Below are 144,179 nucleotides of genomic sequence, written 5' to 3' on the forward strand. Positions count from 1 at the left end.
AATGTAAGCTTTCAGAATATCATCTGAGATCCAATAGTAGAAGCGTGTACGCAGCACGTATCAAATTTGCTGTCTCGACGAAGTCAAGTCTATATCACATCAGCCAATAGACGACCACTGCACGGCATAGGTTTCACCCTAAGCATAATCATGCTATGACGGTCTACACCGACGGAGAGGAATGGAAGATGGTTTAAGATATAAATATTGCTTTTCAATTTACATATCCACAGCTAAGAGACAGTAATTCGATTTCTATTGAAGCCTAGGAATAGACACAGCGCCTGGGGAGTGGAGGAGGTCGAGTGGCGCGAGGGGGGGGGGGGGTATGATCTGTAAATTGGCGCAGCGTCTCGCGGCTTCCTGCGGCGTCGCCGGTCCAAATCCAATTCGCGATCGATTTCCGTCCGCGAGTTGAAATTTTTTTTTTCATTTCTAACTTTCTGTTGGAGTTTCAAATTGCACTCGCTTTGAAATTTCCTCAATCGAAGTATTCGTTGAATTCCGTTACAGCATCGGCGAATTGAGAATAGTTTTCTCCGCGGTCAACTTTTTTCGTTTTTCGAGTACCGTTCATTCGACGAGGTGTTTAAACCTTATTTTTTTTCGGCAATTTTCAATTGCAATATTTGTAACCTAATATATCACCATAAGTGATAGCTTGTACTTGTGATAATGATTCATCTCTAATACAGTACTTAGAGCAATTACTTCCAAAGCTTTAATTTATTTATAATAACAGGATTTTTACCAGGTTTTGTTAAACGAAAATTTTAAATTTATCACTTCGATGGGTCATGGGAAAAATACCGGAAGTGCCCAATTTGGTTTAAACTTGAATCAATTTGAGCTCCCCTATAAAGGCATCCTTCAACTTAAGCTACGGGATTCAAACCTACACTGGTTTGAAAAGAGAACAAGAAACTGCGACGGGTTTTTTTTTTGTTCCATTATCTATATATGATTTCATATATCTATTATTGGGGAGCTGAATTTAAATCTAGAGTCAATTAAAGTGACCATTCTTAGCTTTCACCAAGTAATCACTATGTACATGTAAAAATTATTGTAACAAATTTCAAGGTGAACACTTTTTACAGGATGATTGCAAATAGATACAACAAAAGCTTTAAAGATTTTTGCAGACATACGAGCTATACAAGCCCTGTTTTTGCAGCCTCTCTTTCAATACCTATCGTGGTTGGTTATTTACAAATTATTTTGATTTATTTACATACTCATCCTTCATTTTAGTCAATATCTTTCATTCCTTTCCGTACTTTCCTTCTATACTTGCTTACTTGCCTCACTTCCTTAGCTTTCCCTCCAGAGTTCTACAACTTTTACGTTTATTAATTTAATCATTTGTTTAATATATGATTTATCATTAATAATTTTATTTTCTTACTATCTATGTCGCAATTAATTTGCAATTCTAATATGACAGCTATTTTATCATTGCTCTTATTATTTTCATTATTCATGTATGTTATTTTTTTTTTCACTCCTTTAACAAAAAACCTTGTACAACAAGCAAAGTTATAGGACATGCTATATGTGGAAATGCAAGTAACACAAATTTGCTGTCTCGTTGCGTAGAATCTTGACCTCAATTCTCGTCATCAATAGGTACTGTTGCTCGGTTTGTTCCGATTTGAGGCAGGCAGTTGTTGGTTACACTTTGGATATGTAGTGTTATTTTTTTTATGGCTCCCGTTATTGGGAGCCTCTCGCACCCCCTATCTGGTGTGGACAGGGACTTTTTGTTTACATTTATTTTATTTTATCACATACTTTTTTATTTTATTTTCTTTCTCTTCTTTCATACTTCATATTATCTGTCGTTTATTTCATTCTTTCCACAATTCCACTATCTTTCTCTTTCTCTCTGTATCGCCTTTCATTCATTCCTCATTGCTTTTACATTTTCTTATATTCTATATCACATTTTTTAATTATATTCTATTTTTATTCTATATAACATTACTTTATTTTGCTTTTATTTTATCTTTGTGGTATTTGTTTACAATTTTTAACTTTTTTAGTCTTTATTTTTATCTATTGCTTTTCCTATAATTTTTTTACAGAGGTGAATGAACTGTTTTTTAGTTTTTTCGTCACATATCAGGGAGGCTATGGTTTCCTCCCTGATGTACTGTTATTGCTCATGGTACCGTGCGACTTGCAAATGCTGAGATATATTCATTTTAACTCTTATATGAAAAATAGTGAAAGACTAATAATAAATAGGCGATTTAAAAAGAAATTCGTAGCGACTTAATTTCGTCTTAAAATAGCGGATCCTTCATGGGTCTTAGTTTATGCAAATGTGATAAAGTTACGAGATATCTTAGACCTTTCGTTTCTTAGCTTTAAATGTAAAACTTTAAGAGAATTTAAAACTTTATTAATCATTTAGCTTATTACAGCATTCGAGGGGTTTTCATGTCATGGAAATGCGTTGAAGTCAGTTTTGTGACTAATTTACATAATTGATATTATAATTCAAACATCAAAAATTGACTGGCCGACTCTCCTCAAAAAATAAATGGTCGGAGCCGGTGGTAGTTTCCTGCTTATAATGTTATGAATGCCCATGTAAATGCCTATTTGTACGAACATATTTTGAAATTAGAATTCCTTAAATTAATTTTTTTATCCGTTTTAAATATTTAAACATTGATCATCTTTAGATTATATTATCTTTCTGTTTCACCTAGCTAAGAATAGAACAAAATGTGTAGAATTAGCTGCCCATCTTCATAAGAATAAATATAGCTATAAAGCGAACATATTTGTAGAAATATAAAATAAATTGTACCGTCTTTCACGAAATTGATAGGTCATTTAGCTTTCGTAACCATCGTCGTTTGAATCCATAAATGCATACTGCAGGGAATAGGCCCTTCCTCAAGGATATCTATAAGGTATAGTATATATATATATATATATATATATATATATATAATACTATAATTCCCATGCTTAGCATGCGGGCTGACGATCGCAGTGTGGTGTTTTGGAACGCAGAAGTCACTGCTGCCCATTATTCGGAAACTTGTTTGTGAGCAATAGCAATTCTTTGTAATTAATGCATGAAGAGTAAATTATTGAATATTGTATTCAGGGAATCGATCCCGCAATCTATGACTTCAAGTCTCAGTCTGATATCGCTAGTGTATCGCTCATTTAATTTAAATAATTACGAAAGTTGGTGCATACGTCTAGTTGGAAGGCGAGACTGACTGGCTGCCTTCGGGTCATCAATAGTCACTTGATAACTCACACGATCGAACTTACCTAACATCACTCGCAGCTTACTCCCGACTCAGTCATGAAATCAGCTTCGACTTAAAAAGTGAGTCAGTCGCCGTGAACACTTGAATTTCTACATAAACAGAATCTCTAATGGAATCAGGCGTTACCTCGCGGAAGTCCATCCTAATTCAGAAAAGGACCAATATTTAGCCACTTCCGCGCATGCAGTGGTAGTCGTGCAATGAAATGCACCGCCCGCCAGCCCGCTGATAAATGCGTATGCGGCAAACAATGCGAATCACACAACTGCCACCGCCAAATCACTCAACACGTGTTTCACCCCTCCACGGGGCATCTTCAGGAGTTATGTATGTACATATTACATTATTATATTACGTAATAAACAGAATCAGAAACTAGAAATTAAAATAAACTTTTTGTTATTTGATGTGAAATATTATTTGTCGATTGGTAAACCAAAACTATATATTTATCATATAACACCTTAGAAAGAATCCACCACAGAAGAGATAAAGTAACAGCGCTGTTTAGAAACTACAGTCCGATCAAAGAGCAGAAGCTGAACCGTCTATTTTTATTGAAGTCTTTAAAGTTCAAATACAAGACCTCTGCTATCATTTTAATATTATTACTACCTAATTTACAAAATAGTTTAATGCAATATGCTAATCACATTCAATAATCATGTCCATGGCCATAACTAATGATTAGGTTATTCTGTGATATAATCAATTGATATGAGCAAATAAACAGAGCGCTTTGCTGCCAAATGTCACTAATATGTTAATAATTGTGAAATGATTTAGTTATAAAATATCTAATATAAGTTTAGTTAGTTAATATTCTTTATTGTACATGATAGAAAATTTATACATATATAAATAACATGTACACAGAAACGAAACATACCTGTATACAAACATACATACATACACTAACATATGTATATGGCATGTATATTTATAAGGTAGAATAAATAAAAACAAACTTAAAAATATAAAGTTATAAAAAAATGAATTAAATGATGAATAATAATTAGTCTAGTAAAAGTGCCTTAACCATTTTCTTAAAAATAAGTAGTGAGTTGCATATCTTATATTCAGCAGTAAATCATTCCACAATCGAACGGCCTGTGTGGTGAAACATTTGGTCGTGAATGAAGAAGAATGTGTCAGCATTTTTAATTTCAGATTTTCTGATGATTCTCTCTATTGATGATCTCAAATGTATTGTGAAAAAATTTAAACCATGATTTGAGATAAGAGGCATTATTGTATTATTATAACAAAATTTAAACTATATTTGTATCGTTATGAAATAAATAAGAAAATATTACTTTGGTTCGCAAATGCAATGCAATACGATTTAATAATTTCTTAACATCGAATGATTTTAAATATCCTATAAGTTCAAGAGGTCGATGAGGAATAGATTCAATATGTATGTGGAATAAACTCCGTCTCCCGGGAATGTTGTGTGCACACCGCTTCTTATGCAGATTTATTCGATTTTATTCAGCTCATACGGCAAGTTCTTTCCAGCTATTTTACAGTGGTAATAATGTTATCTTCATTTTGGTACGAACGTTTAAACGAAATGGTACGGTTACTGATTCAAATTCAAATGCTAAGACTAAATTCATCATACGATGGACTATTATGAACGATGTCATGTTACGATTGCAACTTATTCAGATAAAATACCACAGATTTTAGAAGAACAAATGAAAGATACTCAACACGACTGTGTGTTTTTTAAACAATAGAAATGACATGTTTAACAAATATCGAAGCAGCCTAAAGACAAACACAATGTTCCTAGGGTGTGTTGAGGTGTGCTGTTATCTATGAAGTCATTTACAGTGTAAAACAATGCATCTGTTAGTAACCTTCGTATACGAACAAAGTTGCAAAGCGTATATGAGTATATGGAGAGAGTAATAAAAAATAAAATTTACTATACTGATATATACACAACATATATAACTCAGCAGTCACAATATATAAAATTCAGCTAACAAATGATGTTCACTGCTAGATAGGCCTTCCACCGTAAGATTCCAACAGAACTAGTTGGAAACAGCCTCGTCGCAGCATCTTCCAACGACCTTAAAAACTGTCTGTTCACTTTGTAGATGGAGATTAAAGCCTTATGGGCCATCTGTTCTGCGCGCTACGTGGCCTATCCACTGCCACTTGCCAATCCGTGTGTGTTCGAAATAAAAAAAATAGAAATGAAACTAAAATATGCTACATAGGAGTGTCTCTATATCATAGTTTGTTTATGTCATTAGCCATTCAAATAGAGCCTTTTTACACCGATAGTAAAGAACGGAAAAGATCTTAAAAGAATTTTTTAGGCTGAACGGAATTGAACGGACATTAGCGTCCGTGCTTTTGTTGACATTTAAAGTCTCTTAACCTATTTTAACGACGCCCTAACATTGTTCAATTTTTTAAACGGGAAACGATGATCACTTTGCTCTTTATCCTTTCAGCGTCATAAATGGTGAGCGTCCTTGTACCGTAGCCTTGGCTAATGAGAACTTGTTTATCAGCTTGGGTGTCAGGTACAGGGTGTTTCAAAGTAAATGCTCCTACTTAGTGAGTGCACTACCTCCTAGGACGGAAGGATTTGAATCATAATGATTGCAACAATGATCGCTCTGATAACCTACCGCCATCTTGACTATGTCGTAGTTCTACTTAGTGTGGGCTCTACTTACTCTGTGTCTACCACCTTGTGGTCACCACTAAAGAATATTTATGCACTTCGGACGATAAATTCTTCGAACTAAGTCCCTCTTCGGCATATTTCCTTATTTATAATTACTGTATTAAAATTAATCAATAAGTTTATCAACACTGTTCACTTCCTTAACTTAATATTGTGATATTAATCTAACATACATTATAATTAAAGATAATAGCGAAATAATTTCAAAGACTACACGGCTGGCTCCGTAGATAGCCCATTCGTAATATAAAGTAACTTCCAGCGAGCTTATATTGCGTATGAACTCTACCATTGGCTGGACAATTAGTAACTTTATCTATAACAGCAGAGGGTTCATTTTTAGTTGCACGTAGAGTTAGATTAACACCGTATACCGGTTATTCTCTTTTATATTCGAAACTAATTTTCTAATGTTAATCTAAATATAAATTGAGTGAACTTTGCATTTGGAATATTACCTTTGCATTTGTTGATCTTTACCTGTACCTTCCGTGCTGTGAAAGTCAGTCTATATGAGTATCCACGATACCAAAATATTGACTCCTGATTGTCATTAAGCTATAACTGGGCCTTGCTAACAAAATAGACATTCGTATTCTCTGAAGGACTTTTTGTGTTTCGAAGGAGTGGTGGAAATCTAGAACTGTCTAGAATCTGTTCCCTGCTGACCCCATTATTGAGGCTGTCATGGTTCTACAGTTTTAGATTATCGGCATGGTCTTCGGTCTAACATGGTTTTGGTAGGCAAGGAAAGATCTTGCCTGTTTCTTTTTACCAGAAGCAGCCGCTCCGGCTACCTCTTAAAGTGAATATAATTAACTAAAGAAAATAACTCTCATATTTAATGCCTTCTCTTTTACATAAGTTTCTATCAAATTGTACTCCTCTAAGATTCCGCAGAGGATACCTCAGAAGGACAAGACGCTACACACAAGACCCCAATATCCATTTTAGAGTGCGGCTTCCTACCCCGGATCCGGCGAAGCCTCCATGATGCAAACACAACAACGACACAACTCACCTCTACTCGGGTAGAGCTGTTGCTAAGTGCAAACTTCTTCCTGTAATTGGAGTACGACTACCCAGGCGTAAATTTTTTTGTATAAGTTTAAAGCCTCTTTAGTACCGATGAAGCTTTAAAAGTCCCCGGGTTACATTATTCGCATAACTTATTCAAATGAACACAGTAAATGTTGCTGTGAAATATATTACAGTGAAAAATTTTATCAATGAACAACGGGGTTGATACAGGGTGATTGATAGGTGTAAGAGCGTGTAAAGGCTTTTAAAGGGTGAATGTATAGCGTATTTGTCAAAAATATTGCAATCTTTTAAATCCAATCTTTTACATCCTTTCACCCTGTATATAATGATTACTGTGAAATATGTTAAATTAATTTATATTTCTATTGGAATGCGAAATGCTAAAAACTTCCGGCAATATAATCTACAGGGACATATTTTAAACAATTATTAATTATAATTATTAATTATTAATTATAGAGAATTCAAATTTAAAAACGCTTTTTCTATTGATTTCATCATTACATTATTTATTATTTCTGAAATTATTTATTTTTTAGATAAGGTAAGATAAACATAAAATGCCTATATTCAACATAGAAACTTTTAAACTAAATTCTTATTGATTGTCAACGTATTATATATTAATTTTTATTCTATTTTATTTTTAACTCTGCTTCTCAAAGTGTTATAGTTGTGAAGAAAAAGCAGGAAGAAACTCCACAACAACACATCTTTTAATAAAGTTTAACACGATTTTATAAATAGTCGATTATTAGGTACAGCCTAAATGAAATCAAAATAAGGCGACATCACTACCAAGGGTTCCTAATGTTCAAATTTTTGTTTATATCAGATAAGATGTAACATATATCAATGGACAGCAATTTATATACTATCTTCATAGCTGTTACACCTTTAACCTATCATAGGTGAGGAAGACTTATAAGGTAAAACTAACTCAAGTGAAGCAGATGAGAAGGAGATATTTTGTCACAGGATCTGCGTAATGGCGTAGCTTAGCGCTCCCAAAGCGCTCCAGTATATTGCGCTGTCGTTCACTTGTCCCGACACAGCGCGGCTGCGGCGAGGTGCGGTGGAGCAACGCCCACCTGAAACCACTCGCTGCGTAGACACCTCATTACGCTCGGCCCGCTGTACCTCGTTCGTGCAAAACTTATTAACTTAATGTCACTTAACTAAGGGATAGTTTGGGTCCCCTAACCGAAGGGAAAGGTTAAGAAATATATGTATGAGGTGTGTACATGCTGCCTTTAAAACTTCGTGTGAATACTCGAACATTTTTAATTAAGAATATTTAGGTTAATAAGGGAACTAGACACAATTTAACAGATTTCATTTCAGATTTAAATTTTCAATGATGACAATTTTTTTACACAGTACGCACACATACATGTATAAATGTATATATATATATATATATATATATATATATATATATATATATATATATATATATATATGAGTGTGTGTATATATGTGTATATATATATATATATACATACATATGGGTGTGTGTGTATACCTCAAAGACATGTTATGTATATTGAGAGAGGTGAGATGTGAGGATGCTTTGCAGTGGGCGTCTATCAGCTGATATGATGATGACCTTTTTGGTTTTTATTGACGTAGTCTTTCTAAAATTTTGCCGCTATTTTGAAAATTCTCTCCTTAAGAACCTTCCTAGTGCTGTGACGAAAAGTTAATAACTTCGTTTAATCATAATAATTAGTTGACTTCAACTTAGTTTTAAATAAGAAAAGGACCAATATTTAGCCATGATAAATGCGCATGCGGCAAACAATGCGAATTACACAACTGCCAAGGCGGGCGGCGCACTTTGTTGCACGACTACCACTGCATGTGCGGAAGTGGCTAAATATTAGTCCTTTTCTTACTTAGGATGGACTTCCGCAAGGTAACGCCTGATTCCATTAAATATTTAGTTTTAAATAGTTTACGATTTAAGTTAGAAAATACTTTAAGAGAGTTAGTAAACGTTGTAGCGTGCAAAAATATGAAGATAACATTCAGAAGTTTTAAACAATTCTTAAAACAAACAAACCCACGGTCGCTAATGTTTATGAAATATGGATCTTAATAAAAAATGTAGAGAAACAATTATATTTCGAAACAATAACTTCAAATGTCTCTTTGTTAATAGATCAAAAGTTCTATGTGTCTACTTAGGTTGATTATCAAACGAAATTTTCGTTTACGTATAAAGTCAATGACCTTCGAAATATAAACATAAAAAGGGATTGCGGTTAAAATTTAATTCGGACATTTGGTACGGAGGCCCACGCGGGAACGAATTATTCGAATAGGCCTTTACGAAGGCGCATTGTAATTGAACCCGGAGCGGCGCGTCAGCGGCAACTTTTTTTTTTAATAATCATTACACATTTTCCTTTTAATTTTCCATTGCAATCTACTTTCAGCATTGCTCTCCAATTACAATCGTCAAGTACAATTACTGGTATTAAAACTATGCTTTATGACAATGCAATGTTTTCAACGGTTACGTAATTGACGCAATTGTGACACTTTTTATTTATTTATTTACTTTATTTTTATTTATTTTATGGTATTTATTGCACCTTACGACTGTATTCCACTATAGCGTTAACACTGCTTTGAAAATAAAAACTAATTTATACAACAACTATGCTATGTAACAAGGTGCCCGCGAGAGAGTACGCATGTACTACTGTACTGTATTACTATCATATCTGATAGTGCTGTCACTATTGGCCCGGACGGCTTTCACAGCTTCAACGGAGAGCTCTGTGAACTAACGAAAAAATTTTACTGCATAGACGTATTCCAGTTACTCGCACGGAGGCAGTAGCTCTACATGTAAGTGTATAGTGGCTTGAGATGGTAGACCACTCGGTAATCTAGGTTAGTATATTGATCCTACCTCAGATCGCCCACGCTATTCGCGGCTGGGGAGCGAGGGGCCGCCCCTGTAAACAAATCGGATTGTGTGACGTGATCGATAACTTCGTAGTGTTGAATGCAATTTTACATACAATGTGTCGTAGGTGACGCATGTACGGTACACGGGTTACATTCATCTACTCGGGCCTGGTGCTGGTGGGAGAGATCGCCATTTGGTTATTTCGGTGATCTCTCGGGGCGCGAACCGGATTGTACTTCGCATATACACGCTCCACGCAATGCTATCCAACTTATTAAATTAGTTTTAATATACATCAAATCATGTTCGGAACAATTACTAATGCCCAGTGTTAACTATATATAAAACTGTGTAAACTATAGGGAATACTTTCGATTGTAAGTCTCGGTGTTTATCGCTGCGCTACCACTGGTCATTTAAAATTATAAGGGAGGCCTACATTCGTAGTATTAAATGATCTATGGGTGAAGTGGTGATGACTACCCATATTATTTGATTTTCAAATAATCACCGGATAACTTGCTATAATTTTATTGCATGTAATGTTTACTTTTAAATTGTCGCACACCTGAATTATTTTCTAATGTATATTTTCTCTATAGATTGTACTTTATTTAAGTTTGTTTTTTTTTTTTTAAATATGTCATCAATGATTTTATAAAAAAATTAAATGTAATATATCCTTTGGTTTCGTCTTAATAGGGATGGTTTCTCGGGCAGATGTTTGAATGATCGATTATAAACTTTTAGAACAATCAATAAAAAATATGTACAACTGCACTCGCTCAGTCGTTGGGTTCCAAATATAGTCTGTGAATTTTACCCCTCCCCGCGCGACTCCCGCACTCCTCCGTCACCTACCACGCGCGAACAATATACTAAAAACTAATGAGAACTATTCAATTTAGTTTTAAATAGTTTATGATTTAAGTTAGGAGGTTTCGTTAGCTTTAGAGAGAGTAAATACTGGAATACGCAAAAACCTGACAAAAAAGAAAAACGAAAATATTATCTAATTTCTGTGGAATAAGTTTACTAAAAACAAAATTCTATATACGTTGATATATTAAATCCTTTATAGCACCATGGCTAGAAATTTTATTTTACATAGTCCGTTTACATTAGTGCACTCAATAATCATTGTCTGCCGGCCTAGCCGCTTCATCAACATTTCGTCTATGGGTCGTCCACAGCCAACTCCTTTCCGTTACTCTCCAATGATACTGGTACCAATCTTTCTCCTTCCAAGGACTTTAACATGGTCACCTGTCCATCTTGTTAGAGGACAGTCTACACAAAAAAATATCAGTAAAGTGATCACTCTAAACCAGAGTTCCCCAAACTTTTTTGTGTCGTAGACCCCTTTTCATATTTTTCCGTGTTGGGTAGACCCCCTACTTACCTGATATTGATTTCTTGTAAATTTCTAATTGTAGTCAAGTTTAGTGTTAAAAACTTAAAGTAAAAACACATGTTAATTTATACATTTATTAATTGAATTAACTACTCAAAATAAAATTTTGTATCTGTTATGTAAAATATTTGTAACATTAAATAAACATAAAATGAACTATAAATAAAATAACATAAGCAATAAGTCAATATTTTTAGTGAGAAGGATGAACCTGATGCTTTAATCATTATTAATTAATTTTATTAATGATTTAATTATTATTAATCATTATCAACATTTGGCGTCAATTTTGTAAGGGTTCATCTTAAATCTCCTCGGCTAATGATGTCCAGTCTGTTTCTTTATATTATTATGTATAAATAATGTAAATGTTTTGACATTATAAGATAGTATGATGTAAGTAAATAGGTACTATCAGTGTATGTGTTGAGATCCACTATCGTGGACCCACATGTTCATTTCATGGACCCCCAATTTTTTTTTCGCTGACGCCCTTGCAGATTGTCATAGACCCCTAGGGGTCGATATAGACCACTTTGGGAATCACTGCTCTAAACCATGTCCATTTTATTTTATTAATTTATTCGAACGAACCGCAACGGGTCGATATACTGTCAACAAGACACATTGTCAGGGTGACATGGCGAGTGTTTCGCCTAACAGTCAATCAGTGAACAAATTTCGGTTTTTCAAATTTACACAAAATTGTTAAATTTAATTTTTTACATTGATCACCTAGATAGATCGCTACAATGACCGGCTTTCAGCAACTTCCTGCAACCATTACTATATCACCGGATCACCTGGTATGGTCTACAGGCTCGTGTTCAGTCGAGAACTTTTCGACCCCAACGGCTCCGTCAGTAGCACGCGTGATGTGAGCCGCTACCATTTCTAACGAGCTATTCATCGAGCTACGTCGATTGCTTTGATTCACTGCGCAGTTCTGAGCAATTCAGCTTCTCTTTTACTCTCTTAGTAACCTTGAGTCTTGAGTCCCATCGGAAGTTACCACGTCTCAGATACACATGCCATCACTAGTTACATACCATGTCAAAGTGTTTATTTTAAAACTTATCATATTATTTTGGAGAAAAACAAATTCAAAAACACAAAAATTGTAAAATTTGTCCATCCGTTTTTGAGTTGTATTTGTTGTAATTAATACGACTGCGTTTCATAGATTAATTAAAAAATGAGAACTTTATTTATGTGCTTTTACACCACAATTTTACTCTTAATTTATTATTAAACAGGCTGTATGCTATTAACGAGAAATACTACATATTTCCAGGAATATATATAGATATCGGTGTAGTTACTCATCCATGGCACATGGAATCGCCCGCCCGCCCCAAGGCGTGCCCAGATAAGCGGAATAAGCTTCGTAAAAAGTTTCTTTGTTAAGCCTTTGCCTCAAGCAGGTCCGTTCCCTGTCTCTAGGATGGATTTTTTATAATTTCAGACCGGAAGTAGGCGATCTCCATTTTGTGCAAAGTTATTTAAGTTCATCCGGTACAGTTTCGACACAATTTCGGGGCGGGTAATCTTTCCCCAGCCCGGCGGCCGTGCCCGTGAAGCCTTAATTAAAAGCATTCGCTCGGATCTCCCGACAGTTTTCCTGATTACCGGCAAGTTGTAAGTTTTGTTGGGGGAAAATTGGCCGTCTCAAAGAAGTGGCCGACGAGCGAGCATTAAATATCTTTGCTGAGGGGCAAAAGCCGCAAATTTGTCTCCGCTTCAGTTCACTTTGTCGCGAACTACCCGACCTATTACATTTATATATTCCAAGTAGGCACGTCCACATAAAACATAATAAAAGTTTACGTTAGTTTCATTTAACAAAGTACAAAATTAAATATGTTTGCCTATTGTGAGCATACAAAGCCTGTGGCCATAACTATATGAGCTTATATCTAAATGTTAGTAAATGAATTAAATAGGAAAACAGTATTAAACTACTCTCTAAATAATAATTAAACGAGAAAAAAAAACCATCCGTGTTAAATTAATTTTAGCCAAGTATTTGTACTTTCGTTACAGTGATATTGTAAGAAAGCTTTCATATACATCTGTATTCGTACATGTTATGTTCGAAAGACAGTTGTGAGAGAGAGATCGAACCATCGATGTAGCAAAATAAACTGCGGTATAAATATTAAGGAAACAAAATAATATTAATATAATAAGGCAAACAAATGTAAAAAAGAAAAATATAAGAAAATATTAATGTAGAAAAAGCTATGGAAGTGACCGATGTACGAAAGGAAAGATAATAGCAGAAATGCATTTTGAAGGGAAAAAGAGAAACAAATGGAAGACAAGTGAAAATAATCAATTTAATTAATGCATAAAATGTGAATTATATAAGATTGTATCCCGGGAATCGAACCCGCGACTACAACCGCAAATCTCAGTCGTCAACCACTGAGCTACCAGTGCCAACTTAGCTTACAAATGACAAATGTTGGTGGCGGGGTGACCACTTGTAATAACCAGGTATGCATCAACATTACCAACTCTAGTGTGTTGGAGATACACTCTATAATATATAAGTAAATGTTTTGTACATTCACCTCATTAAATATTTTACACCAATGACCAATCAACATGTATATAAAGGAAGTAATGTAAGTTTTTGAATCTGGAACTATTATCTCGAGTAATTGTCTAGAATTTGTTATTTCTTCACATTTTTTTTTTCTTTTGGCCCCCGCTATTGGGGGCTTCTCGTACCCCCTATCTTTTGTGGGACAGGGACTTTACGGGCAAATTTATTTAATTATTCACATCTTTTTTATTTTCTTTCTCTTCATGTATACTTCTTAAGATCTTTCATTCAGTTTTCTTACACATTTCTCCTTTCATTATCTTTCGCTCTGTGACCATTCATTCCTCTCTCGTTACACATTACATTTTATATTTTTATTTCTGTTTATTTACATTAATATCACATATTGTATGTCACATTTTATCACATTTACATTTCTTGTTATCTATTTACATTTCTATTATTTTCTTTACTTTTTGTTTTTGTGCATCGCTTTTTTTAATTATTTGTTTACAATATGCTAGGAACTCGTCTTTGGTCTCTTTTTCGCTTATCAGGGAGGCTATTGACTCCTCCCTGATTTTAACGCCCGACCGGCACTCGAAGTCGAATTTCTTCACATTAAATGAATCTAATAAAGAGCTATATATTTAGTAATTGACATTCTACGGCTGTAGTTATGATGAAGATGATGTAGTATGCAGGGCATTCTCTCTCTTTGGTCAAAGGTTTTTTGGACACTGCCTAAATCTAGGGGAAACTAAAACTCTTTTTTTTTTCGAATTGCGATCGATATGTAGGTAATCCATTGCCTAAGTACGCCGATAAGCGGACATTATCGCTGTTCCATATTTGTAATTCGACTTATAATTTTCTAAAGCGCTTAATGCGACGCGGCCGTGCGGCATGCGCTCAAACCTTGTTATATGAGAAAACTGAACCGTAATTCTCATATATTAAGTTAATTAAATCAAAATCACGTATGCTTCACGCATCATGTCTACAGCGATAACAAAAGCTGTATTATATATATATATATATATATATATATATATATATATATATATATATATATTTACACTCACACACACACATATATTTATATATATATGACAGGTGTAAAGGTTTTTAAAGGGATAAATGTATAGGTTATGGATCAGCAAAAAGATTTAAAGATATTGAATGTATTTCTAATCACACATGTTTTAGAGTGGTCACTTTATACAGGATAAAGTGATCAATCGAAAATGTGTATTTTTTTAATTAATATGCCAAGGTAAATAATAAACAATAGTTAATTTTAGCATATAGCAATTCGAATATTGAAAACGATTTACTTAATATATTATCAAAAAGTTATTTATTTTATATGTAACTATTACTTTTACATCTATAACTAATCATCCTGTATAGGAACTACAAAAATAAAGAGAAAACATGAATAGGCTTTTATATCGAAGTCAATATTTTGCCGTATAGATTCACAGAGCAAGTGGCTTCGTGTATCAGGCTGCGTATTTTTTAAATTAGGGACCGCATTGAGTCCCACGTCGTTTATCATCTGTTCCTTGGTTCTGTACAGAACACACCGGATATTAATGTAATTTGTCGTGCGGCAGCTAAAAGGTTTCATGATACATTTTTTTAACAAAGTGAAAAGATGGAGTCACGCGTTATGATCGACACGCCCATATATTGTATAGACATCTTATAGATATAAACATGTTAGAGAAGTAAATACATAGCCTATTTGCTGTCAACTAATATATTGGTACACCTTATCTAGAAATTAACGGTTCCAGAAATAGGAAAAGTAGTTTCAAAATTCTTATTACTATGTTTTAAACTAAATATCATTTACTATTTGTCTGTACAGTTGTCGCGTTTTAATAGATAAAAATAAATAGTTTAATGTGAACTTAATTTTGTTTTGTTTGATAAATACAGATCGATAGATGATCACTATATACAGGATCATTGAAAATAGGTGTAATATATATATTTTTATATCAATAATCAATAACCCTGTAAAACAGTGTGATGTCGGTGCCGGAAGACAATGATTTCTTTACTTCCGGAAAATAAAATTGAGAAAAACTTTTCACTGTCCAAGCTGTATGAGCTTTGTCATTGAGAAGCTTAAAAACACAAGCGCTTGCATTCTATACTTGCATCACTTATGGTTGGAAGGAAAGTACTATCGTATTTTAAAAAAAAACTTTTTGAATTTGTTAATAAAAAATTGTGTTTAATATTAATCAAAAATGTAAATTTCGTAATTTGTTACAACTAGCTGCTACCTTATAGTTGATTTGTGAATTTCTGTTTTGTGGAAGTCTCCAAGGACGAGTCTATGAAGTTAAAATATTCCGCAACTACCTGAGTAACACTGTCAATTATCTTGATTTTCTTTCCGGTTAGATAATTTTGCAGAGATCTGCAGCGCTAACAATCAAATGGTGCAATATCAGGCGAATACAGCGAGTGACTAAGGACTTCCCATTCTAACGAATTCAGCTTTTGTTGCGTCAACAATATACTAAGCGGTCTATCATTATTTTTGTGGAACACTATTCCTTTTCTGGACGCTAATGGTGGCCTTTTTTCTTGCATTCAGTTTATCCAGCTGTACAAAAAAACATAGTCATGTACTACTTCGATATATGTTGACTTACCTTTTTCGCAGGCGAAGTTACATATGCAATCAGTGTATATATATATATATATATACATACACATAAATATATATATATATATATATATATATATATATATATTCATATATAGTGGGCTTCGAAACCAAATGCCGAGACACATTGCGGAGGACGGAGTATAGATTAACGCCGTAACGCAACCGTAATCCGATTCCCGTTGCGTTAACATTGCGTTAACGTAAAGTGTAACGCTGCGTTAACACATCGGGCGCGTCGTCTGGCTCGCCGCCGGCTGTTCATTGGCGTTCCTAAATTCGCGCGGCTCGGTGCGTTCGTAGCGAGGTGATTGATTAACAAGTCGTTACTTGCGACTTGTGGTTCGAGGTTCTGGTGCTTTCATTCTTACGTACCGACGCATTGGCAGCTCGATAATTAGGTTTATTTGTCTGTTATTACAATGACTAGACAATTGTTTACGCCTCCTTTGTTGAGAATTAGACGGGATTTTTTGTGATCATTTTCACATGACACAGTAAAGCGATTCGTATCAAAAAATATTATAATCTATAATACTTTATACAGTAATTTTAGTACGAGATTATTGTTTATTATTCAATGTCTTTCAATCCGGTCATAATATTGTATGACGACCTAAACCGATATTATACCATTTGCAAATTGCACGGGTTCCAGGGCAGAAGGCGTTTAGCCTAAAATCTCTTTCAAAGTACGAACCTCAAGGGCTCGGACGAGCCTCGATTTGAGCCGCCAGTAGTAAATTATTTGTTTCAATTGGAAGAAAACAAGCGATTAGGATTTTTAATTCATTTTGTTCTATGATTCTATTAATTCATTGAAAACTTGTCTGTGATCAGTGGTAATCCTTATAAAATTGCATCCTAAGAATTGAATCCGCGACCTGCAATCGCAAGTCTCAGTACTCTGCCGCTGTGCTATCACTGTATTTTAAGTGTGTTCAATTAATTTAAAAAAAATAATGTAAAAATCTTAAGAAATGATAACAATAAACAATGATAATCGATCATTATAGTAATAATAGACCACAGAAAAATGAATTTAAAAAAGGAGTAAACATAATCGAAAGAAATTAATAACCCAACCCATAATTAATAGTAAATAGGTCATAACATTATACCTAAATTTAAATTAGGAATAAATGTACTGAACTGTATAGATATGTAACTATAATCATTATAATTATAAACAATGTAAGGTAGAATAAAAAAGAAAAAAGATCCTTGCTGTGTGATGGTAAAAGATTCACAGGTGTGTAACAATACAAAATTCCCGTGCAATCATCAGTTCTGGGCAATTTTTTCCGCCCAATTCCACTTCCACTAGATATCCACTGACCTATGCCAGTGACTTTTATTCGACAGATCTTCTCATTCCTAATTTGATCTTGTTAAGACATGTGAAGCATAATCCTATTCAAATCATGAAATTCTAGTCAATGTAAAAGCAATACATCGAAGCCATATCCTCCTCTATTCACTGATGAAATCACGTGTATCCGTAATTTTCAGGGCAATTTCTTTGAAAATTTGTGAGAAAATTACCTTTAAAAGCACCCCTCGAACGCCTGAAATGAATATTACATTATAAACGCTTCCGTATATTTAGGCGGCCGCTATAATAAGCTCTCGTGTTTTTTATATTTTTTTCCTCGACGTTTTTCATAATATGTTTAACAACCTTGATACATGAACAGTGTCAGATTTACAAATTTTGTAATTTCTAGAAATCATTGTAAATAATTGTAATAATCCTGTGTTATGCTATTGCTATATAATTGAATATCGTGTTATTAGTCTTTGGCGTGTTCTCTGAGATTTAATAGATATGTTGTACCCAATACCAGTGTACTGCAGAATTGTTGAAGAGATGATATTTTTTTATCCTTTTAACATAATAAATAATTCTATTAATAAACAATATTAATAATTATTTTGTGTAACTTTAACTATTTTCAAATCGGTGTCGGTAGCTTAGTGGTAGAGAAATGAGAATTCGCGATCATAGATCCCTGGTACGTATCCCGGTGTAAAATTGTGTGTAAATCACGCTGCGCATTAATTATAAAGGCTTGCTACTGCTCACATTGAATTGAAAGTGTTTAAATAAACATATTGTTTTATATATGTACATCGTAAGTTGCGAGTAAGATTTCGGGGATACAACCTTATTTAATTCACTGTTAAATTGCTCCTGTTTGCAAACAAGTTTCTAGAAGAGGGACTGCAGCGTCTTCTGCGTACCAAACAGTGACCACCAACCTGACCACCAAGCAAGGCAATTATGGTAAATCCCCACATAGATGTTGGGGTAGTCCCATACCCACTGGATGTCAATAGGCTGATGATTTATCATTGATCACTTATGTAATTTAAGAGAGGAATATTAAAAAGTATACATAAAAATATCCCTAATTTTATACAAAGTTGTGAATGTACGTGATCAAGCGCTTTGTGGTCTGGTAAAAGTCCACAACAGAATTATATTCTTATGTAATAACTATCACAAAGGCTTTGATACAGGAGTTTAAATTTCATTCCCGAGCTGTGTTGCTACTTAAAACTCGTTTATGTTGTAAAAAGGACTTTTAAATAGTTTTTGTTTGAACAATTTGAATAATTTTTTTTTGCTCCTGTTCTTTAAAAGTTGTTTTTAATTACTAAATTTTATTTTCAAATAACTAATTACTATTAAGATGATTTTCATGTTATTAACTAAACGTTTTTTTAATATATCTAATGGCATGTTACTGAGGTATAATGGTGCTATAATAAATACGATCGAGCTGTTAATATAAGTCGTTGAAGTCTTTAAGCGAAAAACTGAAAAAAAGTGTTGACTGTTCTCAAAATATATATGTATGTCCTTAAAACTACTGAATTTATAAGAAGTATAATATCACAATGTACTCACCAGAAGTAAAAATAATGTTAGTGTATCTAAAACTCGACTTTATTAACCAAATTTTCCTACAAACAATATAAGCTTTCACTTCATGTTCCCAGATAAATTTAAAGAGCTCCTATTGCAAAATTTTAAAAAAAATGTTGAAAGAATAATTGTGTTCTAAGCGTGACTACATTATTGCCCTATAGAAGATAGCACATCTGTTCCTGTTGTGTTCTTCTTTTTTTATCAGCCAATGGACGCTCACTGCAAGCATAAGCTCTCCCAAAAATGCCGTAGACCATAGTGGTCACCAATCCTGTGCCAACCGCACCCAATGACTGTCAAGTGGAGGGTCCAATCGCTGTTCTTGTTTCTTCTGTAGATGTCCTCATATCTGATTCAATCATCAATAATTGAATCATGTGTTCGCCTCCAGGCAGTTTTTATTTAATCAATGTTTATTTAATGTGCAACTTAACATAACTTACTATACAGTCGATTAATTATAGATGTAAAAGCTTTTAAGAAGTTGACGTATAGCTCATTTGTCATCAAAAACCTTTAAGGGTAAGGAGTTAGCGTCTTATTAAAAGACGTTTGTAACACTTTATCAATTTATTTAACACACGAACAAATTTTTATTAGCGCTTGAGTGCGAGCAAAAAGGACGTGCATTCGTCGTAGGACTCTGGGGCGCAATGTGCTCTGCGACCGAGTGAAAGCGGGCAATAGAACAAAGGCGCAAAAGAAACAAAAGAAACAAAAGTAACAAAAGGTCTGCGCCCGCGTCACCGGTGCGTGCATGTGCTCGCTGCACTAATTCGGCACACTAAGTTCGCCCGTCGGCTACGCTCGCCCACAAAATCTTACACCTATTATTCATTCAGACATCACGTCAGTGTATATACATAGGTGTATATATATAGGGTAACCTTGTGGGAGTCGTATAGTAGTCGTTCAAGTTCTCTTACCACTCTTAAATAAGTTACATTAGTTAATATTCTATTGGAATACTACAGGGCTATAACTTCTAGCAGTACAAAGTTACTAATTTTTATGGATAATCCGAATTTCGATAAGGTTTCTCTTACTTTTTTTTATGACCTCCACTATTGGAGGCCTCTCGTACCCCTAATTAGTTGGGATCAGGGTCTTTGTTTACAAATAAGTTTTTCAGATTTTTCATCTTTATTCTTCACTCACTGTCATACTTCTCAATTTCTTTTATTCCCACCTTATTTCCATCACAATATATTTCATTTTGTTCTTTCATTCCTTCTTGCTTTCATCGCCTTCCTTTCATCATCTTATTACTCTTAGGCTACATACACTACATATTCTTTTTTATTATTACAGTTTTCTTTGGGTTGTGCTTTCTTACTACATTACTACACTTTTCGTATTCTATTTTTTCCTATTATTAATTGACTAGTTATTTTATGTGCAGTTTATTAGGTACGTACTTATCTATACTGTTTTGTTTCTATTAACAGTGTCACTCACCACCCTACAAGCAAACTCTTACTATACATATCTTAAAAGACTTCTCGATAAGATGCACTATACATTAATTGGCAGCAAATAAGCTATATATTCACATCTTTAAAGCATTAATACTTATAATTAATATAGATTATAAATATGTATCACGTAATTTGTTTAGTCTATTCTACTCACGTATGTGCCATTTATCATCTAAACAGAAGAACAACTCTTTACTTCAATAATATATGTAATCCGTCGTATATTAAATATAGAAATTTTAATTTAAATAATTAGGTCATTTTTAGATTAATCATTTAAATGTGCATTTGTAAATTGTGTTCAGTCCATCGCTCGTTACTTACAAAGTCGTTTAGTGTGTAGGCAATAAACGAAATTGTCGCACGGGGCGGCACATATTTATCTGCGCAGTAAGCCGAGCTCCCTGCCGCCGGGTGGATTTTTCCGCGCGTCCACTGGCACCGCGCCAACGAACAGCTCCCGGCGGAACTGCCAGTTAGAATCCTCGATAAAAGGATTTGCTTTCGAATCTTCGTCTTCGCCAACACGTTTTTATATAAAAAGACAAATCGGACCCACACGCCTGAACCAGTGGACGAATAAAACCAATTTCGTGACGGAAAGTAGCCGGTTTAAACCTCGCAAGGAGCTCACTCTTTTATTTATTTTATTTCTTAGTTATCAACTTTGTTAACATTTTCTGCGCTGCGTCTTTAACTTTCTTACTTCTCTTTTAAAAACTCATGTTAAGTACTGTCATCTGCTATTTCTACTCTTGTGTTTTAATTACAATCTCTTGCTTGTAAATAATGCAAAACTTTAATTATATTTACTTTTCTATATAACATTACTATACTCGTAAATACAACCAAATTATGGAATATATAGTTCTATAGCATTTCAACATAATATTTTATAAATTCCTCACATATTTTTTTTATTTGTGGTGAATTCCACAAATATTTTAATTTCAACCCTTCTATCATCTTCTCTCAATCTTACTTATCTTGTTCATAAATAGAACGCTCAACCAGAACATACGCAACTGTTTCCTTCTCTTCAGAGATATCGGAGAATTTGAATAGATTTAAGAACCTGGAAAATGTTTTTCCGGTGGGCACATACAAAACTAAAAGGCTTAACTCAGTTTTCCTCATTACATTTACTACTTAACAAGTGTACATTTCAATGGATTTTACTAACAAGAACTTTGTTATAACAGGATATCAATTCCATAGGAGTATCGTTAGCATATGACTTCAACAACACAGTGTCTCGTGTTGTATAACCACTGAAAAAATAAATTTATATGCGAAGTGAAATTAAAGATCGAAATATCATCATCATCCTGCGGCGTCCGATGACTTTAAGAAGGTTTCCTGTTCACCTTTTGGGCGCGTCAAGTTGTCTACCAGCTGCCATTTCACTCAAAATATTTTTGCAAATTGAAATTAAATATTAATTTTCACCATAATTCAGCTAGTAACTGTTAAAGTTAAGGGTTTCAAACTTTAATTATAATCAGGTGTTGTAAATTTATAAATAACTAATAAACTAATTCGTGCTAAGCACAAAAATAAATTTGTGCATTTTTTTCAAATAAATAATAAACTGAAGAGAACAAAATGTAATTCTGTTTACAGATATTAAATCATTCGGATCGCAGCCAAGCGGCTGCCGATAGCATCTAGTAAGCCTGACAACTTGGGTAATTGTTTTGGCGCGGAACGTCGACCAATCAGCGCAGCGGATTTTTTTACTTTTTTTTTCGTTAGTGCTACAAGTCGGCGCACTGTTCGGCCAGCTAATACGCTTTGGCATCCGAAATTACTCGATACCTAACGCCAAGTTGAATTGTGGAACACGTTTCATAATTTCTGAACACATGTTCAGTCATATATTTACAATTTTAAATATATTGAAAACTAGGAAATTGATAGATAAAACTTCCAGTTTCACCTGAGTATTTTCTCTTTTTGTCATCCACCTCCCTTATTTTTATCGTATGACGACACACCATCAATCCTGATTGTTGGCCATCTGTATTGCACCGTATATCACTCAGAAGAATAAATTCAAAAAGAATGTTAGTACAACACACTTTCCTATTGATGATTTCAGACTCTCCCTGCAGGTCAGCCTTTCTAATAGTCTTTCCAATTGTCAGTCCTACAGGAAGCTACCACTGGTTCGGCAGGCAATTCTGCTGAGAACAGCTGGTGAGAAACTCAACAGTTGCTCTTTATAAATATAGTTTTATATAAAGTGCGCTACAATAATTAGCTTCCTGAATCAACATCAACAACATTCAATTCCACACATTAAAATTAGCATAGCATTCTTGGATAGAATAATATACCTTTTACAACAATTTTTTTTAATATAGTTTTTAAATCTTTCCACTGGCAGATTTGAAATTGATTGCAGAATTTTATTATACACACGTATATTCTATCATAGACAATTTATTCAATTTTTGAAAACCAAAAATAATACCGCTTATTTTTATATCTTGTGCTAACACCGTGTCTCTGTTTTTTTTTTTAATAATTTTGGCTGTTTTTGCGGATTAACACATAATTATTAAAGGTATATGTGGGATATATCATAATTGTAACGCTTGGCAGGCGGGTTGGTGATCTCAATGTGGTATTATGGTATGCAGAGGGCGCTGCTGTCAATCCTATGAAAACTTGTTTGAGAGTAGTGGCAACCCTGTACGATTAATTCACAAACTGTGAATTATATAAGACAGTATCGCGAGAATCAAACCCGTGAAAAACGTTATACAAAAAAATAAAAATCCAAATATACAATAAGAAATGTGATAAAATAAAACTCAAATGTGATATATAATGTATTATAGAAAATAAGTAAAAATTTAAAATAAAAATGTAAAATGAAAAAATGTAATAAGAAAAGAGGAAAGAATGATAGATGAACAGAGCAAAAGGGTAAGAAAGTAGAAATGTAGCATGAAAGATAGATAATAGACCGAAAGAGAAAGTAAAATATGAAAGAAGAGAGAGAAAATAAAAAATCATGTGAAAAATTAAATTGCAAATAAAGTCCCTGTCCCACCGTAAATAGGGGTACGAGAGGCCCCCAATAGCGGGGGTCATTAAAAAAAAATCAAACCCGTGACCTATGATCGCATCATGTCTCAGTGCTCTAACACTGGGCTAATACTCCTTGCATTGCTTGTCGATGTTCTTATCTCTTTTATCTATATATAATGTTATAATTTCAATATAAATAATAAGTTTCTTTACAATGAAAACAGAACATGGTCCATTATTAGTGATTAATTGAATTTCATAAAACTGAACATTGTCTGTAAACCTTTGTTCGCGAGGTAAACTCGATTGTGATAGGAAAACCTTTATTACAGCTTTAAAACTTTTAGTGAGGGATCATTCCGAAGCGCAATTCTCGTGTTATCTCTGATGGAATCATTATTTTCTTTACGTGCGCCGTCAACTGAAGAATTCTAAAAGAGATTTCGCCCGCGGACAGACTTGCACTCTAATGGTTTTTCAACGCTCTACTGAGTCGTTTAAAGTTTTGGTTAAAATATAAAATGTTGGCTTAATGACAGTTTATTCTACGATTACATTACTTTATAAATAATCACAACGGGGTTGAATTTTCCTACGTTCTCACCAGGTCTCAGATTACTGTCTCAAAATGAAGCGGGGTGTAAATGAAATTATAATTACAGAATTCGCTTTTATAACAACATCATTTAAAACGGGTTTCAAATTATACGATTTTAGATTTCGTTATGTTTGCCCAGGTTATATTTTTGTACTGTGTGTTTTTTTTTAATTACATTGGTATTAATTATTTTTGTTGAATTATTATAATCTGTTATGAAAATACACATACTTCGTTAATAACGTAATTTTTCTTAACATTTAATTTAAAACCTTTTTAGTAGAAAGTTTAAACATGAATCACTTGCACATATCATGTTATATGGTGTTATATGAGGGCGTTGTACGAGAATGGTTGTACAACGAGTTTTCTTATAACGCAATTTTCCTAATCTACTCTATAATGGGGGCAATTTGCGGATGAAATTGCATTGTTATAGACTAAGTTAATATACCCCTTTTATATTATAAAAATAATTAACACTAAAATTGTTAATGAAAAAGAAATTGTAATGAATATAAATAAAATTGAATAAAGGACGCTTATTTCTATAAATTTTTTCTATACATTCGCGCAAGCTTGGCAGAATGGTCGTGGTCGTACCATAGTCGGTTCTGGTGCCCCTGCTGCTCTCTGTGCGTCGCCATGTACCTCGGTGTTTAGTGGTTTGTATAAATTATATTGCATAACAGCTGATACATTGACCGCTTGCTATAGCAAGCATTAAAGTTCCTTATTAAGTGTTGATGTATTCTAATATAAACAAATGCTTTTATATAGGGTGGGCCATAAATTTTTGCACTTTCGAAACATGTGTAGAAATAAAAGTACAAATGCTATTTTGTTTATGATTTATTTACCGTAATTATCATTTATTAAAATTTATTTTTTAAAAATTACATCGTCGAGATGTGCTCCGTCTCGCCGTTGGCCCCTTACTCTCACAGTTTTGGAGAAATCAAGTGTTGCTATTAGCAAACATTTTTGGTCCACCCTATACTTATATTAAAAACTAGAACTGTGCTACATAAGGGAAAAAAGTCGGTCTTTTTATTTGAAATCCGGCCCGGTACGCGACAACCCTGCGTTCGTCGCAGCGATTGGAGCAATTTTAAGCTCGATTCAGTTTAAAAACTGCAAAATGTCAATCGGCATTACCCGCTTCAGTTTTATTCAAAGGAATTGAATCGGTTTTTGTTGCGATCAATTTTAATTGCTCGCCGCTATCAAATGCGGCCCCGGCGCTCGAATACAGCGGACGAATCAAAAATATTTGAACTTTTACAGATTTCGAGCTCGCTATAATTATCGGAGCTCATGGCTTTGTGATCCGCGTTCGAAACTGAAGCGGATTTTGTTACTTTAATTAACAATTAGACCAGTACAGTACATATGACGCCCACTGCGAGGCATCCCCCCCTCTCGTCAAAAACACCGCGGTGATTAGGAACTTTTCCTGATCATGACTATATCTTCAGTCCACCTGCTAGGAATATAACACACACCCCATCACCTAAGGCTGTAGGTTGAATTCATGTGTTGCTGAATATATAAATATATAATAATTGATACCGCACCACGATGACAAATACAAAACATTTCCAAAAAAAAAGTAAATGCAGAAACCTACACTAAAACAAATATAACAAATATTTAATAGAATCACGCGTTACCTCACGGAAGTTCATCCTAAATAAGAAAAAGAACCAATATTTAGCCACTTCCGCACATGCAGTGGTAGTCGTGCAATGAAATGCACCGCCCGCCAGCCCGCTGATAAATGCGTATGCGGCAAACAATGCGAATCACACAACCGCCACCGCCAAATTACTCAACACGTGTTTCACCCCTCCACGGCGCATCTTCAGGAGCTATGTTACACCGATGAGTGCCAAACACAAAGTGAGCTCTATAACAATATATAATATAACAAAATAAATATTGGTAGTTAATCAAAATATGACTGCATACTCGTAATTGATGTGCCGGAGTAGCTCAGAGGTCATGATCAGTGGATCAAACACTGATTTTAAATAATGACCCTGCAGGCCGCCACTGGCTAATTATTAGAAATAGCGATGTATTTCAAACCAAACGCGTGTCAGTTGCATCTAATTAAGTTATTTAATTATGGATTTATATTTTCGAGAAGAAATCATGCTTCAACTTGAGTATCACCTTTATGCTGTCGTTGAAAGAGAAACTTGTTTTAATATTATAAGAGGAGAATGTGGAGTGGATCGGAGAACTACAGAATTCAGTTCATTCATACACAGTTCAACATCATGAATGCTAACCACGCTTTGGTGAACACAAAGCTTCTGAGCTTGGTACTTCGGCGAAAAGCTGCCAATTTATCGATATTCTACAGACTACATTTTGAAGAGCGTGCAGTGGAATTACACCAAATTCAATTATTTTATCCATCTTTTTTCTTCCATCGTACAACAAGACGCGCGGATTTACGACATACGTACACGGTTGAAATTCCTTCCACCCGCAGTAAGCGTTGTGCTAATATTTTAATACCGCAAACAGCCAAGTGTAACAAGCTACCGATGTCATTATTTCTAGATATTTATAACTTAGGAGCCTTTAAGACAAGAGTGAAAAGGTTTCTTCTATGCAAACATGTAGTGTCGTGGACATCGTCATCACTTAACATTAAGCGAAACAGAGGTCAAATTCTTCACCTATAAAGGGTTAAAAAACACCGGGTTTGAAGCGAAAGAGCATTGAAGGCCATTGCCTACAAATCTGCATTTTTTCTTTTTTATTCTATAATAAAACTGGTGGGGTTTTCGTCCTCTTTGGGATGGTTTATCTGGCAGGTGGTTGAATGACTATTTATTCTTCTTTCTTCTAACTCGTATATATTTATAAAAACAATCAATTACACAATATGTACAACTGCACCCGCTTAGTCTTTAGGTTCGGAATCTACTCGATGAATGTTGCGCGTCCTTCCCTGCCAGGATTCGTATTACGCGCTTTATCAATAACAGTAAAGTATAAAATCTTGGCTATTATTTATTTAACACACAATAAAGTTCATTGTCTTGCTTTATTTTTATTTATACATACATTTAAGACTGTTTTATTGTTTCATTCATTTATTTTTAATATAGGCTAACATAATTATGGTTAGCGCTGTGTGTCTCCAATAGGTAAAACATTTAATTTTGTGAATGTACAATATTATACGAAACTGATGTAAGCTTGGCGTACATATTTAGAATAAACAAACTAAGGTCGTGGTGTTCACTAACGGACTCAGCTCGACCTGTTCTTTATTCAAATCAAAGTATTAAAGCTATAGAATGTTCTAATATTGTAGAAGCAACCAGGATGATTGGTTATTGGTCTTCCTCTTTTTGAAGTGCCTCTCCAACTAGTGGAGGTTGGCTATCAGCTTCCTGCTCTCTTCCTTATTTTTGGTTTTGCGTAATAGCTCAGCAGCGCTGGCGATTCCGGTCCACTCTCTAATGTTACGAAACCACGACTTCTTTCTCCAACCAACCTTCCTTTTACCAGCGACCTTTCCCATCATGATTAGTTGAAGGAGATTGTATCGTTGGTGTCGAAGGTGGTGGTTATTGGTGTAAAAGTTTTAATGACATAAACATAATGCTTTGAATCTTTTTCACCTATTTTCAATCAACCTATATAAAGCAATCACACCGAAATATGTATACATAAATTAAATCGTGATAGTGGAAAATCTGCAGAAACAGATAATAAACAGTAATTAGATTTATTATGTGGTAAGATTTCGATTTTTATATATCGTGTAGTAAATAAATTATACATTCACTCGTTTAAAGATTTTACATATATTTGATATCAGTTGGATAGTAGGTTTAAATCAGGTACCACGTGTGTTCCTGTCAATTTCTTTGGATGTAGCCAAAAGATATTAATAACCCAAAACTAATATTCGGTGGGGAAAGTTCCCACGCTTGCCAATATCGCGAAGCTCGCAGCCAGTGCCGGCAGCTTGCCAAAAACAAGGCAAGATATCTAATGCTTTGGCAGCTCTGGAGTGCGGTTGAATGCATTCTTTTTTATTTGATATTTTCAATGAAAAATATTTTACTGATAATTTGTTTACAATATTTCTCACTTTGGATATACAGGGTGATTGGTTACATAACCTTGTATGATTCCCCGTAACCTGAAACCATGAACCATTCCTGAAGCGCTGTTCTGGACTCAGTTATCAGTTAGTATATTTATTGACATAGTCTTATTATAAGCGACATATCACTATATAATAACCTACTGCCATTTCAAAGGAGCAATTCTTCGATCTACGTTGGTTATATATATGATGCACCCAGTCCAATAATTAATGATTTCAGAAATTGAAAATTACGTAATGATTATATAGTAAGAAAATGCGTTAGCAAAATTCTGTTGAAATTAATAAATATAAATAAATAAATCTTTTATTTAGTATGCTTTCATCTATAAGTAACACTTTTCGTATATGAGAGGGACTTATATTTAAAATTATAAGATGGAGTTGCACTAAAGCATGGTTGCCCAGACTTATTAAGACTAGGGGCCACTCAGGCAAATCATGTTCTGATGCCGGGCCGGCCGCCAGAAGTATAGGTTATTAAATTTTTTTTGGTTTTATTCTGGAATAGAATTCAATATTTTTCGAATGTACGGAGTATTATTTTTGCTGTCAGCGGGCCACCAGTATTCGACCGGCGGACCGCAGTGTGTGCATCCATGCACTAGAGTGTTACCACAACTGCTGTACCGCGCATTAAATGTTCGTGCGACGAGAGAGGGATCGCGGGGGAGAGTAACGGCCCATCCGTTCCGTCTGTTCGCTCTCATACCTTGTCCTTTTTCTTCGGCCCCATCTGGTCAAGCTTTCCTTAGGCGCGGTACAGCGGTTTCGGTAGCACTAGATATTTCCAAGTCCGTGTCCTTTCATTCAATCAATGTGTATTCCTGAATTTCATTAATAACAGCCACCTGCTTGATTCATTATAATGATATGCGGAGATGGCGGTGCCTGGCGCCAGTGGCAATGCTCTTTGAAAGGAGCGAACAAATTAATGAGGTTGATGTTAAAATACGTTCAATTTATTTTAATGTTCGTCTTTATATTCTACCATTTGCATAATGTTCAGCAATCCTAACGAAACAACATCTTCACTGAAAACACTTGAATTAATTGTCATTGTTTTAGTATATTCACACACACTAACACAAATATACTACTACTACTACTACTCCGCTAGCTCAGTGACCCAAAGTGGGTCTTGGCCTCCGAAGCGAGAGACTTCCACTTTCCTCTTTCTTGCGCCATCGTCTGCCATTGGTTGACATTCAATTCGCGCAAGTCTGCCTCAACGCGATCGATCCAGCGATACCTGGGTCTACCCATTGGTCTTCAACCCCTCGGTTTTTCCAGGTACGCTACCTTCACGCTCCGATCCGATCCCATTCGCTCCAAGTGACCAAGCCAGCGGATTCGTTGAGCTTTATATTCGCCAATGATATTTGGCTGTGCTACTAAAGTCTCAATTTCGGCATTACACAAATATACTTACACTAATAAAATACTGTATTGATGGATTTGTAACTAAAAATTTTTGACAGTAGAAAGTCCATCGGAGAAGCTAGTATTGGGTAAAATCTGTATAGATTTATAAAACAGTTATTGTTCATAAGTATTTCACAGGAATATATCCTGTCTACCTCCCTCTATTAGGAAACAAAGGAAAAGGAAGGACATAACGAGCGGTAGTCGGCAAAAGGCACACCGGGCGCACATCCGCACAGGATATAGCCTCTCCTACAAGGATTATGCGTCGCCTGCTCCTTGGAGCGTGAAGCGATGCGCGAGTGGACGCGGTCGGTTTCCTTTTTACTGCCCGATTGAAGGAAAACTGGCTGCTATTACGAGGACAGCAAAACCAGTGAGTCGGCAACACTGAAAATATTTTCCGGTGTATATTTATCGACATAGTCTCATTATAAGCGACTATTACAAATATACTATTTTTATTTAAACGAACTAAAATTTTTTCTACAACACACAAAGAACAGATCTTGATCGTGAATATCATCGTAGAAGAATTGTTTTGCAACAGAGAGCCATCCGTGGTCTTTACGGGTTAGGGCCGCGAATATCCTTGAAAAAGCGTTCTAAAAAGGACTTACTGCCATTTCAACTTGCCAATCCACTGGTTATTATATGTTATTATATATTTATTATGGTTATAATCCACTACATCAGTTATTGGTTTTTATGACTCGATCTGGTAAAGAAATCTGTTTTACGATATTTACTTTGAATGCTTTTTAGTCTTAATCTATTTTTGCGAAGCTATTTCCAGCACCCGTAGATGCGTTACTATATGACGGTCACAACATTATGCTTTTGTTGAATTGGTTAGTACCATTGACAGATGCAACCAGCGACTATCATCTTTCGTCATCTCTTATAAGAAGTATGTTATATGTGACTGTAATTTGATATGACAATAATTTCTCACAGTACAAAATTTACAAGAGAATACGAATATGAAAAAGGCTTTTTCTAATTTCTGAAACATTGATTTTTGGATAGGTATATCATACAATACCCGGCGGTAAATATTGCACATCGACCTTTGGAAAGAGACAATCGGCTAATTTCGGCTTCGTAGAGCGTTATCTCAGTCGCACAAAATACTAACAGTCACGTATCTATTATGAGCTGTTCTATCATTTGCTTCTTTTGATAATTATTTTTATTCTTTATATAAAATACACCAATTTTTCTATAAGTGGTGCTTTAGTTTTGGCTAAAATAAAATAAAAAAACATGTTCACATTATGTTTGCGTATTTAATTATTTAGGAAAATAACAACTGTACATAATAAACACCATTATACCTATTGTTAAAATGAGACATTGTAAAAAAATAAAAATACTTGTTTTATAAGCTCCTAATAAAGAAAAGGACCAATATTTAGCCACTTCCGCACATGCAGTGGTATGCACAGAGCTGCACTCTGTGCTTGGCATTTATCGGTGTAACATAACTCCTGAAGATGCCACGTGGAGGGGTGAAACACGTGTTGAGTGATTTGACGGTGGCAGTTGTGTAGTTCGCATTATTTGCCGCATGCGCATTTGTCAGCGGGCTGGCGGGCGATGCACTTTGTTGCACGACTACCACTGCATGTGCGGAAGTGGCTCAATATTGGTCCTTTTCTTACTTAGGATGGACTTCCGCAAAGTAACGCCTGATTCCATTAAATATTTAAGCTCCTAATAGATACACAAACACTCCGACATGTTTGTATTTCATGCGACAGAGATAACACTCTACGAAGCCGAAATTAGCCGATTGTCCCTTTCCAAAGGTCGATGTGCAATATTTATCGCCGGTTTCTGTACATTAGCTGACAGCCAATGAGCTATACATTCACCAGTTTAAAGTTTTGGTACCTGTATCCGATCACCTTGTATGTTTATGTTCAAATGTGTTGGTAGAACTATTTTTCCTCTTCAGTGACAAGTTCAGGGTTAGACAGCGGTGTAACAACATCAAGTTCAGATAACACTTGGCAGGCGACCAAAGATGTAAGTTTTGCATTATCATAGTGGAAAACAAGACGCGTTCCTTTTGCCAATTCTGGTCGCTTCGCTTGAATTGCGTCGCTTAGTTCGGCGAGTTATTCGACGGATTTGCATTGATCGTTTGATTTCTCGGTAAAAGCTCGTTGTGCATTCCTTTTATTGAACAATATAAAGGCATTCTCTAAGCGTATTTATTAAATCTATAGTTCCAATGTCCTGAGATAATCCTTGTTTTGTGCACTGTCTTTTCTGATTATCGTTGTTAAAATAGAATTAAAGAAATCAAACATCACTTTGAGTGCTTGTAATAACGGTTCTCAGAAATACATATTCACCGTTACCTTTTGTTTCTTCAAATATATACATTATTATTCACTTGAAATTAGATTGCACAAGCCTCATTTTTTTCTATTGACTCTTCAAAATTCCTGTAAAATTATTTTTTTTTAATGGCCCCGCTATTGGGGGCCTTTCGTACCCCTAACTTTTTGGGATCAGGGACTTTATAATAATTTTTTTTTCAGTCTTTTCTTTATTAATCACTCTCTTTCACGCGTCACTATATCTTTCATTCTTTACTTTTGTCCTTCACATTTTTTTTCGTTTTGCTCTTTTATACTTTCTTTCTTACCTCGCCTTTCTTCCATCATCTTCTTACTCTAAGGTGGCTAGGTACATTTTATTTATTTTTATTCTTTAATTCTATCTTACATTTATTTTATCTTTATTGACACATTTATTTTACTTTCTTAATTCTTTATAACACATTTCTTATTATTAGTTAACAATTTATTTTGTGCAGAGTTTATTAAGTGCCTTATTCTATACAGTTTTATTTCTTTCAACCGTATCACTCGCCTGTAAAATTATTATGCGTAGAAAGGATAGCACTTGCTATTTACATTTTAGGCTCTTATTCTCCGGTAGTTTTAAAGCAAACGCAGTTAATAACAGTTGTCGATATTGTTATTTTGTTATTGGTGTTGATTTAATAGCTATCTATGTGGGATATACCAAAGGCCACTCTTGGCAGAAGGTTTCGCGTTCGGAGCGTGTTGTCTTGGTACGCAAAGGTCGCTACTGCCCATCCTCTGGAGCCTAGTGGCGATCATTGGAAGAGGCCTATGCTTTGTAGGTTTCGTCTATCGGTTGTAAAGCAGGTTTATACATACCACCACATATATATATATATATATATCAAACAAAAATCGTCGTATATATATATATATATATATATATATATACATATATACGACGATTTTTGTTTGATTACATTCTAACATATACTTTTGACACCGGATTATTGACAGGAATTTTTATTTGTATTGTAATTTTTATAGGTAAAGAAAAATGAATTCCTTGCGAGTTTGAAATTATTTCAACTTCTCCGTGCCTTTAGAGAAATATGAGAAATGATTGGCTGAGTCGAAGATCAATTGTGTTTAGAAACATATGTGACGATTAATTTTTGTTTACTGTTGGAAATTTTGTATACAGATTAAAAGATGATGAAAACTGTCCATATTAGAAACTTTAACCATAAGGACAACCATCTTACCAAAATATTCACCCATCATCATATAGTAAAATACTTAATGGAATCAGGCGTTACTTTGCGGAAGTCCATCCTAAATAAGAAAAGGACCAATAATCAGCCACTTCCGCGCATGCAGTGGTAGTCGTGCAACAAAGTGCACCGCGCGCCAGCCCGCTGATAAATGCGTATGCGGCAAACAATGCGAATTACACTTAGGCACGGGGCATCTTTAGGAGTTTTGTTACACCGATTAGTGACTCTGTGTTTGGCACTAATCGGTGTAACATAACTTCTGAAGATGCCCCGTGGAGGGGTGAAACACGTGTTGAGTGATTTGACGGTGGCGGTTAGGGCCAGCGGGCGGTGCACTTTGTTGCACGATTACCACTGCATGTGCGGAAGTGGCTAAATATTGGACCTTTTCTTATATAGTAAAATGTAAGAAAAACGTCTGATAATTTGTCTTTACTTGTAGAAGATCCATCTTTGTCTCCCTCTCTCCAATAACCGTGAATGTAAAAATATGCTAGCGAATGTAGTAGTAGCACTGACGTATTCGGTGATTCTGCAACCGTTGCAGCGCTCGGAATCGTGCACATTCCGTGCACCGAAAATGTTAAGTCATACATTCACGGTTGAATTTAATTTCAATTGAAACCTCTTTGTGTTACGAATATATTGGCTTCGATAATTTATGTACATACTATTATTTTATTTGAATCTATATTCCACAGACATTAACATCTGTGTCTTTGTTATTACATTAACGTTTAATATTTCCGATATTTTTTTGCTCTCTTTTTTAACTGTCAGCGTTTACTAAGTCTCTTCTTCTCTTAACACTTGTCATGTACTGTACTGTTACGAGATGTTTTAACTCATCATGCTTTATGTTGTACATTATTTATATGTGAAAGTACTATGGTTGAAATAATGATGAAAATGATATATATGTATCAATTACTTTATAAATAAATTTATAAATGCATTAATAAATGTCTCAGTTATCACATTACACGACAACCCGTGGTGATCTAAAAGACATGCAATCGAATTAAAATGAAAATGTTTGAGGTGCACGCGCTGGCAGCCGCCCAGCGCGTGCAGCCTTGCGAATGCAGCCGGCAGCCCGCAGAGCAAACATTTGGGTTCGCTTAACCCGGACGCTAACGGCCTCCGAATACGCTACGTGCTCGGAAATCAGAAACCTGACTACTTTACAAGGCTATGAATTAAATCATACGTTTCAACTGAATATTGAACATGAGCAATTGTAATAAGTCAGTTTTACAAGAGATCTCTTAGTGTATATCACCCTGGCGTCGTTATATAATAATAATTGGTATATCTTCCTCTTCTTTTCAGTCGATGGACGATGACCAGTCCTGCGCTGACGGCATCCAGTGGCTTCCGGCGACTTTAATTATGACGTCAGTTCTCCTAGTGGGGGGCGCTTACCTGCGCCGCGGTTCTCGATTCTCTCGTGATCGCCACTCGAGAACCTTTCGACCCCAAAGCAGACGATAAATTCTTCGAGCTACGTCCGTTACCTGGTTCTTTTTTGATTTTCCTTGTTTCTGATTCAATATCACCAGTGTCTACGAAAGACTGATAAGTTAATCTATTCTATTTTTGGACGGAGGTCTTACGCTGTACTTCCACTCTAGAACCTTAAGAACCCAGCGGCTTAATTTGATTGCTATGTGGTTTTTTCACTACCACTTCAGAAGAGCAATTCTTCAAGCTACGTTAACTACGTATAGCTCATATAATGTCAATATATGATGCACCAAGTCCAATAATTAATGATTTCAAAAATTATAAATGTCTTAATAATAATATATTATTAAAAGAAAAAGCGTTTACATAATTCAGCTGAAATAAATGTAAATAGTTAGTTCTTAGTTTTTCTTCGAATATCCTAACTACTGTTATCATCGAACTGCGTAACTCCGTGCAAAGTGTTCTATTTCTCCGTCGGGAATTCTTAGCTTTTTGTTAAGGCTTACTATAAATTGCTTTTACTTATCACCGGAAACACATCCTTGTAAAATAACAGGGTCTCCTGGCATTGCGGTATTCTTGACGAGAAGAGGTTTCGGAGCTTCATCGCAGTTGGATTCGGTGAGTGATCTCTTTGTCAGAGTTGGGTTTACGTAGTTAGACAGTTTGTTCCAGATGAACATAATCGTGTACTAGCTATTAATGAAATATTCTCGTATCGCAGGGCGAGAAGAGATGAGGGTGCGAGAGTAAGATGGGAGGGCGGAGGGCGGAGGGCGCTTCCGGGCCCTCCGCTAAGTGCGGTCCGCTTTCATTATAATTCTGCTTTTCCAAAGAGAATCTTGTTATTTTTAATGCCAAAGTTAGATAAAAAAAATTGTCATAATAACCATATTCCTTTTGATTTAAATGGTTTTACTGTATCCGCCGGGTTAAAGTCAAATTTAAAATACCTTTATTATATATGATCATTATACTCATTTTTATCGACAGTTTATAACTAAGTTTAAGTCCGAAACTCGCCATCTATTGAGAAGAACTATCAGCAATATCGCTGTTCGAATTTTTTTATAGTTTTAAAATTGCAAAAATTAATATTAAAACATCTATATAGTCAACATGCTTTGAAACAATTAAATTTGCCTTTCTCCTACACTGTATTTTATAAATATATTAAATTTAATAAATACATTTAAAAAACTTTTAAGTTAAACGGTTTTTTGATACCCATATTGTGGTGGTTGTGGAAAAATATGTACCTAGTCCGCCATATTGGAACGGCGTCCATCTTGAATTTTAAATTTTGACATAATCATCGTGTTTTACTAGTGTAGCCCTTTCATTTGATACCCATATTAAGGGGGTTAAGGAAAAATACGTAATCCGCCATTTTGTATCGGCGGCTATCTTAGATTTATAATGTTATTGATTTTATTATATTGTATTGTCATCTAAATTAAATGTGTGTACCAAATTTCAGATCAATCTGACAACGGGAAGGTGCTTAAATTTCAATTTCTAATTTTGATCCAAATAAATTCCGTACGGGTCGAACTAAATAAAACCGTTTAAAAAGAGATAAATTCACCGCATCTTTTGATAGTATATTACAAAATAGTAATTGAAAATCACGACCAATTTTATGCTTCTGTGATACACACCAATTAAACCTGCAATTTATTTCAATAATTCTTCTTTTCAGCCCATAGAAAACCACTGCAAGACGTGGAACTGCCTCACGACTAGTTTTCCTGCCTCATCCAGCGACTTCCTACTGTGCGCAAACTAAACGTCATTAATTTGATGTCTATTTAATTTTAATGTGATACAAACACAACATGTGTTTCTTTTTTATTTAGATTAATTTCTTCCTTTGGAAAACAAAATTAAATTGAATTCTTCTTTACAAATTATAAATTCAAAGCTAACTTTATCCAGTTTTATGATGCATTAAAAATCAATATAAGACGGACCGCGTTTGCACAAAAGGTCGTCCGAAACGCGGCGCGGCGGCCATTAGCGCGGCCAATTGCGGCCGTGCCGGCGCCCGGGACGCGTTACTCGACCACTCCAATATCATCGCGCGCTACTTTAAATCTAGAAAATAAATACGGTTATAGAAATTAAATGCAAATTGATTCGGACTTAATATATAAAGGTACGTATCGTATTTTTATGACAAAAGATTTATCAAAAAATATTGTCTCTTGATATTTTACTGTCCAATACAACTAGGAAATGCCAATTCTGATACAACATGAATATATGCATGTATTTCAAAAATATATCTTTGTAATAGGTTAATTTAAAATGATATATTAAATAAATGTAGTATTTGGTTATAAATTAACCTAATTTTAAAACTATTTAATTAGTTAGAGGCACATCTTTCGTTGAATTTGAATCCTTGGAACAAATGCGTATTATTAGCGTTTACAAGTGAGATAGATACATTAGCAGTCGTTGCCTGCGATGTGTATGTTCTAAATCAAACTGTTTATATAAGGTGTTATCTTTTGTAAGTCCAATAAAAACTAATTTGAAAAAAAATCACCTGAAAACTAATATCTTCCTAATTTACGACAGTGCGCCTGCGGTACCGTAGGCGTCCAATCTGAAATTCCAGTTTTTCTTAACTATACTCGAATAATCCTTCCTAGGACATCAGCTCTGGTAGTTACTTTGCTTAAGAACGCTCCCTAACGAAACGTAAGGCCTGCGAGAAGTGACTCTGGCTTGAGATGTCTACGTCTAAAATATTTGATACAATAGCAGTAGCAATTCATTTCCAAAGTTAAAAAAGCCTGTCATCGTGTAGGAGAATTTTTAAAATAATTTTCAATTTCAATATTTTACATTTTTTTACATTTGTTTAAGTTATTTCGACGGGTTTAAAGTAGTCGTACTATACGTTAGAATGGCTGTCAAATAAAAGATGTCGTTGGTCAGAATGGGAGCGCGTCAATGTTATCAAATGAAGATACTTACCCAGCGCCAGGAAATGGACGTCCGTTTTTGCGTCGGCAGATAAAGTAAACTGGAGTCTCTCAGTGCCTTACTTCTGAACGGGACAAGTTAACAACACGACCTACACTTATTTGAACAAATCCATTTATACGAGGACTACTAAATAAACTTCCATGCTCTTTTTTTAGGTTTACGTGCTAAAAATAACTTAATATATGTGCACCAATAAACCCCACAACATTGACTGCAAGGTAAAGATTTGTAGCCAAAGAAACGAGACAGACAGTAGTGTAAATAGTTTGTAAAACAGTAAGTTTCATAATAATTAAAGATGTTATGCAAATAACAATAATTAATTTTATTAACAAATAATAACCCTGGAGGTAGAGGGGAGGAGGTGGAGTGATCATCTACGCCAACAAAGACGCCTCCACGTCCATTTAGTTATGAAGGTTGATAGAGCAGCGCATCACAGTATCGAAATTCTAGAAGCTTCTTTTTTTTATGACCCCCGCTATTGGGTCGTACCCCTGTTTTGTTTGGGACAGGGACTTTATTTACAAATAATTTTTTCATGGTTTAATCTTTATTCTACACTCATTTTCATTCTTTCTTTTATTCTTTCCTTTTATCCTTCACAATATCTTGCAATTTTTTTTTGTTCTTTCATTCCTTCTTGCTTTCATCGCCTTCCTTTCCTCATCTTTTTCACTTTTAGGTGGCTAGGTACAATTTTATTTCTAATCTTTATTTTATTCTTACAGAAACTTCGTTGTCATAGATTCTTTAGTACTTAGAGCATCATCACGTCTACGATTCGGATAAGCCATCAAGATGAAAAAAGAGAGGGGGAAGTTTAATTTGAAATAATTTACGCGCTTATAGTATCAATAGTGGTAATTCACCTACAAAAACTTTCTACTTTTTCAGTACTGTTAGCACTATCTTAATGCGTTAGACGAGAAGGAAAGACGATTTAAAGTTGTTTTACCTTGAAATTAATAAAGGCAAGATATGAGTGCCAACAATGGGAATCCTTGCTCAGCTACGTATTGCAGCCTTACTTGCGCTATGCAGTTGATTTTTAGTAAGAGACCCAAAAAGTAGAAAAGCACGCAGCAGATTATTTAAAGCACAATCTGAGTGTTCAAAGTTCCCAGTTGATTTTTCAAAGCACGTAGGAGATATAATGGAATCAGGCGTTACTTCGCGGAAGTCCATCCTAAGTAAGAAAAGGACCAATATTTAGCCACTTCCGCACATGCAGTGGTAGTTGTGCAATGAAATGCACCGCCCGCCAGCCCGCTGATGAACCGCCACAGAGATCTGTGTTTGGCACTAATCGGTGTAACATAACTCCTGAAGATGCCCCGTGGAGGGGTGAAACACGTGTTGAGTGATTTGGTGGTGGCGGTTGTGTGATTTGCATTGTTTGCCGCATACGCATTTATCAGCGGGCTGGCGGGCAGTGCATTTCATTGCACGACTACCCCTGCATGTGCGGAAGTGGCTAAATATTGGTCCTTTTCTTACGCAGGAGATTCTTTAAAGTATGCTGAAGATTTTTGGTCGCATCAGGGTATATAAACATTACAATATAGGCTTGCAGCTTATATAATAAGCTTGGAAATAATCCAACCAGAAATAATTTTCGCAATGAAATTATAAGAATTATGACAGTAATTTGTTAAAGTCCAAACGTTTTTCGAGGTACTCTTTATAAAGTAAAGCGGTTTAGCGATTAGAGGGACATTAAAAATGATGGGATTATGTCTGAGGCAGTGAACTCTACCGCTTCTTAAAGGCCGAGTTGAAAGCCTTATTGCGATTGTTTTCTTTCATATGTATATATTAATAGAACCGGAAAGTAATGTCGCTTTCTCAAGTTAAATTTTCAACGACAAATTATTTTTACACAAGTTTTTATTTCTAAGCAATAATATATTTTCGTTATCAACAACCATTTGCCATTTTGTATACTAACTATCAATGCCGGAGCGATAAAAATCAATCGGTTTTCCTGTGAAATATGTTGACGGCGGCGGCATTCCTTTCCGGTCCCTCTAATATATATATACAAATATTTATTAATATATACATTTATATAAATATTTATATATGTATATATGTGTGTGTATATATATACATAGGCAGAACGGGGAATTATGCAAATTTATTTTTCATATTTTCGCTAAGATTTGATGGATTTCTTAATATAATAAAAAAATTGTTTGAAAAAAAAACGAGTGTATTTTTTTCCTTTACAAAGCAAATGAAAGCAAACCTAGCTGATAAACATTTGACGTCAATCAAAACCATATACATAACGAACTTCCGGTAGCACAGAGAGAGTTGTCTCTCCAGCCGTCGGATCATTCAAATCTCTTAAGACGTTACGCTTTTAGTTTTAGGATTTTAAACCATCCTCAAAAGTCTGTTATAATCACTAAAATTAAATTAATGATGCCCAGAAACCTTACACCGCTTTTTTAAAAAACACACAATTTAACGTTTTAATACATTAATGTAAAATAAATTGTTATATTACATACATAATTAGGACATTGACCGTGCGCCGTTTAGCTTCAACTCGTGCTATTGTTTAAAACAGCTCCAGTACGCGCGTCTATTTTTCGTAATGATCGTGCTAGAGCCTTTCTCCGATGACCCGTGAAAAAAAAAACACTCGTGCCACTTGCAGCATGAGTCTTAGCCGCAACGTATATATAACTTGAGGAGCTCGACCTTTAATTCTAGATTAATCTTTAATAAGTGTTGTTGTCGTTAGGATTTTCAGTGACAGTAATAAAACCCTATTAAGGTCCAAAGTACGGGATTGAGGATGTACTTCTTAGTGCCGCTTCGCTCGACACTCTCGCCCACTTATTCTCGTTATTAGCCCGAAGGCTTTTACAGCTTCATCTGAGCTGAGTTCACAGAACAAAAAGATCCGTGAACTAAAAATAAAGGTGGTAGGGCGCGTACCAGTTGCACGATGACAGTCTTACGTAGCAAAGGTCTCTACTAGTGTAGAGCTGTGTAAAGATGTGTTCATGATGTGTGCATGCGGCTTGAGACGGCAGCGTAGATCATAGGCAAGTCGAGGAGAGATCCGGATCCAACCACGGTCCGCCCACGCTATTTGCGGTAAGAGAGCGGGCGGCCGCTCTCTAAAAACAGGTGTTTTGGCGTGGTGAGTAATGTTTAGTTCTGTTGTGTGACCAGTGTGGAATGTCGCAAGTGCAGTAGCTGCTGGTGGTGCTGTGAGGTTAGCGCTTGCAGTGTTGTGAATATATGCAGCAGGTGTACGTCCAGTACCAACTTCTGGCTTAACGGCTTCATATACCAATTTCCTATGTCAAAAAGTCTTTAAGAGTTTATATGATAATGATTATATGTACACAAAATAATCTAAGCAAGAACTGTCAGTATTAGAGGAAATCAATAAGCAAAGAAACGTTGTAGCTGACAATGTTGAATCTGTAAATATAAAATGATTGAAACTGGTGAACAGCGCTCAGGTAAAAGCAATAGAGTCATGATTCGATCGATGTTTGGTAAGTAAGGAGTCTTTAATGCTAACAGAACTATACGTGGGATCGCAGTAAGTACTAACTGACACGCGAGCTTCTCCTTGTAGAAGTAAAAAGTGAGAGAGTGGAGTGACTGTGAGGGGTAGAATAGGGGCAGCAGGAGGAGGGGCGAGCTGTTGCCGCTGCGTGAAACAATGAGCAGGCGTCGCGGCGAGCGCGACCTCCATTGTTTTCAAAAATTTAAGAACAAAACAATTTTCATAAAAGAATGCCGTAACTAAAGCGGCGCACCTAAATTGCTTTTCAAACAATAATTATACTTTCGCTTTGTTGCGTTGCGTCGACTACGTTCTTCTAGATTAATTACGTCACGTGAAATGCAGAGAATTTTCTTTATTACGAATTATATTTCATACATATAATACTGCGATCAAAAAGTAAGGTGAATTTGTTGATAAAATGTTCTTTATTTATTCTTTTCAATAAATTCATCCCTTTTAAAGTTACTCCCTTCCGATAAAACTCACTTTTGCCAACGCTTCTTTCAGAACTCTAAACAGTCGGTGTAGTGTTTTTTCACTATAGCCTTCATGACTTTCTTCGAGTCGCGTCCGCGCATTGAACTATTGAATTTTCTGAAAAGTTCTATCTCAAGAAATTCTCTACATTGTTGTCATTTCAGTTCAAAGGCACCCACTACAAGGCCTATGTGAGGATACACCACCCTTGATCGTAGTCCTTGTTTCTAATCGATAGCAATGTCTTATAATTAATGCAAAAAGTTTAAATTAAATACGATTGTATCCCAGGAATCGAAGCCGCTAATCGCAAATTTCAGTCATTTTACCCTGAGTTATCATTGCTCAACTTTATGATAAGATTTTATTTAAATGTTTTTAAACTAAATATAAAACCGTAGACGTTTGTCTACAAGGAAAATACTAAGTTTATAGTCTTTTATAGCTCTTTTATATGTATAACAAGCTTCTATTTGTTCCTAAAATGTTATGGTATGTTGAGTATTTTTAAACGGTTTTATTTAGTTCGACCCGTACGGAATTTGTTTGTTTGGGTCAAAATTAGAAATTGAAATTTAAGCACCTTCCCGTTGTCAGATTGATCTGAAATTTCGTACACATATTTAATTTAGATGACAATACAATATAATAAAATCAATAACATTATAAATCTAAGATGGCCGCCGATACAAAATGGCGGATTACATATTTTTCCTTAACCCCCTCAATATGGGTATCAAATGAAAAGGCTACACTAGTAAAACACGATGATTATGTAAAAATTTAAAATTCAAGAAGGACGCCGTTCCAATATGGCGAACATATTTTTCCACAACCACCACAATATATATGGGTATCAAAATACCGTTTAACTTAAAAGTTTTTTTAAATGTATTTATTATATTTCATAGACACTTTGTATTTTGAGTTTATCAGGTTACTGAAAACGATATGTTATTTACAAAGCGAGCTCCAAACAAGCGGGCGGTGCATCGCGGCTGTGAAATATTCTTTAGTGAGGCGAAGAGATAGATTGTTATTTGTTACACATTCGCTCACCGACAGAACGTTTCGATTGCATTAAAAAAATTTTTGCGTTACAATTCTCCATAACTTCGAAATAATACGCGCAAATATTATTATCTTGACTGAACGCTGTGATTATATCCTTGTTTAGTTATAAATAATATATGTCTGATTGGAAACGATATTAACAATTAATATCGAATGTTATAAATGGAATTCCTAAGTGAATTAAAATAAAATAAGTTAATTATGTAAGTTCGTTTGTAAACATAAATTAAAGAGACAAGGGCGGGTATAAGAAGTCATTTATCTTACATAAAAGCGATAAATATGTGTATACTTACCTTTCCAAAAGCAAAATAAATAGAGATGAAAAGTAAATAATAAAAAATATATACGTACAATTATGTGATAAAAAAATTATAAAATGGGATGACCACTGCACGGCATGAGGCTCTATACCATAATCACCACGCTTAGCTTTTATACTAATATTTATGTCTTAAACCATCTTCCATTCCTCTCCGTCGGTGTAGACCGTCATAGCATGATTATGCTTAGGGTGAAACCTATGCCGTGCAGTGGTCGTCTATTGGCTGATGTGATATAGACTTGACTTCATCGAGACAGCAAATTTGATACGTGCTACGTACACGCTTCTACTATTGGATCTCAGATGATATTCTGATAGCTTTTTTTTTTCTTAATGACCCTCGCTATTGGGGGCCTCTAGTACCCCTATTTATGGTGGGATAAGGACTTTATTAGCATTTAATTTATTCACTTAATTATTTTATTTTCATTCTCTTCTCTTTCATTCTTCACATAATCTTTCATTCTGTTCTTTTCTACCACAATTCTGCTCTGTTTTACCATTCTTTCATCCTCTTTTCATTTTACGTTTTCTTAATTTCTAGTTTTGTTGTATCACATTTTTATCTTTATCACAGTTTAATATTATTTATTTTTACATATCTTTTTTGTTTTGGTTTTTGTTTTTGTTTGTTGATGCCTAGTTCTGAAAGCTTACATTGTTAAAGTTTAAACAATCATAATGATATCAAATAACGTTTGCGTGCTGTGGGCTACTAAACTGTAAATGATTTCGAAGATCATACCTTCGGAATGATATGTTTATTAAATATGTCTACCTTTCAACCCTCAATGCACCTGAAAATGTTTATGGAAGATATATCATAATAGCCTCGCTTGGCAGAGGGGTTGGCGATAGCAGTATGGTATTATGGTATTATGATTATTATATGGTATTATTGGTATTATCGCAGAGGACACTGCTGTCTCTCTTCTAGAAACTTGTTTGTAAACACTAGCAATGCTACAGCGAATTACATAAGATTTTATACCGAGATACCGAAGAGCCTTCGATTTACAATTTATATAAATAAAATAATATGTTTATTTATTTAAACACTTTTATACAATGCATTTTCTACCAATTTTATATGAATAATATATACTAAATATTTTGTAAAATAACTTAGCAGATAATGACAGTACAAACGAACAATTGTTAAGTGAATAAGTTTAAAAAACAAATTCAAACATTAAAATATCTTTATTCAAGTAGACATATACGCAGCATTGAATCGACAATTATTTTAACATTGTAAGCAGTAAGCTACCACCGGCTTCAAACACTGATCTGTTGAGGAGAACAATTCAACTGTAGCTACTAAATTCTCCAGAACATTCTATTCTTGGCACGACACGTTCATTAACGCACGAATTTCCAAAGATGTTATAAAAGAAGGCCGAGGAAGAAGAGGGGGAAAGAACGTCAGAGCTCCTCATTTGCAGACAGGAACTTGAAGTCGAAGAAGAACGCAGTATAACTTCCTACAACGTCGTGGACATATTCGTGGTGAAGCACTGCATATGCGGTCCGCAGTAGCGAGCTATATTGGCGTCTTTATGATAGCTGGTGGGGAGTTTCATCTCAACCCCAAGATGTTGAGTCATTACGCCGCGGTCTCTTAATCCACGGTATGCGAAAGCGTATCCTCGGTTTTACCAGTTAGACTCTGACACAGTTCTTTCTCTTAGTTGAATTTTTTTAGTTACAATTTGGTTACGAGACAAAAAGGAAAGGATTCCACAGACTGAATTTTGGAGAGTGCGCAGTAGAATTACACCAACTAATTTTCACATCTCCTTTTTCCTTTCGTACAACAAGACGCGCAGATTCACGACATATATACACGGTTGAAATTCCTTCCACCCGCACTAAGCGTTTTGCTAATACTTTTATAGTGCAAACAGCCAGAAAGTGGAACAACCTGCCGACGTCAGTATTTGGAGCCAATAATAACTTAAGAGTCTTCAAGACAAGAGTGAATAGGTTTCTTCTAGGCAAGCAAGCGTAGACCTCATCGCTTAACATCAGGCGAGACAGAGGTCAATGCTTTGAATATAAAGGATAAAAAAATTCCCAAAGTAACCGCTTTTAACCCTTAGATTTAATTCGATTTAAACAATAACAGGTTTTTGACTACATGAATAATAACTTAACTGATAAAGAGAATGCTTAGTACTGACTTAACCCTTTCCACTCCATGTCGAGTGTCACTCGACACTGATTTTGTTCCACAAGCTCCACTGTCGAGTTATACTCGACATGGTGTAATACTTCTTTTTGCGGAAAATTTTAAAACACTAAAGATTTTTGTTACTAAAATGTTTGAATCACGAATGAATGAAACATATTCTAGAATCGCAAGATACTATAATTCAATTAAATTTTATTGATGCTACATAACAGCCTTGGAGTGGAAAGGGTTAAGGCTGTCACTCAATAGTCAGTAAAATTGAAGGCAATCTTTGAAATACTACAAGTGCGTAGTATTTATATCTCGATGGCCTTATTGTCAAACTTGCGTAATCACTTCGGGAAATCTAAATTATTTTCAGAAAGTTTAGTAAACAATTTTCACAATATTGTTTTTCTTCTCGAGATTTCCAACACTCGGCAAAGTTGAAGTTCCGAAGTAATATTTTATTAGTTTAATCTTTGCGTTACTGCTTTGGTTTCGGTTGTTTCTCGTTCAGATATTTTTTTAATTTTATTATTTATTCAAAGTATTTTTCACTTTGTATTATTTACAGCGATCATTTGAGCAAAAGAAAAGCACCGGAAAACCTCAATTTGATTGATATATAACGAAATAAATTAATGAATATAAGAATGGTTTAAATTGTATTATTTATTACTCAATTTAAGAGTATCCAGCTTTCATATTCTATCTGCACACCGCTTGGTATCATATCAATCTAAATACTTTAATGTTATTAGTTTTAAATTAATATAGCTCGATTAGTGTTGACATATACCTAATATTAATTTATTTATTCTTCTATTTATTGTTATACACTAGCACAGGGTAAAAATAATTTATCTGTGTATTTTTAAACCTCTTTCTATCTAGGTAAAAAACGTTTCTTCATTTCACAGCAGCGTATTAGCCTGTGGCAATTTCAAAATTATTCAGCGAGATATAAACATTGCTGTTAATATTTTAAAAGGCGTTTCATTACTTTGTTGTAGGTGCTTTAATTTTTGTTAAAATAAAATTTAAATGAATTATATTAAAAATTATTAGTTTAGTAATTTATTTTGCGCTCCTTATCTATCTTTAACGATTATCGGGCAAAAATCATACGGTTTTCAAAACTTCAATAAAAAAAAGTGAGTGGCAACAATGACATATGTCAAAATTATTGCTTCTGTCAAAGGTTTATATTTAGGGCCACCTGAGTATAGCTGGTATAAAAAAATAAAGGACGTTACAAAATAAGTTACATTTTTTTTAATTGAGTGGTTGTACAATATAAGCGAGTTGAGATTTTTGCACGTTGGCGAGGAAGATGAAAGACAGTAATGATCGAAGAATTCACATATGCACAAAAAGTATTTACATTTTACACGAAGCTAACGTGACGGCAGCGACCACATCAAAGATGGCGTCCGAATTCAAATCGACATTCGAGTTAGAATTCGAATTCGCGAGAATGATTTTACATAAATGTGTGTGGTCATAGTGGCCAGTGATATGGAGCGTGAACGTTACTTAGACGTTAAAGATTTATCAAAGTATTGTGAAAGAAATTAAGTTTTTTTTTATTTTGTTTCATTTATTATTATTTCTACATTTTATATTTTTCCATTTTATCTATACGGTATCTAATTATTTATTTTTTATTGTTCTTAGTTGCATATACCTAAATTATAATTTAAACTTTTTCCTAATATATATATATATATATATATTCATTTCCTTCTTAATTCCTAATTATATACTAATTCTATTAAATATATTTATAATTTTTAAGGCTTTATTATATAATCGTAGTGATAATCATTTTTGATTACACATTTGTGTTAAATAATTCAATGGTTTTATGACAAATAAATAAAAGATTCAATTGGTGATAAAGTGTACAGAAACCACTCAAAGTGAGAGGCTGAGAATGGGTGCAGGTGAGATGGGCAATAAACTGTGCCTCCGGATGAATCCGCCACGGCGCCCTAAAGACATAAACTAGCTGGTATGTTATGTACGTTTTGCAAAAGATTTTTCTGACAGAAGAACAAACCTTTCTAACTGGGATTTTCAAAATGGTTGACATAAACGGAAAATGATTATGAGATACCGATTAGCTAATATCTATTAAATGAGGTAGTCTAAAAGGTTGTGCAAAAGTAATGTCATAATTTTAGGTAGCACTTTTGCCATATATTGAAATAAAGTGATCTGTTATTCAAACTTTTTCCTAAATGGTAATATTGATGACATAAAAATTATATAGTTCAAGTGGCTACCCCCCGAGTTGTTGTGTAATTCAGCTCGTTAGCTTTCAAGGCTTGTAAGGTGCGAGGGTTTTTGCGGTAAAAGCGAAGTCTTGTGTTGGACGACCAGGAATACGACGAAACGCATACTGCGTTAAAACAACAAACTGAATATTTGTCAAATTAGCAGTAACAATTGTTCTCCGTTTTTAAGTAATGTATTGTTTCATCGCTTATTGGTTACTAATTTCCTATATATCTACATAATAATTGTCAAGGCACAGTGACATTTGGCGCCATTTGTAAAAATCAAAGCACCTTCTCATTATGACATTACTTTTGCGCCATCCTATACCACTTGAGTTGCGTACCAACTTTTCATGAAAATGACTAAAATAGATAGACCATGATATAGCTCACTATTGTCTTTTTAAATAATTTATGCAACCAAAACTTCAAGAGCAATATGTACAACTCCATAACTTGGTTCAAGCATCACAGTTCCATTTGTTACATTTTTTTACAAGAAATGTTCTCAAGAATAATCTTATCAACATTTAAAAGGTAGTCTTCTGTGTCTCTCTAAAACATTTACTGAATTAAAGCAAAATATACGAAAAGAAATGAAACCTTTATTCGTCGTCAGCAGCCCATCGAGGTCCCTCTGCAGGACATAGGTCTCTCCAAAGTTATCTATGGGAGGACATACCACAATTGCCACATTTATAATTTTCAAAACAAAATCATGCTCCTTCTTTAGTTAAATAAATAAATATTTATTCGTTAAAATACAACATGTAATAAAATTAAAAATATGGCTCATCCATAAATATTTATTTGAGAAATATTTATAAATTATTATTGTCACTCGACATTTAACGAATTTTATGTCTTTTTATATTGTTTAATTTAAAGATAATGATGTCTAGTTTAATCGCTTTCTATTTATATTTAATTCGGTGTTTTATCCTTGTTTAAACATGGCATAGTGTTATAATTATTGACTAATTTGTATTGATATGAAAGAAACTTAACCACAATACAAAACTCTCACATGTAAACATACCCTTATTTTTGTAACGCAATAAATACGAAAAATATATATTGTTTTTTAAAAGCATCCGACAAACAGTTTGGCGAAGTGCAATAGCTTTAAAATATCATCATTATGATTTCTACGCTACGTGTCCTGTGAAAAGTTTGTAGAGAAATCTGTCCTGTTTACTGCCGGAAACTGTGGGTGGCAAGGCGGGCGGGGACTGGACGGGCGGGGAGTGGGCGGGCGGTGCTCCTTGCTAATTTATTGAATATCTCCAATTTTCCGATGCATTTCAAACTTGCGGTTGGATTTTGCTCGGGATCTAATGCTATTATGACTTCCTACTTTAAACTACTGTGCTTATAAAGCATTAAAACAGTTTTAAACCTTATAACATATTTTATATACAGGATGATGAGTCATAGGTGTAAAATGTTTAAACAGCTGAATATACAGCTCATTTGTCAGCAAGATGTTTTCAAGATTTTAAACATATTTCCAATCAACTTCACATAAGGTGATTTTTATAGCTCCCCGTTTTGGGAACCTCTTGCGGTAGATAAACATTTTTCATTTTAAACTTTAATTCTACTTTCTCCTTTCATCCTTTACAATCTCTTACATCATAATTTTCTTCTGTCCTTCACAATCTCTATCTTTCTTCACATTCAAGTCGTCTCCCGTGCATCACTTTCCTACCTTCATCTTCGTTCCTAGACCACAGTTTGTTACATTATCATACTTTTGATTCTCTTTGAGTTTTTATCTCCATTTCATTTTTGTACCATTATAGTAATTTTTTATTTTTTCTTATTTATTAAACATGTATTGCTTTATTTATGACTAGCTCGGAATTTTGCTCGACGCTTTTTGACTTACTTCTGAGTCTTATTCTTTTATATTATATATTTTGACTACTTTTTTGGAGATATCAGCAAATAAAGGGTGACATTTATCGTCGGCCATGAGAAAGGTGATGCTGTCTTCTTTGATCATCTTGTCCATCTTGATCTTGCAATCGATGATGATCCGTGATCGCTCTAAAATATATTACTCTTTTTTCTATTGGAATATAATAAGCCATTAACATCTGGCAGTACAAAGAGTGAAGGTCTAATTTTAATGTCATGATCCGAAATTTGTAAATGCTTTTTCTTACCATACTAGCATTGCGTTATTTATTAAATTTCTTTGCATATGTTGTACCAGAGAAATTAATTAGTATAAAACAGATATACATTCACCCCTTTAAAGATTGTAAGCCTAAATACTAAGTATAACTTAATATTAAGTTCACAGACCCTTCCGTTCCGTGAACTCAACTCAGATGAAGCTGTAAAAGCCTTTGAGCTAACAGCACTTACTTCAAGAGAGAATAAGTAAGAAATACCTATAGAAGTATAAAGGTGTGAAAGCTAAACGGTAATAAGAAATTAATATTAATACTTTTGATCCATTAATTTAAAGAAATAAGTAATAGAATCCTATTGAAGCCATCTAGCTTACTCTTTTTTTAATCCCTATGAAATGGTAAATGCCAGAGATATAAGATTTAGACGGTGACAAAAATGAAACTACATAATGATTTTGTTAGCTTGTAAGAATGACAAAAAGCAACAACCCGGCGCTTGAGCAAAGCACCGGAAGCTTATTTCATCGTCGGAAGTGAATTGGTTGCCGGCACCAACCAGCGCTTGCTGTGAAAATATATACTGCACGCAATCGCATTTCACCGATGTCGTTTCATTTTACGGCCGGCTCGATGTGAAGGAACAAATCGAGTGCGAAATGTTTCGCCTTCAAAGTGGAATTCAGGTTCGGTACGTTTTTCTTTATCACGTGACTGTTTGAAATAAAATAATTTATTCACAGACTACTTGGTAATTTCTCGGTCATACTTCTATCGTTTATTGTAATTTATTTATTTTATATTTATCTTTGAATTATTGTACGTGAATACTTTTCTTCTAAACCATAATGCAAGGTTAAAATATTCTCTATAATAACAGACTCCAAAATACAGCATGCTTATTCAAAATATTACTTCTAATAACTTTTTTATGATTACCTTTAAAAACATACTTATAACAGTAATAAAAAAATCATTCTTAATTATCTTAAATTAGATAGAAATATTTAATGGAATCAGGCGTTACCTTACGGAAGTCCATTCTAAGTAAGAAAAGGACCAATGCCAAACACTTTGACACTAATCGGTGTAACATAACTCCTGAAGATGCCCCGTGGAGGGGTGAAACACGTGTTGAGTGGTTTAACGGTGGCAGTTGTGTAATTCGCATTGTTTGCCGCATACGCATTTATCAGCGGGCTGGCGGGCGGTGCACTTTATTGCACGACTACCACTGCATGTGCGGAAGTGGCTAAATATTGTTCCTTTTCTTACTTAGAAAGAAAAGACCAGAAGGAGATCTCTACCAGCAGCGCGCGGGCCCGAGTAGATTTAAATAGGGACCCGTGTAACATCTCAATCTATACATACTCTCTCAGATACGGTACCTCGTAACATAGCGTAGTTAGTTTGTATTAATTAGTTTTAGTTTATGTGTAAACCAGTTTTAACAGATAGGTGTTGTATTAATTAGCTTTAATGTACATTTAAAGTGTTAGTAAACGAGTTTAGTTGCTGTACCGTTCTGCGCGTTTCTTTTGACAGCTAACCTCACATGTCACGCTACTGTCCACTAAATATTAAAGTAAAAGAGCCTCTGTGAAATATAGCGAAAGGCGCAATAGATAGAGTGTACCTGACTCTCAACCTGCATATGATCCATATGCAGGTTGAGAGTCTTCACTCAAAGTCCACCGCGTCCAAGAACACTATTAATTTATTCCTAGTTAATTATTTAACATACTAAAACAAAATAAATACGGCACATATCACGAAGCCATATAAAGGAACAAGGTAAATAAAACAATAATAAATATATTTATATATATTAACAATGTAATTATCACAATTGTTTGTTACTATCAATATTTTTGTACAATTACATACATTCTTTAATATAGCACCATAAACGTCATAATTTATGACGACATTACTAGACGCCCACGAAAAAACAACGCAAATGGAAAAATTCAATTTCACCAAGCCATAGAATCTTAAATTTCATTACCAACTTTTCATTTAGTTATACAGGAAGTGATTTCCAAATCAAAGCTGTTTTCGTCATTCTTGTATTAAATTATTATTTATTGTATTTGAAATTACGTGTGTTGTTAACTACAAACTATATTATATGAATTAGAATCAAAGAAACACAAAATTAATTAATTGATTCATACGCCACAAAGGAAAAGAAAAAAATCTATTCAAGTCAAATGTAATAGAAAAGAAAAAAAAACTCCGTAACAGCACGTTACAGGAATTTGCTATAAAAGAAATTTCATAATAATTAAACATTATAAAAATCAGTTATGGGGCAAGGAATTTCTGCGAAGCTATGTTTTAATTTATACTGTATTCACTAGACAATATTAGCACAACGGAGTAAAGATGTGTTTATACATACGCAAAATGTTAGTCTACTTCTGTCGTTTGCACAATACGGACGTGTTCTCTTGCTCTTATTTGTCCTGTCTTTTGTTTATTTGTTTTTGTTTACCCTATGATGTATATTTTAATAAATTGTTAATATTTAATGAGATAAAAATAAATGCTGTATACCATAACAATATTTTTTTTTTCCAGAAACAAGTTTCTCGGTTTTGTAACTAAGGGTCAGTAATGACAGTTTTAGAGGTTTTATTACAAGAAAAAAAATTATTACTCGCGCAACTTGTAAAAAGTGGCCACGTGTAAACGCATGTTTAACTTTCCTAACAATTGTAGACGCAAAATAAAGTCATCTGTCTCTTTCTATTGCTTACAAAGGAAGTTCGAAAGAGCTATATTAATTTTGTAGTATGTTGTTATACCATGTTATCAACCACAGGCGGTTCGGGAGACATTTTCACATAAATATGTTCACTTATATAATGAATTGACACTCGTAAATGCTTTAACAAATATTTCAAGAAAACTTCCATTCCCTCTTATAATGCCAACATATATAAATATGTAACCCGAAATGTATTTGATCTCAAAAATATTTTTTATAAAATTTCGATTGAATAACAATAGTGGAATCTGATAAAATTGATGACTTATCCAAAACCATTTCTGGTCATTTAATAACAAACATATATATGGACAGACATTTAAAATTATAGTTATTTGTATCTAGTTTTGAGGTCCCAATAGATGCCTTGATGCATGAGGAGTCAGTTCTGGCGCGGTCGGCATGGGCAAGTTCTGTTGACGCAGCAGTTTCTCGCTAAGGATCTGATTGCTGAGGGCACTCTCTTTTCTGCTCTTTTTCGCCTGCAGTAGACCCTTCTTCGCCGCTATCAAGAGGAGTATAGTGGAGAATACTGTGAAGGACAGCAACTGCGGAAAGAGACATTGACAGTAATTAAAGAAAACACGTCGCTTTCAAATTCAATTACATTATTTTCCACTTTGCTTATGGTGATCTGGTGCTTTGATTAATTGCAAGTGTAAAAAAGTTGCATACCACATTTGTCAACAAAAATATTTCAAGCTTTTAGACCTATTTCAAATCGACCTATATAAAGTGATCACCACGAAAGATGTTGTATAAATTAATTTTTTATATTGAAATGCAGTAGGACAATAACTTCTGATAATACAAAGCCTGCAGGAATAGACAGTAAACAACAATCTATTTTAATATATAGTTATGGGAATTTTGAAAATACTTTTTCTCGCTCTTGTTAACTTCTTTTTAAGCTTTTGCACTTACTACCTTTAATTCTGCACGTACAATAAAACAACCGATGACAGCTAGAATAGTCTAGAATGTTCCTATACAAAGTAACAACAGTTTTACAGTTTTTGTAGTGTAGCATTTGCACAATACAATTCTTTCTTAACCAGACGTCTAGACGAACTGGCGTGTTCTGTCCTTTTGTCACTTGCCTTTCCCGCCTTCACTCAAAGCGTTTTGTCACGTTTTTAATGCTGACAAGTAACATGAAGCACTTCCCGGTGACACTGTTTTCTTGAGATTATAATTGTTGTATAGTAATGTAAATTTAAATGGGAAATAATATATAGAGCTCCGAAACCTCTCAACGAAAATTTTACTGTCTGAACACGAAGATATTTTACCAGTATGTGATGACGGTGATAACTTGTGGTTTTGTGACGTGGTCGTTTACGATAAGCTTCATTCACAAATGATCTAAGGCAACCGACGTAGACGTCCACTGCTGGGCCTAGGTCTCGCCAACTAGCGACACCTCCCACCTGTATCGGTTCAAGTGGGGGAATTACCCACACTTTGTCTACCGCCTCATGGTCGTGCCACGTGTCATGTGTCCTACTCACTAATTCTTCAAACTACATAGATTAGTATAAATGAATCATTCATTCATCGTTAAAAAAAAACTAATAATCAGAAAATAAACTCAGTACTTCAATTATAAGGAGATCGAAATTTGATGGTACAGTCAATATTGGGTACTCGGCTTCGATTGCCGGTCTGGCGTTGAAATCAGGGAGGAGTCAATAGCCTCCCTGATAAGCAGAAAGGATACCAGGGAAGAATTCCTCTCTTATTGCAAAAGAATCACACAATATGCAATAGAAAGAAATAAAAGTTAGGCATAGACAACAAATAAAAACTAACAAGCTAAGTTAAAAAAAAGATATAAAACTGTGATATAGAATAGATAAAAATGTGATACAATAAAAATAGAAATTAAGAAAATGTAAAATGAAAAGAGGATGAAAGAAAGGTAAACAGAGCAAAAGGGAAAGAAAGCAGAATTGTGGCATAAAAGAATAGAATGAAAGATTATTTGAAGTATGAAAGTAGAGAATGAAATTAAAAAATAATTATGTGAATAAATAATATTGCCCATAAAGTCCCTGTCCCACCAAAGTTAGGAGTACGAGAGGACCCCAATAGCGGGGGCCATAAAAAAAAATATTGGGTACTATGTCGATACCTGCATTTGTCTGAGCATATGTCTATTAACAAAGACTTCTTGAACTGCCTGACATTGATATCTTCCGCAGCTCTTATTATGTTTTCACAGACTGTCTTAATGATTCGTTGTATCCATAACAGATTTATATTTTTTTATAAATAAGCACTTTTGAAAAAAAAAAAACTTTAAGATGCCTTATGGTGTCAAAAATTATATGCAAGTATTCTATAATTTTTATTTCGTATTTTTGGTAACGTTTTATATAGCAAAATAAAATGCAGTCTTAACTATAAAGGAACACATGCAACATTTTAATAATTATCTTATAATTAAGCCTTTGTAACACATTGCATAACAACGTCTCGCTAAAGGCGAAAACTTGCTACCTCTTGAATATTCCTTTCTGTGTATATCCTCTATTATGTAACTAGCTTTAAGATTCATTAATGAGTAAAATGATAAAAAACATTATAACTTATACGGAAACTGATTTTTAACTTATGTTACGCTGGTTTACCTAAATATGTAAAAGAAATCGCTTTAAAAATTTCTCCGACTCCTAAGCACATCACAAAACACCGTGGCGTCCGGAGATTTTAATATTTTAGAAACTATCACAGATCATTTCTTATGTTACATTAGAAAATAAAATTTAAACGCTACATGTATTACGCACAATGCATTGATAATATATCCTATAACTCAATATATCCAGTACTTATCTTTTCCTTGTTTATTTATGCGAAATACAATAACGAAATGCTATCGGTCGATCAACACGGAATTATTGATATATGTATTAGATTAAATTGATTGATTTAATGTTATATTATCGTTTAATGATCAGATAACAGTGTACTCACTGCCGACACGCCAAAAGTAGCCACAACTGCAAATGATAGCAACATTTTTTACAAAACACAAGTTAATATCACAAAAAACGTAAATATGTCACGCAATGTTCTTTCAACTAACTTCCCATGCCATTGAGAGGTGTCTATACCCGTCCCTTTCTACTCCATTCCGATCGAAATGTAAACAGTGCAATGCGACGCCACTCGGTCGGAGCTGTAACCGTACACAGTGCGTTAGTTGGAATACGCGTCGTTCGGAACACGTCGGTGCGGCAACGTCGCGTCGTACCTGAGTCACCTGTCAACAATTTCGCAAGCGCACGTGCTTGTGCGCCTTTCAAATTATGATTCGCAATTATTTGTAAACTAAACTACTGCGAGTTTTCTTATAAAAGAAATTAATAAAACATTTATTTATATATTTTTAGATTGTGCTAAGATTCCAAGTAAGGAAAGTTATTGTTGAGACAATTAAAATTTAGTATGTACAATATTGGCATCGCGCTATCTATTTTGCCCGGACCAAAATCAGAAGCGTTTAAATTATTTTGCAGATCGGCATCTTGTCTCCACAATGATTGTTAAATAGTGATCATTTGTGATACAATGAAGTCGATATATTCTGACAAGAATAAACCCAAAAAATAAAGTTTTAAATTATATATGTAGCTCTTTATGTATATTTATTTGTAATATAATTAAGGTTTTAATTTGTAAGCATTATGACCACTGGTATGATATATTAACATACTTCATAACTTATGTTTAATCAAACGTTTTTTGTTGCAATTGTTTTTCTTGACTATACAGAACCCAGTAAAAGTAAATGTTACCAAACAAGACAAGTTAAACATGAAAAAGGCTGCACTTATGTACGCGCGTAAGAAATTGTACTTGGCGAGATTAAATAATTTATAATTTCATGAAAATCATTAATAACAATAAAAGAATATTAGACTGGAAAAAGATAGTCAACACAATTTTTCATCGCTACAGTTTGAATTTGAAAAATCGAACAAATATTTACTTACATTAAGTGTAAAATAAATTCTCTCGTTATTCGAATGTTATTTTTAAATGTCCACATGCTATAGGATTTTTCGGTAATGGCTGAATCGGAAAAAGTGGCTCATTTAAAACAAGCTTTTTTTCTTAATGTGAAATATTTATCACTTATTATTCAATATTTTAAAAGTAAATAATTAATAAATCTATAATTGAATTTAAGTTCATCCATTTTTTGAATATTCATAAAACATTTCATTAAATTTGTTCATTTATTTTTATAAATGTTAATTATTTATTCGTATTAATTACAAATATTATAAATTAATAATTAATTTGATGGTCGACTTTAATTAACGTAATCACATACATCACATCGCCCTCTGCGTACCATAATACCACACTACGATCGCCAAATGCGGCGATTATGGTATATCCCCTATAGATATCTTTGAAGGAAGCCTTGCAGTAGGTCCTCTATGGGCTAACGAATACGATTGAAACATTCATTTCCTTTCAAATGTTTTGCTTTAATTTAGAAAGAATGAATTGTTATGGAAAACTCTTGAGATCGCCATAAAGAGCCACACGGCGACAAATCCGGACTTCGTGATGGCCACTGAATGTCATTACATCAGGCGAGACAGAGGTCGAATGCTTCGCCTATAAAGGATAATAAAAATCTCTAGTAGTGGACGTCCTACTGCTGAGATGAAGTTGTACACTTGTTTTCCAAATAACATCTCAAAGCGATAAACTTTAATGTATATTCAAAGACAAAGTGTTTACTTTAATACAGTACAAATAATTATCACCTATTTATCACAACTAAATGCCATATTTAATGTTATGGCAATAAAATAATAAAACATTCAATATCGATATCGAAACAAAATTATCACTAAAACCACAAAGGATCGTAAAGATAAACAGCTAGCGTTACTCGGAGAGCACTTGTCCGCGTGACTGTACCACAAGCGGATCAAGATGCGATGCGAGTTATTTGCTTTTCTTGTACTCCTCGGTGTCGCGGCTGCTGGGAGAAATGACTTTTATAACGGGTGAGCTTGCTTTTAACTCTACATTTTCAATTATATTTTTTTTTCATTGACAAATGCTGTTTGCTCTTTGACTTCTACAACTACACCAGGTTCATAGTCAATAAATAAACTTGAACGATCCATCTGATAGTTCTATAAAGATGAAACAATACCGTTAGGGCCGAAGATTCTCGATAGGCGAACATGTGCCAATTAACCCCGATGGTTAAACCTGCCCATAGGTGGGCCGACGATATAGTCAAAGTCGCAAGAAGTTGCTAGAGGTAGGCAGCGCAAGACAGTCGTCGTGGAGATCTTTATCTGGGGCATATGCCTCACAGGGCGTCAAATAAGTAAGAACGCCTTAAGCTACTCAGTAATCATCTTTAATATTTTGAAAAGATCTCTGGGTCTCCTGGAGTATGATGCAATACAGGCATCTTTCTCGATTCATCAAGCGTATGTAATCCAGAGTTAATCTACAGCGTGTTTGATTATTAGTAAAAGCCTTAAAGGCTTCGCATAGTCCATTTCTCAGCAAAAAAAATTTAAAGCTTTCACCTATTTTCACTTATTTCTAATCGACCTGTTGGAAATCGTTGGATGCGGATAGTGAGACCGGTCATCGATCTTTCCGAGAAGCCTTATCATCACAGTTGGGCGTTTATCGACTGAAATGAATAATTGAAAACCGATTATAATTTTGCTCTTCGTCAATATTACGAACAGTATAGAAATGTAAGTCCATCAGGTAATAATGTGTACATGTGCGTCAGGTAAAATAGCCTTGTATTTTATTCACTGTTCGTACACTGTTTACCCGCTGCCTGACCGTGGACACTGTTTACTAACAATGATGTCATGTAAATTGCTTATAATGTCTCTTATCTACATTAATTAAGTTTAATTTTTATAATAATTGCCCGCTGGAGCTGTAAGGTTCTTGTCCAGACCATGAAATTGTATCGCAAAGTATGACTTGCACCAACACGGTTTACGAATGACTTTGGTAAGATCGTCAAAAATCCTGGGGCGCAAGCCGCTTCCAACAGGTTTCTTCCCAATGATCCTGGTGCTGGTGGTGATAATGCTAATGACGTTCGAGGAATTTCACAAAGACTTCAGATCTAAAGGCTACTTTAATCATTTTACGAGACTGGAATTTTATTTCCATTAACTAAGTTGGGAAAATCTCACTAGAACCTCGGTTTAGACCAGTTACCCAACGTGGGGCCTACGCCTCATAAGGGAGCAATTTGATTGTTAAGGAGAGCAACTTTAAAGTCCACTCGATATGAGTTTAACCTTATGTATAAACTTTATGTATGTTACATGAGGAGGCGTAAGAATCTTAGGAAGGCTAAAGTTGGGCATAGCACAGAAAAGACAAGAACCTTTACAATATTTGTTTCACCAGATGGGAAACCTACTTACATAAACTAAGTTCTAGGACACTTTGAAACTTGAGCTTGGTCCGTCACATTATTTATGGACGTGCTTTATTTGAATTAAGTACAATATATCGTGTGAGCTTTATAGGTATACGAAACCTTGTTCCGCACGCACACAGCGATACTTCAATTTTATTAACGTATATATTGCATCACTCCGGATGGGTTAAAGTAATGAAATTCTCCCCTCCCATTTCCTCCCGCAAGAGACATAAGAGGCATCCAATAAAGCTCAGTTAAGCTATAGAATACGTGTTAATGTCGACGGAGGTCTGTGATTTGGAACCTTACAGAAATTTCAGAATATAACGTTTGTATAACCTATGTAAGCACAACTTTTCTCTTTATTTTTGCTTTGACACTGCCGTCACAAGTCCAAATTGTTTACCATTAGTTCCTTCGGGGACCATCAAATGTCCTGTCGTGTTGAGATCCAGACATGGTCTCTACTTTCCGGACAACTAGACGAAAATAAGGCTCTTTGTCCTCCACAACTTCGTGTAACGATAATGTCGCGTTTACTAAAGCGATGCGACTAAAACGCTTTAGTAGTTCATAGGATCTGCTATTTTTGTTTGACTTTTTAAATTTGTTTTATGATATCCGAGATATCACAAAGGGTTTTATTGTGAGAGCATGAAAAATTGCCAGCAAAGGAGTAACTAATAGTATAATTGAAAAAAATTGGACATTCCTAAGGCGTCGTTAAAAATAAACAAGACGTCTATGATTTAAGAAGTTAAGATTTAAGTTGGGAAATAGTTTAGATTTAGTAAACACTGTGACACGCAAAAACGAGACTAAAAGAAACAGTAAATATTAAGTAATTGCCAAAACAAAGGCACGGATACTAATAATAATAGAGCCTATTGAAAGGTATATATTGTTTGTATCGATAGCGATAAAATTGTGAATACTTTTTGATCATCATTATCATAATTTTCGCCACATACCGACTCCTTCATAAATTTCTAATAAGACTGATTGAAAGCAAGCAAAACAGCATTTTAATAACCTTATTTCTCTTATTAATTTCTTCTTAAAATGCCATTCTCTTACGAAGGTCGGCAACCATTAGGGCAATCGTAAGACTGTGTTTGGCACTAATCGGTGTAACATAACTCCTGAAGATGCCCCGAGGAGGGGTGAAACTCGTGTTGAGTGATTTAACGGTGACAGTTGTGTAATTGGCATTGTTTGTCGCATACGCATTTATCAGCGGGCTGGCGGGTGGTGCACTTTGTTGCACGACTACCACTGCATGTGCGGAAGTGGCTAAATGTTGGACCTTTTCTTATTCGTAATTTTTGACCTCGCGACTCTGAAGTACGAACGAGTGCTCTTTCCAAGCCTCTCGCGTAAGTTTTTGCGCCACGATAACTTCTATTTCCGTGAATATGACCCTGTACGATAAGTTGCAGCAGCTCGTAATTAAAGTTTCTCACATTATCAATAAAATGAAGAAACCCCTTGAAGATGTTTCCAGATCATTCTAAGGTTAAAGTAACTTTCCACTTTCACTTGCAGATACTCCGTATATGAAGTACATCTTAAAGATCGAGAGGACCTCCACATTCTTCATGGCTTGGAGGTAGAAATGAATTTGGATTACTGGCAGCTTGGCGCTCCAGGTCTTAGACCGGCTCACGTTATGGTATCTGCAGAAAATAAGCAGAAATTCTCGAATCTTCTGGATGTTAATGGAATAAAACATGACTTGTACATGGACAATGTCGCAGAGTAAGTATTTTTAGGAATATAGTTTCATGAGCAAAGTGAGGTACTTTATCCTAATTGAAATAAAACACTTTTGTGTGAAATAAAACAGTCATAGCTGTTCACATATTACATTTCTAATAAGATAATTTACACATATTACATATGGGCCCAATAATATACAGTTGCCCTCCAAAGAGCAATAAATTTATAAAGCCTAGGAAAAGCTATGGTAAGCTATTTATTTATTTCAAATAAACCATTTTGTGTTTAATAGCTAACCTATTGCTGAAGGCATTCTCTACCAGTTAACCGTTAGGCGGTGCTGACATATATAAATATATATATATATATATATATATTTATATATGTCATGTATAAATATATATATATATATATATATATATATATATATATATATATATGTATGTATATATATATATATATGTATATATATATATATAAATAATTATATATACATATTAAAACTAAAAAGGTTATCCTTATTTCTGGTGCTAAAATTATACACATCGCAGGTTTTTTAAGTTTATTTTTTTGGTGTACATACACCACTTTCGCCTCTGTCGCATACGATGTCACGCGCGTTTAGTCATCTTCGTGCAAACGTTTTCTTTGGGACTGGGACATATCCTGCCAGAGTAAACCATTTTTTTTTTCGCGGAATCATGGCGTCCGCTAGCTCAATTCTGATGAAGCTGCTCAAAGTCTTAATCAGCTAGCAGCATAACATCATCTGTCAAATAAAATACAGATCAGATTCTCTCTTTATGTATCGACTATGTGCCGCCATTATATTTTCTTCATTAAACTTTTTATATTATTGACAACTAATTAAAACTTTAGAAATACACTTTAAGATTAACAGTATATATACTGTATACGGTACAGTGTATATATGTAACAGTATACTTGTATATCTGCGTATTGTTTCTCAAACAGGATTCTATTTTAGAATTTACCGCTGTGATTCCTTTCTCTACATTTGTTTGCAAGTCGCGTCGACACAATACGAGCGTGTTGTTGTGGATATGCGATCTACATAGAATGTTTCTACTATTGGAAAACCTCAGGCTGTTTACGTCACTTCTTATAGAAACTTGAGTTACTGGATAGGACTTATGGCGCACAAATCTAGTCATTATCTCTGGTACTCATACTAAAGCTTAAAGTAGCTAAAGGAGCCCTGATGATAGTTACATAAGATAGGGTCGGGTAAGACTTTAACCCTTTCCACTCCAAGGCTGTTATGTAGCATCGATAAAATTTAATTGAATTATAGTATCTTGCGATTCTAGAATATGTTTCATTCATTCGTGATTCAAACATTTTAGTAACAAAAATCTTTCCTTTTTTAAAATTTTCCGCAAAACCAAGTATTACACCATGTCGAGTATCACTCGACAGTGGAGCTTGTGCAACAAAATCAGTGTCGAGTGACACTCGACATTGGAGTGGAAAGGGTTAATACTGTGTTTTATAAATAAAATATAGGTATTTAATAAAAATAATAAAATAAAAACAAGGCATGGACGCAAGTGGTACACCAATAACTAAGTTTGTAACCTCAAAGTAGTGTGACATTTAAAACAAATATGTGATATCTTTGGAATGCATGTAAGGGGTGATTTAATGTATTTAATGGAATCAGGCGTTACCTCGCGGAAGTCCATCCTAAGTAAATAAAGGACCAATATTTAGTCACTTCCGCAGATGCAGTGGTAGTCGTGCAATAAAATGCACCGCCCGCCAGCCCGCTGATAAATTCGTATGCGGAGAGTGAGCTCACTCTGTGTTTGGCACTAATCGGTGTAACATAACTCTTGAAGATGCCCCGTGGAGGGGTGAAACTCGTGTTGAGTAATTTGGCGGTGGCGGTTGTGTGATTCGCATTGTTTGCCGCATACGCATTTATCAGCAGGCTGGCGGGTGGTGTACTTTGTTGCACGACTACCACTGCATCTGCGGAAGTGGCTAAATATTGGTCCTTTTCTTACCTAGTAATGAATGTAATAAGTGATAAATGTTGTGAAGAACGAAAGATGAAGGAAAGAAAATATAAAGCACGAAAAAAGCTAATAAAATTAAAATCAAAACTGAAAAAATCATATATATCATAGGCGCTACGCCTGACAGGCGAGTTGGCGATCGCGGTGTGGTATTTTGGTACGCGAAGTGCGTTACTGCTCATAATTAATGCATAAAGTATGAATTATATAAGATTGTATACCAGGCATTGATTTCGCTACCTTGGTTAGCCGGTATCAATCATCTACCACTGCGTTACCACTGCTCTGATAAAATAACCGCGACAAATTAAATATAAAGCAAAAATACTGGTTTCTAGTTTTGTTGAATATACCAGAAATGTTATTTGGGTAGACTTTTTTTGGTATCTTATTTCAGCAGTGTACGTTTTATATACGTGCGTATTATATATATAATTATTTCCAAGAAAAATACAGACCAGCCAAAGGCATCTAATATCACAAAATTAAAAATTCTCAATAACTGGTTCAAAGGCTTTCGTTTGTAACGCGGCCTTCGAGTTATTTGTCGGCTCTACAAATAGATTTTTATTTATCTAGACGATATTTATTATATAAATAAATCTTATATCAATGATATAAGAAATGAAATTTACAACTTATTATCGAACTGTCTATAGACCATTCGTTAATAAAATTTTAAACGGACATTATACACTTTACAAAGAGTGTTCTGTGCTGACAGTTCGAGGGGTTTTCATTTCAAATACTTTACTTCGAAAATAAATAAACATTGAAGTTACAACCGCTAGTAAAAACGTATCTTGAATAAAAATTTTATCAATCATTCGTCATAAGACAGGCGTATCGAACTCGCGGCACGACATAAACTTTTTTGCGGCTCAATCAAAATATCCTTTGGGTCAATTTTGAAAGTATTTTCCAATAAAATTTCTCGCGAAATAGGTAAGACTAACAAATAAAGATATTTTTTTCTATAATCATTGTTTATTTTAGCCTATCTAAAGTTAAATTTTGTTCATTCGGCCCGAGTTAGATATTGAGTTTGACACCCCTGTGATTCGCCATCTCTTGCGTGCACATAATATTACGTTGAGAACATAACACAGCAACACGAATTAAAAAACATCACAGAGAAATTTTATGACGACAATCCACGACAAACATAAATAAAATTTACATGTTGTCACAAACACTAACGATTAAACAAATATTATTATACTATTGTAAATTTCATTTTAAATTTCTTTTATTTATGTATTACATTTGAATGTATCATTTAATTATTTCAATCGTAAAACGCTGTCGGTTGACATTTTATAATTACTTATTGTAATTTTAGATAAATAAATAATGAAATAAATTGTTATTGTCTGCCGGCCGATTGTTCGTAACCAATGAAATTGATTACAATAATAATATGATCTCATTATATGCGAGCCAGACAAGCGCGGATGCATGGCGTTTCGATCACGTCAGATCCATTTTCTCTGCCACAGTAGCCGAAAGAGTACACATCGCTGAAGACCAGCACATAGGGTTTAATATTGTACTCGACAAATTTAAAAAAAAGTTATGATCCCCGCTAGTGAGTATGCGACCTAAGGAGAAATAACAAGGTGAAGTTATACAAGGACCCGCCGAAGGCAAATATTCGAATCTAACGGTTTATTCCAAATATTAGATTAGTTAAGTGAACGACCTTTAGTGCTTAATGGCTTCAGCTTACTCACTGGTTTCAAAGCAGGCTAAGCCTTAAATTCAATATTACCATTACTTACAAGATTTAAGAAAAAAATGAAGTTAAGAGTAGAATGAGGTTTTCTATCCCCACCTAACACTCTTGTACCTAACTCACACCCAAGCCGATAAACAAAGTACTTATATGCCCAAGGTACGGTGAAGATACAGGTTTAAGGACGCTCGCCATCAACGAGGCTCAAGGGCCAATAGTGAGGTGATCATCGTTTTTTAACGGTTTTGGACCCGTACGGAATTTGCTTACTTATTTAGGTCAAAATTAAAAATTGAAATTTAGCACCTTCCCGTTGTCAAATTGATCTGAAATTTGGTACACGCATTAAATTTAGATGACAATACAATATAATAAAATCAATAATATTATAAATCTAAGATGGCCGCCGATACAAAATGGCGGATTACATATTTTTCTTTAACCTCCTCAATATGGGTATCAAATGAAAGGGCTACTCTAGTAAAACACGATGATTATGTCAAAATTTAAAATTCAAGATGGACGCCGTTCCAATATGGCGGACTAGGTATATATTTTTCCACAACCACCACAATATGGGTATCAAAAAACCGTTTAACTTAAAAGTTTTTTTAATGTATTTATTTCTTTGAACAACTAACATCCTTGGATTGTATATGACCATCATGCGGTGGTAGCAATATGACGTCACACGAACTCGTGCGTTGTATTGCATTGACGAGACTCAAGATGCGATCGCAAGATTCATCGATGTGGTGAATACGGCAACCGGCGCACATACTGGCGCACAACCTGATGATGTCAATATGGAGTAGGATGAGGAACTGATCGCACGAATAGTAATGTTAAACATTGGACATTGTAAAGGCGTCGTGAAAAATAAACAAGACATGAATTATTTGATAACTTAAGATTTGAGTTAAGAAATACTTTAAGAGATTTAAATGTTATTGCAAAAACAAAGGCACGGACGCTAATGTCTGTAAAAAAAATTATAGTTAGAAGTAAACTGAATGACTTCAATACGAAACGCTGTTACTGAATGCTTGCATTGACAAAGTTACATAGATATTTTTATACACCTGCCGGATTATTCTATTGTCTATTGTCTCATGTGAAGTTTTTGCTGTTAGCCTTGCGGCTTTTACAGCTTCATCGGAAACGAGTTCACGGAACGGAGGGGTCCGTGAACTATATAAAATTACAGGATTCGAGTTTCCGAACCCGTATCAGTACTCGGTGGGGAGACGAGGAAGTCACAAAGGCTGCTGGATTAATATTTTGAAGGGTTGATAATGTCTCGCGAAGTAGCTCGTTGTGGAGACTTCTATCAGCCCGTGTTCTGTTGCACTAGACGTTCGTGTGAGTGCAACACAAAAAGATTCTCACTCTTCTTCACTCTTCGTAAAAACGTTGTCGTTCGGAACTCTTAGGTTTGGAATTAGAAAACATATTAAGTTTCATTAAGTAATTACTTTACAAAAGAAATACAAAACATTAAGCTATTCAAAACGAATGTCATGTAAAATATTCTGTTATCTTTCACAGCGTATTAAATAATCATGACGAAGAAATGTTCCACTGGAGGAAGACCAGAGACGGGAGGATATTTCCGTTCCAGGACTACCCGACTTATACAGAGGTTGTATATTTTTATTTCCTATAAGTAGCGCTCATGTAAGAACGAACCGTATTGGCCACTTCGACCACAATACTTTTTACAGTTAAATTATTCCTGCGCGTTCGAATTCAATTTAGAACGTCGATTTAAGTTCGAATGCTGTGATATAGTCGTTGCCATTTTTTAAGTTAAAACCATGGTTTGTACATAGTCTTTTTATGTGCATAATATATACCGTATTGATCGCACCTGGCATTAATTTTAAGTTAAGATTTCATCTGTATTGCTTTTCTCCATAATATTTTTTCAGAATAACTTACGGATCTTTTTAAATATCTTTTAAAAACGTTTGTACCTTACCTTGAATCATTCAAACTTCTTATAATTCCATCCCTACATTTATGAGGCAGCTGTGCTTGTTTCAAAAATTTCCGCTTTAAAAGATACGAAATAGAACAAATAATACCATTCCTATTAAGAAAAAATTGATTAATTCAACATAGGACCTTTTAACAGAACTTTTATTAATTGTCAAATTATTATTTTTATCTCTTTTACTTTTGACTCAATTCTGCTTCGCAAGGTGTTATAGTTATGGAGAAGAAACAAGAAGAAACTCTACAACAACACATATCATAGCTTAAATGAAATCAAAATAATCAGGCGATGTTACTGCTAAGGATTTTTGTCATTTAAATATTCGTTTATTGAATAATAGTTAAGAATTTTTGAAATAGTGGTCCAATAAAGTTTTGCGTATTTATTATAAAATCTGATTCCGTTTATTACAAATAAATTAGAGACTTTTTGCTGCCGAAACTTTGGTAGAGCCAGATTTTATGAGAACAGAAGATAGAATTAGAAGTCAAAATAGACAGCGGCAGCAACGCCTCCCTTATACTGTACGTAGGATATAGTTACACTTTCTAGCAATGTGCAAAAATTATAATAAATGTGATGGAGAAATTAAAACATATTTAAGAACTAAAATCGTAAATAAATTTTTTTAAAGAAAAATCGAATGTAAATCGTAGAGGAAAATATAAAGAAGAGTATAAAATGCATAAAAATGTAATATTTTAAAATGTGTGGCGAGGGATGGAAGGCGACGCATAGAACAATGAAAGAAAATGTGAAGAAAGGAATAGAATGTCAAATAATGTGTTAAACAAAAGAACAAAAAAATAAAGCTATACTGAAAAAGTCACAGTCCAAAAAATGATAGAGAAAGGGTGGCTCCAAAAACAAGGGCAAATAATAAAATCCGTTAAGCTGTGTCGGTTATTTCTGTTCGTCTACGGATCTACTTACTCTTGATTAGATATATGCTTGATAAATTGATATGTTATGATAGTAATGTAATGAATATAGCTTATTTGATGTAATGTAACAATAATATGATATTACGTTATGGTATATTCCTCCACAATTTATCTAACTTTTATTATTTTATTTATTGTTGATTTACAATAAACACATTTTTTTAAATGTTGCAACATATAAACCATTTGTTTATTTGGTGCTTACATTCACTAGTTATAAAAACAGGCGGCAGCTTATTGGAGAAGAATGTGAAAATTAGACAACAAGTTTCTATTCAAGAAGTTATATCTATTTCCTAGACTTTACTTAGCCAAATAAGCTGTCTGCAAAACAATGTTAACATCCGACGTCCCTTCTAAGAAACTTAACTAAAGTAAGTGGGGGTAATATTGTGAAGGATAAAAGGAAAGAATAAAAGAAATTGAGAAGAATGAAAGTGAGTGTAGAATAAAGATAAAACCATGAATAAATTATTTATAAATAAAGTCCCTGTCTCAAACAAAACAGGGGTACGAGAGGCTCCCAATAGCGGGGGACAAAATAAAAAAAAAGTAGGGGAAATCGGATGGTCATAGCGGCAGTTCTGGGTTAGGCTGCAGGGAAATCGCTGCCCACCTGACCACCAGCTCAGACTGACAGAGTCACCAAAACGACTTTTAGATAAGCTAAAAAATAGAACAATATATATATACTTGTAAATTTTAAAGAAGAAGTCTGGAATTTATGAAACTTGACTCACTTAAATTATAAAGTAAAAAAAATTAAACTTAATGAAGTTTCACAGTAAGCTAAGTTACTTTTACAATTTACATATAATTTTACTATTTAAAATGAACAGCGACTTATTAATAAAAAATTGTTTGTATGTTTCTTTATAGTTTCCGTTATTTGTTTTTATAAATAATGTTCTCCATCCGTAATAGTTATTAGCATTTTCATTTGCAATTTTTTATCGGTAAAGTTCCTTGTTCATACTTTGTGGTCAATTGACCTTTGTACCTCATAATTGGTGTGCTGTGCTATAAGTAATGACACGTGAACTCAATTGTGAATAGGTAAAACGTCGATCTAAATACTTCAGGGATTTTTGTTATCATTTTCACTTTTTTTTTGATTCATCATCGCAGGCTTTGTAAAGATACAAAACGACGAAACTCTAAGTACATATAACATCTGTAATATTTAGTTTGATTTGATTTCAGATTAATGCTTACCTGGAAAGGATAGCCGCACAATACCCACAGACCGTGACCTTGGTCAACGCCGGGAAAAGCTTTGAAGGTCGGGACATTAAATATCTTAAGGTAAGATTGTAAAATTTGATCTGTCAATGTTGTAATAAATAGAAATGATTGCCTAAGTAAATTTTCTAGATTGAGTTAAAAACTAAAGAGAATTTTGACAAATTTACTTAACTATATAAATACATATATATGATGTATTAGTTGAAAATGACACAGAAAGGTATAGGTCTCCTCAAAAGATACCTATGGGGGGATATACCGTAATCTCCATGCGTAGCAGATAGTTTGGCAATCGCCATGTGGTATTATGGTAAGCAGAGAACACTGCTGCCCATCCTCTGGAAACATATTTTAGAGCAGTGGCAATCCTATATAATTCATGCACATAGTGTCAATTGTATAACATTATATCCGGGTATCGAAAAAGATAAGATAAGATAAAATTCATTTATTCAACATTGGAACTTTTATTAGAGCACTTATATATCGGCAAGTCATTGTTTTTTTTTTTTAATCTATTTTATTTTAGACTCTACTCTTCGCTAGGTGTTATAGTTATGGAGAAGATGCAGGAAAAAACTCCACTATCGAACCCGCAAACTGTGGTCGCAAATCTTAGTCCTCTACGCTAGTCTACCACTGTTCAATAATTATTTTTGTTTTAGTATATGATATAAAGATGTACAACGAATCTATGTATATATACAGGTTGATTTGTTTCAGATAGAAATAAAACTTTTTAGAGGTATACTGCTCTTAGGAAAAAGCATTTTTAAAATTTATATTAATACATACAAATATATATTGTTTACTATCTGTTCGTGCACTTTGTAGTGCTAGAAGATATTTATCTATCGCATTCTTTTAAAAAATACACATTCCGGAGTGATAGCTATATATGGGTGAATGTAAATGGTGTATAAGCTTTAAAGTATTTTGTTGACATGAGCTATACAGAGCAGATTCTTCTTTAAGGTAAATCTCAGACGGCTCAAAATAAAAGTCTTCTTCTTCAATGATATGTTGATAGGTAGTTTCTGCCTGTTTCATCTTTACAACTATCATACCTAGCGAAGTAGAGCAGTAGTGTCAAAGTTAAAATAGATGAAAAAAATAATAACAATAAGATACGACCAATAAGTGTTCTGCTAACAGTTCTATACCAATATACAAGAGTATGAATTCGTGAATTTATCTTCATTTTTCATCGACTTTACAACTAATAGACGCCCACTGTAAGGTACATGCCTTCCTTATAGATCGCCACGATGATCGGTGTTGCGGTGCTCCAGTACAACAACTTACTTAACTTTAAATATGTATCAGTCCACCTAGTGGGATTTTACCCACCCTATGTCGTTCTCTAAAAAAACCTTTCTGCCCCAACGGCTATCGTTGCAAGAGTAATATACCCTGCCCAATCTCACTTCAGACAATTCTAAAAATAAACAATTTCTTTTTAAGATATCAACAACAAATTTCACCGACACAACAAAACCAATCTACTTCATGAACGCAATGATCCACGCCAGGGAATGGGTGACCACACCTGTTGCATTGTATGCTATACACAGGCTCGTTGAAGATGTGAGGGCGCAGGAGAGAGACGTCCTCGAAAGCACTGATTGGATCATAATGCCTTTAGCCAATCCAGACGGATACGAATACACGCATACAGATGTAAGTAAATATAGAAATTAAATTGGTTTACCAACATTTGGCTGTAGGTCATCCACTGTTAGATATAAGTCTATAGGTACATTGTATTGTATCTATTAATGTTAATGCTGCAAGCCCAGAGGCTTTTACAGTACACAGTCATCGTAATTGAGAGAACTGAAAGGTCCGTGAACAAAATGAAACTACCCTCATTTCACCAGTTGAACTAAGACATTTGCACGAAAGTACGAAGGTTACATATGTGTCCCTGTACAGTGTTGGATGGGAGATGAAAGTGAGAAGTGTTCAGCTATCGAAGGTGCGACATCATACGTGTAGAAAAATAAAAATAGTAAAAGAAGAAATAGATTTACCTACAGAATTTTTAGGTACCAATGATGTTATACATGGTGACTAGCTATAGATGCACTAGCTTTATAGGTCTAAATGCATTGTTCATTTGATTGCAATTATTGTAATGGTCCAATTCAGGTGACTTAATTTTAAAATTTATTATTGTTTACTATCTGTCACTGTAGACTTTGTACTGATAGAAGTAATTAACCAGTAGAAATTAAAAATAGTTTGGGCTTGAAAGGTTTTGCACCTCTGACCAATCATCTTGTACAACAGGAGTATAGTCTCGTATCGTAATAAGCCTTAACTAATTATGAATATAGTTGGTTCACGTTTAGAATGATTTGAATGTCGGTGTAATAAATATTATTCAAATTTGGAATGATTTAGTTTCTGGACCGAATCAATAGAATATAACGACTGCAATCAAAGAAGCAAAACGATTTATTTGAATTTCAGGATCGCTTATGGCGTCGCACAAGATCGTATAACCCATCTGTGAACGAAACGTGTTACGGTGTGGACGGCAATCGAAACTTCAATGTCTCCTTCAACACCATTGGAGTTTCCTCTGACCCTTGCTCCAACATATACCCCGGTACTAGACCATTCTCCGAAGTAGAGATGTCGTACATAAGGGATGTTCTACACGAGTATGTAGATCGCATACAGTTGTACCTCGACATTCACAGCCAGGGGAACATGGTGTTATTCGCATATGGCGATCATAGCTTACCTCCAGATGCCGTTAATTTGCATATGGTTGGGGCAAGCATGGGGGCGGCTATAGATGTACACAAGCTACCACAAGCGCCTTTCTACCTGGTTGGAAACAGCGCTTTGGTTCTATATGGAACTTCAGGATCTGCCCAGGATTACGGACAGGTATGTTAACACTTGCTATTGAATACATAATACTGTCAAAGTTTTCATAACTATTGCGCCTTAGGTTGTATTCCAGAGGCACTTTCACTTTAATATTTAGAGGACTATTTTGTAGTTAATAAAAATCATTAGATATAAACATTGCTCCAAAAATTTAAATAATTCGACAAATAATTAAAATTAAAAATAATTCTTTAGAGTCATATGTTTTGCGAACCGCAGGTTGGCCTCCCCTGGTATAAAATAAAGCAAAATTAAAACAACCATATTCCGCGCTTTGACTCTTTGTATATTAATTTTGCAAAATGTTGAATTTATATAGCAAATATTATTTCTTGAAATGCATAAATAAATACTTTGGTTTTAATATTTATGTTAGATTGTTTAAATTAAAACAGTTTGAATTTTAATTTTATTAAAAATTTTATGATTTTACTAGCAGATCCCGCAAACGTTGTTTTGCTATGATTGTTATTTCTAGGAAACATTTTTTAGTTCAATAAAAATAACTATCTACTATAAGTATGCGGGGATATATATATTTGTAATCAAAAGCGTAATAAACAATAAAAGTATGTTTTACAAGTTTTAATTAACAAATAAAAAATAATGGTTGATCGTAGAGTGGCAAAAATTTAGGGTTGTATGTATTTTTGTATGCTGTATCATAAAAAAATAAAAAATGGTCTAAAAAATAAAAAAAAATATTAGGGGTGAACCACCCTTAACATTTAGGGGGATGAAATCATGCACACCGTGACACGAGAACATTATGTCTTAGAAGTTTAATAGAAAATTTTTAAAATATAAGACGGATGATCATCATAACCGCTGCAGCCTTAAGGTTCTGGAGTGACGACCGCAGACCAGCAAGAACAGACATGTGCGGCGTAGGACATTCAGCCAAAAGATGGACTTATGACCCTGTTAAAGTCACCTGAAAATGCTGCAGGCCACTTTCAATACGTGTTATTGGAAAGCTATAGAAGAGATTTACGTTAAATAGACGTTCTACGACTGAAATGTTGATGATGATAAACCAAAGAAGACGAAGAATTTCAAGTTGTAAGTCGTTCTAAGTTTCATGAGATTATTTCTGCTCTCAGCTTGTCGGCGTTCCATTCTCCTTCACGCTGGAGCTGCCCGGCTACGGCTACGGTTTTGTCGTGCCCCCTCAGTACATCGAGCAGATCGTAGAAGAAACCTGGCAGGGTATTGTTGCGTCAGCCCGAGTGTCCGCCGCCTTCTACAAAGCTCGTATTAACATATAAACATCTTAGTCTACAATAAAACATCTATTTCAAATTGGATTTTTATTTGGTTCTGTTCAAAGAGATCTTCACAGGCGAGAATCTTGCAGCCATTGTGCAAAGACGGAGTTTTTTTCTTTTATCAGTGGTTTCCATGTTTGATGACTCTATTGATGCTTCTCTTTTTCTTTATGACAAGATGAATAGACTGTTCTGTTAAGGTCGAAAAATATTGTATGCAAGCCTCTTTCAACTGTTCTTATTTAGAGAGTAGCACTATCGCCTCCCTAATAGAAGACAAATAGAGTCACAACATCTTTTTGAGTATTGCAATTAGTGAAAATGGTAATAGGTCGAGTAAGAATTAAGACAATATAACAAATAGTACAAAAGTGTTTGAGCCTTGATATAAAAATCAAAATTGAAACAGTGCTGTGATATATCAAAAGGTTGTGGCGAAGAAAAAGAGGCGAGTTGTGAATGGAATGTAAAAAAATGATAAGAGAACGAAAGATGTGGAGAAAATAAGAACAAAAGTAATAGAGACTGTCACGAATAGAAGAAAAATGTATTTAACATTAAATAAGTAGATGTAAAAGCTTTAAAGTGGTGAATGTACAGCTCGTTTTTAACAAAAATCTTTAAAGTTTTTACACCTATTTAAAATCATCCTTTGCATAATGTGATCACTCAGATATATGATTGATTTTTTTTTTGTTTTGTTATGTGACTGGCCAATAACTTCTGGCCGTACATTCTGCAGGGAAGGATAGTAAACAATAATTAATTTAAATGTGTATTTCGCAAATTTATAATAATGCGTTATTATTTTATAGGATGAATGATACATTTATTATCAGCTAATGATACAATCAACCCATTAAAGTTATTACACCAACAACCAATTATATATGTTGGAGTGACGGTATTTCTATTTCAATATGACTTATATCCTTTTCCCTTTATACATACATATACATATCTTTCGTTCTAACATATTATTATGTACATACGTGTAGAAGCAGTGCTGAATTTGTGTTATCTTTAATAAATATACGTTCCATAATAATTAAGATAAACATATAAATAAACAACAGGCAAAATGTAAAAAGAATCAATTCACGCGACCAAGGTGTGATATAGTGTTAGATGTGTTAGCGATACCGCGTGTATATGAAGCGAGGCTCGGCGGGCGCGGGGGCTGTGTGTCACGGAACGTTGCGATGGCTGCCTTACGCTTGATACTCACGGCGCTGTCCTGTGTCGCGCTGACCGCTGCCGCTAAGAACGATGTTTACTTAGGGTTCGTTATTTTACTATTTCTTATAACGTCTAACTGATTATGAACTAAAATTATGTATATATTTATATTTATATATATATATATATATATATATATATATATATTACATAATACTATACATTAATTATTCGATATTTATTACATGATTTTAATTTTCAAAATAAGACATATCTGCTAATTATTTTTATTGTACATCGGTTTTGTAAAGTTAAACGTTTCAGCTCATAGACAACTACTCCAATACGTAAGCCTTTCTTCCTTCTGAAGATATCTATGAGGGGATATATCATAATCGCCACGCTTGGCAGGCAGGTTAATGATCGCATTGTGCTATTGTGGTGCATAGAGAACGCCGCTGTTTATCCTCTAGAAATTTGCTTGTGAGCAGAGGCAATGTTATATTGTTAATATACGAAGTGTGAATTATATAAGATCCCATGAATAGAACCTGCGACCTACGATCACAAGTCTTAGTCCTCTACTACTGGACTACTGCTTAGTTAATCACTGTAAATTTGTATACGAGTAAATAAAATAAATATTAGTACTTTATGAAAAAAAAAAAACGTATTGCAATAAAGACAAAAATGTGTTATCGACCCAAATAGTTACGAAGAGCTTCTTGACTTTAAAAACATAGTTATTACTCTATTCAAAATAAAATCAAAGCTTTTGTGTGAAAATCATTTAACAATTTTTTTGTCAAGCGTAATTTTTGAACGAGATTTTCGTCTATGTTTCGGATAAATGTCGAAACTTTTTAATAATCGCGTTGCGGATTTGAATTTCGAACGCGTTGTTACAATATATTGTCGTTTGACAGCTACATTGGCCTGTTTTATCAACGAAAAAATTAATTCATTTTTTTCATATTTAGTCAATAAAGTGATCTCCCTAGATTATGCTACATTTATTTATTCTATTGGAATGCAACTACAAAGTGTGCGAAATAATTACTTTTTAAAAAAATATCATCAGCCGACTAATTTGTTAGTTGGATGCAACACTGAATTATTCTATATCAAATTTAATTGTAATAATTCAATTTAAAAATGCGCATAAATATTGATAATAATGAAATTTTTTGTTGCATATTTGAAGTAAAAAAAAAACTAAAACTAATTAAAATAGATTTAAAAATGTCCACAAACTACTGAACTATTAATGTAATAGTAAAATAAGTATTTTAATATCAAAATAAACATGTAATTAATGTAGATAATCTAATATATAAAATTCTCGTGTCACGGTGTTCGAACTTGAACTCCTCCGAAACGGCTTGACCGATTTTTACCAAATTTTACATGCGTATTCAGTATGTCTGAGAATCGGCTACTATATATTTTCCATAGTGATAAGGGTGGTCCACCCCTAAATTTTATTTTTAATTTTTTAGACAATTTTTTTGGTTTTTATTTTATTATGATACAGCATACAAAAATACATACAAACCTAAATTTTCACCCCTCTACGATCAACCCTTATCTTACATTTGTTAATTAAAAACTTTAATTTTTTTTGCAAAACAACGTTTGCGGGATCAGCTAGTATACGTATAAATTTTATCCTTTATAGGCAAAGCCTTTGACCTCTGTCTCGCCTGATGTTAAGCGATGACGATGTCTATGATGCTACATGCTTGCCTAGAAACCTATTCACTCTTGTCTTGAACACTCCTAAGTTATAATTGTCTGGAATCCAAAGCTTCAAGCTGTAACTTTCCCCATCCATCCCAGAAATGGTTACAGTATTCAACACATTTATTATCTATTTCTATATACATAGTAAATTTGGAAATCTATATCTATATCCTATGTACTGACTTAACTTGAATTCTCTCGAAACTTGGCTGTAAGATTTAAAATTTGGTATGAATATTCCTGTTACTTATCTTCTGGAATGCAATCTGCGGCTGTGGCAATCCTGTATAAAATTAGATGCACAGTGTGAATTATATAAAATTATATTGCAGCGTCTTCTGCATATTATTATACATTACGACCACCAACCCGCCAGCCAATTGTGGCGATTGTGGTACATTCCCTATATATACCTTTGTTAGAGGCTTTTTCTTCGCAATGGGCGTCTGTGGGCTGAAGCCATGACGATTCTTTTTGCCAAGTAGAGACCAGATAGAAATCTGATGTGATTTTATAAAATTTCACACTCGAGAGTGGTAGAGCGAGCGTTAACCCTTTACTTGGCAAGAACTAAAAATATGAAAAAAAAGGAAATTATTGATAAATTTTGTTTAATTTATGAATGGACAACTTGAGAAAAATAAAAATAAAAATCTAGGTATCCTAGGTTTCGAGAAAACTTAAGTACATCACAATGTACACTGCCAATTTTACAGAAATATTATAAATAAATTGTTTGTACATTTTGGTGTACACTACCAAGGACATAATGAATTACATTATTCAGGTTATTATAAATTTATTTCAAAAAAAGGAGGAAATATTTTAATTATTCTTTATTATTTTAGGTGAAAATTACGAAAGCAATTACGTTTTATTTTTCCCACAACAAAACACAAATGTACGTTACATTTTATACAGTAGACAGATGTTCTTCCACTCTTACAATATTTGCAACGCATTGTTTCATTACCTGCTTCTGGAAGATGACCTGTGTTATCAAATCTGACGCTATCAGTTGGTCGGACTGAGACTGGTTTATGGATTTTCAGATTCTCGCCTATATCGTCTGTAACGTTTTGGTTTGTTCCTATTCTATTAGACAACCCATCAAACAATTCAAATCTGAAATCTTTCAATGAAGTCTTCTTCCCATCTCTTCTATGTAGGAGCCAAGCGTTATTTATACACATATCAACAAGTTGTGAAAATATTCCCAAGTACCAACGGTGACTTTTGAAGGGAGTTCTATATAACGATATCAACATATCTGCTAAATCGACCCCTCCCATATGTTTGTTGTAATGTTTGACCACTTGAGGACATTCTACATCTACTTTCTTTTTCTCATCCTTATCGTATCGTTTGATTGTTTCTAAGGGGTACGAGTCTATGTAGGTGCTAATAAGTGTAACCACTTTATTGTCGTTCCACTTTACGACTGCCAACTTATTCTTATTGCAAACCACCTGGGCGCTAGAACCGCGTTTCTTCTTTTTTAATTGTTTGTCAGTTGGCAATAACTCTTGACAGCCTCTGAGACGATTAGTCCTTATTGTTCCTAGACTAAGGATCCCGTATTCTTCCCGCAGAATATATGTTAGTTCAGGCGACATAAAAAAGTTATCAGCATACACAATGGCCGGCTTTTTCTTTATAGTTTGACACAATGCAAGCACTACCATACCTCCTAAACCAATTGTAGCTTCTTTCTCTGAAAAAGTCAGTCCACGAAAGGTATCGTCGCCACCATACAGAATAAAATCGTAGATGATACCCGAAACACCCGCACGGACAAAATTCTTAAACCCCCATTTCTTAGGTTTCATTTTTACGTACTGCTTTCGTTTACCTGCTTTACGACCTTTATAAGGTATCATCATCTCGTCAATGGAATATTTTCCTTCTTCTTCAATTTTCAGAAAATTTTTGCGTATTTTCTCCATTAGGGGGCGAATCTTGAAATAACGGTCTGAATCTTCCAAAGTATTATCAACAAAATGAATATATCGACGTATTTGTTGATACTTTTTGAGAGGCATAAGATCAGCAATGAGAGGGTATCTTGTTTTTCTTGCCCAATAGTCAGTATAAGCTGGCATCTGTACTATACCCATCATGATTTGAATGGCCAGGAAGCTTTTAATCTCATCTTCTGTCAGCTGAATAGATCGACCTAGTTGTTCAACTGCATATAAATTTGTATTATAAACAATGTCAGTAATTAAGTCAGGAGAAAAAAAGAAATAAAAATAATCCAGTACTGTCTCTATTTGTGTTTGATGGAGATTGTATAAGTTTTCTTCAAGAGATACATTGTGACGAAGTACTGCTTTTGACCATTGATAATTTAGGGCGAATTTCTGAACCTTTACTTTTTTGGTCACTACAGTCTTTGTTGTCTTTTTACGCTTGGACCTGGTAAGTAGTAACTGCTGTCCGCTGGTGCTAGGCTGGGGAGATGATAGTTCAACAGAAGGAGATGGCAAAGATTGGATGGAGTTCAATGTGGGTATAACATTGTAGTTACTTGTATTCGGCGATGGAAAAACTTCATCAAATGTTGGTGTGAGTGGTAAAGTAATGGGTATATCATGCTGTTCGTTGTTGGAGTCAGTTGAAGTATCAAGCAAATTAAGGGCTTCTAGTGATGATGCTATTGAAGGTGGATCAGAGGTATCTGGTGAAGGCGGTATATAAGCATTTGCTTCCTCATCAGATGTGGAACTATCGTCAGAGCATGCGTTTTGAGCGGGTACCAAAGCCAAGATCTTATGGGCGCGAGTTAGTTGTAAGTTCTGCAGGCGGAAAAAGAAAAAAAAAAGTTCAAAGCAGACAGTTTTTATGAGAAGGTAAAAAAATAAATAAACAAAAACTGCCGATTCGTTGAAAAACAAAAACTGTGTAAACTTAGCAATGTACAGCGTGGTTACCATAGTTCATTTTTAGTATTTTAGTGCGTTATTGGCAACGTGCAGTGCAGTGTACATACATTTGTTTCAACCAAAATCGGCCATAAAAATTGAGACAGTAACGCATAAAACCACTTTTTGAGTAATACATAGTTTTTAGATCAAATAACACACCATTTTTTATTAGTTTTTGAGCTAAAAAGTAATTTATAACGCAAAAACTTACCCGGGTCCCGCCAACACTTTGTTGTTTCGAAGCCATTTTGAATTTGACATGTGTTGTTCAGTGTTGCAACAACGAAAATATTTTTCTACTAATTCTAAATTATTTAGTAATATTTTTAATAAAAACAAAACAAAAAAATATTATTATTTAACCAGTAAATTTTTTTTGAAATGTATGTACAGTCTAATGTACCTTACCAAGTTAAGGGTTAATTAAAAAAATAGATTAATTTTTATTGAAATAATATAAAACTGTTCTATAATATTTGGTGGATATATAAAATTACTAAAAATTGATTTAATGGAATTACACAGATAAAAGGTAACACGCACCACGCGAAGCGGATATAGGACAGCCAGTGTATACATACAATATATATATATATATATATATATATACAACAACAATTAGGAAATTTTTAAATTTTGTAGCACGTGCCTTATGTTCACATGGCGCCGTCAATGTTGGCAACATTAAATAATAATCTTTGACATTAACCAAAATTGAGTAAATATTTCAAAATTAAAAGATCCTATAGATAAATGTATCTGTCTGTCTGGTTTTCCCTGAATAATACGTTCGTCATATTTGAGATATAAGTTTTAGACGTAATTATCATAAATCGATATAAATTGGATCGATTGATAAAATATATTCAGTTTATACAAAAATTATCAGCACAATGTCCGATATGTACTTGCGAATGTAATTAAATAATTAAAGAAATCATTTATATTATCGAAGAGATAAATGCGTTATAGACACTTGTACAAGAATATTAAAAAATAATACAGAAAATAGATTATGTATAAAAAGTTAGCTCTAAAAATAATCACTTTGTAAAAAAATTTTCATTTTCAAGGCTCTATAAAATTGGTATCACAGTATGATATTATAATTAAAACTATGATATTAAAAATTTATAAAAAAACAATATATGAAACTGTACAAAATCATTGTATTTTGGAAAGCTTCCAGCGGTATTACACCAAATAATTTCTCCATCTTTCTTCTATCAGACACCATGACGCAAGGATTCACGACATACGTACACGGTTGAAATTCCTTCCACTCTCGAACTACGAATTTTGCTATTACTTTCATAGTGCGAACAGCCAAGAGTAACAACCTATCGGTGTCATTGTTTCCAGACAATTATAACTTAGGAGTCTTCAAGACAAGAGTGTATAGGTTTCTAGGAAAGCATCTATCGTCGTAGACCTCGACATCGCTTTACATCATGTGAGACAGATCATTTGCTTCGATTATAAAGAATGAAAAAAGCCTGTAAACGATCTTAAAAAATTAAAAAGAGAACCATTTGAGGTTGTGGAGGACTCTTCTCGGATCAGGACACTATTTGTTTATTGGAATGAGTATAGGAGAGAATAGCACTGTGAGTTTTTAGAACGCGAAAATCTATACTTAACATGAACTTATAAATGACTTAGTAATTGCGTTGTTGCATCATGTAAAGCTATTGTGAGAGTCAGTTGGCTGACTCCTTTTCGGAGGTCTTTTCACACAGCGTTTTGCGTTGTATTTCTCGAAGTGTTTCTTTTATATTTGCAAATAACTAATAGCCGCGTGGTTATGATGATATTCATCACTAAAAGCTGACTGGATTATTTTGTGCCTTAATTATTACCCGGAAAGAAAATCATAGAAAACATTTAAACGAAAATTTTTCGTTTTAAATTCATAGTCATAAAGAAGTTTCCAGAGGAAAGGTAGCAGAGTGCCGTGAGCACCATCACATTAAACTGCGATCGCCAACCCGCCTGTCAAGCATGGCGATTATGATATATCCCCCATAGACATCTTCGGCAGAAGCCTATGCTTATATATTCTATAATAAAGTTATAAAATAATATTTAAGTTACCGCTAATATAAGAAAATAATGACAGATTGACGTAATGTACGCGAAAAAATTAGTGACGGGTTCTAATTTCGAATTATAATTATTTTTAAACTGGCCAGTTATAAAAATTATCAGTATTGCAAAAGTGACAAGCGTTTTAGAATCTCTGCTCTGTCTGCTTTAGAATAAATTAAACTTGATACAAGCAAATGTTTTTAAATAACTTCGCAGGTACACGGTGCACGGCGTAGAAGTCAAAGACAATAGAGATCAAGAAACTTTGTTTAAACTGACTGTCTCTCTGAATCTCGACGTCTGGGAGTACGGAGTGGTGGGTGTCCGAGACGCCCGTGTCATGGTGGCGCCAGAGTCCAAGGACCAGTTTCTCCAGGAGCTAGACGACAATGGTATCTCCCATTACCTTGATATTGATGATGTAACGAGGTAAGTTACATTTAGAATCATTGTCTCATAGGACAACACAAGACCACTACTGAACATGGAGGCTATATTGCCTATTGCTTCTCTTCACAAGTTGAAAGGGCCTGTATCTTGTGTCTTTCAATAACTTAAGGCCGTATGTCCACCTTTCTACGCTCTTACAATAAACTCCCTTGTAATCATCATCATTTTTGTCACGACGTCCACTTCTAGATATAGATGATTGATTTAAAATAAGACCGATTTCCCCGGTTAGCTTCCAGCATGTTGTAATGTCAAAAAAATTATCATATATAGTTAAAATAAATTCGATTAATAATAAATGGTTTAATTTTTTTAGTAGTATTGTAAACAGATAAACTTTTTAATATGCTAACATATATAGAAATAAAAATACATCTTTGATCTGTTTAGTTTATTGAGGTTGTTCACTATTAGATATGTTTCCCCTACATTTATTTCCAAAAGGATCGGATGAAAGCGACCTGCATACAGATTTTATCTTCCTTTATCCTTCCATATCTCTACAATTCTATACAAGGGCTCTTAAAGATAGTATAATTAGCTTCTTGTATAGTTAAATCTTTTAAATGTTTTACTTGTATTAAACATTTTTAGAATGTTGAACGAGTATGACGAAGAAGTATCCAAGTGGAAGCAAACTAGAGGAAGGTTACTGCCGTTTGAAGATTATCCGCGCTATGATGAGGTTCGTTCTAGAACATTCTGTACTTTTATTTGTAGGTTACCGATTTCTCGGAAGAAGAACCTATTTTGGGGATCCACAATCCGGGTCTAACTTTCCTCCTCAACATATTTCAGCCATAGAACTTACTCTGTTAGATATAGACTTCTCTTTAGATAGATTTATTATATTTAATTTTCAGACAGACATATTGTTTGGATTAAATAAATAATGTAACCACAAATCATGATTGCTTAAAGAAGTTGAAGATAAATATAATATAGCGATTTATTCAACAACCTAGTCTTATAGGTAGATATTGGATATAAATATCTGGGAGGTTGATCATAATAGAGTAAATGGTAAGAATCATGTTAAGAAACAGAATCTCTAAGTCGGAAGGTAGGTTTTATTTCGATAGAGAGTCCAGTCTGATCTAAAGGCATGTAAAATATCCACCAAGACCATGTCTTAACTTACCTTACCATAGGATGTCTACTGCTAGATATAGATCTCCCGCTATTTCCATTTGGACCATGGCATCAGTTGCTATTCTAGTCGGAAACGTAATCACTTATCTAACCTAGTCTAAAACTTTAAATATAATACATCTGTCTTCTTTTGCCAGAAGACTGATCTTCACTGCCTACCCTGTTCGAAAGCTTTGATAGCTTACGAACTCTAACACAGCTAGACTCGTTTATTTTACCAATTCTCATAATATATTGTCCTATAGAATATTATTCTGGGGCAGTGCTGAAAATATTGAGTCATTATTTGTAATTTGTAATTCAAAAAAGGCAGTACCTTTTATCTTTTGTGAAATTTTATAATAAAGCTGGTATAATATTTTGTTCGTCCGCCAAAACATTATTTTTAAAAAAAAAAGTGCGATAGACACGATGTTAATACAAGAATGTAATAAATACATTTAAAAAACTTTTAAGTTAAACGGTTTTTTCATACCCATATTGTGGTATTTGTGGAAAAATATGTACCTAGTCCGTCATGTTGGAACGGCGTCCATCTTGAATTTTAAATTTTGACATAATCATCGTGTTTTACTAGTGTATACCCATATTGAGGGTGTTAAGGAAAAATACGTAATCCGCCATTTTGTATCGGCGGCCATCTTAGATTTATAATGTTATTGATTTTATTATATTGTATTGTTATCTAAATTAAATGTGTGTGCTAAATTCCAGATCAATCTGACAACGGGAAGGTGCTTAAATTTCAATTTATAATTTTGATCCAAATAAATTCCGTACGGATCGAACTAAATAAAACCGTTTAAAAAATAAGCCGATTACTCCTAGTTTTTGTCTTCAAAAATGAAGGAAACAAATATAACACAACGTATACATATTAACAATAAAAATTTACAAACAATTTAATATCCGCCATTGATGAAATTTCAAATCAGTATTAAAACATATTATTGAAAAAAAAATATCGTTCTATCCAAAAATATTATACAGATGTTAACGTGTGGTAATAAATGTTGTTTATGCACACTCGGGAAGCTGATTATTGTCATGGAATCCTTGCAGAACTATATTTGAAAAGAGCGATTGATAATTTTTTCCCCGGCCTCTTCTTAGCAGTACTGCCTTCCGAGTCGGTGGTAACTTTCTGTAGGGACAACAATGTTGACATTTTATGTTGATTGATAATTTGAAAATGCTTGTAACAGCCTATTTCTATAAATAATATTTTGATTTTGATAGATCGATGCTTACCTAGAAGAAATCGCCGCTAAATATCCTGACATTGTCACCTTGGTCAATTCAGGCAAGAGTTATGAGGGACGAGATATCAAATATTTAAAGGTAAGTCCATATTAGATTACATTTCAGTAAGAAAAGGACCAATATTTAGCCACTTTCGCACATGCAGTGGTAGTCGTGCAACAAAGTGCACCGCCCGCCAGCCCGCTGATAAATGCGTATGCGGCAATGCAATATACATAAAAATATACAAAATAAATAAATGCGATTACATATATTTATTTACATTTTATTGTACCTTAAATTGCCATTAAGATATAATTAAGAGGAAAGGTAAGAAAACAGCATAGATAAGAAATAAAAAGAAACAATTTATATACAGGTACAAGATGTAATCTTATAGCTCTAGAGGACCTCTTGCAGACAACTACAGATGGGGAGACTTGAAGGAGAGGGCAGTTTGCGGTGTACTTAATAAAAAATAAAAACATTAAAACATACTACAAACATATACAAACCTACTTGTATGATTATCTATACATATACATACTCGTATATATTATACACGGGAAAGGTATTAGATAAATACGAATAAATAACAAATGGTACACAATATCCTATATAACCATCTTTGTAAAACCTGAAAAGCGATTTGGCGTGTTTGATTGCTTCGACCAATTCATCAAAATTATGTCTCTTACTCTGTCTTCGTATTTCCAGATATCCACGACGAACTTCACAGACACATCCAAACCGATATACTTCATGGACGCGATGCTCCACGCGCGCGAATGGGTGACCACTCCAGTTGCCCTCTATTCCATACACCGGCTGGTCGAGGAGCTGCGTGATGAGGATCAAGATCTACTGGAGGACATCGACTGGATCATCATGCCGCTGGTTAACCCCGATGGATACGAATACTCGCATACCGATGTAAGACATACTAATGTTTACTTTGTTAATAATTTTTATATAAGCATTACGTAAGCAATTCTGGGTAAACAAATGGTATATTTTTTATTCTCACCAAAGATTGTTAAATTTCAAATAAATTAAACCAAAAAAAATCTGATAAATATATACATACATATGTATATATATATATATATATATATATATATATATATATATAAGTATGTGTATTGGTCGCTTGATATATATATATATCAAGCGACCAACTCCATCTCACATATTTTCTCAAAAAAATTTTCGTCGTTATGGGCCTGTCCGCTAGATCTAGTGACGTGAAAACTCTTGACACAAACGCAACACGCTTTCTGTGAATGGCGTCAAATGCAATATCTCTAACTTGAACTACCATTCCAAAATCTCCAACACGTCTGAGTCCCCTTAGACGATTAAAATGTAAATAATGATGAGCTAACACATACAGAATAGTACACCGTCAATATAATCTAAACTTTGTGACATTTTTTATTATTATTATAAAGATCTATGTTCCGCAGAAAATAGCGTCCGTGCTATATGTTTAAAATATCCGAAAAAAAAAAGATTTTAGTTACGTTTCTGCATGTCACATTGTTTACTTAGCTACTATTCTACTTAGACTATTTCCTTATTTAAACTATTTTAAACTAAACTAGTTTTTTTTAAACTCGCCCTTACAATTTCCAGTTCTAACTTTATGTTTCGTGCGACCACTTTCTAATTCCTACTCCATATCGCCATTCTCAGGTTGTGCATCAGTATCTGTGCGGCGGTCGCCGTATTCGTCACATGGCACATATTCTATTAAAAAAAAACCTATTAATATTCTTTCACATTAGCTAGTACGGATCCTAAATCCACGGTTAGTTAACATAAAACTTTCCTATCTCACAAATGCAAAGGCTCCGAAGATAGGGTGGAGTCACACCATGTACCTGTTAGAATGTAGTTATCAATTTTGTTAATTGTCATGCTTTTACACGGTTGTCTATCTAGGGCCCCAAGGTTTTTTTTTAAATTACCCCTATCTTAAATCCATAACAGGAACTTTTCTTCCAAATAATTTTCAGTCTTTTTCTTTTTAATTTGTTATCCTTAAGGAGTTCTTTCATGCTTTACTTTCTCTTGTATCCTCTTTTTTCATTCAGATTCCTAGGGCCCTAAGGTTCTAGTGTGTAGGCCATTAACCAGCAAGCGCAGCGTAACACCTCCACCATCAAGGTGGACAGACGACCTTGTGAAGGCCACGGAAGACGCTGGGTACAAAGCGCTTTCAACTGGTTCCATTGTACATCTTTTGGGAAGCCCTATGGCCATCAGTGAACGTCATATTGAATGACTCAGTTGTTATGGACAGGCTTGGCTTTGGCTCTGGATGACTACTGCCACCATCTTTCAGTCCAATTGGTACACATATTCCTGTTAACTATTGTTGTATTTAATAATAAAATAATCTAATTTTCCAGTTCCGTCTATGGCGTCGCACTCGCTCCTTCAATCCAGCTGTCAGTACCACGTGCTACGGAGTCGACGCAAACCGCAACTTCAACGTCTCACACAACACCATTGGCGTCTCTTCCAACCCCTGCTCCGACGTCTACCCAGGCCAGGTGCCTTTCTCTGAACCCGAAACCGGGTACGTGAGGGATGTGCTGCACCAGTACGTGGATCGTATACAGGTGTTCCTCGACATCCACAGCCACGGCAACCTTGTGTTGTACGGGTATGGAGACACCAGTCTGCCGCCCAACGTGGTGGACCTGCATCACGTGGGTGAGGTGATCGGAGCGGCCATCGACGTTCACAAGCTACCCCAGGCACCGTTATACAGGATAGGAAACAGTGCTTTGGTGCTCTACGGGTCGTCTGGAAGCGCTCAGGATTATGGTCAGGTAAACTACATTTTTTTATTTAAAAGCTTTTTTGTTCATATCAAAAGTCAGAGGACCGAGTGTAATGGCTTGTGGTAAACTCTACTAGAACATAAAAAATGGCTGAGATCTTAAAGTTCTGAAGTGGAGATAGCGATCTCTGGCAGAGGAGTGCATTCGTCAAGGTGGATAGTTGACTTTATTAAGGTCGATGGAAGGCACCGGCACCAACTGGTACAATTGGGAGCCTATAGAAAAGTCTTATGGCCAGCATTGGGCGTCCTTTAGTTGAAATGATGACAATGATGACACTACTTATCAACATCAAAAAAAAAGAAGTTGTCACTGGGAAAGCAAAATTATAGCATTTCCATAAAATATGTATACTGGTAAATATATATTTACATATTAAAGAAGTAAGCTTAATACAAATATAATGTTAATTATATATTATATTACTCGCATATTTGTAATAATTCATGTATTTCAGTTTTTTTCGCACACTCGCTTTATATTAAAGATTCAACAAAATATATTGCACGAGTAAAAATGTAATGTAAAAGTAATTTTCTCGAGAAACGTTTCTCGGTAATAATGTGTTTCTAAGAAATTTTCTCATTTAAATATTGTACCCTTTATCAATTGTAGGTACTTTAGATGATTTTTTTTATTATTTCTACCGTGTAGTATGAGATAAATTCCATAAGTAGCATACACTTTACACCCAAAATCTAGAAATATCAGCTGCAAGTCTAATTTTTAAATTAATATTCATTTATATAGACTAACGTTAATTAGAAACTTCAATTTGAAAGTTTTGAAGTACAACGAAGTTACACTAGCTAAGTTGGTTTATCTCTTGCAGAATCCGCTGCATGTTAACTTTATATCAGACAATTCACACAAATAAATTAAAAGGGCAAGTTATTGTAGACATGATTTTAATCTGATTTCAACGTTGACGTTTAACATTGTAATAGCATCACAAAATCATTATCATCATCACATGTAATTGAATCAAGAATGAGATGATCCAAAGACAAAAGTAAATAACCGACATCAGTGATGAGGATATTGCAAAAGGGACTCTTAAAAAATTGTCAGGTTTTTATGAACTATTCTCAGATCAAGTCGCCTTTGGTACCCTAGTAGCTTGTGAAATAGAGATAGGAGAAAGGATTAAGGCAAATAACATCACCTCCCTAGTAGACGACGAAGAATATCGCCCCATATTTCTAACAGAACAATACGTACTCATAGCATTAAGACTTAGTTACGTAAGGCAGGATCAAATAGGACTTCACTACTGTGATCCATAAATAAAACACTGAGATAAAAAATGTAGTTAATATAGGTGTTTACTAAAAAGACCAAAATAAAAACAAGGTAAAGACGCAAGACGTAAACCAGTCTATAATAGCAATGTAATCTGATTTTTAAAAGAAATCTGTGATATCTTGGGAATGCAGGTGAAAGATGTGAAAAACAATATATAGATTATGCGAAGGAACAAAAGGTGATGAACAAAAGAAAGTATGTAGCACGAAAGAAGAAAATGACAATTAGTAAAAAATTGTTTAGTCGTAGTAAACATGATTCCATTTTGAAGGAGATCAAAGTAATTCAATCAAATTAAACACTTCTTGCTTTTCTCTTATGATGTACACAAGTCGATACTATAAATATTCCTATACGAATCTTATATATAAGTTATAAATTTATGAAGGAAAAGTTGTATGTGTATTCACACGGACTGAAACAAAAATTAGTTAAATTTAGTGTAGAATAATTAAAGGAAATAGATTAAGTAAAAACTTGAATAACTTAGTTTACAACACTGTTACGAGCAGAAACGCGAGCAAAAAATTAATATTGAAAATATTATCGAAAATATTATTATTGTTAAAAACAAAGCCATGGACGCTTATATATGTGCAATAAAGGTTCAATAAATAAATAAAAATACACACGTGTTTAAAATATGTATGTAAAAAATTTGTCCTACTGTTGAACATAGGCTTCCATTATAATAAAACTGGTATCAAGTTCCCCCCGTGTTTTTCGTGTATCTTAACAAGACCATCTGTGTACTATGTACTTGCATATATGTGCGTATGTGAGACTTGTGACATAGTTAACATTATGTCAAATAATTTATGCCCACTGTTAAGCATAGGCCATCTCTGAAGACCTCCAAAATGACTGGTCTGGCGCTGTCTGCATCCAGCTACTTCCTGCGATTATGCTGTCGATCCATCTAGTGTAGCGTGTGTAATATTTTACTAAACCTTCTCTCTCTCTTCCAGCACGTGGGAGTTCCATTCTCCTACACCCTGGAGTTGCCAGGATACGGTTACTCCTTCTCGGTGCCGCCGCGCTTCATAACACAGATCAATGAGGAAACCTGGTACGGAATTGCCGCATCAGCCAGGGTGTCTGTTCTTTATTATAAGGAGCGATACAATTATCAACAATAAATAAAAATAATAAAAAATTATATTTCATTTTATATATAAAATATTTATGTTTACCCTTTGTTGCACCCTTATTGTAATGATGGATTTAATAACTCATAAATATTCTTTATCATTAAATGTAGTGTGTTAGAGATATAAGAAGTAAGCAGGTACTACTCTAAATATGATTCGACAGCGGAAACCTTTCAGAATTCTTCAGAAATGGTGTGTATTTCCAATCATCTTATACAGGGCGATTACTCTGAAATATGTTACATTACTTTTTCTTTATTTTGGAAAGCAAAATGACAAAAATTTCTCGCAGTACAAAGTCGATAAGGACAGATATGTTAGTAAATAAAAAATGATTATAGTATACATTGATTCGAATTCTGCTATGCCAGATTTTTTTACTATATTTGTTTTGGGTTCCTAATTAACGATCTAGTGTTAGAGTTGATTGACTCAGTGGTTTTCTGGGGCATTACTTTAGACAGGAGGCTTCAGTGAGTCCCCCCTCTCTCAACCCTGGTAAGTATTTATTCTGTATTTTATTTTCATAGCGTTCTCTCTTACGGTATCTTATTATGGGGCACTGCCGACTATGTTAATTCTAAATCTATTTTACAAAAAAGACCTGTACGGATTATTGATAACTTAAAAGCTTAAAAGCTTCGCAATACATTTTATAATAACATTTTATTTATGCGCCATAATTTAAAACTTTATATAAAAATAGTTGCAGACACATGATAAATATAAGAAATAAAAATAATGTTTTCGTTTTCAGTTTAAAGTTTTTGTTTCATATAGCAATAAGGCCTTTTAAAATTATTACGTTTCTCATATTTACCCTATTATAACTGGAAATATACTGAATCAGTTTTAAGAGTTAATTTAGGAACTAAATGCAGGACTAGTGAGTCTGGGCTCATATACTCTTAGTGTTGCTTGCAGCCTGTGATTAAGTGCTCTGGTATTCTTCTGAACTTTATATCCTGACAAAATGTCCACGATCTAATATATCTTTTACTCGACTCCATCCAACTAGTAATTGACATGTATGTAAATGTATTACATGTATGTAATCGTCTCATTATATAATAGATAAATATATTTAATGGAATCAGGCGTCACCTTGCGGAAGTCCATCCTAACTAAGAAAAGGACCAATATTTTGCCACTTTCGCACATGCAGTGGTAGTCGTGCAACAAAATGCACCGCCCGCCAGCCCGCTGACAAATGCATATGCGCACAAACAATGCGAATTACACAACTGCCACCGTCTAATCAGTCAACGCGTGTTTCACCCCTCCACGGGGCATCTTCAGGAGTTATGTTACAACGATTTTACGCGATTTCACCTGTATTACAGTAAAAGGAGAATGACGTCTCGTATACTTCGTAGAAGATTCCATCTGTCGCAATGAACTTTTTATATAGAAATAAATTCAAACCAGTGCTTTACACTCAATTCGAAATGTTGCAGAAGTTGTTCCTGCTATTGGGGACCTCTAATGCACCCCCATTTAAAGAGGAAGAGAGATTTTTTTAATGTTTTTGTTTAATTCTTCTCTTATAAATATCACAATTTCTTTCATACATTCTTTTCTTCCTTCAATTTTAATTGTATCGCATTTACAATTTTTCCTTATTCTTATTTCTTTGGTTTACTTTTTATATCATTTTATTTATCAAATTTTTGATGTTTTGTATCTTTTCCTCTTTTTTATTTTTGATGTACTCTGTTACATTAATTTGACTTATGTTCTGATTAGATATTTACTTTTTTTATTAATAGGATCTATGTTCCACAGATATTAGCGTTTATTTTATTACGTTTATGAATATTAGTGTTTAAGTAAAAAAGTAAATCTCTTAACCCATTTTAACGCCTACTTAACAATGTCTAGATTTAAAATTATGGTTCTTCCACTCAGCTTCAGCTTGAACCACATACTACTGTATCATCGGATTTGGAGATCAAACTGCAGTGTGAATTGGACGATAGCACTGCAAAAACTCGTTCGGTTTCAATGCAAGCATAGAGTGGCCAGTGCAAGCAGTTCCGAAAAAGGATCGCGGCATGGACTGTATTTAGCATTCCGAATAATCAAGAAGGTGCTTGTAACAAACAAACAAAATTAAGAAAACAATATTATAACTTATATCTATTATAATAATATCTACCTAAAGCAGTACTGTGATATACTTTGATAGGGAAGTGTGCTATCTTGATACCGCACGATAAAAACACGATCAGTCGGCGAAACGCGAGATGAGCAACATGTTCGATAAATTGGTTTTCGTCGTTTTTTTCCTACTTTTTAATTTTACGTTCGCCGGCAGAAATGAGATTTACAAAGGGTAAGTACACATACAAATAATATTTTAATCTTGCGAATCGTATAAGAAAAATCATTAGGTATATAAATATAGTGTTAGTTAGCTGTTTCAATAGATGCTAACTATTTCAATTATCATACCAACCAGTGCTAAACACCGAAACCTTCGGTGTTTGGCACTGTTCGGTGTAACATCTGAGGATGTGTAGGAGTGAAACACGTGTTGAGTAGATTAACGGTGGTAGTTGTGTTTCGCATAGTTTACCGCACGCGCATTTATCAGCGGGCTGGCGGGCGGTGCACTTCATTGCACGACTAGTGCTGCATAGCGGAAGTAACTATATATTAGACCCTTTCTGTGTAAGGATGAACTTTCGCAAGGTAAGGCCTGAATCTATTAGATATTGGAAATCTCTAACGCCAATGTCCATTAGTGAACGTTTTACAACAGAAGTGGTGAAGATTACTTTATTTATTCATTAATTTCCCTAATAATAAAAAAATAATTACTAGAAAAATAAAACAGTAACAACTGCACTAACCATGGTCTTCTTTTGTGAAACGTAATAGCGCAGTAGGGTCTCCCGAACGAGGTCAGGACAGCCGATCTTGCTAGTAGACGGAGTCCACTGTGATACTGATCACCTTATCTCATCACCTCTAATTTCAGCTTTATTTTATATATTTTTATAAACACTGGCCTAATTGGTTTGGTAACAAATTAGCAGGGGCGCGAGTATTAGCTACTTTTTTAATAATTTTTAGCAATATATATCTGTTTATACAACTCGATGATGTCTATGGGACAGTAGAAGTAGAGGTAGACAGAATAAGACATGGGAAGATGAGAGGATGTTAGGAAATTAGGTGGTCCAATATCGATGCATATAGCAAAAGATGGAACCGACAAACGAAAACCAACGAAAAACTTTAGAGGAGACTTTTGCTAAGACAAGCGAAAACAATTTAATGATGATTAATATACAACATCGTCTTCATTTCAATCAATAGATGCCGCAACATAGGCCTCCCTCAAAGATATCTATGGGGGGGTTATACCATAATCGCCACGACAGGTGGCTTGGGGATCGCAGTGTGGTATTATGGTACACAGAGGATGCTGCTGTACATCCTCTGGAAACTTGTTATCGGGTATCGAACCTGGGACCCGCAATGGCAAGTTTGAGTCCAGACATGGACATTTAAATTACCTTATTATGACTAAGAAATAACTTCTTGGATTTTCTTTTTAGATTCACGGTTCACGGAATAAAACTCGAACACAAATCAGATATCAAGGTTATCGAAGAACTTGTTCCAAATTTGAATCTGGACATCTGGTCCCACGGCTTGGTTCGACAGCGTGATGCGTACGTAATGGTGTCACGGGAAAATGAAGCTAAACTCCTGAATGCTTTGAACGATAATGGCATTAAACATTATCTTCATTTGTCAGACATCGTCAAGTGAGTATTTCCTTGATTATATCTACTTTATACGTAATACTAATGAGTACTTGATAGGTTATTTTTTGGATCGATTGTATAGTGACCACTTTTGTTTACAAGAAGGATGTTAGAAGAGTCTAGATTGATTGAAACCAAAATCAAATCTAGCTCCTCTATAATGATAGTCTCAAACTTGAAATAAATCTATGAGGTCTAATCGTCACCTGATCTAGGAAATGCTTTTAACAACCACCAGTCAATCAGTGATAAGTCACTTTGACTCAAATTTACATATGCTGTGGTTTGGACCCGATTTAATCACATGCTTTGTTATCCTTTAAAACTTCCTGTAAACTGTAATACGACACTTTAGTAATTTTTATCAATAGTCTATCAAGGACTATTTAATTTTCTAATGCATAACAAGGGTGTTTATTCTAATCACCACTATATAGATTTGCTTTATACAGGTTTATCAAAAGTGTAAAATGTCTAATAACTTAACATCTTTTCCTAAATACCATACATAAAGTGGTTTGGAATGTGAATAACTTCTAAGTTTAGAGAAGCCTTACCGCTTCTTATGCATTACGTTATTATCAATAAAACAATTAACTTTTGGATATGATATACCAGAAATTAATCGACAATAGGTAAGATATACAATCACTCCTTATTTTAGCTTTTACGCGTATTACAATTCATCATGTATTTGTTATGATGTCTCTATTGTAAGAAAGGTTCATCTCAAAGAGTCGATAATATACCACGCAAATCTAGTGTGATTTGGTAAATATCACAGTTAGCATTAATTTTCTAGTATTACAGGTTTCCTAAGGATATATTCCTTCGTGTTTTTTAACTTCAAGTGATGTCGTATTCCAAACCGCTTGTTTTGCTAGTAGTATTTATCTTGAGATGAAACTACATGCAATATAATATTACTTAATTACATTTATTAAAGTAGGTTCTCTTTTACATAATTAACTTCGGACAGGCGAGTCGGAGCGTGGGTAGTTTCGTGCAATTATAAAACCAAATTAGCAGTTTGAGTTACATTTATTCGACCCATTTCAGTAACGGTTAGTACACTGCTAGGACGCTAAGATGGCAAATTGACAATTAAATGGCAGTTTAGTGCTCGTCTAATGAATAATTAATTTATACTAACAAGATTATGGAATTTGTAAATGGTTTAAATTTATTTTCAGAGCACTCGACGAACACGACGACGAGGTATCAAAATGGAGAGCGAAGCGGGCGGGGAAGATGGCGGCTTTCGAGAATTATCCCAGATATTCAGAGGTAAGAATAATTGGTGAGAAGTAAAACTGACAAAGAAAGCGATAACATGAGTTTCTCTGCGAGATCGAATCATAAATGGGGAGATGCAAAAAGAAAAGGGAGTAACCGAAATAGCTCAGCGGATGGGCAAGTTGAAGTGGCAGATACCATAACGCACAGAATAGATGGCCGTTGGAGCCTTAAGGTTCTGGAGTGGAGACGTAGAATGTACACCCACATGGTGAACAGTGACAGCCTTTCCTACAGTATCATTGTAAATCTACGGAACAGCTACATATCCTGCTGTGGATGTCAGGTCTGAATTGATGATGATAATGATATGGATTAAATTGATTAAGAAATAGATTTTATCTGTGATAAATTGGACGTTAAGATGATGTTTATGCTAAAAAATTTAAATGTTTATGACAAAACTATTCATGCATACTTATATAAGTTTTCTTAATTGTACAAGGTGATTGGATATATATGTAAAAGCTTAAGATATAATCCAAATCCAAAAATCAATGCTAACAGAAATAACAAATAAAATAATGCATGAAAAGCGTTTTCAAAATTCTAAATACTACGTATTAAAATTAATCATTGTTTATCTGTCGCTGCAGACTTTGTACTACAAGAATTTAATAGTCAGCATTAGTTCCAATAGATCAAATTAACTAATGTAACATATTTCAAGGTGATCGCTTTATATAAAGTGATTTGATATAGGTTTGTTTATAATTAAGCTATACATTCACCTCTTTATAGCTTTTACACCTATAACCAATCGCTTTATATATAATATTAAAACAGATACTTGAATATATGGAAATGCTGGCAGAGAAATACCCAGACATCGTTACTCTGGTCAACGCTGGGCCGAGCTTTGAAGGGCGAGACGTGAAATATTTGAAGGTTAGTTGATTACTACATAGTCATAAATTTGTGTATGTTTATTTAGATAAGATCAAAAGTTTCGCCTTTATTACGACACTTAGGAACCCCTGTAGCTACTTTTCCACCATATTCCCAAACTCTCTAAAAATGTGATGATTAGATCTAGCTGGAATGGTGGACATGCTTTGCAAGTCTCGACAAATTTGGCTGAGTATGAAATATGCAAATTTAAGGCACACATGCAAAGTTTATTCAAATATTATCATCTAACATTGTTAGGCGAATTGAAACCAATTTCAGTTCTTCGCTATCGAAAGCAGAAACATTTTTTGGACCTCTACTGACGAATTATAACCGTCAACGTGGACATTAACAAAATTAAAATAGTTATTACCTGTCTTAATTAGCTTATAACTTTTTAATTATTTATTAATTCTAATAACTGGATTCATTTTTTCCAGATCTCATCATCTAACTTCACAGACAACAGCAAACCAATCTACTTCATGGACGCGACGATGCACGCTCGCGAATGGGTGACCACGCCTGTAGCCCTGTATGCTATGCACCGTCTCGTTGAAGACCTGAGGACTGAGGACCGAGACTTGCTGGAGCAGATGGACTGGATTATACTCCCAGTTGTCAACCCTGATGGCTATGAATACAGTCACACTGAAGTATGTTGTTAGTTAAGCATAGAATTAGATTTCACTTACTACTCATCTCTAAAGAGAGAAACTTGTTTATTCTTTGTTAGTCGTGTGCTTTTATACTAGCAGTCATAGTCAAAAGGGACACTTCAACGCTCATCTGTCAGTTCTGACCATCTATCTTTCACGCCTAAATTCCGGTGAAAATTCTAGTTTTATTTTTTTTATTACTCCGCTATTTTACCCGTCGACATTCGCACCCGTGCCTTTGTTAAGCAATTAAAATTGAGCGTGGCGATTGTGATATACCTCAAACGAAGTCGATGACGATTTTCCTCTTTTGGTCTCATTGTTAAGTATTTTATTTATTTCCCACATATATATCTGACATAAAATGTAACTATTTTAATTTATATATTCATTTTTTGATATAAAAAACCGCCCTATTTTCATCCAAAAAATGTACATGCAGTTTTTTTTATGAAAATAGGCGCTATTATATATTATTTTTATTAGAACGGAGATACATTTTTATATTACATTTACATGCGGTTATTTAATATGTGAAAATTTTAAAATTATTTATATCATACTTTGTGAGAAAAAGTGTCCCATAAGTGGATCCTTCAGAGTTATAACACTTAGCGATTGGTAATACGTAATTAATTTATTAAGTGTAACATTAATCGAGTAATATATCGTCAAGTGCTTCTCGCAAGGGTCACAGTATTTTGTCTTAATTGTTGCAAATGACATCATATGTCACAGTGCTTTAAGACTGGATGTAGATATATACAGAATTAGTTATCCATAAGTAATGGAGTATATCTATATATCTATATCATAAATGTCAAAGCAGAGTGACATTTGCCGCCATTTGTAAAAAATTAAGACACGTTCACATTATGACATTACTTTTGCGTCATCTTACATTATATTTAGGGTCACTGAAGCGTATATTACAAATAAAACATATTGTTAATTGGGAGACAAATATATTAAAAGCACAAATGAGTCGATTTTTTGTCATACGGTCTGGTTTTTATGTCAAACTGCTAAAAGATGCCCGCCAAGAGATAATATCAATAATAGACCACAAATTAAGAGAGTCGAAAAGGAATTCGTAAGAAATTTTCATTTATATAGATACATGTATAGACTCTGATATAGTATTTTGTATAACTTTATAAATTTTTTTTTCTTGTATAACTTTATAAAAGAGGGCTCTGATATATTACAACACATTTGGTTAAATATAAATCTATTTTGAACCTGCTATACAGCTTCAAATGCTTTGAGACTTCGTGAAAACTATATAAATTTATTTTATATATATATATATATATATAAAATTATAAGTTTATTGCGAACTTCATAAAACGAATTGACCTAAACGTGGAAGATTTAAATAATTAGTAACCATATGTTCATGGTATATATTAACTAGTGTTTTCTGCACTAGAATTACTTCAGATAATACCAGTCTACAATAAGTGCACAAAAATATGTGCACTAAGGTTTAAGTCTGAATAAGAAAAAGGACGTGTTACACACAGTAACTCTGAATAGAATCTTCTGCACGCGAGCTGCATTTACGTCGAATTAAATAATTTCTAGAACTTTTGGAACAGATTACTTATTACTAGCCTAGCATCTGCGACACAGCAATTTGACTAAAATAATATAGAGAGTGAGGTTAATATAAGCTATTCATATTTAATGGAATCAGGCGTTACCTCGCGGAAGTCCATCCTAAGTAAGAAAAAGACCAATATTTAGCCACTTCCGCACATGCAGTGGTAGTCGTGCAATGAAATGCACCGCCCGCCAGCCGGCAAACAATGCGTGAGTGCCTCTGACCCTGTGCTTGGCACTAATCGGTGTAACATAACTCCTGAAGATGACCGGGGAGGTGTGAAACAGGTGTTGGGTAATTTGGCGGTGTCGGTTGAGTGATTCACATTGTTTGCCGCATACGCATTTATCAGCGGGCTGGCGGGCGGTGCATTTCATTGCACAACTACCACTGCATGTGCGGAAGTGGCTAAATATTGGTCCTTTTCTTACATAAGCTGTTCGTTTTTCCAGCATCGCCTGTGGAGACGGTCCAGGTCTTTCCGACCAGAAGTAAGCACAACCTGCTACGGGGCGGACATTAATCGCAACTTCAACATATCCTTCAACACAATCGGCGTGTCCAGTAACCCTTGCTCCGACGTTTACCCTGGCCCGGCTGCATTCTCAGAGATAGAAGCCGTTTACGTCCGGGACATTGTTTATGAACATCTTCAGCGTATGCAGGTGTACCTCAACATCCACAGCTATGGGAACATGATCCTCTTCGGCTACGACGACATGACATTCCCTCCGAACGTAGTCGCGATTCACTTCGTGGCCTCCGTGATGGGAGCTGCCATCGATACCATGAAGATACGCACTGCGCCGCACTATGTTGTTGGAAATGGTGCCTTCATCCTGTACGCAGTTTCAGGAAGTGCACAAGACTATGTACAGGTAAAAGATATAATATACTATCATGTTGTTGCCCTCACCGAATAAACCAGTAATCGCAAAAAGTTTACAGAAGAAACCAAATTAATTTACATTATATTCAATCTACAAAGGTCATTTATGTACCAAATCATAGCTGTTTTTTTCTGCATCCATGTATTTAATTACTGTTTATACATTTTAAAAATGATTGTGTTATGTAATAATATATTGAGCTTATATATAACAATATGTTGACCGTCATCAATAAGATTGCAATAAGATATTATTTAAATGTACATTTCTGCAAACTCCTTCACCGCAATACTTTTTTTACAGTTTATTCGATTCACAAAGACTTAGTTTGTGATCGATTCTTTAAAATAGATTATAGTAATGACAAGTTCCCGTTACAAAAGTAGCCAGTAGAACATACCACTGCTAACTTTGAACACTTAGAACTTCCCGCGAATAATATGGTACTCGCTCTTACTGACTACTTGCGAGAATTTTGTTCCATGAATTATATCGTAACAGTTGTTTACCATTGGAGCTTTATTAAACTATTTTCGTAAATGACTATTATAATTGCAAAACAATTAATGGTGGAATAAACTGGTAGAAATAAATCTCCTTCATATTACATTTGAAAAAAAATTACAAAGTGTTATACTACCTGTAGATGCCGAATTTGACAGAAACGGAACAAGCCCGCGAGAGCATAATACGGGTTTATTGGATGGGGACGATAGTGTATACTATTCTACTCCCCTCCCCCTCTTCCCTGCTACATTCTCGTAAAAATACACATACATGCGTTTTCCGGCAAAAATTGTAATGGTTTGTTTTATGTATTACGTACATTTGCAAGTCTATTTCAAGATAGACAGTAATCATATTATAATCTTCTTTAAAAAAGACTTACAAGTAGAGAACTAAATTGAAGTTAATACAACTATATAACCACGCTATCGAGATTTGTGAATAGTAGGAATTTTTAACAGTTTACAGCAAATTACAGGAAAATAGATTGGGATAGTATGGCCACATTCAACGTATACCACATGACCACGTGGTAAAAACTGCCGTAAACCTCCCAGAATTCCCAAGAGGGAGAGGGCGTCCAAAAGCTACGTGGTGGTCTAATATCAGAAAGGAACTGGAAACCCTTCAACTTGATGCAGAGACAACTCAGGAAAGAGTGGCCTGGCGCAAATTGATAAGGAGACCCATCTCCAAATAAAGGAATAAGGGAAGGAAGAAGAAGGAATTTTTAACAGTTCAACAATCCTGTAACCACTTTATAAAAAATACTTGACTGCTAAGCCATAAAACTTGAATCCAAGGCTGTATTTTTTCAGTTTGCAGGTGTTCCATTCTCCTACACGCTGGAACTGCCAGAGTTTAACGGGTATGACTTTAGAGTGCCACCAGAATACATCGACCAGATCAATGCTGAAACGTGGAGAGGCATTGCAGCTTCGGCACGCGCCAGCCTATTCTTCTACAGGCAACGTCAGAGTTCTACGCCGTGATTTTATGACTCATGAATAGTAAGGTATCGGGGTTAATAAAGAAAATCAGTAAAATTAGTGCATTTTGTTATTATTACTTTTAAAGTTACTTTAATCTTTAACTAATGGAAAAAATAATATTTATATATTTAACACACCAAAAGCAGATGCATTGGACAATTAGGTATTATATATATTAAAAATTCAGTCGCATCTGCTTATTTAAGCTATTTTAAAAATAAGGAAGGTGCTTAAATTTCAATTTCTAATTTTGATCCAAATAAATTCCGTACGGGTCGAACTAAATAAAACCGTTTAAAGACACACGGTGCTTTGACATGTGTTTATGTTTTAATAAACAAGGGAAGAAATGTAGTTTAGTTTTTTAATTTATATTGTCAAGATGTCATTCAGATATTCGGGAACATACCACCAAGCGAACATTTTCAATAATATGTCGTTATTTTATACGTTTTTCGAAACTGTCGAATTTTTTTAAACGACTTGCATTCAGCAAATGTTTACGGGCGAGTTATAGAAAATTCTGCTTTTAAGATGTTCTCATAAAAAATAGCAAAACGACAAAGTAAAAAAGACAAAGTAAACCCGTCCTTCTGGAACCAAGTCATGGAATTGTACTCACTGAATTTATTCAAAGTTTTACCAATAAAAGATGAGTAGATAAATAACATTGAGCAGAAAAATATTAAAACGCAAGTAATATGATGAACAATTTTTTTTTTAAAAATAGTCCGTGTCCGTAGACAGGAGAAATATGAAAGGTACCCTATAACGGGGGCTAACAAAACAAAAAATATATGAGTTTTTAATCCCAAGAATGCAGACATTACTAGGTGATTTTAGTTAGTAATGTAGATTTTTAGTATTCCCAAAGTTTACCTTGCAGGTGCTTCACGTTGTAAGAAAAAAAGGGCCGCGCACAGTGACTGGACTTGACACCTGCAACATGCCTAGGAAAGCCTCCTTTCTATCCATTAGCGTTCATATTCATGGACTGAACTCCTCGATATATCTAAGGATTTTTTAAAAAAAATATTGCTTAAGAATTAAACCCAAGAAGTAAAATGATGTTCTCACGTGAAAGGCATAAATCCTTCGGCAGATTACAGAGAGATTTTACTATTATACATCCCGCTAATACCTTCACCGCATACTTCGAAAACTAACTAGGCAAAGTTGAGTTTTGTTCTTGATAGCATTCAGAGGAACATTCCAAGAACTGCCTTAGAACTTAAACATTAGGATGGTTGCACACTTATAACTTAAGCGATTTTAATGCAGTAGAGACGGATTAACTTTTTTTATTGGTATCTATTTTCCACAGTCATTAGCATCCGTGCCTTTGTTTTTAAATTTACGTTTAATATTTCCCAATTTTTGTATTTAGTTATTCTTTTAATCTATTTTATAGCCCAACCCTATCAATGTTCGGTTATTAAAATCACATTTCGTGCGACCACTTCCTCATCCCTACTCCAGATTGGCATCTGGTTGTGCGCCAGTATGTGCGACGGTTGCCGTATTCGCCACATCGATGAACCTCGCGATCATATCTTCAGTCTGCGACCACAGATTGGTGTCACGTGGTTTCATATGGTGTGTGCAGAAGACACTGCTGCCCATCTTCCGAAAAATTATTTGTGAGCATTAACAGTCTTATGTTATTAATCCACAAAGTGTGAATTATGTAAGATTGTATCGCTAGAATCGAACCCGCGAACTGCGATCACAAGTCGCAGTTTTATTCTGTCTGTCTACCCCTTGGTTACCTTTGCCATTCATCATCTGTTTAAAGCTTTTAAAGCTATAAACAATCATCCTGTATAATTTGATATTTCAAGTTGCAGATGCCTATGAAAATACGTATATATATATCAAGTCCTTCCAATTATGTTTCATCAAAACAGAAGTGAATGTAAAATATTAAATGACGGATTCCAAAAACTTTGATATCGCCTACCTTATTTTATTTTCATAAATTATGCGCTAATGTTTCCGCTCCACAACTTCTATTTATCGGGTCGCGAAAATTCTTATTAAGCTACGAATTTTTTTTTCTTGACATCATGTCGAAAATTTCCTTTGGCAGCTGAGAGAAGTTTTTCGTAAACACAGATTTGACATTAGGAGGTCAAAACTTCGGTTTATATATACAAATATAAAATAAATATTTCTTTTGGTTACGTCATAAATCGAAAACGATTCTAGCAATTTCATTCATTTTCTTTTCATAAGTTTTCTGAAGTTTTCTAGAAAGTTCTTGGATATTTCTATTGCGGATATTTTAATCGCCAGTTTAATTCTTTTTTTTAAGGTTTTACCTGAAAAAGACATGTTATTCATATAAAAAACCAATAATTTAATATATTAAAAAAACAAAACCCATATCTCTGGTATGTTTTGATAGAATAATAACAGTTATATCACAAAAATTAAAAAAATAATTGTAAAAATGTCTGTTTTAAGTTACACCGAGTAAAGGCCTCCCCTAAAAATATCTATGGGGGGATATACCATAATCGCCACGCTTGGAAGGAGGGTTGAAGATGACAGTGTGGTATTTTGGTACGCAGAGGAAGCCGATTATTCTCTAGGAATTTGTTAGTAAACAGTGGTAAACAAATAAAGTTTAGTTTAGTTTAAAAGCGATCTACGACTGCAAGTGTCAGTCCTCAACAGCTGACCTATCAGAGTCAGTATACCGACCAGAATCATTAAGTAAATAATATTGACACGTTCACTGCGGGCCCAATTTTGAAGAACTTTCAGCTGGTGCGGCTGAGGTCGAATCAGCCTCAAGCTGAACTTCCTAGTAGTGCGGTTGAGGCCTTTTCTGCCTCATGTTTCAATCATTTTTTTATACAATATTGAGTCAATGCTTCGCAGACATAAAGAAAGCTGTATTTGTCTTTGTCATATCTCATACGGTTGAGTGTAAACAGCCGCCGCACTAGAGAGAAAACACGAGTTTTACGCGCCGCACCAGTGCAAAGTCTACCATGAGGCTGAATCGGCCTCAAGCCGCAGTGAACGTGTTAATATTTATATGAACACATTGCGATTATATTTATAATATATACCTTCGTAAATCTACGTAATATATACAGCACAAGGCTTCGTCAGCTAAACGCGAAACGACATTTGCGAAATGGCGATTACGCAGCGGTTACGCTGCGAGGGATTTAAGTACACCTGCGTTATTACAACTTACGGCTTCCGTAATTGCATCGGGTACTAATAATGCGCCGTCACTTCGCGCAATATGTTTCTTATCTAATTACGCTATACGAAAAATTTGTTCGAGAAATTTCTTTGGTGTATCGAGCAGGTTGTTAGGGTTAAGTGGAATATATGGAGGTTCTGTTAATAAGTAAAATTCGTCTGTTACTTAATTAAGTACACCTCTGATCGTTCATGTACTGATTTCTATTTACTATCCTGTTATAAAAGCAAGATCATTGGAAGATGTTGGATATGGGTTCTGTAGGTTCATTTAATAAAAGTTATATTAAGCTGGTATAAAAATCTAATAATACTTGGGCAGATGTTTCATAGAATGATTTAGTTCTAGAGGTAATAAGGCCTGTGAACTTCGACTAAATAGACAGAGATGTAAAAGTATTTAAGGTATGATGTGGCCCTACATGACAAATAGTAAACAGTAAGTAATTTTAATATGAAGTAAGTAATACAATTTTTGGAAACATATTTTATTTCTATATTATCATTATGTTATTTATTTATTCTGAAACCAATGATTTTTTGTACTTTTTAAAAATTCATAATGCAGTTTCAAGATCTTTTAATTGATAATCAAATTTGTTTCTCTAACCATTGCTTGGATGATATTGTGATCACAAAAAACAAACCATCGAAGTCAGTTGTGGACTCTTCGCAGATTAGTTTGCATTAAAACCTTTGTAGCTTTAAGTTAAAGGAGTCCTTTATAGGTAAGTTTCGATCGTAGTTACTTCCGGCAAAATCCTTTACACCTATCTCCAATCACAACACAATTAAACCTATCCTTTACACCTATCTCCAAGCACACACACATTAATATTTATATACTCAGGCATTTTGTTCGCACAACCTTGACCGTCAATATCATCAGCTGCCAACCTCTTTTGATTAGAGCGTCGCGGGTATTCCCCGCAACATAAACCAACTTTATGTATTTATTCACCAAAGAGCCAATAAAATCCGATGAAATAATTCTTCGTAACGGCCGCCGAAGCAATTCTCTGGATTAGTGTCTGTGATTTATTATACAAATTTAAATCACAATAAATCAAGTTTCATTTTAGTATTTAAATGGTTTCAGTTACAATGCATTGTTGCGGATTGTAGACAAATATGAAGAAGATTTTGTAATTTAATATATTCTTATAGACTCTTATGTAGATTCTGTGTTTGGCACTAATCGGTGTAACATAACACCTGAAGATGCCCCGTGGAGGGGTGAAACACGTGTTGAGTGATTTGAAGGTGACAGTTGTGTAATTGCATTGTTTGCCGCATACGCATTTATCAGCGGGCTGGCGGGCGGTGCACTTTGTTGCACGACTACCACTGCATGTGCGGAAGTGGCTAAATATTAGTCCTTTTCTCACTTAGGATGGACTTCCGCAAGGTAACGCCTGATTCCCTTAAATATTTAATATATCCATCAACTATGTTCGTGTGAGAACATTCATTAACATTAATATAAAGTTGAATAATGCTATTATAAGTGAGTTCAATCTGATTTTGGTTCGAATCGAAATGACCTCTTTTTGCATTATACATACGACGTCCCAAAGTAATTACTAAATATATGAATATATCAAGATTTCACAAGTAGGTTAGCGTGAATACCCGTGGCTACAATTGGTGCTGTAAGAAAGACACAAGAAAAAAAAACATTAACAACACTGTTTGCATGTTCCAAATCATGTTCCTACTATATTATATCTTATTCGTTATTACAAATTGTAAAGAAAAACATACAGTACTGAAAATGTAAATATAATTTATAAATGAAGACATAAATATAAAGTGCTTCATAATTTTTCTTCTAAGAAAAGAATCAAAGGGAAGTGAGTAGACAGAGAGGAAGCTAGGATCAACATTTACCTTCACGGCGGAGGGTGGTTCGACAGCAAACTTCACAGATTTGATTTAACTGTATAAAGCAAATATTTGCAGAGTTCTGTGATTTTTTTTAAGCAAAATTTCCTGCTTATGATATTTTGTTATAATTTTTCATTATTAGCGTCCTAATATAACAAATGAGAAGATTTATAAACAAAGAAAAAGTTTGTTTTATGTCATATTTCTATTTTAATTATATTTGTCTTTCATGGATCTAAATAAACAAAATATTTATAAGACCTTAAGATATCGTTTGATTATTCTGTATACATCGTACCAGCAAAAATTAAGGAAGAGGCAAGCCCGCCACCCTCCCTACCGCCCCATCGGTTGCTCACGAGCAACCCAAACCTTCCAAACCCCAAACCGGGTCCCTTTCGCCTGCTGAGGAACTCAAAGTCTAACCACTGTAGAATATCACCACAATATCCAACCAATATACCACAATGTCTAACCACTGTAGACCTCGACGAGGTCTGCATCGTTGCCGCAAAACTTCGTAAAGCCTCCAGTCCCTCGGAGCGCTTTCTCTGTATTGCGGAGCACTCGACTCTTCTCGCCGCCCTTAAAGCGGAAATTAAATGCACTACTCAGCTACACATGACACGGCGGCCGCGTCCACCTAAGCCGCGTTCAAGCGAGGGCGGACCGGAGAGGCCCGTGTCTCTCCCGACCGCCGAGTAGTCCTCGCTTCGTGCTACATACTCAACACCCCACTCACTACACTATACACCTACACGATTATAGTTCTCCGCGTGAGGACGTCTTCGTCGTAACTGAGGTACAAAATTTTTAGTCCGTGGACCTCTGTTTCCACGGGCTCAATTTCGATGAAGCTGTACAAAGCCTATACCGGCTAGCAGCACAACTTCTAATACATCAAATAGCAAATAGCAAAAATTAACAATTTTGATAGTACTTTGGAGTAACTTTAAAATATGAGGGGGCTGTCGTCGAAACTGAGGAATTGCGACGAAAGTAAGCTAAGGGGATTGGCAAATTGAAGTAGCAGTGGGCAGGTATCGCATGGGAGTCCTCGTAGCGCAGAACATCCGACCATGAGGCAGATAGATGACTTGGTTATGATCGTAGGATAATACTATATATACTGGCTACTTGTAACTAGTTTTACTGTAAATCTATGGAGGAGCTTTATATCAAGCAGCGAACATCTTGCGGCTGCAGTGACTTTGATAACTGTCTTAAATGATGAAACTCATAAGGTTTAGAAGTGGCCTGTATCTGAATCATGAAGCCCCATCGACCTTCTGCGTGCTATGTGTCCGGACCCCTTTATTTGAAACTGCTATTCCGATGGACTATGACTTCCCTTCTTCTACGAATACCCTCATTCCAGCTGTCCATATGGCTCGTTGAGCGAAAGTTTGCTTGCCAAAAAGGAAAACGACGATCGACCTCTTTCTCAAAGATTAACTTAATGTTTACGCTAGGTACAAGGTATGTAAATAAATAAATAGATTCACTTCGCATTACAGATTCCAAGATAAAGTTTTCAAAGTCCAGGTTAAATCTTTGAATACGCAGGTCAAAGAACACCTGCACAGGCGACAGACGACGTTTCTCCTGCCTCGGACCGGCTTATTTACGACTTGGCGATGTTTTGCTGGAACTCATTAAAACTTTTTCCGCGATCTCGATTCGTCTTGTCCGAAGTAAAGCTCTCGTGTCGTAAATATGCTTCAAATGTTGCAAAAGCTTTTTAGTTTAAGTCATGAATGTACATAATATTTTTAATATTTGTGAGCTTTAGTTTTCCGCATGACAAAGTTTTGTAAGTCTTTAAAAATTGCACTGCCTTTAAACTTACATAGTAATAAAGAAAAAAAAGAAACAATCACGTAATGTTTCATTGGAAGCCGTGGCCATGGATCAGCGGATAATCCGTGAGCCGTGTCGCGCGCTCCTCCTGAAGAATTACTGCTCCGATTTAAAAGTGATCCCGCGCCGGATTCCGTTTTTAATTGCGAGTTGGGCGTTCTAGTGGTACATTTTACAGGTCAATGTACTTATGATGCTATGAGTTTTTATAGTGGGCAGTGAAGAAGAAAAGGACGAAGAGATATCGGAAAGGAAAATGAGGGAAAAAGAAGAATGGCACAAGAAGACAATAAAGGGTTGATGAAGTTTAAAAGAAAGGAAGGTTCTATTGGAGAGATATGGGGGAGGTCAGGATCCTACAGTAGACGTCCTTTGACTCAAAATGATAATGGTGATGAAGAAAAGAGAAAGACAGACGGAGGATCTTTCTAGGTCACTTTGAAAACCTACCTTGTCTTTGCATGTCACATTAATTTCATACGTACCAATTACTATTGACTTTTTTAACACTTATATCAGACTATAAAAACCTTATTTTATATCAAAATACCTGTCGGATATTGACAGAGGCTTAACGTAAATGTAAACAAAGAAAAACTTTGATGTATTCACTTGAAAAATATTGTGTTACAATAGAAAACATCATCAGAGATTTGAAGACGAACGAAAGTGACTAACATAACCCAGTGTATTGACATATAGAAGGGGCAATAGGTACCCCTCCTAATTGTAGAACAAATGACCATTGGTGTCTTAAGTTTCAGGAGTGGGGACCATTGAACGTCAAGCGCGGCCTAGGACGTTCATCCATAAGGTGAAAAGACCTTTTTAAGGAAGTTGGAAAACGCTTTTAAAGGCATTATTGAGCTTAAAACGCCTAAAGAACCTTATTATATGAAAGTAGTTCATGGCTATATTAAATCCTCTTCATATCTGTCTACAATCCGCAACAATGCATTGTAACTGAAACCATTTAAATACTAAAAATAAAACTTGATTTATTGTCATTTAAATTTGGATAATAAATCACAGACACTAATCCAGAGAACTGCTTCGGCGGCCGTTACGAAGAATTATTTCATCGGATTTTATTGGCGCTTTGGTGAATAAATACATAAAGTTGGTTTATGTTGCGGGGAATAACCGCGACGCTCTAATCAAGAGAGGATGGCAGCTGATGATATTGACGGTCAAGGTTGGGCGTACAAAATGCCTGAGTATATAAATATTAATGAGTGTGTGCCATTATCAAATAATTCCAATCATCTGTGTTAAGAACTAAAAAATACAGGATAATTGGAGATAGTTGTAAAGGATTTTGCAGGAAGTAAATACGATGAAACTTTCCTGCAACACACTCATTAAACTTAGGTTTTAATGCTACAAAAGTTTTAATGCAAACTAATTTAAGATGAGCGCACAAGTGACTCCGATGGTTTGTTTTTTGTGATCACAATATCATAAAAACAATGGTTAGAGAAAAAAACTTTATTACTAATTAAGAGATCTTTAAACTGTATTATAAATTATTAAAGAGGTTTTCTTCAAACACACATATAGTTTTTTTTAAAGAGTTAAATTTATAACATGGTGAATCAAGGACATTACTCGGAATTACATTTTGAAACCAGTAAAAAACCTATAAAAAAGTTAACTATTTTATAGAGCTTTTTTTTAATGGTCCCCGCTATTGGGGACCTGTCGTTCCCCTATCTCGTGTGGGACAGGGACTTTTTATTTCTAATAATTTATTCATATAAGTTTTTATTATTATCATTCTCCTCTTTCATGTATCATATTATCTGTCGTACTGTTTCTTTCGTTCTACAATTTTCCCAGTCTTTCTCTTTCATTCCATTAGCCATACATCCATCCTCAACCACTACATTCTAGGTTTCCTTACTATTTTATTTTGCAACATTACATTTATTGTTCAAACATTTATCACATATTTTCTTTATAATTATAATATCATATTATATTACAATGTTTATTGCACTATTTGTGATACTACTTTATTTATTTTATTTCTATATTTTAATGTTTGCTTTACTTTTTTATTCGTATTCGACTCAAATTATATTTCAATCTATTACTGCGTTTTATTTTTACCCATTGCATTTATCATCACCTTCCAGCAGTAGCTGAGGAAGCACTCTCTCTCCCCTTCATCTTGCATGATGGCCGAGATACTCCTCTCCTCCATCTTTTTGCCCATCCGGCATTCGGAATCTGCGCGCAGTTTATAGAGTTTAAAGAGCTTAGAATACAGTATGACAAAGTTGCTCCCTCCAATACCACCCTGAGGGACGAAACAACAGTGTACTTGAGTAACACTGACATACCATACAACATCCAGGTGGACCACAAGAACGTACAGAACTTGTAGTGAGGGAAATCTACATTTTCGTAAGTTACAGATTTGCGGGCCCTGCGACCGACGAAGCCCGCAGAGCTAACAGTGTCGACATCTAACAGAAACTAGAGAAAGAGAGAGAGCTGTTTTTCTTGTACATATTAATATTTTTATACAGAGACAAAATTATTACATAAATATATAGCACACCACATTCTCAACACATATATAAATGTTGATACGAAATAATTAGTGTAAAAACTTTAAAAAGGTTTGTCATCTCACTTGCTGTCAATTAATGTACACCCTATACATAATAAATTAACAATGATATGGTAAGAAAAATAGTTTATTAAATTCGCAGTAAGAAAAGGATAAATATTTAGCCACTGCCGGATACGCAGCGGGCTGGCGGGCGGTGCACTTTATTGCACGACTACCACTGCATGTGCGGAAGTGGCTAAATATTTGTCTTTTTCTTACGTAGGATAGACTTCCGCAAGGTAACGCCTGATGCCATTAAATATTAAATTTGCGTTTCTAAATATTAAAATTAAACGTTGTTTAATATTTGTCTCTGCAGAGTATATTGCCACATGTTGATGTGACCCGTCGCGTTCCAATAGAGTGATCACAATGCAAGGATGATCGATTAAAAGTGTAAAGGTAAATCTTTTACACTCATTTTCATGTGCGCTGTAACATTCTCTTTTAGTAAATTCTCATATAGTAAAGAGATGTCATAAAAATATATTATATATTCTCTGATTTTCTGGTCTCTGCTAAATTAAATCTTTGTAAAATTTCAAATGAGTCGTAATTTAAAAATGTCGGCTGCTCAAAATTAAAATGTAATTTAGGTGATAAGTAAGATTGTTGTATATTCCGAGTTACAACAAATAAAATAAAAAAAACTATTGCTAACAAATGATTTATGCGTTCATCCCTTTAAAGCAGGGATGACCAACCTTTTTAACCAACAGGCTAATTTAAATTAAAAAAAAATTTTCGATGGGCACACTTCTCTGTTTAAAGCCTATGGACAGCCATTGCAAAGAATATGATCACCGCGGCTTCCCGCTTAACATTCAAAATCATTCACATTAAAACTGTTAATAAACGTTAGAATTATAAAATATACAAATTTTAATGCAAAATAATAATAAACAAGATTTAAACAGAAAAACAAACTCACTTGAAAATTTTAAATAAACATTTTCGATACAAGCGTATATAAAACACGAGGCTTTCTAATCGTGTATCACATCACATACTTTTGATCGGTGGTTTTAATTAATTTTTTTTTGTTTGGCATTTTACTATTATATATTTTATAACAATATATTGATGAGATAAAGTGCATAAAATAATTTCAATTGTAGGGTCGCATAAACATGCTTAACGGGACGCGTATAGTTCACCCTGCTTTAATCTTTACGTCTTTTTTCAATCATTCTGCATAACGACTGTATATTGTCAGTTTGGTTTCCGACGAAATTTTTCTATGAGAAACTCATTACATATATATATATATATATATATATATATATATACACATATATGAGCCCATTATTAAATTATACTTTGATAGATGTACAACACTTAAACTTAAACTTCGCCAAGATTTGGAACGACCCGCTGGATCTATTTTTCCTGATGAGTTGAACTCTGGAGCTTTTAAGAGTAGAGTGAACAGGTTTTTATTGGATGGACCACCTTTGTTTTCATCTACACTTTTCATCAGGTGAGATGGAAGACAAACGCCCATTTCAACTTTATATATAAATATATGTATATGAATATATTTGAAATGTTTTTATATATATACAATGACAAAACTTATTGTAATTAAAAATAATAGTTTAAATAACTACTGTACCCAAATTAACCAACTAACAGTGTCTGTCTTCGTCGTGTCTATCTTCCTCGGGATCGACGGAATACTCAATAACTGACAAATTTCAAATCAATTCACGTCAGCGCTGAGTCGGAGTTAGTTCACAATTAATTGGCTTACAGAGGAAATGCATTATTGCGGATGCAACTCGGAGATTCATTTGAATGTATGCGATCAATAATTATAATTGATTTCTTAATAATTACTGTTATTGGTTAAGACAAAGGTCTCTAGAATGTCATTTAATTGAAATGTTGTTCGTATACACACACATAAATATATGTGTGCAAAGTGTAAGTGTAATGCCTTTAAATTTTCAATCTAATAATTGTGTTAAATAAATACATTTAAAAAACTTTCAAGTTAAACGGTTTTTTGATATCCATATTGTGTTGGTTGTAAAAATATGTACCTAGTCCGCCATATTGGAACGGCGTCCATCTTGATTTTTAAATTTTGACATAATCATCATGTTTTACTAGTGTAGCCCTTTCATTTAATACCCATATTGAGGGGGTTAAGGAAAAATACGAAATCCGCCATTTTGTATCGGCAGCCATCTTAGATTTATAATGTTATTGATTTTATTATATTGTATTGTCATCTAAATTAAATGTGTGTACCAAATTTCAGAAGGGAAGGTGCTCAAATTTCAATTTCTAATTTTGATCCAAATAAATTCCGTACGGGTCGAACTAAATAAAACCGTTTAATAAAGGGGTAATTTGTTGACAAATAGTTTATAAAACTATTTGCAATCATACTTTATGAAGTCACTATGAAATACATAACATTACACTATTAATCGTCATAACAGATGGTAAATAATTATAAATTTAGTATGTTGTATCTGAATTGTTCAAGATTTCTTGTCTAAAGTGGCAGGACAAAAGGTTCTCGAGTCTCGGTCATGGTAGCCATCTGTGGGGGAGGCCAATACCTTGCAGTTTGTGTCTATCAGCATATACGAGTATGTCGTTAGTTTGAATTTTGAATCCGCCTTTTACTTGTGACAACATTTATTATTTTTGAAACCATAGATTTTTGAATAGTGTACACAAAATATTAATTAACAGCAAATGCGGTACATATTCACCCCTGTAAAACTATTACACCTATAAACAATCACCCTGTACATAGTTAAATAACGTCAAAGATACAACTTTCGAGATTACTTTAGTATTTCAATTGTCGAAACTTTTTTAAAGATGTTTCCAGTAGCTCGGAGAATCTTCAAAAGCTTTTAAATTCCAATTATTCTAAATCTTTGCCGTTTTTAACATTTTTTCTTGTTCGGAATGAGTTGGGGGATGAAATTGAAAAATAAGAATTTTTTTTCAAACTTTTCCAACAAATGGAACAGTCACTGTCTACTCGAAATTTTAAAAACCAAATCTAATAATTGACGTCAATGCATGTATTATATCATAAAAATATTTATTATAACCAGTAAAAAAATGTATTTTTTATACATTCATGTATGCTTGTATAAATATATATTTGTTTGAAAGATGTGTTATTGAGGAGTTTCTTCCTACTTCTTCTCCATAATATTATGGAGCGAAACAGTAAAAAATAAAATTGATTTTAAAAAAAAGTTTTTATATTGAATATACGATTTTTATGTTTTTATATATTTTTATCGCACATACGTAGCGTATGTGTATGTAGGTATGTATATATGTATGTACTATGTTTGTATCGTCGTCGTTTCAGCCCATAGACAATCATATGCAATTGCAATCCTAAATCATTAATGCACACATTGTGAATTATACAAGATTGTTTCGCGGGAATCGGGTTCACGACTACGATCGCTACGAAATCTCAGTCCTCTGAAGCTGATATATATATATAAATATATATATATATATATATAAATATATATATATATATATATATATATATATATATATATATATATATATATATATATATATATATATATATATATATATATATATTATATTTATATTTATGTATATATAAATTTTTTTAAATCTCTCTTATTGAACATTAGCCCAGTATTAAATTATATTTTGTAGATGTACAACACACCCTTATCAATTCTCTTTTGTCACGATTTCCTCGCTATGTATCTTTCATCATTTCTCAGCAGTCTCCGTGATATATATGTTAACCCAAGACCCTCACATTTACCACTAAACAACAGCAAACAACAAAATACAAGTGAAGTTACTCTATCCTCAACTAGATGGCGCTAGTGGTATTTTCCTGTCACGCTATTTGTACATCGATTGATATACATTTATAAAGAGTGGCAGTAGGTGTTGTTTTTATAGACTTTATTTATGTAAGCTTAGTTTAACTTAGTCTCTAGCATTATAACTACATTCTACGAGGTTGGGTTATTTGAAAAAGTCGAACAAAGTTGTATCACTTATTTGTCTTTACCCAGTAATGTACTAAATAATTAACAACTTTCTTTATAAAAGAAAAAATACTATTAAAGTGTATAAACGTACTACTATAACAAAATAGTATGAAGCATGAGAGTGTGTGATCACGATCCAATAACCAGCGTACACCGCTTGTCATGTTCTGACGCGGGTCATACGCAGGAAGGTCAGGGGGTGTGGGGGCTGCCTCCACTAATTACGCCACCCGGTTATAAATCAAGCACGTCCCATGCGGGCGATAGGAACAGAGGGGTATTTGTTATAACATATTAATGTAAAATTGAAACCCTCCTTACTGAAACAAGGATTTTAGAGAAAGGACAATGCAATCATAAAATAATATATAAAGAGCTGATATCTCAAAATGTTTTGGCTTACAAAATTTTATCAGTCTAAATAATAATTATTCAATGAAAAGCCTGCGTCAATATGCCACATTGGCTGTTGATTATCAGTATATATATAAATATATAGGATATCCAGTAATTAATGGAAATGGAATTATTAATCCCCAATGATCAGAGACATTTCAATTTAAAAAATGTTCCCATATTACAAATTTTGTTACTTAGTCAAATTTTCTCCTTTTCTACATTAATGGCAATAAGTCACTATTTATGGAAGATACATTTATGAATTATACCATTATAAAATCTACATGAAACCGACATTATTTTTAAATTATTGGCCACCCATTCATTCATACATTTTTTTCATACCCAAGAGGTTTGAACTTCGCTTAAATAATATTTTTTGCATGTTTTTCAGAAATAAATTAATTTGCGAATTTTTTAAAATAAAAACTGCAAAAGCTATTCATACTGTTTACTTTTTATCTATTAGCACAGTTAGTGTATAATAATAAAATAACAAAAAACCAATAGAAATCATTCATTGTTGGTCATAGTGTTCAAGACAGTAAAATAAGATAGGAATAAAAACGACTTTTCTTTAAAAAATATATATCAAAGGTACTACTAGTGATATATTATGTTTCGTATTTTATATATATATATATATATATATATATATATGTGTGTGTGTGTATATATATAAATATGTACTTTATTAAACATCATAGATAATAACTAAAAAATAAACAAATTGGGCGATCTCTTCTAGATAACCTTTGGATGGAGATGAGATACATGAAAAAAGGGCAGTATAGGGTTGTCACACAAATACATACATAATTATACACACACACGCATATAGAAAGTCTGTGTGTGTGTGTATGTGTGTGTGTGTGTGTTTGTGTGTTTACGTGGAAAATTTATTACATATATATGAATTAATAAAACTGCAAGGATTCACAACAGATTTACACGAACGCTTTTGTAGGTTTCTGCTTTTACCTTCTAGTCTACTCCAAGGTTTAAGCAACCCTTTAAGATGTCTATGGGGGGATATACCATAATCAACACGTTTGGCAGGCGGGTTGGCAATCTCAGTGAACCACCCTCAGGACACTTGTTTGTAAGCAGTGGCAATTCTATATAATTAATGCACGAAGTGTGGATTATATAGCATTGTATAGTGGGAAACGAACCCGCGTCTATAACCGCAAGTCTCAGTTTTTACCGCTGAGCTACTGCACCTGCCTAGTTATGCTCTATTTGTAGTAGATATGGTTGGATACTACACGTTAGAATTATTAGAAGTTATTAATTAGTAGAAGAAATTAGAGGGATAACATTGCACTAGTCAAGTATGTATTCCAGGTGTTTTACTATGTTAAAAATTCTTCCTAAATCAATCAAACAATCGTAACATTACTGTAAAGTAATGTCGCTTTTTTAAGTTAAATTCACACGACTTCATTATTAAAAAGTATTTATTTCTAATCAAAATATATCCACCTTCGTTATCAACAACCTTTTGCCATCTAGTATACAAATTTCAATGTCGGAGCGACAAAAATTAATCGGTTTTCCTGTGAAATATGTAGTTAGAAATGAACTTACTTTCCGATCCCTCTAATACATCATAGCTCAGTATAAAAATAACTTAACAAATATATATATATATAAATAGCGGATACAACATGAGTTTGTCACCTAGCGCCGCAAGATGGCGCATCTCGTTAGCGGGGCAATTTGTCACTTAGCCTCGACGTTTGACATGTGACGAGTGTTGTGAGGGGTAAGTTAGGTTACATAAGCAAAACACGCGCCTCCCGGCCCTCCGTTCACTCCGGCACCACCCCTGACTACTCATCGCGTCAACTGATCTCGCGGAATACCCTCGCAGACTTTAGCCGGTAATCACTTTTATTCTGCATGGATTTGTATGAAATATTTCTTTGTTATTTAATCTGAAAAATCCATATGTGTCTGTCACTGCTTTGTTCTTTTACATTATTATTAAAAATTCGAGTAAATTTTCCATTTTGGATATGTAAACTACAAATATAAGCGACTATCTTTTGATTTTGTATTAACATTCATTCATTTATTGAAGATCGCCTCAATGATCGCTGCCTACATCCAACTACTTTTCGCAACCTCAACCTCTTTCATTATGTAGTGGGTCCAGCTTGTGGTGTGTCTGTCCACGAAATTCGACCCAAACGCTATTGATACTCATTGGTCCTCGAGAGGGGGGTAAGTATATATATATATATATATATATACTATTTTTTTATCATACCCCTATCTTACATATACATGTATTTATAAGATAGGGGAATGAGAGGATCCCACCAACGTGGACCAAAAAGATAACGACATTGTTTGCATTAGCGATGTGCTACGACGGTGACTTTAGTTCTTCTACTTATCTCCTCATTTTAGATGCGATCATTGCTCTCTGGGTGAACGTGACCTTTCTTATAAGGTCCAACGCAAGCGATCACATCATGGATCCATATGTCTATAATGAATAATATTTATCAACGTGTTATTCATTTATATATATTATTAATAAATGTAAAGTGGCATTTTTCGATTCTGTGAGTACGTTTGACGTATTGATTAACAATGTAAGCTTTTTCGATGTGAACACGACATGTATACCACTGTAATAAAAAACTAAGGTAAATTTGTTTATAAAATGTAAATCATTTATTCTTCAAAATCAAATTCATCATCTTCAAAGTAATCCCCGTCTGATAAAACGCACTTTACTAACGCTTTTTCCGGTTCTCGAAACAGTTGGAATAATCATTTCCCTGTATAGCCTTCAGGACCTTCTTCGATTCGGTTTTTATCTCCACAATCGTGTCAAAACTGCGTCCCCGCACTGGCTTTTGTGTTCGCTGAATAGCTAGTAGTCGCACGAAGCCAAAACAGGCGAATACGGTGGTTGTGGAGTCGAGTTATTGAAGTTTTTTTTTTTACTAAATATTGAGCGATTTTGACATCAATCGAGACTTGACGCGACACAATTGACACATTTAATAAAAACACTTGTAACTTGTAGATGATTACACCTTTTGATAAATAGACGCTTGGCAAATGTTATAGACAGTTCTACCAACCTAGGAATAAAACATTTACCTGCCTTCCTAATGCCAGAGAGTTTTAAATGACAATTCAAAGTGTTAAATGGGTATTTATACAAAGAAGTTAAATTACGAAACATGTTACAGAAAACACTTGAATTTATTTTCAATGTTTTATATGAAAGACACGTATGGTAACATCGAGTGTGGTCCGTGAATGGTACGACGTGAAAGCCTACTTGCTTCAGTAGTTTTCTAATGACAATAAAATTATTGATGATTTTGGAGAACATATCTATTATGATTCGCATCCGTTTGTAATTACATTTTACTAAAACGCATATATTACATTCATAATATAGTTTTTCGTTAATATTCTAAAGTTGAAATATGATTTGTACATAATGTGTTATACGATAATACTCGTACAACGCGTTTTCCTACAACGCGAAACTTATTCACATTGTTTTTAACCACTTGACACAGGTAAGCTTTTATCTTTTGTTGTTTGTGGTCGGCAATAAATTAAATTATGAAACCGTTATTGGATTTGGTGACAAGGGTTAGGTGAGGTGAAGTTAATTTTCGACGAGGGATTTGTTCGCGCTTCCGTTGCATTATGACAAAGAAAAAGGGAGCGATTTGAGAGATCGCTTTGAACTCGAATACGTTCCGTGTGTGCACTTCGAGAGTTCGCTTTGAAACGAGATAATGCGCCGTATGACGTGGATTAATGAGGGAGTTGGAGAGATCTTATAGAATTTCGCATGACTTCTATACACTTCAAGAAGTTTAAGCGTGTACGTGAAATTTCAACTATCTACCTTTTACGGCAAGTTGATTTACGATAGGAACTTCTTATTATTAATATTATATGAACTTCATGTGGGGAAATTTTAGGATTGGATTGAAAACTAACTTTAATTTTCATGTAACTTTATAATAAAATAGTAATTTATATGCACTAACTTGTAATTAGGGATTATCATACAATTTATTGAAACATTGTTTTTAGAAATAAAAGTCCCAATAAAATGTTGTTACAATTTAATTAATTTTGTGATAATAAAGCTTGAGAGTAAATTCCTTTGCATATTGTTATAAAAACAATTATCAAAGTGTTCATAAAATAACGTAAAAGAATTTGCTGAAGGATTTTGACCATATGTACCAACGAATGAATAAAACATTTATGAGTAAACTATAATAAAAAATGTGATTTTTAATTATTTATTTTTATTTAATGCTATTGAAATTATCTACCAGTGGCCACCAACACGGAGTGGTGCAGATATAACCAGTGGGCAGGTGTGTAAATGTAGAGATTCACAAAGGAGTATTATGTATATATATATATATAAATATAATATAATATAATATGTAAATCATGCAAAATCGCCGGCGTTTGTTTAAGGGTTAAACTATTCTTGAGCGTTGGAACCTGTTTCTATATATATATATACACATATATATATATATATATATATATATATATATATATATATATATATGTGTATATATATATATATATGTATATATATATATATATATATGTATATATATATATAATATTACTACTTTATGCCTATTATGAAATTACTAATTAAAATGTACTTTAATATAAGAATACAAGATATCAGTCGCCTCATCTGCTAATAAGTCTTGAACCTTCTTCTTCTTCAACTTGTAATCATTTTGTCGTCACTCATACACGCTCTCTGCAAGATGTAGGCCTCCCCCAAAGATATCTATGGAGATATATATAATATGTACAACACTGCAGTGCGGTGCTCTGGTAACTCGTTAGAAAGCAGTGACAATGCTATATAATTAATGCACAGTGTGTTTTATAACACGGCATCCCGGGAATCAAACTCACGATCTGCGTTCGCAAGCCTCACTCCTCTGCCGCTGTGCTGCAATGCTCTATTAATCAACTGACTATTAATTAATTATATTGATAGTATGTTAACTACTTTATTGGTTATTTTATATCTGCTACTGTATTGTCAAATTTTATTTATCTTATTTATTTTCCTTAAAATTGCGTTACTTGATAAGGTTTATTGTCGTCACCGATATTTGGGGGAGCCCTTTTTTCTTGTTTAGGTGGGGGAAATCTTCCGGTGTTCAAGATGCCCTGCCTCTGGGGGGAGGACAGGGGTATGTGGGATTCCTACCCACTACCCCCCACCCCCCGGGGGTCGCCCTCTGCGCTATACGGGGGACCGCGGTACATCCCGGTCAGGGATCGCCACGCGGTCTTCCTTCGCGCCGTGCTATTTTTTTGATAGCCCGTCCCGGGGTATGCATGTATACGCTACCCTCGAAAACCTCGTGGTGCTATCAAGATGGTTCGACGTGGTCTCGAACAATCGTCCGCCTCAGAGTCGCCGAAGCTAGTGGGAGTTTAGGGCCCCCACCCTAAACTCCCGCGACTCCGAAGGCCCCGTTTATGGTAGGGAAGCACCATTCACCGGAGGGCCGTCGCGAGGCGCGTCCCTGCGCTGACGACGTCGTCTCCGAGCGGGATCTGTCCTGTCTGGAGGAGCCCTACTTCAAGTAGGCGTCGATCAGCTGAAAAGATGAACAAGCAGATACGGTCTTATTTTTAGTATTTTTATTTTAAATTGTGTTATCCGTGGTGAACTCATATATAGTTTTATGAATCACACCTGTCAGAATATTCTAGCTTTACGATGTTTATGATTGAAATATGATTTGTAGTTCTGCCAGTGTAACATATACCCCGGCTCATGTTGTATTCACTAGTGTGGATCTTACTTTTTTTGGAAAGTTTGTATTGCTCCTGCTACTGTGGTATAGAGCAGTGATCCCCAAAGTGGTCTATATCGACCCCTAGAGGTCTATGATAACCTGCAAGGGGTCTACGACAGCGAAAAAAAAATTTGGAGGTCCATGAAAAGAAAATGGGGGTCCACAGGCTGGACATCATTAGCCGAGGAGATTTAAGATTAACCCTTACAAAATTGACGTCAAATGTTGATAGTTTATTATTAAAGCATCAGGTTCATCCTTCTCACTAAAAATATTGACTTATAGCTTATGTTATTTTATTTATAGTTTATTTTATGTTTATTTAATGTTACGTATATTTTACATAACAGATACAAAATTTTATTTTGAGTAGTTTTAATTTAAATTCAATGAATAAATGTATAAATTAATATGTGTTTTTACTTTAAATTTTTAACACTAAACTTCACTACAGTTAGAAATTTACAGGAAATCAATATCAGGTAAGTAGGGGGTTTACCCAACACTGAAAAACATGGCAAGGGGTCTACGACACAAAAAAGTTTGAGTGTGGTTTAGAACTAATCAAACCAGCATATGGGACTGCAGCAACCTCACTCATCCACTTTTACGTGATCAAAGGTTATAATTTATCACCGTCTTTCCTAGCTATGTGACAAATATTGTCACAATAAATATGTATAATAAATTATGTTAACTTCATAAAACATGTAAGTTGGATTTGTTAGCGAAACGAAGGACACAGTGAACTCAATTTGCGAGACGCATGTGGCCAAAGCTCCGCAACACGACCTTCGTCATGCTTCCTCGTGACATCCTTCATATAAGCTTCTAATATGTCATATACTTTTTATCAACTTTGGAGTTGAACTAAAGAGAAATTTATTTTATTGTATAAAATCAACAAAAATTATACTCTGCTAGTAGATTGAAACTATTGTAATTCTTATATGTATATATATACATACATATATGTATTATTTTACAGTTTAAATGTGAATATTAACCGGAAGTATAAATTTACATAGATGTGCATGAATTGTCAAATTTAAATCTTTTTTTTTCTCCCATTTTATATTAATAATTTGTCTTATTTCGTAAACCTTTATCTAGGCTCCATACTTAATGGCTAATAATGCCTCTGAATTATTATAAATATAATTTAAAATATTTAATTATCATTGTAATTTTATCTGGCCTTAAGATTATTAAGCCTCCCAGAATTCCCAAGAGGGAGAAGGTGTCCAAAAGCTACGTGGTGGTCTAATATCGGAAAGGAACTGGAAACCCTTTAACTTGATGCAGAGACAACCCAGGATAGAGTGGCCTGGCGCAAATTGATAAGGAGACCCGACCACAAATAAAAGGAAAAGGAAAGGAAGAAGAAGAAGATTGTCATTATTTCTGGCGTAGACTGTACACCGCTGGATATACATTAAGACCATTGGGAAGCAGCCCGCATTATTTTTCGGCGACTTGAACAAAGCTTTCTTTGCACTGTCTCTATTTAACAAGTCTTTACAAATCCTATTACAGTGTAAAGGATTTATTCGTAAAAACAAAATATACTGTATTAAGAAAATTTGTTAAACTGGAACCAAGAAAACCCAAGAGGTTGATGTAGGCCCCTCGAGCGGTAGTTTCAGCAGATATAATTTCTTATTCAATTTCGCAGTGAAATTCCAAGTATAGCTCTATCTGTTGCTTTGCGAATCTTTGAGCAGTGATCTAGAACCTTCTTAAAAGACCCACTATAAGCGACTAAGTCCCAGATTCATAAATCTTTACACATGCAGATCAAAGTTTTATATACAAATTTATTGTTTTTATTTATAAAACTATTCTAGAATCATATTCTTGAAAGCAATGTCACAGGGAGGTACTTCATGGCTTCCCCTTCAGTTTTACACTTCGATTTATATTCAATAATTAAGTTAGATTTATTTCACGTCTCACGTTTCGTATTTTTTTATTTAATCCTTTATAATTGTTATCTTACGTCTTCAACAACTGTCCAACGTAATTTGTAGTACATTATACAAAAAAAAGGAAAGGAAATGTTCGAGAAAAGTCTCTTAACAAACGCTACACGGCGCCGGCGTTCCGTTAGTGTGGAATCACCTCGGCGACAATATTCAAAGAATTTGCATTATCAAATTACCCACGGCGCTCCGACGTGCGATACGAACGCCATGGCGCACAAAGTAACATTAAATTTAAACGTTGAAAGTTATTTCTTTTACGAGATTCTACTTAAAACGATACGGAACATGATAGCAATTATATACGAACATGCTTTCCATAAAAGTGTCCCTAAATACCTTTACAGAACATATTTAACTTACATATTCTAGTAAGCGAGTTTGTAAATGTGACGGAAAAAGAATAAAGAGTATGTCAAGTACTATGTATGTATGTTTATGTATATTTATGTTCATTTGTTTGTGAATATGTATTTATTTTTGTACACGTGAACTACCCTTTATAAGTACTATTATCTTTTTCTTACTATGGTTGTCTGTAAGAGATTGCCTTGTGTGATAAGACCGCCCATTGTACTTTTCTATACATTATTGTATCTGTATATTATGTATCTTATCGTGTACAATAAAGAATATTAAATAAATAAAATAAATAAATATGTTCTATATAAACATGGTAAATAGTGTACATACTTATTATCTAATTATATCCCCTTTTCAGATGATAAACGCTCAGTACAAGGCATATGTCTCCCCCAAAGATAGCCACAAAGACAAGTCCTGGCTGCCCACATTCAGCGACTTCCGTTGTCCACCTATCGGCTTACCCACCTATCGATTCCCAGGGCCATCGGTTTCACGAGCGATGTGCTCCACTCTCTGCCACTCTACTGATAGATCTAGTAATTTAAATCTATCATCTCTACGTCTTTTGTATTATCGTTCAGATAAATCTATGCAATAACGTCCAATTAATTTGAGAGTAAGCTAAGACTAATATCATCTTGTGAACCAACCAAAGTTTCTGCATCTGCTAGGCTTTTTTACTACCGACAATAGATTCGTGCAAACACCTCCCGTAGTTTGGTAGTATAAAATAAAATTACAAATTTAATAAAATGTGACCCTATTTATAAAATAGCGTTTAAATTCTGGCGATGTCATCAAGGTTTTTAATACGGAACCACTAACAAACTCGTCGTCGCAGCGGCTAATTACAAACCAGAGGTTAACCTTTAAAACAACGTGTGTCGGATTTATAAATTTTTAAGTGTTTTTCCTAAATAAAATATTTAAATTTAGAAAAGTTATTCGAAAGTATTTTGTGAAACCGTATATAGTGAAGGCAACTACAAAAGAAATTTCAATTTTATGAAGCCAGTAATAAAAAGTTATTTTTATTTCTAATGTTAAATTTAAGTCGCTGTTTTTATTCGACGCACCGATCCCGAAAGGAATCAACCGACGCCTCTCAAGATCAGATAGGATACCAATATAAGTCACCGTGCGGACTGGACACACCCTATCTAGAGATTCGCTAAAAAGAAGAAACTTAGAAAGAAGGAAACTTTAACATCAAGTGCTACAGAAGTAGCCAAAACTACGGTGATAGCAACAAAGGAAGAGGAAGCGACGAAACAATGTATCCGAGTCAAATAGACGCGCCACATAACATCCAAGCAGCGCACGAGAACAAGCAGATCTAGTAGTGGGAGAAATTGGAATTTAAGGAAAGACCTATGATTAACGAAGCTGTATATTGCCATAAAGCTTACAGCGCCGACATCTTACAGAAACCAGGTGATGATGTGTCTTTGGATTTTCTATAAATCGTGATCGTATCCAAATGAACCTATTCTAGTCTTGAGTTTTGAAAGTTAAGGTTTTAACTGCTGATGATAAATGCTTACAAAATTGACGCTTTAGTTCCAGAGATTTCGACGTTAATCGACTGGATTTCTTCTAAAAAATCAAAGTAGTTTTATTATTAATGAATGACATTTACTGAATGATCTAATTTAGCTAAGTTTTCTATGTTATCATCATCATTCGTTCAGTTACAGGACATTCACTACAGGACATAAGCCTGATTCGAATGTGTCGATGTTATTCGCAGCAAAAGAGAATAAATTTATCTTTTTTTCCGAAAACATATACCTCGTAAACTTCAACAGAATGACTTCCAATAAACGTAGCGTTGAATATTAAATTTCTCCATTAACTTTCACGTCAGTTTATTGACCATCTACAATCCACCGGCGAGTGGGGTCATAATAGAAAAAAGGTTATTTTGTATCGGAACGCCGCTGCAGCTGACTCCGTGTCACAGCGGCGACCGCTTAATTGAAAAGTTTAATGGAAAACGTACTGCGCACACAAGCCTGGCGGGGTCAATGACCTCACCAACGCACACGCACTACAGTCATCTGATGATATTCATAAAGAGACACACTTTTGATGAGGTATTAGCCTGTACCAGTGTTTGTGTGTTATAGGCTACCTGCGCATCGATTTACACGCGTCATTGTCAAGATCGTTGGATTGGTCTTCGTAGCGATCTTTTGGTAAGGTCTGTGCCTGTGCCTTTATAGCATCTATTACCTGAAATGATAGTGATAGATTTAACTGTGACTGTTTCTATTTATGACTATGTTTACGTCTTTGACTATGACTATTTTTGTTTGACTGTTTCGATGTGTGTGACTGCGATTGTCTCTGTGTATATTGATGTGGTCGTTTCTGTTTAAATGACAGTGTAAATTTGACAGCAATTGTACTCGTATCTTTGCCTGTGACTATGGCTGTATATAATTTGACTCTGACTATTTCTATTTGTATTATTTTGACTAATGTTATGCCTATGTTTTTTAACGTCTGTATCTCTATGTATGTCATTGTGACTACACGCAGACGTGTATGACTGTACCTATGTCTGTCTGTTTGACTGTAACGATTTCCGTTGTGTTTATATATATATATACATATACATATATATATATATATATATATATATATATATATATATATATATATATATATATATGTGTGTATATATATATATATATATATATATATATATGATTGTGACTGGTTTAGTATATGAAAACGTACTTGTCTCGCATTGTTTGCCGCATACGCATTTATCAGCGGGCTGGCGGGCGTTGCACTTTATTGCACGACTACCACTGCATGTGCGGAAGTGGCTAAATATTGGTCCTTTTCTTACATATTTGGAAGACTCGAGCTTGGATTGTTATAGAAAGAATAGTATTTATTTTTACTTAATAACGGAATAAAACTCCGTTGTACTGTATTGTTTCAGTACTAAGCAACAACTAAAGTATTTTGGGAACCCCAGGAAGGGTAAGCTCTAACGAAATGATATAAATTCCGGGACATTTATTGCGCAGTCTAAAGGACCGCATCCGAAGCCGAGGTCTGTTTTCGCTCACTAAGCGGTTGGGTAAACATATTTAATTATATTAACTAACCGATGTTCAATAATTATTTGATTAACAATAAACCGGATTATACCGCGTGTGTGTCAGCTCGTTAGGCGCTAACTATAATAAGCAAATTTACTTAAACAATTCATTGCTCTCGCCAGTTGCTCAATGAATAAAAGATCATGACGTCAAGATTGTGCTATTAACTCGATGGAATATTTCTTTTAATTACAGCGTGAAATATTAAATGACAAACCCTACAAATATCCTCGTCTATTTTTGGACTATTTAAAATCTTAATTTAAATCAGAGTTCCTTAAACTTTTTCGTGTCGTAGACCCATTACCATGTTTTTCCGTATTGGGTAGACCTCCTACTTACCTGATATTGATTTCCTGAATTTTTGAAAAAACCAAAATTGAAAAAACCTTAAGTAAAAACACATATTAATTTATACATTTATTAATTGAATTTAAATTAAAACTACTCAAAATAAAATTTTGTATCTGTTATCTAAAATATACGTAACATTAAATAAACATACAATAAACTATAAATAAAATAACATAAGCAATAAGCCAATATTTTTAGTGAGAAGGATGAAACTGATGCTTTAATAATAAATTATCAACATTTGGCGTCGATTTTGTAAGGGTTAATCTTAAATCTCCTCGGCTAATGATGTCCAGTCTGTGGACCCCTATTTTCATTTCATGGACCCCCAAATTTTTTTTCGCTGACGTAGACCCTTTGCAGGTTGTCATAGACCCCTATGAGTCGATATGGACCACTTTGGGAATCACAGATTTAAATTATATAACGCATAGAGATGCAGTGGTGATCCAGCGATAGAGGAATGAAATCTGCGATCGTAGGTAGCGAGTTCAATTCTCGTGTTTATATATAACTGTCTTATATAGTTCACACTTTGTACACTAATTATATAGGATTACCATTGCTCACAGCAACGTCCTCTGCGGATCAAAATGCCTTATTACAATTGCCAATAAACCTACCAAACGAGGTAATTAAGGTATATCCTCCATAAATATCCTTGAGGGGGAGGTATTTGCATTGGGAGGTGGACCTAGTTGGACATTCTACCTTGATCTATCTTAATATGATCGGAAGATGCTTAGTCGCTTAATGCAGGCCGCTTGTATATCTAGCTGTGGATGTCTATGGGCCTTTCAAGGGCCCTTTCGTATTTATGCTGTTTTATGTACACAGCAACCATTTATACAAAATATTTTTTTTCACAATTTTATTTTTTGCGTTCTCATATTTTTTTCTTCTTAATGACATATATTCATTCATCTTTCGTTTTTCATAAAATCTTTCATCATTTCATTCATCACCTGACTTTCGTCACCTCTCCACTAGAATACTACAGGTTTACATTTTGATCTGTTTCATTAATTTTTATTTGTCAATATATTTTGCTTTATTCTTACATTTACATTCCTTTACGATTAAATTTTTACATTACTATTTTCTCTACATTTATGACAGATTTACATAGTTTTTTGTACTTGTTCCTTTTAATAGTCTTTCCTATGACTCTTCTACATTATTCCAGACGTCTTACTGTTGAAATGATGATGGTAATGTTGATACCCATTGGCAGAGCAGACTACATAGTACGTAATACAGATGGCCGCTGGGTCCATGAGGTTCTAGATTGGTGACTTTAAACCGGCAAGCACAGCAAGTCAATTAAGGTTAACGGAAGTCCTGGAAGACCTGGAAGACCGGGGCGGTTGAAAACTACCACCCGTGCATGTATATGCTACTCAAAAATTAGCCCAAATGCAAAGTCGACGGTAACATTGCTAATGATGTCCGAATTCAAATCCTCGTTGGAATTTGAATTCGAATGCGCCTTAATTATTTAAAAAAAAAATGGGGCTGTAGTGGCCAGTACAACGGAGCGTTTTTAAATGAACGCTACAAGGTGGCCAGTGTTTTTTTGAGAAAAACTCTTAAACAGAATAGATTTTGTAATCAGTTTTACGTAAACGACAAGACTACATGGTGACACTGTGCGTCACCAAAATGTTTGTCTATGGTAATAATTTAAAAGATAACAATTCGAACAAACACGTTGCGTTTTCCGAATAAACAAAACGTGAAGCGTATTGAGGTCGAACGAAGCAGGTGCCGTCTGCTGCAACTTCGTGCTGGGAAGACAAATGCAGTGAAAATTTATCTCCTGTTTGCTTTAATAAATCTCTTTTTTTCGATATATTTAAAAATAAACAAAAAAACTTATATAAAAATTAATTGATGAAATTGAAACTTATCCGGACAATTGGTTACTTAATATTTATTTACTGTGAATTAATTTTTTAAGTAAAAAAGGACTAATATAGAGTCAGGGACTCTGTGTTTGGCACTAATCGGTGTAACATAACTCCTGAAGATGCCCCGTGGAGGGGTGAAACACGTGTTGAGTCATTCGGCGGTGGCGGTTGTGTGATTCGCATTGTTTGCCGCATACGCATTCATCAGCGGGCTGGCGGGCGGTGCATTTCATTGCACGACTACTACTGCATGTGCGGAAGTGGCTAAATATTGGTCCTTTTCTTACTTAGGATGGACTTCCGCGAGGTAACGCCTGATTCCATTAAATATTTAATTTTTTAACCCTTTCTTTACCAGCGCCGGAGTTAGCTGGCATCCACTTTGTAATGTGGTCTTATGTTTATATAACTTTTGTAAGATTTATCACAGCCAAAAAAAAATAATCAATCAATTATCCTATCTTCTATTCTTAATTTAGCAGTAAAATCTTTAAATATGTAACACAAATACAAAAAATCGAACATCAGCTTACTACCTTGCAATATGCACACTTCGCGGCGCACATGTTCAGTAGCGTCACTTCGGCGGAACGGACTGCGGTAAGGAAAGGGTTAATATGTAATTGTAGTGTTGTCCCTCTCCTTAAATGTACTATTAAATTAGAAATTTAAATTAGGCTTAAAAACTGTTTCATATACGCGATTCCAAATGTGCTCTGGAGGAATTTTCAAAAGAACAGCTTTTTTAGTGTCTAAAGTCGAAAGCCAGATGTTATGTTTATTTCTATTACTAGACTCAGCTGGTAGACGCCCACTGCAAGGCCTAGACCTGCCCCATCACCACAATGATCACCTCAATGACGGCTCGTAAGCTGCCTGCATCCAGGTAGACCTCCCGAACTTGACTATATCATCGGTTCATCTTTTAGAGGCCGCTAGACTGGGTAGGTATTTAGTGGCCAATTGAAAACCTTTTGACCTCATTATGTATATAACTTATTCAATTTTAAAGTGAAAATTTCGTTAAATTGTTAGAATACACCAAAACGTTATCCAAGAAGCTTCATTAATCCGTAACGAATTCTTTTTTTGAAAAAACGTAAGAAAACCTTACATTTAATGAAAAATCGTTCCACGCTCGATTTATTTTCTTTTCATTATACTCTTTATTCCGCTATTCATTGTACTACGAAATTCTGCTACGAGATTACGTAGCAACGCGGTTTCGCTACGAGATTTTCACGTTATTAAAATAAGAATTTTCAAGCATATCAAAAGATATTTATTAATGATCACAAACTCCCGACGGATATAGACTTCGGTAATAGCGAAATTATTTTCAGCTTCCCTGTAATCTATATTACCAGCTCTGTTGCGGATGGTACGTTATGTTCTGTATTCAAAATGTAATCTTTTTTATATTGCCAGTGTGTGTCTTACTTAAAAGGTAGATTAGTGGGCCGACGATATAATTAAGTAGGTAGGCAGCGCAGGGCAGGTCATCGTGGCGATTTTTGGGGGAGGTCATGCATTGGGCGCCCATCAGCTTAAAAGAAGAGGAAGAAATGTGTGTCAAGCGCGACATAGATCATTTATACAAAGCCTAGTTCTTTTGAAAATCTTCGGAAGAGGTCTATATCCAGCTGTAAACATTTTACGTTTGAAATTCTCATGCCGATCCCCCTGCTGTATTATCGCATAAAATTTCACGATACCCACCCAAAAGATAGACAGACCTTGTTGAGGTAAGATGACGATGGATCCAACCGGTCTTATCTAAATCTGTGGACGGCAAGAGAGGCGTAGCTACGGCCATTCTAAAAGATGAAATTATGAAGCGTGTCGTGGTTGAAAATCGGCTCTGGTAGACCACGGAGTTATACAAGATTTACACTGATTGTTTCCGAAGCGGGTACCTACGCGACTAGATTTTATGGCCAAGACTAAAGACCAGATCCAACGTAAATAGCTGTTCCGGTCCCCTATAATGATATACTCTGTGTAGCTTGTAGCCCGGGCTATATGAAGATGCGACGAAGTAGTGGCAATGAAGTTACATAGGCGGCCGTAGGTGGCAATGCTGTGGGTTTGTTTGAAAGTTTTTCTGAAGCCCCACTGCAGAGCTATACGTATGTAGGAGCTACAATCAATCTTCGTCACTGGCGCATCGAAAAGGGAAATTACACAGAAATATCATTCTTTATATGCATTAGGGGAATCAGAGCGCTTTACAGTACTTCTCGACTTGTGAATGCCGCTGCCGAATTTTATTGGCTGAAAAATGTTTTCATAGTTTTATATCGATATAAATATGGGCTTTGCGTGAAGGAATATACACACTTTTTCGGACTTCGTGTTGTTATTACCTTTAACCTTTAATAGCCTGGAGTTTTAATTTAGATACCAATCTTTTAAACCGAATGTTCACATTACTGTTAGTTTTTTTATAGGTTGGCTGTACGAATTTTACAGATGTATAATATTATTTCCAACGAAATTAAAAAAAAAATCTATTTTTCTCTTCATCTAGACCCCCAAGCAAACACAGTAATATTAAAAAAAAATCACTTTCGTAAATCAGGCTATTAAGGGTTAAGAACTACAGCCTCTAGAAAGAACCTTACACATACATTGAGACGAAACATAGTTTTATTCGGTGTAAATGCGACATAACTTGATATTAAAAATATAATTCAGGGTGTTTGGTTATAGATGTAAAAGGCTTAATGGAATGTATGTATAGTTAATTTGTTGTTAAATAACTAATGCCTTTAATAAACCTCTATATGGAATCAACCTGTAGAATCGATTTAATGAATTTTTTATATTTATTTACTGAAAGTATGTTTACTTTTAATCGGACCTAGCCCATGATTACGGTGCGGGGAAGGCACGGTCAAAGAAGAACATTGCCAAAGGCTTCGCCGCCGCCCGCGCCCCCTGGCTCTAACGCACAGACAGGTCGTCGTATAAAGTCAATTTAAATACAATCAATACCTTCGTATTACTTCGTACTTGATTAAGTCTCGATGCATATAGAATCAAAACCATCGAAAATCAATCACTGCGCAATTTTTCGATATAGTCAATATAAGAGATTTTGACTTTGAAACAGGGATAACCAACACGCGGCCCGCGTTCCTTTTTAACTTGCACATGCGCCTCCCGAAATATTTTTAATATTGAATTTATTTTAATGATTTTCTCTCATCAGTATATATAGGTTATAAAATTATTTACAATAAAATGATAGTACATACTAAACCGAAATAATTAATCAAAAATGATTATAAATTCAAATTGAAGGAAACGATTAGAAAGCTGCACACGTGTAGTTACCCTGTCTATTCTGATTTATTTTAAAAAAGCTTGTAAAGATGAAACAGTGCAAAACCTCTGACTACATATTACAAATAATTTCGTTTTTACTGTACTTTTCTTATTACTTTCGAAAAATCGAATTGCATGTGCATGAAATGACTACTTCTTTATTTTTTTTTTAATTCTAATGTTAATTGTTGATAAATTTTTGTAAATTATTAATATGTTTTACTTTAGATGCGGCCCGCTACAGAAAAAAAATTACATTTAAGTTGACCCGTTGATTAAAAAGGTTGCTCACCCCTGCTATAAAAATTACATAATTGTATTTCTTGTATTAAATTTAAATTGAGACCCGCTTACCTAAACAACTGCGTCGCCGGATCAAATTGTAGAGAACAACAGAGCAATTGTAAGCTGAGAACGGAAGAAACGTGACACTAGCTTCCGGTTACACTAACGCCCCCAATCGTAAAAGCCTTCGCCCGAGGCGACCATTAGTGAAAACTGAGACAATTTAGCATAACAAGTTCAATCAAAGAATAATAACTAAACTAATTAGTTATTTGTTTAAATGATTACTTAAGATGTCTTTCAAAATAGTGTACAATAATATAGCCTGTTATATATTTCATTAAGCTCCTATATCTACTACAGTACCTGGCGATAAATATTGAAGATCGACCTTTGGAAAGAGATAATCGGCTAATTTCGGTTTCGTAGAGCATTATCTCTCTCCCACACTATGACATGACGTTTTGACAGACGTGCAAAAGAAACACAATAGTGTGTTTCTTTATATGTAACACAACATTAAAAATTTACTATATAAAACATTGTACAAAGATCAGACGTGATCAAATAAAAAAAAGGTTGGAAAGTGATCGCACGTGATGGGAAACATCTGGCTTTCGGCTTTAGACATCGAAAGAGTTCTTAATTTGAAAATGTTTCCTCCGGCGCGCAATCTACTTCGAAGCTATGTACTTGGAAATACTCAATTAAAATTAAAAATCTGTTATGGATACAGTGAATTATTGAGATGGTTTCCAAAGACTAAAGAACCACGAGAGATATCGAAGAGTGGCAATTGTTAAAGTATTCTGTTATAAGAGCTTTGGCTACTTGCAAAAGAAACTTACTTACCGACAGTGGAAATGTACCTTAAATTCGTTATTTTTAAGCATTCCGCAATAAAGTTTAAATTTATACAAACATTAATGTCCGGAGCAACGCTGAGCATTTGCCGGGCGATCTATCACTTTGCAGGTCCGGGGCAATTTGTCCTCCCCACAGACAAACTTAATCGCCTTCCCCCGCGGCTGCCCCTACAAATGTGCAAAAAACGCACAGACAGATAGCCATTGAGCTTAAATACTGCCGTGGATTTACCGGAGGAATTCGGACGAAAAGAAAATATTCTACAATTCAAAGAAAATGCTACTGTTATATACAATTATAAATAAATAAAGAGTAAAAAAACTCTTTAATTTTTTTTTATATAACTGTCTATCTGTTTCACGCTTTTTACTTTTTAACATGCAAAAAAATTCTGCCCAAGCTTACGAGCTTTCAACTCCCCTGGCGTGTTAATTTTTTTGTAAAATTATTAGCTTATCTCTATTTGACGAAACAAAACATTCTTATCAAATATCAAACCCATAAGTCTTTTGCTATACGTGTCTTATATACATATTATAAATAAATCAAAACCACTTACACGTCACCTTTTAAATGGTTTCCTAAAAAGCCGTAAATATAAACGGGCATATGAACACTGAAACGAAACAAACTTGAACATCTATAGATAAAAAATCTATGCAGTTACATAATAAACCATAGATCGTTTGCGCACTTAGTAAGAAGAGTACACAACAAATTGATCATTTTTACGATCATTACTGCAGTAGTAAAATAATTTATATCCGAACTTTATTAGTACTAAAAAATTCTTCACGCTGTTAGATATTCAACAATTTTTTTTTCTCATACATTTATTACGCGCTAATTCAGAACAATCACTCAAGGGTGTATTGTAAAGCCGTAGCTACCTACAAAAGTGTTATTAATTTTATATAAGCGATTAAGATAGAGAAAAGTGTAATAAAAGGGCACGAAGGATTTGATGAAAAGAAAAATGTTCAAATTTCAAAAAAAATAATGAAAGGTGAATTTTTCCATAAAATTATCTTTTCATTCGCGACAAATCATTTCGCGTTATTCTAAATTAATATTATAACATACGTGTACAATAAACATAACAATTGTTTTTCACTTTAGTTACCTAACCTATTAAAAATAAATAGATAATCAAATATCTGGGTTCGTTACTGAAAATCAACGCTGTAATATTAGGCTGTACCAGCACGTATCAGGGTAAGGCTTCTCACTGTTGGTACCTTTACTTATTTATAATATCTTGCTTTTCATAATTAATAATTTAAGTAATTTGATGCACAATTTACAGGAAATCATTGTAAGTTAAAAATAAACCTTTTATAATTAAAAACCTATTTCCTATAACACCGGTTAACATCTAGCATAAAAGTAAAATGGCTGTATATATTTCACAAAATACGTATCATACAGGCTTATATATGCCTGTAACGTAAATATTCTTAAATGTATTCGGTTAATAAGGTATGCTCTTACATAAATAAAAAAGTTATAATAAAATTAAAATTATTATTTATTTATTTAAACAGTTCCTGAACAATGCATAAAGACAAAAGAATTTTTCATCCGTAAGCTTTTCGAGCAGTGCAGAATTAATTACTTTTAGTTATTAAAATTAATTAAATAAATTGATTTTTACGAGTTATCGATGTTTATAATATAAATATTTTATCAAAATATAAAGTGATCACTCTGAAATACCTTTTATTCCTTTTTATATTTTCCAATTTAAAAAAAAAACATTATTGGACTATCATTACCAATATTCAGAACGCTCATTAAATATAAAAAAAAATCTTATTATTCAATAAACTAACATTTAAATGATAGGAATCCTTGGCAGTGATGTCGCCTGATTACTTTAATATTATTTAGATTATTACTGATAGTATATATGTATATATCTGTGTTAAACTTTAATAAAAGATGTATTGTGGAGTTTCTTCCTGCTTCTTCTTAATAACTATAATACCTTGCGAAGCATAGTAGAGTCAAAAATGAAATAGATTAAAGAAAGAAATAAATAATAGGTTGACGATCAATATAAGTTTTGCAAAAGTTAAATAAACTATTTGATGTTTATGTTTATTGAACTGCGACGGATCAATTACTTTTACTAAAGCCGGGACAGTCAGTATCCAACATACAACATTCCCATATGACGTTGGCCCGAATATATTTTTCTTCAAAACAGTTTCAAAAGGATTGCCATGCCTCAGTGTGAAGCCTCAGAATAACCTGCGAAACGAAAGCTGCCGTATTTATTACATTTCTTTGAGAAGAAACTGAAAAAGAATTTCATTAAAAATATACATAAATATTTTTTTCTTTTATGTTGAAAGTAACTTGGTCGGCTCGGTTTAAATGCGAGCACTGGAAAGGAGAAATCGACTGATTAAATCTGCACACTCGAAAGAATTTAAATCGCAAGGACTAACTAAATATCTTTATTCAAATAGGCATTTACACACACTTGTGAATTGTCAATTATTTTAGCATTATAAGTAGCCAAACACGGACTCTGTGTTTGGCACTAATCGGTGTAACATAACTCCTGAAGATGCCCCGTGGAGGGGTGAAACACGTGTTGAGTGATCTGACGGTGGCGGTTGTGTGATTCGCATTGTTTGCCGCATATGCATTTATCAGCGGGCTGGCGGGCGGTGCACTTTGTGTCACGACTACAACTGCATGTGCGGAAGTGGCTAAATATTAGTCCTTTTCTTACTTAGGTAAACCAAAAAAGGCTGATTATATCCAGAGATATAATCAGCTTTTGTTTTTACAATTACTTAATATGTCTATTTTTTGCACGCGTTTCTGCAAGTCACGGCGGTTTTTAAGTCACTTAAATTTTATTTGTTTGTTTTTTACGATGCCCTAACTATGTTCTGTTTTCAACATTACGATTCGTGCAACCACTACCTTATCTCTGGTCCAAATACTTCCAAATCTTAACTTAAAACTCTAAGCAAATGGGGTAGTTTAATGACACAATTTTAATATTTAATTTAAATCTTATAAAATGGAATCTAAGATGTCTTGTCAAACTTTATTATATATGCGTACACACAGACGCGTAAAATTTTGCTAAGTTTTTAAAAATCAAATCGAGTTGATTTTATTTATAACCTATCTGTTAATTTTTGGTGTATGAATAATGTGTTTTTAAATAAGTTACAGAATCCTTAAAACAAAAAATACATTTAAAAAACTTTTAAGTTAAACGGTTTTATTCGATACCCATATTGTGGTGGTTGTGGAAAAATATGTACCTAGTCCGCCATATTGGAACGGCGTCCATCTTGAATTTTAAATTTTGACATAATCATCGTGTTTTACTAGTGTAGCCCTTTCATTTGATACCCCTATTGAGGGGGTTAAGGAAAAATATGTAACCCGCCATTTTGTATCGGCGGCCATCTTAGATTTATAATGTTATTGATTTTATTATATTGTATTGTCATCTAAATTAAATGTGTGTACCAAATTTCAGATCAATCTGACAACGGGGAGGTGCTTAAATTTCAATTTCTAATTTTGACCCAAATAAACAAATTCCGTACGTGTCGAACTAAATAAAACCGTTTAAAAATAACTACACAGCACATCTTCGGTGAACAAAAATTTATTTAAAATAATCAATAACGGTCTTTCCCGGGGATCGTCATGATGAGTGTTCCTCAATCCATCTAGTGGAAGACCTACCCACACAACGTATACAAGTACGTCAATAAATTAAAAATAATAATCTTTATAAACTTAACATGACTAGCGGAAGCTCCGAGAGTAAGCTTTATAAATAAACTTAATTATGTTCGTAGCATTAAAACAGAATGTTTCACTTCCGGTATCGCCTGGTCGTTAGCGACTTCCGGTCGACCCCGCGCCCGGCTCGCCGGTGAGTACGGTCCCGGCTCGGTGTTAAGGCAATAACGCTTTGACTTCACAGCATAATCCCCGGTTAATTTACGCAATTGATTTAGAGACGGCAGCCACCTACGTTTTATTTACGTTTTCTATTTATAAATATAAGTTTTTTCATTATTCTATCATTATTAACAGTTTAGCGATAAGACATTCTCTGTATATAGGCCTCCTCCACAGAATTACGATAAAATCAATTAAAAGCGGCCTCCACCCAGCGCTACAGGCTGCATACAAGGTCGTCTAGATCTTGTTAGTCCTAAAATTGTGATCAAGGAATGTAGATAAGAGAAGAAAGTTGATGTATAGATAAACATTTTTAAATTAGGAAAGATAGAACATGTGAAAGACAGAAGTAATGGCATTAAATGTATTGTGAACGAAAGAAGAAGTGCGTAAATTTAAATTCAGAAAACTTTATAAACTCATTTATCCGAAACGACTCTGTCTCACACATGGTAGGTGAAAATAACGGTCTTATTTCAAAACGAAATATCTCACGAAAAACTAATGTTAAAGCAAAATTAATAAAGCCTATTGGTTATTATATAAAGTATAAACATGTATATGTCCACGTGACTAACAGACGATTCATAACAAGAAAAACTTTAAATTTCACCTTAAGAGAGTAACCATCAAATTTCTTGCCGTGTTCTCTCTATAGAATCAACGATGTGATGCCTAGTGTCTATGTATCAATACATATTTAAATGTACCATATATCAATGTTGCGGCATTTCGAAAGTATTTTTCACAGACTATTAGAAACAATAAATAATTTTTTAACTGTTTTATTGTAACAGACAACTATATTCACATTTGAACAATATGTACTTTTGTATCTTCTTCTATTTTAACATGATAAGCAGTAAGCTACCAGCATCTCGGAATGGTGATCTATTTAAAGCCGACTAAAAACTCAACAGTTGCTCTTTTTAAAATATAACATTCCATGGTTTATATGTTACATTATAATTAAGAAAAGGACCAATATTTAGCCACTTCCGCACATGCAGTGGTAGTCGTGCAATAAAATTCACCGCCCGCCAGCCCGCTGATAAATGCGTATGCAGCAAACAATGCGAATCACATCAACACCGCAACCAAACACAGAGTCATCGGCAATAACATAACTCCTGAAGATGCCCCGTGGAGGGGTGAAACACGTGTTGCGTAATTTGGCGGTGGCGGTGGTAAAATCCCACTTGATGTGTTATCAAGTGGGACTTTACATTTACATTTAGGCTTTTAATAATTTTATATTTATATATTATTAAGTCACATTAGTACTGTTTAAAAACTCCACTGCCATTTAACTACTAAGTATTACAATATACATAATACCGCAGTACTGTTACAACGACATTATATTTGTCATTGAACATGATTGCCGCCGCAAATGACCGCCCTGCCCTATAATTAACTGCTCTTGTTAAACTAATCCAAATATTAGTCCGAAACACCGACGAGGTAAAGTGTAATTAAGCGGAAACATTATTACGCGGCCGCACTCGACTTCGTGTTTCGTTCAATTATATATTTATGAGCAATTTTGAATCGATTAATAATCATACCCTCTATCTGAGAACAATCGACTGTGAAATTGAAATTTTACTCAATCTAAATTAATGTTGCGTGTTAACATTATTTATTTGAGAGAAAAAAAAACAACTTATTTATTTATTTATTAGTTATTGACATAAAAATAAATAAAAATAAAATTGATTTATCAAGAAAAAAAACAAGGTTTTTTTTTTTTCGACTGAAAAAGCAATTGACCTCTATCTTATTTAGTTTTAAGCGACAAGGTCTACTATGCTACATGCTTGCCTTTTTTTATGGCCCCCGCTTTTGGGGGCTTCTCGTAACTTTAACTTAATTGGGATCAGGGACTTTTTTAGGCAATTAAGTTTTTCAGTTTTATTTTGTTCTTAATTTACACTCTTTTTCATTCTTCACAATTTCTTCTATTCTTTTTTTTTATCCGTTACAATATATTTCATTTTTCCTATCTTTCCTTCTTTCTTTCATCATCTTCCTACTCTTAGGTGGTTGGTTGCATAATTTTATTCTTTATTATTCATACTTGCCTTACATTGCTCAAGTAACTGATGGCCGTCAAAGTCCAAAGGCCTAGTGGACCCTTAACACGTTCACTGCGGCTTGAGGCCGATTCAGCCTCATGGTAGACTTTGCACTGGTGCGGCGCGTAAAACTCGTGTTTTCTCTCTAGTGCGGCGGCTGTTTACACTCAACCGTATGAGGTATGACAAAGACAAATATAGCTTTCTTTATGTCTGCGAAGCATTGACTCAATATTGTAAAAAAATATTGATGAACATGAGGCAGAAAAGGCCTCAACCGCACTACTAGGAAGTTCAGCTTGAGGCTGATTCGACCTCAGCCGCACCAGCTGAAAGTTCTTCACAATTGGGCCCGCAGTAAACGTGTTAACTCGGTAGACTGATGATACAGCCAGGCTCGACAGAAATCGCTGGATGCCGGCGGCACAAGACATGCTATCGTGGCGATATTTGGAGGAGAACTATGCCTTAAAAAGCGTCTATTGGGGTCTATGATGAATACTAGACAGTTTTCAATTAGAGATATCTTGTATGTAAACGGCAACATATTTAGATGTAAAGTAATGGGATAAACAAAACCTGTGATATTAAGGAACGAGGCGAAGGTAGTGAAGCAAAGAATGAACGGTAGTTAGCAAGGAAAGGAAAGATAGAAATTGAACGATGTAAATAGTAGAAAGATAGATGACTGAAGAGTATGGAAATAAAAATACATTTAAAAAAACTTTTAAGATAAACGGTTTTTTTAAAACCCATATTGTGGTGGTTGTGGAAAAATATGTACCAAGTCCGCCATATTGGAACGGCGTCCATCTTGAATTTTAAATTTTGATATATAATCATCATGTTTTACTAGTGTAGCCCTTTCATTTGATACCCATATTGAGGTGGTTAAGAAAAAATACGTAATCCGCCATTTTGTGTCGGCGGCCATCTTAGATTTATAATGTTATTGATTTTAGTATATTGTATTGTCATCTAAATTAAATATGGGTACCAAATTTCAGATCAATCTGACAACGGGAAGGTGCTTAAATGTCAATTTCTAATTTTGATCCAAATAAATTCCGTACGGGTCGAACTTAATAAAACCGTTTAAAAAATAAAACGAAGTAAAAAAAAATACAAACTTCCCTTTCTCATAAATAAGATATAGGAACGAAAAAAAAAAACATATTTACATTACGAATGCTGCAAGCAACTTGTCTCCAACACTTTTTTACTGTATAGCGTTGGACTCCCTTGGTAAATAAATTATAGCTTATTTGTATAATTCAGCTCTTTCAATATACGAAAACATCGTTTTTTTTTTTTAAAAAAAATCCTCCATTATACATAAAATGTAAAATAAAATAAAATGCTTTTAAGTAACTTTGAAAGAGCGTAATCATTAGGAACTAGTTTTTAACGTTAAAGTAAAATGTTTGCACATTCATTCGAAAAATCCGCTGAAGCCTGCAGCGTGCATTACTGCAGTCGCCGCGCAGTATGGGAACCTCCCAAATTACTGTTCACACAAAGCGGGGCTCTTACGTGTTGCCTTTTAGCATTAGCGTTACGGGATTGCGGTTTTCTCCAGGTTTTTAATAGACGCGCAGTTGGACTCTGGTTTGGGTCGAGTATGATTCAGAGTGTAAAAGGATTTATTATTTAAAATAATTTATTATGATTTACATTCTTAACAAAGAGAAATATCATCCAAAATTTACATACACATTATATATTGGACTGTGATAAAAATGTAAGTTGAAATTGTCGTTTAATACACCAGGGAATCAGGAAGGCAGATTAGCAATTTTTTTATAGTTTGGTCATCATCATTTATGACTATATCCCCAAGATGGGTCAGATGGAGCACGTCACCATCCCGAGCGGTCTTAAGCCTCGCTCTTTACTTCTACAGTGATCGTTTACTGTCAGGTTTGCTTTGGGCGGCCGCGTCTTTCTTTCCATTCTAGGGTTTGTCTCGGTATGTGTTCCAGGTCCCTTCAAAACATGTGGCCTATCCAGTTCCACTTGCAGCGATTTATCTGCAGGTCGATCCGCATCTCACCGCAGCGATTCCAGAGATCTACTTTGGAGACTTTCTCAGGCCAGTATATACTAAGAATACGTCGAAGGCAGTTGTTAACGTGGATTTGGAGGACTATCTATAAAATTTATCAAAAGTAGAAATTACATTCGGCACAGCTCAAAATATTTTAAATGATGTATTGTATGTTTTGTGTCTTAAACACGTCATGTCTCAACTGGTGCCAAAGATCGCTTAATTTAAAAAAAAATCAAAAACAGCCAGGTTCCACTACGTGCGACTTCTAGCAATTAAGAAAACTTAAAAGGCCAATGCTGGGACGCCGTTTAACAGATATCACATTAAACAAGTTGGTTTAAAATATGCTTGCAAGTTTAAAGCATTTTGCTAACATATAAGTTATACTCACATATTTATATATAGATTAGTATTGACTTTGTGCTGTGTTGAGCAAATTATCAATTTACATTTAGTGTTAACTAGATGCAATAGCGTATGGTGGCATTCTTAGTTCCGCACCTAATTCTTGGAATAAGGCTCGCACAGTCGACTGCACCGGTCCGGCTGCACGAGCTCGCACGCCCGGGCGCCCGCTGACCCGGTTCGGCGTCGTCAAGCGTGTTTCGATTAGTAATTGGGCCGTTTGGACGACGTCCAGACAATTGGGTTATCGTTCCGCTGATTAAAGTACGTTGAACCCAAAATTAGACATGTAATTATATTTTTATTTTACACATATATGATGATGTGAAACCTTTTCCATGTATAATATATATATATATGTCTGTCAATATATTTATAAAAATATATTTGTATTGATTTGTATACATATTGTGTCTGTGCCCGTATATTTATATATTATTGTATATTAATGTTTTTTTTTATTTACATCCTACACTCCTGTTCACTTCATCTCCATCCAAAAGCTGTTTAGTAGAGATCGCTTCTTGTACCAGTAAATAAATTGTTTTTTTTTTCAGTTATCATTTATGTTATTTTGTTACATTAACTTTTTGTTTTTTATTATTTACATTTCGCTGAGCAATAAAGTGTTAATAAATAAATAAAGTACATGGCAATCTGTACTGTCAAGAGTAATTTGTATGTCGCATTTCAGTGGAATAAATAAATTTATATGACATATTGCAAAGTGATCATTATTAAAGACATTTGCTCACAAATCTATTATACATTTACCCATTTTATACATGTATATCAGATTAAGAGCATATTTAATTTAGAAGCATAATATCAGAGTGATCACTTTAAATAGGGTGGTTGAAAATAGATATAGAACCTTTAAAGCTTTTCAATGAGAACCTCTTTAAAGCCTTTACACCTATAATAAAAGACCTTGTATTGGTTATAAATATGAAAATTATCCGATGTTAAATGTGTATAAAATACCTAAGAGTTTCAATAGCAAAACTTTGAGAATCGACGACCATCGTTGCGTATGTTATTGGCAAACTTCAAGCGAAACAAATTCTAAAAGTTCGATGCAGAGTGTAAATTTAAAGAATGCATTTTCCAGTTGGCTCTCAAAGTTATCGGGAGCCGACGTTGATGTATGAAGACAGCGCACTGTTCAATTATTCGATGCATTCTTTAGCTAAAGCGTATATATTCACTAAGCGCTCCGGATGGAAAGATGGATGGAGGTGTATGGTTGCCGGCACAAGATCTCTCAAGCGCTACTCATGTTTTCTACACTAAGCAAAACACGCTTAAAAACGACGTAGTCCGCTATTACGAAACTAAATCTTTGTGTCGATTTTGTTTTTCACCGTTATTAAAGACGACTTTGTTTTTTCCGCCTATACACACCCACTGCAAAGCCCGGGCCTTCCCCAAACATATCTATGGAGGAATATTCTATATAAGAAAAGGACCAATATTTAGCCACTTCCATAATTTAGTCAAACTCACTTCAGTTCAGTTCACTCTGTGTTTAGCACTAATCGGTGTAACATAACTCCTGAAGATGCTCCGTGGAGGAGTGAAACACGTGTTGAGTAATTTGGTGGTGGCAGTTGTGATTCGCATTGTTTGCCGCATACGCATTTATCAGCGGGTTGGCGGGCGGTGCATTTTAATGCACGACTGCCACTGCATGTGCGGAAGTGACTAAATATTGGTCCTTTTCTTACTTAGGATGGACTTCCGCGAGGTAACGCCTGGTTCCATGGAATATTCTATAATCGCTATGCGCGGCAGGCGGTTTAACCTTTTTGGATTGAAAAGAATATAATACTGAAAATAAAAGAAGAAATTACTATTCACATGTCTTATACTTCCTTGTATGAAACCTTAAGAGAAAACTGCAATCGTCATATAATCTAATCTTTCTCCTTCTAATAAATCTGACTACCTAAATCCTTCTGTTTATCCGCCTTCGTCCTCGACATTTCAGCCCATATCTATGGCGAAATGTACCATAATCGCCACATGGCGGGCGAGTTGGAGATCGATGAAAAGGAAGCTGCTGGTCATCCTCTGGAATCTTGTTTGTGAAGAGAAGCAATCCTTCATAATTAAAGCGCAAACTGTGAATTATATAAGGATGTTTCCTACGACCTAGCTACGACCTACGATCGCTAGTCCTGGTTTACCGCTGGCTATCACAGTAATCTCTATTTATGTCTTAGCAAATATTTGGTTTCAAAGTGGAGAAAGAGTGTGAACCATGAGCCATAACACCCAGCGTGGTAGACTCTAGACATATTCAAGGTCGGGGAGAGTCGCTGGATGCGAGCAAGAGCGGTCATTGTGCTGATCTTTGACAAGTGGACATCCATAATATAATGGTGATGGTAACGAAGAAGAACGCAAACATGTTGCTATGCAGTACCGTCTATTAGCATAATGTTGTTTTTACATATTTTCTCAATTTGTCTTTCCGTAAAAACCATCCTCGTGCCACAAAATATGTATAAAAAGTAGCTTAGTGATCCACTTGTCAATTATACAGGGTGATTGGTTATATATGCAAACGCTAAAAATTTTTTACACCTATTCATATGACTCTGAAATATGTTACATCATTTTTTTCTCTTCTGAAATACGATAGTTTAATTATATCTGGCAGTACAAAATCTTCAAAGACAGAGTAGACAATAATTTATTGAAATATGTTATGTTGATATTTCCTCCAAAAAATTTGCAAAACGCTTTTGGATAAGATGTCATAAACATGACAGTAAATGAGCTCTAAATTTACTTCTTTAAAGATTTCACAGCCATAATCAATCATATATAATAATGTAGTCCGCCGCGGTATATTACGTTGTAACATAAAGGGGGCGCTCATGCCAGCTCGAGGTAATTCCAGCGCGGAGTTCTTTGTAAATCACCTCGCGTTAGCACCGCCGCTGCTCTAATGCAACATTTCCGCCTCGTACAGGATGCATGCACTTTAGAACTAAAGTTTTTGCACTTTATTATACAAGAGAAAGAGGTTTTGCAGCAAGGAGTTTTCACTATGTTCGTTGCCGCAATGAGTAAGGCGTTAGTAGTTACGTGTTTAACAAATGTAGTCGTATATTTGTCGGGGATTTCCCCTATCATATCTACATACACGGTTAATTATCTAATGGCTTCCGTTATTGAGGACGTCTCTTAATAATTTCTTACTCTCTTCTATTTCCCGTCACAATCACAGTCATACATTCTTCTATTTTTCTTCTTCAATATCTCATATTCCTCTGGCTCACTAGTCTTCTTCTCTACGTCGCCATTCTTGCTGCTCTTTCGCTCCTAAAATATCACAATTGATTTCCTTATACATGACTTTAGTTCATTAAATATTCTTAGTGAGATAGTTTTAAGGTGACAGTAGGCTGTAGACGGCAGGAGAGGAGTGGCTACGGCCATTCTTAGCCGGCAATCTTTGTGCAGTCGGCGTTTATCTGATGATATAATGAT

General features: G+C 34.5%; 3 protein-coding genes across 3 annotated transcripts; all 3 read left to right on the forward strand.

Moving 5' to 3' along the window:
* The first annotated feature begins 59,124 nt into the window (after positions 1-59,124).
* Positions 59,125-73,413, forward strand: LOC137924338 (carboxypeptidase B-like). The gene is made up of 7 exons (XM_068767733.1): positions 59,125-59,222; positions 61,103-61,315; positions 66,602-66,695; positions 69,200-69,301; positions 70,706-70,921; positions 71,717-72,142; positions 73,249-73,413. Exons 1-7 carry the CDS (start codon positions 59,125-59,127, stop codon positions 73,411-73,413), a joined length of 1,314 nt encoding a protein of 437 aa, XP_068623834.1.
* Positions 73,414-80,155: 6,742 nt separating this feature from the next.
* LOC137924339 (carboxypeptidase B-like) lies at positions 80,156-89,490 on the forward strand. The gene is made up of 7 exons (XM_068767734.1): positions 80,156-80,178; positions 81,567-81,779; positions 82,395-82,485; positions 84,192-84,293; positions 84,912-85,127; positions 86,609-87,034; positions 89,320-89,490. Exons 1-7 carry the CDS (start codon positions 80,156-80,158, stop codon positions 89,488-89,490), a joined length of 1,242 nt encoding a protein of 413 aa, XP_068623835.1.
* Positions 89,491-93,100: 3,610 nt separating this feature from the next.
* On the forward strand, positions 93,101-100,146 carry LOC137924217 (carboxypeptidase B-like). The gene is made up of 6 exons (XM_068767587.1): positions 93,101-93,281; positions 94,475-94,568; positions 95,364-95,465; positions 95,909-96,124; positions 98,186-98,611; positions 99,949-100,146. The coding sequence occupies exons 1-6, from the start codon at positions 93,193-93,195 to the stop codon at positions 100,120-100,122; spliced, it is 1,101 nt and encodes a 366-aa protein (XP_068623688.1). The 5' UTR covers positions 93,101-93,192; the 3' UTR covers positions 100,123-100,146.
* Positions 100,147-144,179: the final 44,033 nt, after the last annotated feature.

This window comes from Battus philenor, unplaced genomic scaffold (genome assembly GCF_028537555.1).
Source record: "Battus philenor isolate CCGP_79_NKW_IND1 unplaced genomic scaffold, ilBatPhil1.0.hap1 SCAF_23, whole genome shotgun sequence".
In the NCBI taxonomy this organism is placed as follows: Eukaryota; Metazoa; Arthropoda; class Insecta; order Lepidoptera; family Papilionidae; genus Battus; species Battus philenor.

Excerpts from the sequence above, each read along its gene's own strand:
- LOC137924338 (XM_068767733.1), top strand. The coding sequence starts at position 59,125 with ATGACTTTGGTAAGATCGTCAAAAATCCTGGGGCGCAAGCCGCTTCCA. Across the intron at positions 66,696-69,199 it reads ACTACCCGACTTATACAGAG|ATTAATGCTTACCTGGAAAG; the intron begins GTTGTATATTTT and ends ATTTGATTTCAG. Across the intron at positions 69,302-70,705 it reads GGGACATTAAATATCTTAAG|ATATCAACAACAAATTTCAC; the intron begins GTAAGATTGTAA and ends TTTCTTTTTAAG.
- LOC137924339 (XM_068767734.1), top strand. The coding sequence starts at position 80,156 with ATGTCCGATATGTACTTGCGAAT. Across the intron at positions 81,780-82,394 it reads GATATTGATGATGTAACGAG|AATGTTGAACGAGTATGACG; the intron begins GTAAGTTACATT and ends AAACATTTTTAG. Across the intron at positions 82,486-84,191 it reads ATTATCCGCGCTATGATGAG|ATCGATGCTTACCTAGAAGA; the intron begins GTTCGTTCTAGA and ends TGATTTTGATAG.
- LOC137924217 (XM_068767587.1), top strand. The coding sequence starts at position 93,193 with ATGGTGTCACGGGAAAATGAAGCTAAACTCCTGAATGCTTTGAACGAT. Across the intron at positions 93,282-94,474 it reads CATTTGTCAGACATCGTCAA|AGCACTCGACGAACACGACG; the intron begins GTGAGTATTTCC and ends ATTTATTTTCAG. Across the intron at positions 96,125-98,185 it reads ATGAATACAGTCACACTGAA|CATCGCCTGTGGAGACGGTC; the intron begins GTATGTTGTTAG and ends TCGTTTTTCCAG.